Source organism: Diceros bicornis, chromosome 13, assembly GCF_020826845.1.
Source record: "Diceros bicornis minor isolate mBicDic1 chromosome 13, mDicBic1.mat.cur, whole genome shotgun sequence".
NCBI classification, from domain to species: domain Eukaryota; kingdom Metazoa; phylum Chordata; class Mammalia; order Perissodactyla; family Rhinocerotidae; genus Diceros; species Diceros bicornis.
The window spans coordinates 42,143,736-42,283,628 of record NC_080752.1 but is presented as its reverse complement, the minus strand read 5'-3'; the positions used below and the strand labels follow the sequence as shown (position 1 = coordinate 42,283,628).

Genomic DNA, 139,893 nt, shown 5'->3' with positions numbered 1-139,893 from the left:
TTGCTACAGATCGAGAATAGGACAAAGTGCTGAAGTATCCCTGACTGCCTTTTTTAGAGTAAGGAGGGAAATAGCACCTGTTAACTTTTGCTATGTGTCGGGCATAGGCCCCTCCAACCACCCTATGAGGGAGGTGTTATTCTCCCCATTTAACAGAAGAGAAAACTAAAGCTCAGACTATTTGAATAACTTCCTCAAATTCTCTCAGCAAGTAACAACAACAAAATAAGAGCTAACATGTGTGAGTGTATACCATGTGCCATGTGTCAAGACCCTGTGTTAGCTCGTGTAATCCCCCAACAACCTCAGGATGTGGGAGTTATTGTCTCCATTTTCAAGAGGAGGAGACAGGAAGTGTCTGATGCCATAGCCTGTGCTCCTAATTACCAGGCTGCACTGCATGACTTCTTTTTTTTTAATTAATTAATTAATTTTTCCCCCAAAGCCCCAGTAGATAGTTGTATGTCATAGTTGCACATCCTTCTAGTTGCTGTATCTGGGACACGGCCTCAGCATGGCCGGAGAAGTGATGCATCGGTGCACTCCCGGGATCTGAACCTGGGCCGCCAGTAGCGGAGCGTGCACACTTAACCACTAAGCCACGGGGCCGGCCCCACTGCATGACTTCTGAGGCAGCCCCAAACTCCATGTAAGCCACTCTGGAGTCAATGCCTCCAGATGACAGGGAACTGTTCCTTCCCTCTCCTCGCCATTGGCTCCGTTTGGTTTGGCTATGGTGGAGGAAGGACAACAGAAGGACAGATGTGTAGAATCTGTCCCTTCTCCCCTCCAGCCTCTTCTGAATGCAAGCAGCACTTGGAGGTTCTGGAAAGAGATGCCCCTACTGCTGTTGTGTTAAAGGGTTGGGTGTGGAGCAAAGAGAAGGGAGACCCAGGATCCTTGAGTCTAAGACTCTCAGAGCCAAAAGGGACCTTGCAGATCAGTTGATTCCCTCCCAGACCCCAAGCTTGATATCAACCATTTTCTAGACTCAGCTAGCAAACCTCCAGCAACAGGGAGCTTACTGCTTCTGGAAGCCTTGCCCATCCTCGGATATTTGGGATTTTTAGAAAGTTCTTTCTTCCATTGAATTGAAGCTGATCTCTATAGCCTTTACCCACTGAGGTCTTTAGAACAAGTCCTCTCTCTCTTCTGCAAAGACTCTAGGGCCAAGCTTTCTGTTCAAACTCCTGTCCCACTCTTCCCCAGTTGTGTAACTTTGGACAAATTTGTTAGAGGGTCAATGCCTCAATTTTGGTTAATTTCCCACTGTTCCTGTGGAAGTTAGTCAAAAGCCAGATTTACCCAGCTTGATCCTCAGTGATCCGCAGGCTCTTTCCATTGTCTGTGCATTACTTTGTACAATGCTTTTCCAACAACAAAGTGTTTTCCCATGCGCTATCTCACCAGACCCAGGAAAACTGCTGGAAAAGGAGGGAGGCAAGATGGGCATGTGCTTATCTCAGTTTTGCAGGTGAGGCAGGTCTCTGCCCCCCATACCACTTACCTCCAAACTTACACTCCTCACTCCTGTCTCAATTAGCATTCCAGGGCCTCCATATGCCCTGCTCTCTCTTTCTTCCTGGTATTTCCTCGTGCTTACCCCTCTGCCCAAGGCACCATTTCTCTTACTTCACTTTGCTGATCACTATTCATTCTTTAGGGTTCAACATAGGTGTCACTTCATCCAGGGATCTCTTTGCCTCCACCCCCTCACCTACCCCAAACCCCTGTTATGTGTTCTGCACTTCTACAACAGAGTATTTGTCCCACTTTATTATATCTGCCTATTTGTCTGTCTTTCCCACTGGCTACTAGAATGTAAACTCCACGAGGCCAGGAACTATGTCTGCCTTGCTCATTGTGTGCCCAGCACACAGTACAAAGCTTGGAACACAGTAATTGCTTATTAGATGTTTGTTGAATGAATAAATGCATGACTTACCCAGGATTCTATGATTAATAATAGCCAAAATTAGAATTCATGTTTTATTTCTGTTTTTTTTTTGTTTTTTGTGAGGAAGATCAGCCCTGAGCTAACATCCATGCCAATCCTCCTCTTTTTGCTGAGGAAGACCGGCCCTGAGCTAACATCTATTGCCAATCCTCCTCCTCTTTTTTCCCTTTTTCTCCCCAAAGCCCCAGTAGACAGTTGTATGTCATAGTTGCACATCCTTCTAGTTGCTGCATGCAGGACGCCACCTCAGCATGGCTGGACAAGCAGTGCGTCGGTGCGCGCCCGGGATCCGAACCCGGGCCGCCAGTAGCAGAGCACGCGCACTTAACCACTAAGCCACGGGGCTGGCCCCAGGTTTTATTTCTGAGTCCAAGAATTCTTTTTGCTGTCTCCTGAACCTAACCTGATTCCTACCCCTAACTCCTACTGTCAGCCCCTATCCCCACTTAACTCCTTAGAATCTTAGATTGTTTATCTGGAAGGGACATTAGAGCTCATCTGATTCAACCCTTTCATTTTCTTGATAAGAAAACTCAGATCCATAGAGGTTAAGTGGTTTGCCCAAGGCCATACGGCAAATTGTGGCCGTCTTTTCTGCCTACCAGACTGGTGCTTTCCCACTGAGTTCACCCATGAGTTCGTGGACTCCCAAGGCTTTGTCTTGGGGTGGGAGTAGTAGTAAATAAGTCCATCCAAGTCCCTGCTTTTGTGCTCTCTAGCTACTCAAAAGTCCAGACACTAAGAGTCTGTTCTGAGACATCTCACAGGCAGAAGTTTCAGGCAGGACAGGATGGAGTGGGGTATGTGTATTAGTGTGTGGGAGGGGAGGATCACAGGGAGCCAAGGATGCAGACATGAAAACCAGGCTGTGCAGCACAGCCCCACGGTTGTGGGGTCCCGTGGGGCTCCTGCTGTGGCAACACCACTCCCTTTGCCCCTGAAGCTGACCTTTGGGGCCAGAGATCCATAGCCTGGACTTTGGTGTCAGCCCCCTTTAGCCCTCCAGTGACCACAGGCTACTCAGAAGAGCTAGCAGGACGAAGGGTCATTAAGTAACTGTCACTCTCCCCCGCCCCACTTGGGGCACTGCTGGGGGAGGGGCCAGGGATGGGAACTGTTGTGGGGCGACACAGGTATAGCTATTCTCCCCCTCCCACCAGAGAGGAGCAACCTCTATCTCTCCTTGACCCCCACCCTCTTCTCCTTCTTACCCTGGCCCATGATTTCCTCCTGCCCTCTGTCCTCTCCCACATCCTTAGCACTGAGCCCCCACTCCCCTCACTGAACCCCCAACCTCCTCTCTGAGCCTCCATCTTGTCTGCTGAGCCCATTCCTCCATCACTGAACCTCTAGATTTCTCTTTGCCCAATCTCCTTCTGTGACCTCGCCCCCAACATTATGCTGTATAATCTGTAGATATTTTACTCTTTTCTCAGTCAATGCAATAGGTGGGAATTTCTCATTCACCATTTTGCAAATATCTCTTCCAAGATATCTTCTCATCTCACATCCACCCGAGAACAAATCCACTGTTCTGGTCATAATATTAGCAGGACTCAGTTTCAGAAACACTCTCATTCACCCACCCCCGTCCCCCCAACTTTCCATGTTCCCTGCCCACCGTTCCCTCCCCACATCCACCCCAATGCCCCAGCCAATCACTCAGATTGATTGATTAGGGAAGAGGAGGAAAGAAGATCGATGGAAGAATCTGGACCTATTCTTATTCAAAGCTAAAGGTCCAGGAGGGAGGGATATTAATTGTGGGGAGGATCAGGTGATGGTCACTATGGAGCTTTGGGGTGAGGTGGTCTGCAGTGTGGGAGAGGATGGGTGCAGGGGTCAGACTATGCTCAGAAGGATGGGAGAAGTATTGTGGTGGAGCTGATAGAAGTAAGAAGGCATAAATCGGTAGGAGCCTTGGCATGAGGTTGGGGTCCCCAAGACTATCCCACAGGTAAGAAATTTACCACTCCGTTATTCCTTCCAGCTCAGAGAGGAGTCCTGGGTCCGTGGTACTCCATATGTCCAGCAGCGGGCGCTCTGTCTCCACATTTTCCCTTTCCTCACCCACCAGGAGCAAGTTCCTTTGTTCATTCGTTGATTCGAAAATACTTTGAATTTCGAATACTTTGAAAGTGAATGAATACTTTTGAAGTATTCAAATGAATGTTTGAGTGCCACTGTATGCCAGGCACTATGCCCCAGACGCTATGCCCCAGACTGCAAAAATGTGGGCAGGAAGGAGACACAGACAGACAGACAGACAAACAAGGTCCCAGACTTAGCAGGGTAGGTTTACAGTGAAGAAATGATTATAGTGATTTAATTTAAGGGAAAGGGGGTCAGACAGAGCTTTCCTGAGAAACTGACTTTTAAACTGAGACTTAACAGATGCCTAAATCTTGACCAAGTGACAATGAGGAAAATAGGTGAAGATGGGGTCGTGTTTCAGGCAGAAGGAACAACATGTAAAGACCCTGGGGCAGGACAGATCTGGGCCCCTTCAAAGAGAAGGAAAGAAGGCTGTGTATGGCTGCACTCAGCTTTGGTCAGAGATTCCACTCTTTCTATTGTGGAACACACACAGCTGGAGCCCTCAACTTGCCAAGGCTCAATTTTCTTGATAATTGCATTTTTTTTTTGGAGAAGGGGAGGAGAGAGAGCCAGCAGGTCTTGGGGCCTTTCTAGAGTAACCAAGCCTGAGAAGGAGAATTCTGTTCCTCTCCTTCCCAAGCTGAAAACTTTTTGTCTAGAAGGAGTAGAACAGAAGTAGATTTAGTTGAAGCTTCAGGGCCCCTCCCAAGGCTGTGGGGGGAGGGGAGGGGGAGCCAAGTCATGTGCTCACATATTTTTGTAAAATTTGCACAAATGAGGTATTTGAATCACAGCTGGAAATTTGAAATATGAAATACCAGCAGCTAGTCTGTTAAAAAGCAGGATAGAGGTGTGCCAGGCAATTAATTAATACCAATATGTTTTATGATGTTTGTGGTATTTTTCAGCTTTCAAAATTTGTGATTTATCATAACTTCTTTTGTCATTCTAAATAAACATTCACCTAGGGAATACATTTTATTTTTATAATCTTGTATCCCTTTTCATAAGGCGGACTCCTAAATTGTAAAAGCTCCAGGCCCAATAAGACCTGGATCTGCCCAAGTGGGACTCCAGAGCCCCATCTCCTGGCTCCAGACCTTCACTGGCCCCTGGACCCTTCCTCTCCCTTTGATCAGTCTCTCCTACCCCTGTGGTCCACACCCCCCGGGGTGGATGGCTCATGGGTAATGGGAATGCCAAGGGGATAGAAAGGCCCTTTGGTTTCCATGGAGGAGCATGTTGAGGGCTATGGAGAGTTGGAGCTGCACCTCTCCAGCCCCTCCTGAGCTGGCCCCCAGAAGAGGAGCCACTCGAACTATCCCAGGTATTTAGGCTGAAATGAGAGCCTGTGTGAGTGCTGATGCCCATTCATTCATTAGTTCATTCCTTCATCATGCTGACCCATTCCACAGCTCTAAGGGGCCTTGGTGGCTTTGATGTCTGCTTCACAGGTGTGTGTTAGTCTTGAGTTGGAGGCATCTCCACAGACCCATTTCTAGGTAGTGCTGCAGACAAAGGAGCCTGGTCCACTTGAGTCACTTAGGTATTTTGAGACAGCAGGGAGGTGAGAATAGTTTGAGTGATATGATTTCTTAGGATAGACAGAACCTGAGAGAGGGGTTCTCTGTCAGGAGCCGGGTAATACTGATCCTTCAGATCCACATGGAGGAGCCTTGGATATGAAGCTCAGAGATCTGAGTTCAAATCCTGCTTCACCACTAATTTAACAGCCCAGTAAATACTCTCCATTCTCTAAACCCTTGTACCCATATTTGTAAAACAAGGATGTGATAAGGCCTTCTATTTCAACTTCTACATGAAGAGCCAATGAGATAATTGATGGTAAAATGTTTTCTTTTAACTTTTTTTTGAGATCATTTCAATTTTGTAGAAAAGTTGCAAGAAAATAAAAGAATTCCTGTATACTCTTCACCCAGATTCCCCAGATGTTAAAAATTTATCTCATTTGTTATTATTTTCTCTCCCTTCCCCCTCCCACTATATATACTCAACTATTTCAGAGTAAATTGTTGATATTATGCCCTTTATCCCTAAATATTTCAGATTGTGTTTCCTAAAAATAAAAGGACGTTTCTAAACATAATCATAGTACAATTATCAAAGTCAGGAAGATACAATACAGTCTACAGACCTTATTCGAGTTTTTTCAGTTGTCTCGCTAAGGTTCTCATAATGTCATTTCTTGCCCAGAATCAATCAGGATCCCTCATTCCATTAAATTCTCACATCTCTATCTCTTTAATCTGGAATAGTTCCTCGGTTTTTATCTTTCGTGACCTGACATTTTTAATAATACTAGGCCAGTTATTTTGTAGACTATCCTTCAATTTGTGTTTGTCTGATGTTTTCTCATGATCAGCTTCAAATTTTGCATTTTTGGCAGGAATACCACAGAAGTGATATAACTTTCTCAGTACATCATATTGGGAGGTAAGTGATATTAACTTGCCCCATTATATGTTGAACTTGAATCACTTAGTTGAGCTGTCAGGTTTCCCGACTGTACAGTTACTATTTTTTCCCTTTGAAATTAATGAGTATCTTGTAGGGACATACAAACCCTATAAATATCTGTTTCTCCCAAACTTTCACCCAGTAGTTCCCACCTTCATAGATTAATCCTTGCCTAAATCAATTATTTTTTTGATGATTACCAAATGGTGATTTTCTAATTACATTATCTCTCTACATTTATTAGAAGAGCTTTCCCGTCTCCATTTATTTATTCATTTGTTTATATCAGAATGGACTCATGCATTCCTCATTTTTGAATGGGCTATAATCCATTACTATCAGTTATTTTGATGCTTAAATTGTCCCCAGTGTGGCCAGTGGGAACTCCTTCAAACTGGTTCCTGGGTCCTCACCTTTCTTTGAGCACATCCTTGCTTTCCTGCATTTCAAGCTGTTCCAGGCTCACCCATACTTTCCCGGCCCAGCGCTGAGATCAGCCATCTCTTTAAGGAGCCAAGTGTTTTATAAATTGAAAGTGATATGCAGGAGCTGTGTTCCTATTAGTCTAGTGTTTAAGTTTGCAGAGTCCAAAATCTCATGTTTCTTGAAAAGCCTTTGGCCTTAGAAAAGAGCTGAGCTTAAGCACTGAGTCCGCTTACTGGCTTTGCGATCTTAGGTAATATAAAATGGGAGCGATAACAACCACCGTCCCCACCCCCCCGCCCCCCCACCCCCCGCCCCAGCTGTTGTGAGGACGTAAACTCCAGGAGGGCAAGGATCGTTGTCTACTTTTGACTGCAGTATCCCCAGCACCCAGCACGGCCCGGTGCACAGTAGGAGCGCCATAATAGTCTCAAAGGAGGAAATGACCTGAGATGACAGGTGTAAAGCATGAGCATTGTGCCTGGCACACAGCCAGTCTGTAGTCAGGGGTGGCCACTGTTACTGTTTACTGGGTGTGGTCTGTTTTGTGGACCATTTGTACATGCTGAGAGCTAGAGCTAATTGTCAGGAGTGCACTGGTGATGGGTTAGCTGCAGGCCTTTGCCCCTCTCAGCGGAAGGAAGGGTTCCGATAGAACAAACAGATAAAAAACCAACCTAAGTGTGCTGGGAAGGAGGCCAAAGGCAAGCAGTAAAGTCCAGAGGAAGCTGCAGCTAGAAATCAGCCAGCGGCTCTGGAAGGAGCATGGCAGGGCTAGACCTCGGGGTGGAGGACAGTGCGAGAGCGGACAAGAAGCAGTGGGCGCTGATGGAGGCAGACTTATGGGTGATGGAAGGAGGCTTTATGCTAGACTTGGGGAGACAAGTGGATGAGGCTGCGTTGAAACTCTTGATCTCATGCAAGACACAGAGCTCACCCTGCAGGGTCTCCTCATCTCGTGGGAGACCAGAAGACAACCAGCAAGGAACCCCTATTCAGATGGGGGCGACCAGATCCTGCTCTTGAGGATCTGATACCCTGACCTTCTCACCACTAACCTTGCACCCTCCTCCTCATTCTGCTCCTTGATGCCTCTCCAAAGCTGGTTGGACCTTCAGACCCTTGGCTTGTCCCCCATCTGTCCAGGAGGCCTTATGACCTTGTACCAGGCTACATTTCTTAACAGCCTCCTCCTTCACTCAGCCTCTGGGGGTTTTCCTGGAAACAGAGTGATGGTGAGTCTGCTTCAAAGTGGCCACCAGTCTCTCCTCAGGGGTTATTTTGGAAGGTGACACCTTCCTCCTGCCTACCACAGCCTCCTCCCAAAGCCTCCCCCCTCCCAGCACCCACAGCTGCTGTGACAGCTGACAGACAGAAACCACAGACCAGAAGTTGAGCCAGTCTGCTCAGGAGAAGCCAGGGGGGAGGGTGGTGGGGAACAAAGTCCCTGCTTGGCATGCCCGAGAGGGCACAAGGTAGGGGGTGCGGGACCAGCAGGCTTTGATGCCACAAAAGCAGCCACATTGCCATAGAATCTTCTGGCCAGGAGTCTGTCTGTAAGGGGCACTAAACGGCAGGTTCCCAGAGACAGGTAGGAGCCTCTCTTCCTTGCACCCATTTTAAGGTGTGGAAACTAAAGAAGTGACTTTAAGAAGCTCCCAGAGCAAGTTAGTGACAGAATCAGTCTAGAACCCAGATCTCCCAGCCCTGTCCTGTGATCTCTTTCCACAATCCCCTTTATCCCTTGGCCAGGAATCCGTGGAATCCAGAATTTTCCAAAATGTTTCCTGAGACTTCATGAAATATTCTGAAAATACAATCAAAGCTAGTGATTTTTTTTAATTCATTGGAAAAATATATGTATAATAAAAACTAAACACATTCTATGATTGGTCTTGCTGTGACATAATTATTGCCTTTAATAAATGGTGTGCCATACCCAAGTGTTGTGCATGCCCCAACTGTAGTGGCTGAAATCCATCACCACATTCTCCCTGAGGCCACACTTCCCATGAGTTGCTCCCAGGCAGTGACTGAGCAGGCAAGGACAGGAAGGTGGGGCCATTCTGGGAGACAAGGTAGTCTTCTGATGGGCAAATTTGGATCCAGGACTCCCCGTTGGCTCCGCTGAAACTTTCTTAGAATTGCACCACAGTCTAAGACTTTTCCTACTCGACCTTCCTTCCTTCATCTGTCCTCTATGGGGGTCTCACCCGCCCCGTGGTCTGCCAGCTCTCCCAGCTTTCTCTGGCTCCTGGCCCATTTTCCCTCATAGGTATTTTCCCCAAGAAATCTCTCCCACATCTAATCCCCTCTTGACATTTGCTTCTCAGAGGACCTAAACTAACACATCAAGAATTCCTACAAGGTTCATGAACTATTCTCCAATGCATAAATGCATTGCTTCATTTCAACAAATAGTTCTTCGCTTTCATATTAATTCATTGACCAACCACATATTGAGTTGCATTTAAGATATTTGATAATTCTACTATGTTTTGCAACTTGTCTTATAATTTCAGCATGTGACTGTGATACTCAATGGTTATTGTCTGTTCAAAACAAGAATCAATTTTTGATCATTTCCGGTAGTAGTTAATTTGTGACACCTGTATTGTTTTGTGAGCGGCTGGGCTGTCTCCTCTAATCTGGAGGTCATGACCTGGTAATGTTCTGCTAATATATTCTTACTTTGTAAGTGCTACATGGGAAACGAGTTTGGGAAGAGCTGGCCCAAACCCATCTTGAACGTACACACCTTCTCAGCTCCTGACGCTGCTCAGGGCAATGGGCTTTCGACAGCTCCTTCTGGCTGAGGGCAGAGCAGAGTCTGGTATTGCCGTGATCCACAGCGAAGAAGTCTTCCAGAATCTGTGGCTGCCCACCCTGTCCAGAGAGGAGGACTCTCAGTTTTGCAAGCACCTCATTTTGACCCCTCTGGTCTCCTTTGATGTGTTAAGAGTGATCAAATCTTGAGGTGATAATATTGTTGGGTGCCTTGATGGTTTTGATCAGGATGAAGAGAATATTTTCAAGTTAACTCAAAAGATTTTTAATATGAATGGTGTCTTAAATTTCTCTTGCATACTTTCCAAAGTGTTTTCACGAGTTGCTCATTTAGTTCTTAAAATGACTCTGTGATTCTTAGAACACATGCTCTGAAGTTAGGCTTGGGTTCAAATTCTAGCTTGTATGTGATCTTGGACAGGCAAATCATTTAAAATCTCTGAGCCTTATTTCCTGTTCTGTGAAGTAGAGAGGCTACCTCCTTTGGCAGGATGAAGTGAGGCCATGTAGATTTTAGAGATGGGCTGGGCAGGGGCTGCATCAGACAAGCCTCACAGGGTAAACTGGGGGTCTGGGAGGCGTTGTGACTTGTTAGTGACATGGTGAGACCGCCTTCCCTGACATGGGCCAGGCAGAAGAAAACCTCCCCGCTCCGTGCTCCCTCAACACTTTCTCTGTTTGTCTCTTAAAGCTCTTCATAATAATCCCTTATTGGGGTCTTATCTCCCCAGACTGGGAGATTTTGGGCAGCCAGAAGCAGTGTGGAGTCCACTGAGGGTCAGACATTATGGGCTGGCATGGATCCTAGAAGCCCGTGTGTGAGGACTGAGGAGCCCCCAGGAGTATGAAATGGCCATGAGGCTGAGTGAGAGCCATGCGTGTGGTCAGTCAGCAAGCCCACTTGTCAGAGTCGAAAGAGCTGCTATCATGAGGGATTCTGACATGTGGGAGAGAGAGCAAGAGGTACCATTTCAGCTCCCCCACCCTCTGCTGACAAAGTAGGACATTCTTCCCATCACTGAGAGCAGAAAGTGGCTTTGGTGTGGTAGGTGTGACTTGCTGCCTCAGTGCTTGAGGAGCCCCAGGAGGCACATCCTTGGCTTCCTATGGAGCCCACTGGTGGCATCCCTCAAGTGGCATGTTTGGGAAGCCACAGGGCCATCCCCAGAAGCTCCCAGAAATAATCCTCCTAACAGCTCCCATTCATCCGGCCTTTACTCCCGGTGAGGCGCTGGGTTAAGCATTTCCTATGCACAGCCTGCTGCAACCTTCATAACAACCCCAAGACCTGAATCTGCTACTATTCCCGTGTTGCAGATAAGGAAACTGAAACTAAGGCGTGTTACGGAACTTGCTCACAGTATAAGGCGGAGTGGCAGAGGTGGGATTTGATCTCAGTCTGGTTGACTTTGGGGCCTTGGGCGATTAACCAAAATACTCAACTGCCACAGGAGAAATAACTGAGGGAAGTTTCAAAGTTGAGTTGGAGAGAAATTTAAGTCATTTCACTAACATGCTCTCATTTATTCCCAGGCCTGGTGAAGCCTAGGTGTTTGGGTTACATTTGCATCCCAGCTGTGCTAGGCACCTACCTGACATCTGTAAATGTCTGTTGTGCGACAGAGCTATGGCAGCAAGAGAAGTTCTGAGTCAGAACCATGGGCCTTCCTGGTGCCTAAGACGCTTGACTCTAGTGCCAGGAGTAAGCTGTCTGGCCTTGGCAGTGCCTCCTGGCCAGGGCTCTGAGGTCCTTCTGGCCACAACATGAACACAACATCTTAGCATCACAGCATCACACCTGTGATCCTACATCTCTTGCTCTTTGTAGATGAGCAAAGATGGTAAAAACCTCAACAGACTTGGCTTATGATTCATATCTGCCACTTATTGGCTGTATGGCCTCAGACAAGTTAATTAGCCTTTCTGAGCTGTTTCTTATCTGTAAAATTGAAGGACAAATACCCATCTCATAGGGTTGTGGTGAGGAATACATGAGGGAATAGATGTCTAGCACTTAACTCACTAAAAGAAATCTCTCGTAACGATAGAAAAGTTCCAATTCTCCTCCTCCTCACTGTTATAATCACTACTATTTTGTATGCCTTCTCAGTCTCATGGCTGCTACAGCCTGCTGAGGAAGATTCTGAGTCTCCTCTCTGGGTTTGAAGATTGAGGACCTCTGCTCAGCTGGGCACTGCCTGTCCCCAGAGGGCGGAGCTGCCTTCTGGTCCTGCAGCAGGGATGCAGGTTAGAGCTGGGCCTCAGAGCTGGGAGACCTGAGTTCTCCTCCCAGCAAGGCCACCAATTTGCCATGGGACCAAGGGCAAATCACTCTCCCTCTCTATCTTTTGTGGGCTTTTTGGTTTTTGTTTTTTTTGTGTGGGAAGATCAGCCCTGAGATAACATCTGATGCCAATCCTCCTCTTTTGGCTGAGGAAGACTGGCCCTGGGCTAACATCCGTGCCCATCTCCCTCTGCTTTATATGGGACGCCGCCACAGCATGGCTCGGCAAGCAGTGCGTCGGTGAACACCCGGGATCCAAACTGACGAACCCCGGGCCGCCACAGCGGAGCATGCGCACTTAACTGCTACACCACCAAGCTGGCCTCTCTAAAGATCAGTTTCCCCATGGGCGAGCAGAGAGCTGTATCTGCCTTGCTCATCTCACTGGGTAGTTGTGAGATTCACCGGGTCAAGCCCTTTAAGGGGTTATTGTGTCCCTTGAAAGAAGAGCAAGGGATGCAGGAACTCAGAGGAGCCGCGCTGTCTCCTGCCGCCAAGCCTCTGACTACAGCTCTTCCTCTTCTTTGCCTGCTTCATTCATTCATTCAACATATATTGACTGAGCACTACTATGTACCAGGTGGTCTTTTACGTGCCGGGGTACAGCAGTGAACAAAACAAAAATCTCTGCCCACATGGGACTTCCATTCTAATGGAGGGAGAGACACAGACACGAAATGAAATACATGTCCGTGAGTCAGACCAGGCACCACCTCTCTCAGGAAACTTTCCTTGACACCTTTGCCCCCACCATCCCCAGGGTAGACACCACCTCCAGGCTTCCGTAGCCCAGTGATTACACTGGACTCTAATGCCCCCACTTGTCTGTTTCTTCATAGCCTCTGGGCCCCTTGGGGCAGGGATCTTATCTCCTTCTCCTTTATATCCTTGGCACCAAGCACAGGGCCTGGCACTCAAGACATGTTCGTTCAACAGATGAATGAATGAAATGAATGAAGTGAGTGATTTAGACCATGGGCTTCCAGTTGTTGACTTGTTCATTCAACAGGTTTTGTCAGTCAGCATCTATGTGTGTGAGACTGTGTGGGGGTGTGGATGTGGATAAAGAAATAACAAGGTTCTGTCTCTGCCCTGAAGGATGGTATAATTTGAAAGGAAATGGCAGGAGAGGGACCAAGAGGAGGGAATGACCATCCATTGAACAGAAGTCAGACCCTGAGTAAATCTGTTACATGGGTTACCCCCTCTACCTCTCCAGCGAAGTATTAGTAACTCTGTTTTACAGGTGAAGAAAGAGGTTCACAGAGGCTCAATAACATGCGAAAGTCACACAGGTAGGCTGTGGCTGATGTAGGTTTGAGGTCAGTCCAGGCCCCCTACTCTTCCCACTATAGTCAGAACACAAGGCAGGATATGCAGTGCACCTGAGGAGCTGTCCATCTGAACTGAGGGCTGCGGACTCGCAGAGGTGGGAGAGGTTCCTGAGCTGAAGTCTGGTCTTAGAGGTTTTTAGGAGGAGAAAATTGCCCACTGAACCTTAAAGGTGGAGTGGTTGGTGGGATGGGGACTGGGGGGCCTCTCTGAGGGTGTGAAAACCCTGGGGCCTTGGGGAGAGTGTCCTTGGAAAACTGTGAGGCTGGCTGATGGGCAGGAGAGGGTGGAGTAATGGTCCCTGCCTGGGCTCCCTGCTGGAGCCCAGGCTCCTTCAAGAAGGTTCTGGGCCCACCTCCCTGCTCTAACCCCTGTGGCACCAAGCACACAGCTTGTTCTTGGTCAATGTCAGCAGAATGAATCTGACTCCTTAGGTGAGCAATCAGGGTTGTCATCTCAGCCAGATCCAAGCAAAGGACCTGCTGCCTCCCAAATCCTCTTTGTGGTGCCCAAATTGCCCATTTTTTTGGGTGGTGTCCCTGCCCACTGAGCAATCCAGGAGGCTGCTTGTTGAGATACTGTCTCATTGAAATGAGGATGCCAACTCCTTTCCCCAAGCTGAATGGGGAATGGGTCATGTGCTAAAATGGATCATGTACAACAGGTCTGTGTTCAGCACTGGTGAAAGGGCTCACACTCTGAAGTCAGACCAAAGTGGCTTCCTTCAGATGCATTCTCTGCTTTCGTGGCTTGCTGATCTTCAGCAAATCCTTTATCTTCGCTAAGCCTCCTTCTTCTTATCTGTAAAAGAGGGCTACTGGTACCTAGATCGTCCAGGTCCCAATCTGGTGGTCTTTCCCCTGCTCCACTCTCTCAGAGCTGACACAATTAGACCTACGCTGCGTGGCTCTGAGTTTTAAGGATTTAGAGATAGGAAAGATCAAGGTAGACTTCTGGGATGAAGGAGGATGCAGACTGGGTCTGTCTGATGCCTCACAGGGGTACAAGCTGTGATGACTCCTGATAAAATGACCAAAAATGGCTCAGTTCATGAAACTATTGTCAAGTGTAGTAGTCCCCCTTTATACGTGTTCCAAGGGGATGTGTTCCAAGACCCCCAGTGAATGCCTGAAACCATGGATGGTACCAAACCCTATATACATTGTGTTTTTGCCTATACGTAGGTACCTATAATAAAGCTTGATTTATAAATTAGGCACAATAAGAGATTAACAACAATAACATAATAAAATAATCATAACAATATACTGTAATAAAAGTTACCATAGATCTTAGCAACCTCAGCATACGATTTTTTTTTCTTTCCTTATCGAGAACTTTCACCTTGTCACTTAAAGGAAGCACTGTATGACTTCTCTGTGGCACAGCCGAATCGCCAGCATCACGACTCTTGTGCTTTGGGGCCGTTATTAAGTGAAATAATGGTTAATTGAACACAAGCACTGCGATACTGCAACAGTGGATCTGATAACCAAGCTGGCTACTAAGCGACTAACGAGCGGGTAGCATACACAGCGTGGGTGTGCGGGACAAAGGAATGAGTCACGTCCTGCGCTGGATCGAACTGGACGGCACCAGATTTAGTCACACTACTCAGAATGCCGTGCAATTTAAAACTTATAAATTGTTTATTTCTGGAATTTTACGGTTTACCGTGGGTAACCGAAACTTCAGAAAGCAAAACTAGGGGCAACTACTGTAGTGCGCTAGGTACTTAAAATATTTCATATTTAATCTTCAGTGAAGTATTCTTACTTCTATTTTAAAGATGAGGAAATGGAGGCTCAGAGTGATTATATGTCTTCATGCAAGACCACTTGGGCAAAGTGGGCATATTCCTCAGGACTCGGCTGCAGATAACGTAAACTGCTATTGCCAAGTGCAAAAGGGCTGTAATACGGGGTACTAGTGTTTCCAAAATACCTGGAAGGGACAGGGAGCGGGTTCTGGACAAGGCCTCCAGGAATAACTCCAGAACAACTCCACAGCACTGACCAGCCAGGGGAGCTGCTTCCTTTGCTACACTCAGAAAGGTGGAGAATCTGTAACTGTTGGCCCCAGGCCTATGCTGGATCCACACCAGAAAAAAAAAAAAGATGCCCCAAACCTTGACTTTAGGCCCTCTGCTGAGCCCTGTTGCAAAAAATGGCTGACATAGAGCCTTTGATCTCTTTGCTTTCACCTTCCAAATCTCACCCAAATGTATCCAGATTATCAGAACCACATTCACATCCAGTGTCCTAGCTGCAAAGAAATCTGGGGAAGTAGTTTTTTCACTTTCCACTTGTGCAGTACAGGAAGGCATGCTAGAAGGGAGCAAGGGATGTTGAGTACCAAGCCACCATTTCCACCACCATTTCAGCTAATGCAGAGCCTGTGTATTGAATTACTCTGTTCAGGGCCTGCTTTTGCTCATACATCCTTAGGTTGATGGTGTGGGGACGCTGACATTTAGGTTTTAATGGAGACTTCACTTGAGCCCTCATTTCTTGCAGCTTCCAGTCCAGCAGGAGGCATTTATGGGAAACTCTAGGAAGGCATTCCAGTGTCAGGAAAGCAAGAATATCCTCATCTCTCTCCTTCTTTAACAACCTTAAGATATCCATTTGAAACGTACAATTCAGTGGTTTTTAGTACAGTCACGCACCACGTAACGATGTTTCATTCAAGGATGGACTGCATTTACGACAGTGGTCCCATAAGATCGGTACCATATAGCCTAGGTGTGTAGTAGGCCACGCCATCTGGGTTTGTGTACCTAAAACTCTGATGTTCTCATGACAACGAAATTGCCTAATGATGCATTTCTCAGAACGTATCCCCGTTGTTAAGTGATGCATGACTGTATATTCACAGAGTTGTGCAACCACTACGATGTATTTCAGAACATCTTCATCACACTAAAAACAGATACTCCCTATTTCCTCCCAGAACCCCCAGCCCTAGGCAGCCACTAATCTACTTTCTGTCTTCATAGATTTATCTATTCTGGGCATTTCATATAAATGGAGTCATACAATATGTCTCCTTTGTGACTAGCTTCTTTCATTTAATATAATGTTTGCAACGTTCACATCGTAGCATGTATCAGTACTTCATTCCTTTTTTTTTTTTTTTTGGTGAGGAAGATCAGCCCTGAGCTAACATCCGTGCTAATCCTTCTCTTTTTGCTGAGGAAGACTGGCTCTGAGCTAACATCTATTGCCAATCCTCCTCCTTTTTTTCCCCCAAAGCCCCAGTAGATAGCTGTATGTCATAGATGCACATCCTTCTAGTTGCTGTATGTGGGATGTGGCCTCAACATGGCCGGAGAAGCGGTGCGTCGGTGCGCGCCCGGGATCCAAACCCCGGGCCACCAGTAGCAGAGCGTGCACACTTAACCGCTAAGCCACGGGGCCGGCCCAGTACTTCATTCCTTTTAATGGATGAAGAATATTTCATTGTATGAATATAACACATTTTGTTCATCCATCATCAATTGATGAACATTTGAGTTGTTTCCACTTTTTAGCTGTTATAACTAATGCTGCTATGAACATTCGTGTACAGTTTTTGTATGAACATATGTTTTCCATTCTCTTGAGTACATATAAAAGTAAAATTGCTGGGTCATATAGTAACTCTCTGTTTAACTTTTTGAAGAACCACCGAACGGTTTTCCACAGCGGCTGCACCATTTTGCATTCCCACCAGCAATGTATAAAGGTTCCAATTTCTCCACATTGTCACCAATACTTGTCTTTTTATCATATTTAAAAAAAACATTATAACCATCCTAGTGGGTGTGAAGTGGTGATTCATTGTGGTTTGGTTTGCATTCCCCTAATGACTTATGACGCTGAGCACTTTTTTATGTGCTTATTGGCCACTTGTATATCTTCTTTGGAGAAATGCCCGTTCATATCCCTTGCCCGTTTTTTAATTGGGTTATTTGTCCTTTATTATTGAGTTGTAAGAGTTGTTTATATATTGTGGATACAACATCCTTGTAAGATATATAATTTGAAATATTTTCTCCCATTCTGTGGGTTGTCTTTTCACTTTCTTTTAAAAAAACATTTATTGAGGTGAAATTCACAGAACATAAAATTAACCATTTTAAAGTGAACAATTCACTGGAATTCAATACATTCATAATTTGTGCAACCACCACCTGTATTTAGTTCCAGAACATTTCCATAACTCCAAAGTAAAATCCTTTACCCATTAATCAGTTTGTCTCCATTCCCTCTTCCCTTCTGCTTCTGGCAATGACCAATCTGCCATCTCTATGGATTTATCTATTCTAGACGCTCATAAAAATGGAATCATATAATATGTGACGTTTTGTGTCTGACTTCTTTCACTTCACATAGTGTTTTGGAGGTTTGTCCACATTGTAGTATGTATCAGGACTTCACTCCTTTTTAATGCACAGGCAATATTCCATTGCATGTATATGTTACAATTTATTTATTCATTCATCTGTTGATGGACATTTGGACTATTTCTACCTTTTGCCCATCATGAATAGTGCTGCTATGTGTGTGCCTGTACTTGTTTGCATACCTTCATTCAATTCTTTTGGGTATATGCCTAGGAGTGGAATTTCTGGGTCATATGGCAATTCTGTTTGTTTGTTTGTTTTTTTGTGAAGATCAGCCCTGAGCTAACATCCATGCTAATCTTCCTCTTTTTTTTGCTGAGGAAGACCGGCTCTGAGCCAACATCCACCGCCAATCCTCCTCCCTTTTTTTTTTTCCCCAAAGCCCCAGTAGATAGTTGTATGTCATAGTTGCACATCCTTCTAGTTGCTGTATGTGGGACCCAGCCTCAGCATGGCCAGAGAAGCGGTGCGTCGGTGCGTGCCCGAGATCCGAACCGGGCCGCCAGTACCGGAGCACGCGCACTCAACCGCTAAGCCACGGGGCCAGCCCCAATATGACAATTCTTTGTTTAACTCTTTGACCAACAACCAAACTGTTTTCCACAGCAGCTGAGCCATTTTGCATCCCCACGAACAGTGTATGTGTCCCAGAGTTTCATGGTTTTAGCTCTTACACTTAGGTCTATGATCCATTTTGGTGCGAGAAATTTGTTTGCCTATGGATATCCAATTTTCTCAGTAACATTTGTTGACCTTGTATCCTGCAACCTTGCTGAACTCATTTATTAGTTCCACTAGGTTTTTGTGGATTCCTTAGGATTTTATACATATAAGATCATGTCATTTGTGTATAGAAACAGTTTTACTTCTCTTTTTTTTTTTTGCTGAGGAAGACACACCCTAAGCTAACATCCATTGCCAATCTTCCTCTGTTTGTTTTTTTTTTTTTTGCTTGGGGAAGATAAGCCCTGAGCTACATCTGTGCCAATCTTCCTCCATTTTGTATGTGGGTCACTGCCACAGCAGGACTTGAGGAGTGCTGTAGGTCTATGCCTGGGATCCGAACCTGCAAACCCAGGCCAGCGAAGCAGAGCACACGAAACTTTAACAACTCAGCCATAGGGCAGGCCCCTACTTCTTCATTTTTTGTGTGTGAGGAAGATTAGCCCTGAGCTAACATCCATTGCCAATCCTCCTCTTTTTGCTGAGGAAGATTTGCCCTGGGCTAGCATCTGTGCCCGTCTTCCTCTAACTTTTTATGGGATGCCACAACAGCATGGCTTGACAAGCGGTGTGTCGGTCCGTGCCTGGGATCCAAACCTGCAAACCCAGGGCCGCCAAAGTGTAGCACATGAACTTAATGGCTGCGCCACTAGGCTGGCCCCTCTTCTTTTTTATTTATTTGTTTTTTTTGCAGGGGAAGATTTGCCCTAAGCTAATATCTGTTGCCAATCTTCCTCCTTTTTTCTTCCTTCTCTAGTTGTGTATAGTTGTAAGTTCTTCTAGTTCTTCTATGTGAGCTGCCGCCATAGCATGGCTACTGACAGATGAGTAATGTGGTTCCGCACTTGGGAACTGAACCCAGGCCGCTGAAGCGGAGCGTACCCAACAGCCAAAGTGGAGCGCACCCAACTTTAACCGCTAGGCCATCAGGGCTAGCTCTACTTCTTCCTTTTGAATCTGGATGCCTTTTATTTCTTTTTATTGCCTAACTGCCCTGGCTAGAACCTCCGGGACAATGTTGAATAGAAGTGGTGAGAGTGGATAGCCTTGTCTTGCTCCTGATTCGAGAGGGAAAGAAAAAAGACTTTCACCATTAAGTACAATGTTGGCTGTGCGCTTTTTGTAGATGCCTTTTGTCAGGGTGAGGAAGTTCCCGCTTCCTTGTTGGGTGAGTGTTTTTATCATGAAAGGGTGTTGGATTTCGTCAAGTGCGTTTTCTGTATGAGATGATCGTGTGTTTTTTGTCCTTGATTCTATTGATATAGTGTAGTACGTTAATTGACGTTAATTGACTTTTGGATGTTAAACCATTTCTGGTATAAATCCCACGTGGTCGTGGTGTATAATCCTTCTTTTGTAGTGCTGGATTCTGTTTGCTCATATATATTTTTTTAAATTATTTTATTGAGGTCATATTTGTTTATAACATTGTGTAATTTCAGGTGTACATTATTATATATCAGTTTCTGTATAGACTGCATTGTGCTCACCACCAATAGTTTCGTTTTTAGCCATTTAAACTACCATCAATAGTTTAGTTTTTAACTACCATATATACGTGCCCCTTTACCCCTTTCACCGTATCCCCCCACACCCTTCCCCTCTGGTAACCACTAATCTTCTCTTTATCCATGTGTTTGTTTATCTTCCACATATAAGTGAAACAATACGGTGTTTGTCTTTCTCTATCTGGCTTGTTTGCTCACATTTTGTTGTGGATTTTTGCATCTATATTCATAAGAGATTTTAGTTTGATGTTTTCTTGTGATGTCTTTGGTTTTGGCATCAGGGTAATATTGGCCTCATAGAATGAATCGGAGAGTGTTCCCTCCTCTTCTTTTTTTGGAAGAGTTTGTAAAGAATTGGTACTAATTCTTTGAAGGTTTTGGTGGAAGCCATCTGGGTCATATCTTTTAGAAATAGCTAGAAACATGGAAAGGGCTGGGGCTCTGGGACCTTGGGCAGAGATAGCTGAATCTGGCACACAGATATGTCCTGATTGGCATGCACATTATTTTAAAACATTTGAACCAACTTAAAAAAAAAATCTAGAGACTTCACATAAAAATCCTGATTTTCAGATTCTCTAGAAAAGTTAGAACTTCTGGCAACACTGGCCCCTAATTGTGCTGAGTCATGGTGAATGGCCCATGCTTTCTGGTTTGCCTTAGTCCCTACCCTTCCCTGTTAATCCTGACACCAAGGCTGAGTGTCAGGTACCATTTATATCATTCTTATTCCTGGACCTCTTTATGTTAACTGCATGGCCACTGTAGGCATCTGAGTTGATGCTACCTGGTTTACCCTTGCTGAGTCTTTGTTTGCTCATCTATAAAATAGGGACATTAATAATTCTTGCCTTGGAAGATTTTGAGGAGGATTAAATAAAATGATTGTAAAGAGATTTGGCATATAAGAGGCACTCAATAAATTTACCCCTTGATTTTTCCTGGCTGCATAGTATTCTATTGCATGGATATCCATAATATGTAGCATTTCTCTAATGGTGGACACATAGGTGGACTTCAGTTCTTTTCCCCTGTTTCACGCAAGGCTGGAGAAGACATCCATGTACATGGTAGGTGGTGTTGCATGGTAACTACGAGTATATTAGCTTTATTGTATTTGAATCCCAGCTGTGTAACCTCTTTTTGTCTCCTATCCTCTTGGAATGGTTGAGATGAGGGAATAGCTGGGATGACCTCAGATGTCATTCGAAGACATATCTGCAATTTTGTCCACAGAAGGACTGGAAGGTCACAGGTGGGTGCAGGGGAAGATGCAAGAGTCTTGAGGCCCCTTGTGCAAACGTGAGAGCTGGCGCACCCTATCTCAGGATCTCCCCACCCTAGGGTGTGAAGCCAAAGACCAACTCATCGCATCTGACAGACTGACAGCCAAGCTATCTGAGGAGATAAGGTAAGTGGGTGTCAGGCAGAGGGAGGGAGGTGTCAACCACAGAGCGGGGTGAGGTGAGAGCACTGTGGACGGGGCTGAGCTCCCCACCCTTAACTCTGTGCTCGAAGTCGCATCCCACACATCTGCTTAACCCTCTGAACCAGTGATGATCCCAGACCCCCTCCTGACCTGGACTCCTTACCTGGTACCCTTCAAAAGTATCCATGCAATAGAGCTAACCCGTGCACTGAGCTTGCTGGGAGCTCAGCTGGCTGGCCTCGGGCTGGAGGTAGTAGTGGCTATGGATTGTAGAAGCTTTTGAGGGTTTCAAAGAGGAAGTAGCGTTTCTGCCTGTGGTTCCATTATTTCTCTTTCTTACTGCACCAGCCAGCCCGACACCCTTGGCTCTACTTTGCTTCCCAAACCGCTACCCTAATAATAATAAACCCTGATAGTTGCACACCACTTTCTATTTCAGCAACATCTAGCAAGACTTCTGATAACTGGACTGTAAACTCCAAGGTCTGGGTCATGTTCTTACGGGCTATATTCCCAGCAACTAGTCCAGTGCCTGATAAACAGTTGGCAATCAATAAATATGTGACTGAATGAGTGAGTGAAGGAATGAATGACAGGTTCTTGGGGTGCTTGTAATGTGCTAGATGCTAATTCCACAGCTCATTTTCCCATTCCTTAGCTTGGGCCTCTGTCCATCTTGATTTTTCTGGGGGTCCTTCAGCCCCTGAAGAGAATCCAGACTCTACCATTCCACCTCTGTGGCCCTTTTTACCTCTCCCCAGCTTTCCCTCCAGCAATTCTTCCCTAAGCTCTCCTTCCCCTCTGGGCTGTCGCAGCCCCAACCTGGGTCATGCGATCTTGAGCCAGTCATTTTTCTTCTCTAAGTCTCTTACCTGCAAAACAGTAATAATAGCATCCATCTTGCAGGGTCATTGTGCTGATGGAGTTAAACAAAGTATGTCGAAGTGCTTTGCAGGGTTCCTGGCATGCGGTGAGCGCTCAGGTGCAGAGGGCTATTATTACTGCAGTGTGTAGACCGGCATGGGAGCAAGACTGCATTGGATGAGCTGTGGTCTCCAACCAGGGGTTAATGAATAAAGCAATAAAACTGAATGCGGTTAATCTCTCCAAGTGTGCTGCCCAAATTCTTGTCTTCCAAAGTGAGCCAGGAACATCCATCACAATGTTGACACTTTTAGGAAGCTGACTTGCAGATGCTTGCCTAACCAGGCAAAGACTGATGTACAATAGTAACAGGAACTCACGTTTGTCAAGGCCTTGCTTTGAGCCAGGCACTGTTCTAAGAGATTTACATGAATGATCTTGAGGAATCTCCAAAAGAACCCTGTGAGGTGAGTATTATTATTATCCCCATTTGACATACATGGAAAGAGGCACAGAAAAGTTAAGTGACTTGCCATAAAGTCACAGAGCTGGGATTAAATCCAGCAGAGCTAATATTTTTAACCACCCTGCATATTACCTCTGTATGGAGGTCCTTTCCAGTTTTGTGCGGAATAGGGAAAAATTGGACTCCACCAATAGAGAAATGCTACATATTATGTCCAGCCCTCAAAGGAATACTAAATAGTTAGGACAAAGCAGGAGGCACATGTGTATGTCCTGGCATGAAATTATGGCCACAGTAGATTGTTGGCTAGAAAAAGCTGTAGAATGGTATGTATCGTATAATCCATTTTTGTATAAAAACAAAATTAAAAATTCATTTGCTTGTTTGTAGTTTCATAGACAAATGTCTTGAAGGATAAACATCAAACAATTCACAGGGACCACTGGGAAATTGTGAAGGAGGCGAGCTTCCATTTTTTATCTTTATATTCTCTGTTGTTTGAAATGTTTACCACTAGTACCTATTATTTTGCAATTAATGGAAAGAAGAAGAAAGAGAGTACGTGGTGAGCCGGGAGCCTGAGGACCCCTGTCCACTCCTCCAGCTCCTGTTTCCTGCCCCAGAGGCTGCTGCTTGTCAGAGGCCTCCTAGTGTCTCCCACTCACCCCTGAAGGCCCCTCAACCCTACTTCCCCTCCCGAGCACTTCCCAAGTCCCCTCTGGTCACCAAGGGCTTGCCTTGGCCTGGATCTCTCATCTGGGTCCAGGCATCTGCACAGGTTCCCAGGTTAGGAGGCCATAGTCCTACCCCTGTGCTACCCCCCAGGGGATGTGGGACATGATGACATCACAGTTAGGCCAGTGACATCTCAGTGGCCTTGGGGGCTGACAGAACAGAGGACCTGGCAGGGCCCGGGAGATGGGAGCAAGGAAGGGGTTGGCAGGTAGAGGCTGTTTTGGGTGGGACCTGGAGGGAGTATGTCCTCAGCCCGCCTCCCGGGACATTCCTAGCCAGGCCTTTCAGGGATTGGAGACCTGGAAATCTCCAAGGCCATTTCTCTTTTTGTGTAACCAAGAGATCATACAGACTTTTCTGAGTGTTGGGAGCAGAGTGTGACGCCAGGAGGGGGTGGAGTTGGCAGATGGAAGCCAAAGGTGTGTGTGAATCCTCAGAAGATGTGGGTGGGGTCTTCCATGGGTGCCCAGCGAGACCCTTGCTCCCCTGTGATTCCAGCAAGGCTGCAGGGGAGGCAGGCTTGTGGCCTGGGAGGCAGGGAGGGCTCTAGCTTTCGGGGAGTGGAGATTTGGTGGACCAAGGCGGTAAGGGGTGCTGTGGGAGGAGTTCCTCCACTAATCTGAAGGATCCTGAGAGAGCAGCTGGGAAAAGGGAGGAAGGCTGGGGAGGGCCTTCTGGGCACTGAGAACACACGTCGATAGAGAGCACAAAGGGCAGAAACGAAGTGGGGTCGGTGGGCTGACATTGCCAAGAAACAGTGGAATCTGACGATTGTCACTAGAGAGCTCTTGGCTACTTGCTGTGTGACTCTGGGTGAGTTGCTTACTCTCTCTGAGCTTCTGTTCCTTCATCATGCAAATATAAAATCAACCACACAGGCTTATTGTGAAGATTAAATGAGATAAAGCTTATGTAGCCCCTAGCACAGTGCCAGCACATAGTAAGCTGTTTGTAAAGGTAGCTATCTACTCTGATCCTTGGAATATTCCAGCCTGAGCCCTGTTGCTTCGTCTTCTATTCTGGGCATGTATCATGCAGGATTCTTGGTTGTAATCTATGGAAACCATTTCAGGAGGATTTAAGGAGAAAAGGAATTCATTTAAAAGATATTAAAGAAGCTCACAGAAGGTCTGGGAAGGCCACAGAGCCAGGCTTGGAGGATAGGCTGGATCAAGGGAGGCCTGGAGCCCCAGGACCAGCCTAGAGAGGACTCTGTGACCCCCTCTGAATCCCTTTCTTTCCTCTGCTGCCCTGGAAGCTGATGTGGCACCATTTGCAGAGTGGAGTCTCCACTGACCCCCACCTCAGAGCACTGGCTTCTGATCCACAGTCTGGATGGGGCATCCAATTGGCCTGGTCCCGTTCGTGCGCCCACATCATGTGATGGGGGAGGGGGGTCAGAATTAAGCATGTGGCCATTTTGTTTTTTATAGTAGGAGGTGCCTTCTGCCTCCCTCCAGACTCATGTCGGGGGAAAGTTCCAGATACTGGGCATCCAAAACCCTGACAAATGTCTACATGAGAAACAAAAATGAATAGACAGCTGTTCTTGTCCTTGAGACACTCACAGTTACATAGGGGTCACTTATGTGGGCAAATAATTATTAAAGGAAGAGATGGAGGCCATGGTGGAGGTGAGTACCAGCCAGGGGCTGAGCTGGCAGAGAAATACCAACAAATTGCCCCTGGCCCATGGTGGAGAGTCCGAGACGTCCCTGTGTGTCCCAGGCCACCTGAGTGGCATGGCTGGGGTGGAGTTAGATGACTGGTTGGGGCTGTGTCACATTGGGCCAGACACTGTGCAATGCGGACACATCAACTCGGCAGAACTTCTGTGAGGCCCCGGGGGTGCTGCATCTTCTCCTGCTCACAGGAATAATGAAATTGTTCACCCTAAAAAGCTGCTTCCTAACCTAAGAGACCGCCCTTTTGATATCTAGTCATGCCTTACAAGCATTTTGCTGTGTCACTGGATTATCTCTTGCCCTGTTGGGGCCTCAGCACTCTCTCTGGATTAGACAAAGGATCTCCCAGGATGGGGAGATCAGAGAGATGGGATAAGGAGGAGGAAGATGTGTTTGCTGCCTCCTGGGCCTCTGCTCTGTGAGATCAGATTCCTGCTCTCTTTGTCTCACCCTGTGTCCTTCTATGCTGCCTGCTCTTGTCTCTGCCTGTTCCTGTCCCTGCTGTCACCATCACTATCTTCCCTGGCATCATCACTGCCCATCGCTGTCTCAGCTGGGCCCCCATCCCCAGAAGGACCCCAGCTCCAGCTTTTGACCCCTATGTCCCTCTCCTGCTCAGCCACCGGTGGTTCTCCAAGAACCAGAGATAGCAACCCCAACTCCATCCCCACATACTGAAATTCCAGCAGCCCCCGTTCACGGCAGTCCAAAAATCACATTGTCCTGTAGAGTTGCCACAGGTAGGTAAAGGCTGGTGGGAGGCTCCCCCTTGTCAGGTCTCACAGGGCCCCCAGCCTGCCCCCCTCTTCCTATTTGTGGCAACTTCAATTGTAGCATCTTCCTGTCATCTCTCACACCCACTGGGGCCTCAGCCACAGGCAGCAGCTGCCCGCCTGCCCACCTCCTTCCTTCCCAGCCAGAGGGGACTTCTGCAGAGCCAGGTGAAAAGCCTCATGCAGGCAGCCTCTCTTTTTAGGGTACTTGTCTTGAGACCTGGGGCAGGATTAGGAGGAGTCGGGAAGGAGGGAAAAGAGACGAGGTTTTGGAGGGCTAAGACACCTGAGTGAGGGTGCTGAGTGAGGGTGGCTAGGGTCTGAGGGGCACCTGGAGTTAAAGAGAGAAGAGTGGCTACTGAGGGGAGGGGGAGGTCCCTGGGGCATTTGCCAGGCTGAGGTGATCCCTGTGCTGTGTGGCCTTCCATGAAAGATGGCAGAGAAGCAGGTGCTAACTGAGCAGACAGCTGAGCACTCAGAGCATCTTCCTGCTAGGCAAGTCAGGGGACTTCGGGGACTCTCGGCCCGCTCTCTCAGACTGTCCCTGGCGAGGGAGCTGAGCCTGGGTGGTCTGAGTGGCAGGACACTGGGGCTCCCTCAGCTGCCCAGAAATGCTGTGTGGATGAGCTGGGATGCAGGGGCACCCCTCGGTGTGGAGCCTGTGGTTGGGAGAGTCGTGGAGTCAAGAGCCCCGCCCAGCGTGGAAGGGAGTGGCTTCTCAATTCCCCGTGGCCCTGAGGAAGTCTGGAATGCTCCCCCAGATCTCTGAGCTCCCTTGGAAGTAACCTGCATAAGGACTTTCTCTCCTCTCTTCCCCAGGGATAGGGATCAGGCCAGCTCTGCTCCTCATCTCTGACTGGCTAGTCTCCATTCAATTCTCTTCCTGCACCTACCAGGAGAGATGGTTGGCTTCTAAATGTCAGCACTGAGAGAGTCCTTACACATCAGCCAGTCCAACCTTCCCATTTTGCAGATAGGGAAACTGAGGCCAGGAGGGGCGGTGACTGGCTCAAGATCACACGATGGTTTAGTGAAAGAGCCAGCTCTAGAAGCCAGGCTCCTATCTGGAGGACCTTCACTGCCCACCTGTGACTGACTTATCTGCCTAGCAGGTAATAGGGGCATAAAGGGGGAACCCACTCCAGAATTGGGTTGTTGCCACAAGACCAAGACCCTGGGGAGCACAGGGGGCTCCCTCTCCCCCAGCCTGGACTTCCAGCTCTGCCAAGGAAACCAGGTAAGGTGGGGTCCCAGCCCTGTCTTTGAGGCCAGCCTGCTTATGGAGGGAGGGGGTATTAGGAGGAAGCGGGCGAAATCTGAAGGGACCTAGATTCCCATCATCCCCTGGTCCTGAGCACTCCTACCCTGGCACATCATGGGGATGTCCTCTCAGGTGCCAGAGTCCCTCTCCCATGCCCCAGGGGCCAGATTCTCTTGTGGGGCATGAGAAGAGACAGGGCCATGCAGGAGCCTTGGCTGTATGACCATGCCCTGGGCCATAGCGGGAGGGAGGCTCAGGGCCATCCTGTGGGGTTTATAATCTTTGATGAAGATTTTCTCCAAGTTCCCCTTGGCTCCATTCAAAACACAGTAGATGGTTTGAGACATGGTGGGACCAGCGTGGTCAGGAGGGAGGGTGGGAGGGAGAACAGGGCTGGTGAAGGGTTCTAGGGGGCAGAGGGAGGGCAATCTTGGGGTGGGTGCCAAAGTCCCTGGGAAAAGAAATCTTTGGATAAGGGAAGGGGAAGCCATTTGAGTGACAGACATGGTGGGGAGTGGGTCTTAGCTTCTCCTCCCCCTTTGGAATCCAAACTAGGAATGGGACTATCCCAGGGACCCAGGAGTCCCAGCCCCCAGCCCCCAAGCCCCTTGCCCCCTGCCCTCCAGGTCTTCCCAGCCTGCAGGTCACCTCCAGACACAGTGGATGCCCATGGCCTGTCCTGTGCCAACTGGCTGTGCCCCTTGCCACTGGCACCAGCCAGGTCTGCCCTGCTGGCCTGCCCCCAGGGCCTGGACCTATACCTGTGCGCCCTGCAGCCAGCACCCCTGGGCACAGCCCCGCAGGGTCTCAGAGAGGACACCTTGAGCACGAGTAAGCCCAGGGCATGGGTCTGCACCTTGGTGGAGGCTAGAGGTGGGGGGCACTGTCAGGTTTGGGGATGGGAACAGGAGGGGACTCACTGTCACTGGTGAGGACAGAGCCTCCGGCACACATTACTTCCACATTTTGGCCTGGAGCTCTGGCCTGGTAGCTCTGGGCTTTCAAGGTGGTGACGAGAAGTTGGGCAGTCATGGGTATGGGATCTGGTGTAGGTGTAGCCAAAGTCCTGGGGATTCAGGATGGCTTAGAATAAGCTAGAGCGGTCTTTATCATAAGATAGGAGCACCAACTGGGAGTCAGGCAGTTGGGGGTGGAGTCCTGGTTCTGCCCTTTCTAGCTCTATGACATTGGGCACATCACTGAGGTCAGTTTCTTCCATAAAAGCAGGATCTCACTATACCTACATTCTAGGTTTGTTGCATCGTAATCCACCATTTCCTTATACAACTGTGACCTCCCAAAGGGCAGGGACTGTGCTGCTGTGTCCTTTATTTCCCCAGCACAGAGCACAGAGTGAAGCAGCTCAGGGGGCCGGCCTGGTGGCATAGTGGTTAAGTTTGCCTGCTCTGCTTCAGCCCAGGGTTCACGGGTTTGGATCCCGGGCATGGACCGATGCACTGCTTGTCAAGCCATGCTGTGGCGGCGCCCCCATATAAAGTAGAGGAAGATGGGCATGGATGTTAGCCCAGGGCCAATCTTCCTCAGCAAAAAGAGGAGGATTGGCAACAGATGTTAGCTCAGGGCTAATCTTCCTGACAAAAAAAAGAAAGAAAGAAACAGCTCAGTAAAGTGGGTTGAGTGAATAAATGAGGATCCAAGCAAACAATCTACTTTCTAATACTTTTTTCTTTTTAGTGTTTTACTTTCTATCACTCCTAGCTTAACTCCTACCTCACTTGCAGCGGCATCTCAGTCTCCCTTGCTAGCTCTTCTCTAGTACCTCCTAAATACTCCCATCCTCCGGAACTCAGTCCAGAGCCTTCTTCCCTTCCCTCCTCTCCCCCGTCCTTCCCCCTCCTCCCCTTTTTCTCCTCTCCCCTCCCTCTTCTTGCCGGTCTCCCTTCTCCTGTTCTCTTTATCTAGAGCAGCGTTGTTTGATGGAACTTGCTGCAGTAATGGAAATGTTCGGTACTTGGGCTATCTAATAACATACCTACTGAGCATTTTATTTTATTTTATCTTTTTGTGTGTGTGTGTGAGGAAGATCAGCCCTGAGCTAACATCCATGCTAATCCTCCTCTTTTTGCTGAGGAAGACCAGCTCTGATCTAACATCTATCGCCAATCCTCCTCCTTTTTTTTCCCCCAAACCCCCAGTAGATAGTTGTATGTCATAGTTGCACATCCTCCTAGTTGCTGTATGTGGGACGCAGCCTCAGCATGGCCGGAGAAGCGGTGAATCGGTACGTGTCCGGGATCCGAACCCGGGCCGCCAGTAGCGGAGCGCGCACACTTAACCGCTAAGCCACGGGGCGGCCCCTACTGAGCATTTTATTTTATTTATTTTATTTATTTATTTATTTATTTTTTTAATTTTTTGTTTATTGCAGTAACATTGGTTTATAACATTGTAAAAATTCCAGGTGTACATCATTATACTTCTATTTCTGCATAGATTACATCATGTTCATCTGAGCATTTTAAATGTGGCTAGCACAACTGAGGAACTGAACATTTTATTGTTCTTATCTTAATTAATTTAAATGTAGTCATATGCATCCAGTGGCTACCATTTTGGACACGGCACATCTAGCATCACCCTTACGTGATCTCATCTGGGCCCATGGCACCCAAATTTGTCTCCAGCTCAGACTTTTCCTTTAAACTCCAAACCACTTCATCCAACTGACCACTTGACTGCTCCACTTGGCTGATCTAATAGACTTCTTGAATCATTTTCTCTCCCTAAAATTGTTAAGCACTGCACAGATACTAACCATTTTTACTGGCAAGTGCAACTGCAGACCAGGAAAGCCCAGAGAGGGGAAACGCCTTGCCCGAGGCAACCAACAGGCTCGCAGGCCAAAGTTCTCTCCCAACCCCGAGCCGGGCAGGGTAGATGGGGAGCAGAACTTTACCCCAGGCTGTGGGGCCCTGACATTTTCCCTTTCCTGCTCAGAGCACCAGCCACCAGGGCTGCACGCCGGCTCCACAAATGACGAGAAACTCATAGCCAGGTACCCTCCGAGCAGAGACAAGATGGGAAGCCGGCCAGAGAGAGTTGGCAAGGGGACCTCCTGCCCATCCTTCTCTTGTCCCAACAGCTCTTCCGCAACCCCCTGGCAGAATAGAAGGAGCCGCAGCCCCTCGGCTTCCTGCTCCTGCCCCCTGCCTGCTCCCAGCTCCAAAGAACTCCCATTCCATCTCCACCCCTTCTATCCTGCATACCCATTTCTCCTGCCTCCACCTTACCTGTTCACCTATGGGGCCCTACCTTCTGTCCAATGTCCCCCCCTCTTCATGCTGCCCCAAGACACCTCCTACCCCGCCATGGCTGTGCCCAGCTTGCTGATGACTGTCAATGAGCCTGGGCACCACAGTGCCCCAGGGGAGACCCTGCATCCCTACCCAGGGGCCTCCCAAGCCCCTGGCCAAACTCGACCCTCCCAGGCCCGGAATCCAGGCCCTGGAGTTGCCAGGCCCTCCGCTCCAGGGCCGGAGCGTGCTGGCAGGGTAGCTCCAGCAAAGCGGGCCCCACCGGGTTCCCGGACAGGCACCGCAGCCCTGCCTTACCCGCTGAAGAAAGAGAATGGCAAAATCTTGTACGATTGCAACGTGTGTGGCAAGAGCTTCGGGCAGCTCTCCAACCTCAAGGTATCTGCCTCCTGGGCTCCGTTGCCCCCTCGGCACTCTTCAATGACCCCCTTCCCATCCTGCCTCTAGGATCAAGAACCTTAAAGCCAGAAGGAGCTCCTGGGCAGCCTCTAGGCTGTGACCCTGGATGGTTCATTTGGACCCTCAGTTTCATGACGGTAGAGAGGAAACAGAAGATAAAAAGACCACCAAAGTCCTCTCCACCCTAAAAGACTGTCTAGGAGATCATTTCATTTAAGTTAAAAATGGCGAAACTGAGGCTCCTAATGGGAAGGGCTTGCCCACGTTCACTTTGATTTAGTGGTGGAGTTAGGCCTTGATCTAGTCTTTCAACATCTAGTGCAAAGCCCTTTCCTGAACAACCATCCTTTCTGGATTCCCAGTTAAGCCTCCTCTTGTTTATTTTTTGGAAAGTCAGGTGGGGGAACAAACAGGTAAATTTTAGTGAGTCTAGACCACAGAGCTGACAACCAGCCTTTTTCAAGTGGGATCCCACAAATCTGCGGCAGTGCTGTTGGCGTCATCATCGGCATCGTCCAGCAGGGGGCGACCACGGGCACACATCTGTGTGTCAGCAAAGACGGGAAGCTATGCGCCAAGTCGGCACCACTGAAGTTGAGCAAAAGTTATGGTTATCAGGGAACGTCCCTTATGGATCCTCTAGGGCTTGAGCTCTTAGCTTCAAACTACCTGAAGAGCTAGTAAACATGCAGATTCCTAGGCCCCAGCCCAAGACATTCTGCATTTCTAACATGCTCCCAGGTGATGCTAATGTTTCTGGTCTGTGGACCACCCTTTGAGAAGCACTGCTCAGGATATATATACATGGGGTACTCCTTACCTGGCCATCTGACCACTGCCATCTCCCCTCCTGCAGGACAGCAGAAAGAGTGCGGGTATCCTGGGGAATGGTATAGAGGCCCTGAGGGGGTGATAGAGAGGCTAGGGGATTGACAGACCTTGATGCCCAAAAGGGGTCCTGTGGGGCTGTGGGTAGAGATTCGGAGAGGATCCCTGGCCCTGCTGTGGGGCTCTGGGCAGTTGGCAGCCTTTCTCCCACACCTGGCTCAGGTCCATCTGCGTGTGCACAGTGGGGAGCGCCCGTTCCAGTGTGCCCTGTGCCAGAAGAGCTTCACCCAGCTCGCGCACCTGCAGAAGCACCACCTGGTACATACCGGGGAGCGGCCCCACGAGTGCCTGGTGAGACCCTACTCCCCTCCCCTGTGCTTCTGCAGGCTGGTGAGGAGTTCCAGGCCCCTGCGCGGATGGCACCTGTAGCCTCCATTCCCCAATCTTCCTGAGCAAGTGGAGACAGGACAGGAAGTGAGGGTGGGGAGGGAAGTGGAGGGGGGTGAAAATGACCCCTGTCAGCCTGGAAGGGCCAGGATGTGATATTGGAGGTCACTCCCCGGGCCTGGAAGGGGGAACAGAGATGTATGTCTGTGGGGGGAGAATAATGAAGTTGGGGGGTCCTGGGGAGTGGATACCCATTACCTACTTCCCAGCGTTGCTGGGGGAGTTAATGCCATAGCATGTGCAAATTATACAAGCAGTATGTATAACATCAGCTCAATGTTATCTCCCTCCCTCTTTGAGTGGCACCACATCCCTTGGGAGGTCAGATGGGCAGGGCCTCTGGGTTTTACAGAGGCAGAAATGAAAGCAGCATAGTGGTTCTGAGCCTGGGCTACCTGGGTTCAAATCCTAGCTCTTCCTCCAAGTTGCTGTGTGACCTTTGGCTAGTAGCTTCACTCCTCTGAGCCTCTGCTTTCCACTGTAATGTAGGAGTTGTACTAGTACTTGGGAAATCTATGTGAGATCAATTCCTGGCATGTGGCAGCTCCCAGTAAATGTTAATTACGCCCACTGAAGCTGCAGCCCCACGCATAAGGGTTCTATTTGATTATCTCCTTCAGTCCAACATACCTATGAGGTTAGGTATTAATAGTCACATGTTATTAATAAGGAGAGCAAGGCTCAGAGAGGGGAAGTCATCTATTCAAGGCCATGCAGAAAGTAAAAGCACCAGGATACTAACCCAGGTCTGCCTGGCTCCAATTTGCCAGACACTGTGGGCCCCTGGGAGAAATCATCAGGAGAAAGCTTCCAGGCTTGCATTACAGGGAGGCAGTGGTGGGGTTTTTCCAAGATGGAGAGGGGGAGCAGAGATCTGAGCAGAGCTGACGCCAGTGCCCATTCCTATCAGATGTGCCACAAGCGGTTCAGCAGCTCCAGCAACCTCAAGACCCACCTGCGCCTGCACTCAGGGGCCCGGCCCTTCCAGTGCAGTGTCTGCCCAAGTCGCTTCACCCAGCACGTGCACCTGAAGGTGCACCATCGGCTGCATGCCCCACAGCCCTGTGGCCTAGCTCACACCCACCTGCCTCTGGCATCTCTTGCCTACCTTGCCCGATGGCACCAGGGGGCACTAGATCTTGTGGCGGCTCCATCAGAGAGGCAGATGGGCCGGGATGTGGACAAGGTCAAGGTGTCCTCAGCATCCCAGGAAAAGCAAGGACAACCAGCCTGAGTGATGGGGCCAGGACTGCCCTGGGGAGGGGGCAGGGGCAGAGCAATTAAAGGATTTTCTCTATGATGAGTTGAGGCCTCCTGAGCTTCAACAGAGGAGAGGAAGCCACTGTGTATCTGCCAGACCTCACGCCCCACCTGGGAGCAGGTCAGGGGACACAGCCGGGAAGAGCCTGTGCTGCCCGTGCATGGGTGGGTGCCTGCAGCCATCCACCTCCGGCTGGGTTTGGGTTCCACTCCCTGTCGGGGACCTATCTGGGACCAGGCCCTCCATCTCAGTTCACCGATGGACAGTCTAGCCCTCCAGGACTCTGCAAGGTGCAGACTGTGCTGCCAAGCCCAGGACACAATGCCCTCTTTTCTGAACAGATGTTTCAGCACCTGTCCAGATGTCCGACTGCTGCTTCCTACCACCTTCTTGTCTCACAGTTCCTAGGAGGCCACTGTGCACCCTCAGCTGGTACTCCCTGCCATTGTGGGGAGGGGTGTGCTCCTCCCTCTGTACCTGCCAGGATCTGAGCCCCCTGTGGGGGTGGAGGGGTAGGAATGCAGGATGTCAGTGTCCACTCATGACCCAGAAGCATGATATCCCGTGTGCCAGGACCAGTCACCACAAAGGGCAAAGGGCTAAGGGGGTGCCGAGCTCAGGGAACGGGTAGAGGCCCTACAAGGACTACAGGCTGGGAAGAACTGGCAGAGAGAGCCTGGGGAACTGGGACCCTCCTGATGGCCTTTCTCCCTGCAGTCCCAAAGGATCCCCTGAAGTGTGCAAGGTGCTCCCCACCCCCACCAGAGAGTTAGAGAGGCAGCATCAGGTGGGGGAGGGCTGTGCTTGGGAGGCAGGAGGCTAGGGTTAAAATCACAATAAACAGCTGTTGTTAAATAATAACAGCCGTCCAACTTGCAGCAGGGACGCTGTTCGCACCCCTGTGGGTTTCAGAGCGGCTTCCCCACCGGCTACTGGGCGATTCCCGCTGTGTCGTAGGCGCTCCAGGACCGAGCGAGAACTCTCATAGGGAGCCCACCACGGCGGGGCAATGGCAGGGTCGGCTTCGGCCCCCATTGGTAATCAAAGTCCGGGTTCCAAGCCACCCACCTCACCCCTTTGGCCCCACGCCAGATGCCAACGACTCGGGCTAGGCCCCGCCCAATTGAGGAGACCACGCCCGTTCCCGCGCCTGTGTTCGAGCCCCTCCTCCGGTGGGGAAGGCCCTTCGCTCAGCCCTGCCTCCCGGCCGCAGCTTGCCCCAGGCCTCTCTTTCCCCGCCCGCCTCGTCCAGGCCCAGCTTGGGGAGGGTACCTGCACCGGGTGGGCCCCTGGCGCCTCCAGGATGCCTAAAGACGTAGCGCGGACGCGGCCGAGAGCAGGGCCTCGGAGAGAGGGCTCAGGCGGAGCGGCCCGGGTGGGGGCGGCCCCTGCAGAGCTCGCGCGCTGCCCCGGGGCATAGACGCCTCTGGGTCCGTCCCCCGCCTGCACGGGCTCCGGGCGGGGCGGCTGTTTGCTCAGGGGGGGCGGGCCGGAGGAGGCGTTTCTCCGCAAATGAGCGGATCCGGGTGGCCCCCGCGGCCCGGAGCGGTCAGGTGCCCCGACGCCCCGAGCCCGAGGCCTTGCCCTCGCCATGGCAGAGCGGCGCGGGGGCCTGGGGGCTCGCCTGGCCCGCCGCCTGGCCGGGCTAGGGGTCCGCGGGGAGCGCAGGGAGAAGCGGACCCCGGAGGAGGCCAGAGCTCGGGATAGGTGAGGGGGATGGAGGACGGCTGCGTGGGGCACCCCTGGGTCCTATCGTGTGTGTGTGTGTTGGGGGGCGCCCCTGAGTCCTACGGTGTGTGTGTGTACCCCCAAGCTGGGTCTGCACGAGGTCGGCCTGAAAGAGGGGCCTGGGGCCAACGGAACCAGAGTGTAGTCAATGTTCATATAAGCGTACATGAGTGTCGCCGGGCATAAAAATATACCTGTCGATGTACCACGATATTGGATTCGTGACTGTGAAACGGTCTTGATAAAATCCCTCTGCTCTTTTTCAACTTGAAATCAACTTTTGCAATTTCCCAAGTCAGGCAGGTGGCCATCGGACAACGATTTCCTCTTCGGAGGAGACAGTTAATGCGCAAATGTAATAGCTCCTTCCGCCCCTGTGGACTTTGATTCTCACATCACAGACCAGTTTATCTCTGGTCTCCGTGTCCCTTGGTCCCGAGTATGACAGGTTCCTGAGCTGGCTTAGACTGCACTGCATTTGCCCTTACATGCCACCGAGAGGTTTTCCCCTGTCATCTCAGATTGTGAGAACAATAAACCTTTATTTGCGGCTTGCTTCGGGCTTTACCTGAGTAATCTCATTTAATCCTCACAGCAGCTCTATGAGGCAGATATTCCCAGTGATTCAGATGCGGAAATGGAGGTTCAGAGAGGTGACATCACCTGCCCAAAGTCACACAGCTGGGAAGTAGTGGAGCCAGGACACAAGATGAAGCAGTCTGACCCCAGAGCTCACCTCCTAAGCTCTGGGCTGCTCTGTTGCCTGGAGCGACTGCCAGCCAGGTGGCCAGAGCTCTGTCCTAACCCCAGGTGCCACTGGCCAAGAGACCTTGAACAAATTACTTCATCCCTCCGAGCCAATTCACTGGTAGCTGATGTCTGAGTGGAAGGGAAAAGGCTCTGCGGATGGTGGAGTAGAATGGCTGGGAGGGAACAGTGAAGAGGACCCCAGTAGCTCACGAGCTCTATCTCCGCAGAGCACGGGGTGTGCTGTCAGGGATGGGTGTTTGTGTGTCTGCAGTTACCCAGCAATTTGTTCTGATCTTATCGTGACACACCTGTCTTTAGCCTGCCCTGGGAGGGGTGGGGGCGTGGTGAGGGCAAAGTAAGGGGAGGGTTTTGTACTGCTCTCACCCCAGAGAGAGAGGGGAGGGGCCTATGCCTGGAAGCCTGGGTGCCCCTGGGTGCCCACATCCTGCCAGTGCCCTGCCTGCCCCCACCTGGAAGACATGCCCTCCTCCTTGACCCTGTCTGGCAGGAACCTGCCCTATGGGCCCAGCTGGCACTGCCCCTCCCTTTCTCCACTTGAGAGGAGGCGGGGTTGGGGTGCAGGTGAGTCAGGTGTGTGGAGGGCAGGGCAGGGACTGTGCAGGCTCCTGGCCAGCATGGTGACACATCCCCTGTGTGCACTTGGACTCGGTTCTCGCCAGCCATGGGAATGGGACTCCAGCACTGAGGCACAAGCCTCCAATCCCTGCTGATTGCCTGGGGTGGGGGACAGAGTGCTCGGAGGAGGCAGCCAAGGCACTTCTCCATCTTGCCCCCATTAGTGCAGTGATGTCCAGCCAGCCTTTGGATATCAGTGTCCCAATGTCTTAACTCCAAGGCTCACTAGCTGTGTGACTCCAGGCAAGTCACTTCACCTCTCTTAGCCTCAGTTTCCTCATCTGAAAAATGGGGGCACTAATAGCCACCTTTTAGGATTATTGTGTGGCTTAAAGGAGATCATGCAGGCACAATGCCTAGTGCGAAGCCTGGCCCAGGGAGGGCCTCAGCAAATGGCAAGCTTTTGAATGATCGGGGCACTGTCCTTTTTCTATATTCTGACCCTGATACAGGCGTAGTCCCCATTTTTGTCCCAAGCCCATCCCTGACTCTTTCTCTGTGCTGGGGTGGAGTGGACGCTGTGGGAGGGAGCCGAGAGGAGGCTGCAGCACAGACCTCCCCACCAGGTTTCAGGAGCTCATCCAGGCTGTGGGCCCTGAGAGAAGTGGGTCCAGTCTTGGGGATGGGAGAGGAGGAGGCTACTTCACTCTCTCCCCTGTGCTTCCTTCCCAGGCCCTGGGGTGGCCAGAGCTGCCCTGACCTGGCCCAGGGCCAGGGCAGCACCAGCAGTGTCAGCCTCAAGGTAGGAGAGAATCCAAAGGGGAGGAAGGGAGGGAGCAGAAGCTCTGGGAGGGGCTGGGCAGGCCCTGAGGACCCTGACCTACAAGTCAGGCAACTGGAGTTCTCTGGTCCTTCCTCTGCCGCTGATTCACTGTGTGCCCCTGGGCAGATCATTCCTCACCTCTGGACCTCAGGTTCCCCATCTGCAAAAGGGGCACGATAATGCCTCTCAGGGCTGTTGTGAGAAATAAGGTAATGGGTGTGGAACATCCAGCATGGGGCCTAGATGCTCAGGAAACATGAGCTTCCTAAAGCTGGGGCTCCCGGGGAGGCATGCGGGGGCAGTGCCTTCCCAGGGCCGCCTTTTCCACACTGCCTCCTTTCACTTGACCTCCTCCCATCTTTGGCCCTTTCCCCCACATCCTGGCGTGGCCTCCCATGGGTGACGCTGGGCCAGTGGCTTAACCTTCTGGCCATAGTTTACCCATCTGCTGTGGGGACCTGAGTCATGGATTGGACAGTGACAGGGTGCCCTTCCCTTGGAGGAGCAGAGGGCCTCCTCTGGAGGTGGCTCAAGCAGCCGTGTGTCTCTCTGTGGTCCTAAATGCCATTAATAATTACTAGCGTTTAATTGAGTACTCGTTGTGTGCCAAGTACTCTGCATGGATTATCTCATACAATCTTCACAGTCCTCCCAGGAAGTGGGTACTGTTATTATCACGCCCATTTTACACATGGGGAAACTGAGGTGCAAGAGGTGGTGCAGCTAGGTAGCAGCAGAGCTGGGATTCAAACCCGGGTTGGCTCGCTCCAGGCCCCCACGTTAATCACTCTGCCCTCCTGTGTCTTGAGGTGTTCAGCTCTGGGGAATGACAGGCTGCATCTATTTCATAGATGAGTAAATTGTGGCATTTGGAATCAAGGGCCCCTGCTAGGAGGAATTTTGACCCCAGACTTGGCTCCTCTGGTGCCAGGGATACAAGCCCCTCCCTGAAAACTGGTGGTTTGGGGGACAGTGTCCATATGGGTTTGGGATCCTGGGCCCTATCCCCTCCTCCACAACCAGGCTCGGCCCCAGAGAAAGACAGCAGACAGAGGTCAGGTTTGTCCCACTTTTAGGGGAACTCTCCTCCCTGGCTCCCTCATGTCCAGGTACATCTCTATGCCCAGGCACCTCCTCCCAGTTGTGCTTGGGAGTCTCGGGCTGGGAGGGTACTAGGGAGGTGGCTGGAGGCTCTCTGAAAGCCTGGAGCGGGCAGAGGCCACGGGCACTTGTGGAGGCATGCCCACACAGCGCCTAATCCCCAGGGCAGCTGGTGCCAAAAGGGCCGGAGGCCTGTGGACGCCTGGGCAAGCAGCAGCTGGCCTGAGAGCTGGGCCCTCACTGTGTGACTTGAGTCCTCAGTGTCCTTTCTGGGCCTCACTTTCCTCATCTGTAGAATGGGAGGGGGTGAGTTAAATGCTGAAGGGCCTTCCCAAAGCTCTGCCCCTTTGTCCAGCTCTCATGGCCCTGGCAGCCTCTCCTTAGGGCAGCTCTGCTCGACGTCAAAGCTCTGCTCAGCTTCTCCTGTGCAAAGGAGGGCAGGGGGACATGCTGTCACCAGGCCCCTGCCTCTGCTTTCCCTCAGGCCCAAGCCCAGAGCCGCTCAGACTGGGACCTTCGGGCAGGGAGCCGTGGTTCCTGGTTTTGGAAGCGACGACACAGCTCAGGGGGGCCCACTCAGCCCCTGGGGCGCCTACAGAGGCCAGCTGTGGGCAGCGCCTCCGATCTGGCCAAGTATGCCTCTGTGGGGCCAGAGAGCCTGGCACTGGCAGTGGCTTCAGCAGAGCCTGCTGGTGCCAGGTGTCCATCATGCCCGGTGCAAGCTCCTGGATGTTTGGAACAGGGACTCCCAGGCTGCACTTGCCCGCAACCCTTGTATATAGCCCCAGAGGTCCCTCTGAGGCCTGAGCCACCCGGCAACCTGGAAGACGTGCTGCCCCGCCCAGCATCCTTACCCATGGCAGAGGGGGCAAAGGGCGAGTCTGCCACTCCAGGGCCAGCCCTGCCAGAGCCAGCCCAGGCCCTACACAAGCGTCCCTCTGCCAGGAAGACCCGCTACCACATCACTGTCACCCTGCAGGGGTGTGGGCAGGCACCTGGGGAGGAGGGTGAGGAGCCCAAACCGGCCCAACCAGCTCCCCACCCCTGTGGCCCTGAGGAATCCAGGGGCTGGCAGGAGCCTCCCCAGGGGCCCCGCCCCATCACGGGGTGCCTGACCAACAGGCCCCAGGAGCTCCGGCTGAGAGCCCCACGGCATCAGGGGAGCACGGACCAGCGGCAGGAGCTCCAGGCTGGCCAGACGCCTGGGTCCCCACACAGACAGTGAGTAGAGGTCGGTCCCTGGGTGGGGCAACAGTGGGAGGGGAAACTGGCCTGGCTGCCTCCTCTTGGGTCTCTGCCTTGTCTCCGGGCTTCCCCAACTCAAGGCCCATTCATTCAGCAACATGAGCGTGAGTGGACTCTGCCGTCCCCTCCCCGTTCCTACTCTGCCCTCCTCTCCCTCTCCTCACCCACAGACTACCTCTTGGAACTCACTGCTGCTCTCTTCTCCTGCCCACCTGAGGAGGGGGAGATCATGTCATGGAGAGGATGGAGGAGGGGTCACCTTCTTAGCAACACCCACCACTCCCCAGTTCTGTTCAGGAGACCACAGACCCAGCCTGGGAATAGGTACCCAGCCAAAGTGCTGGCTTTCCTGGGGCAAGTTACTTAACCTCTCTGGGCCTTGAGTTGTCAAGGAGATTTGGCAGCTGGAGATGAGGAAAGAAGAGGTGGCTACAGGAACATGCTTTGAACTCCAGAGAGTTGGGCTGCCGAAATAGCAGGGATGCTTATTAATAATGCCTCAGTCACAGCAATAATTATCCCACCTGGCTCTGTGTTGGCAGCCACAGGAACAGGCGCTGAGATTCCCAAGCCTTGGTTTTCATTTGTGTCGAAATGACTCTCCCAAAGCTGCCTGGTGGGCTCAGAGGGGGAAGAATGGGTTCTCTAAAACTCACTGCAGAGGGGTGAACATGGGACTTCCCTAGGACCACTGGGAAGGGGCACTGGACCTCTGAGAAGTTCCTAATGATGATGGTGGTGGCTGTCACTCATGGTTATTTTCTAAGCATAATTCTATTTAATCCTCACAACAGCCCCATGAGGTAGGACTAATCCTGCTCCCACACCCCGATTACAACAGGGAGACGAAGGCTCGGAGAGGTTATGTCACTCACCCAAAGTCAATGAGAAAGTGAAGGGGCCAGAATTTGACCCTGGGTGCCTGTGCTGTAACCACTTCTCTATCCTGCCTTTCAAAGAGGCCTCATGGGCCCTGTGCAGACAGATAGTGGAGGGTTGAGTGTGGGCTCCAGGGCTTTCTGTGACCTTGTGGAGGTGGATTTGGCAGCACCGTGCTAGCAAAGGCAGCATCAGGGACGACCAGGCCTCTGGGCAGGAGTCAGGGTACCTGGTCCTGTGCTAAGGAAGAGAGAGATGTGAGACCCAGGCTGGCTCGGGGACCTGCTTGGGTGCCCCAGCTGGGGGAGATGGGCTGCAGAGAGAGGGAAGGTGGGCAGAGGAGGCAGGCCTTGGAGAGGAGGAAGGAAGGAGCTGGGGGGACTCGGACTCTGCCTGTCACTCCCTGGCTATTTTGGGCCCAGGCGGATAATGACAGACTTGGGCGGGAGGCTAGGGCTCACTTAGGGAGGAAGGAGTCCTCCAGGGACAGCATCCTTCTATGTCTTAATGGGGGAGGGTTCTCTGGGCCAGGATTGGCAACTAGGGGGGGTGGGGAGGCGGGGCACAGTTGGAGCTGCAAGTGGGAATGTGTAAGACAGGTATGCATCCAAGCGTGTGTGTGTGTTCAAGTGTAGGCACATTTCAGAAGGACGGGGGCTTGGGGCTGTGCACTGACTGTGTTTGTGTGTGGAGAATGTGTGCATGTGTGTGTCATTGTGTTGGTGTGTTTCTGTGAGTGTGTGACTTGTGTGTCTGCTGTGTCTCTGAGTGTCTGTAACTCTGTGAGTCTGTGTGTGTTTTTGTGCCTGACCGTGTACGTCTACGTAAGTGTCTGTGTGTATTTTTGTGCCTTTGTGGGTCTATGCTGGTGTCTATCTGTGTGTCAGTGTGTGCCTGTGTGATGCAGCATGTGTTTGTGGGCATGTGGGCCTGTGGACTGGTTTGGCCTAGTTTGGGGGTGACTCACGGGTAAGCAGGGAGAATCCAGGACTTGTTGGGTTAGACAAGGCTCTTTCCCACACTCCCCCCGCCCCCTCCTCAGCCTTTCCCTTCCCAGCCCCACACGCCTTGTTTGGAATCACAGGTCACCATCCCAACAAATCCGCTTCTGGTCTGGGGCCCTGCAGAAGAGAGGGCTCTGGGAATGGACACTTCTGCTGGCCTAGGAGAGGCATCCTGGGTCATTGGGGTCTGTGTTCAGAGCTATAGGCAGGCAGATTGCAGCATAGTTTGAAGAACATTCTGGCAGTCATGACTATCCAGGGATGGGACAGGTCAACTGTGAAATGGTGACCTCCCTGTCCCTAGAAGTATGCCGGCAGAAGTGAATGACCACATGCTTGTGGAATGAGTGACTCTCAGGGGTGTTGTCAGAGCTTGGGTTGGGTTGAGAAAGGCACTGAATTCTGATTGTCGGGAGGTCACTGACAATGTCTGATCTGATTACCAATGGCTTTCTTTGAAGCTGTTCTCCTGTTGCTTTGCCAAAGCCTACTGGGCCTTCCAAATGTGGTTCCTGTTTTTATGTCTAATTCTTTGACCCCTAGGATACCACCTTCATGGGAAAGTTGGCTTTGGATGAACCTAACCAGGGTCCAGCACATCACCTAACACAATTAGCATCGAAAGAATGAATGAATGAATCAATGAATGAATGAATGAATCAGTGACTTAGAACCCAGGCTCTGCCACCTACTATCACTGCCAGCAGGGACAGGGAATTTCAGTGAATGGTAGTTGTCATTATTGTTATTCAGAAATGGAAAGGACTCAGCGAGGGGGGTGAAGCTCCATGTGGGGAGTCCCAGCAAGGAGGACAGGGGTTCTGTTGGAAGAAAGGGGGCTCCTTAGGGAGGACGGGGGAGAGGGTGGGACCTCAGTGAAGGGCTACAATCCAGGGCCTCAGGTGTCTGTGTGTGTCCTGCTCTCAGGAATTCTGGCCTGGGGAAAGGACTGGGGATCCTTCTCAGCCCCCCACCTTCCCTAATCACAAGGCTTTTCCAGGGCCACTCAGACCCTGTCCTGGGCCAGGTCACATGCTGTCACAGCCACCAGTGGTCCTGGAGTCATCAGGCTTCCCTGGGCCTCAGCCCCTTTCATCTCTGCCCCTCATAAAACCTGAGTCACTGCTGGGGCCACAGGGCAGGGTCAAAGTTCAGGGTTCCACCAGCTTCTCTGGAGGGAGGAAGACAGAGATGGAGGAGGGGAGTTGGCAGCATGGGTTCATTTCTGGTCTTAACTTCCCTTATAATATAAGCTCTGGGGGCTGCCTCATGGAGAGGAGGAGCAGACCTGAAGACAGGCTGGCCCTGAGGCTGGGGATGAACAGCCTGACCTCTTGAGTCCTTGGGGTCTGAGAATAGGATTACCCTGGTCAGTGCAGCCTGGAAGTCAGAGTGGGAGCTGGGTGGCCCTTCCAGGACTACCATGGCCCCCTTTAAAAGTAAACTTCCAAACCACAGAGTCTGTTTACCAGATAAATCCGTTAGGGAGTTTGGTGTGGCGGTTAAGTAGGACTGGGGTTCAAGTCTTGCTTCTACTACTGTGTGACTTTGAGCAAGTTTTTTAAACTCTCTGAGCCTTTTTTTCCTCATCTGCAAAATGGAATTTTTGTTTATAATTTATTAATAATTTATTCCTTATGAGGTATCAAATGCATGGGATTCTTTTGAGAATTCAATAGGACAATGGCCATTAGCAAGGTGTTTGGCATAGAGGAAGCCCTCAACAGATGGCTGCTGTTGTTGTTGTTATTATTACCATTAAAACAGATTCACTGGAGAGTTGCTAGGGAGCTTAGAGGTCTTCTTAGGCAGCTGTGATTATTATCCCCCTGTTTAGTAAAGGAGGTAAAGGAGACCCAGAGAGATCAAGGGAGGGTCAGAAAAGAAGCAAGACCCAGGCCCCACCTCTCAGAATCTTGGCTGAGGGAGCAGGAGAGAAGATGCCTGAACATGGATTCAGATGTGAATTCAAACCCCAGCTTGGCAACTTAGCAGCTGCATCACCCTGGGCCAGGCACTCCTCTTCTCTGCCCTCAGTTTCTTCATCTGTACAATGGGGGAAATAATCACAGAGGAGAGAATTGAGGGAAAGTGCATTCAAGTCCAAAGTGCTGTGTCCTGAGGGGTTTCATTCGGCCCCACGGATGCACACAGGCATGCACTTATGCTCCAACAATTCTCACCACGTGCTCATGCCACTACACACATGTGCACACCTGCTAACATTTGGTCACAATTCTCCAAGGTAACAGTGGGAAATTTATGAGTCAGTGTTTTAGTTTATAAAGCAAGTTTTCATTCTTTCTCTCTTACTGGATCCTGACAATAACCTATGAAGCACATACTCTTATTATTCCAGTTTTGTGACTGGGGACCTTGAAGCTTTAGGGGGAGAACTGGCCTGCCCAAGGTCATCCAGCTGGTGAGTGACAGGGCAAGGGGGAACCCAGCTTTGCTTGGGGCCAAAAAAAGTCCGTCTTTCTTTCCTTTCCCTTATAATGATCAGGAACGGGTCAGAACGGTTGCTTAGTTTTCAGCTTCCCGGTTTTCTCGTTTTTGGGTCCTAGAGGACTAGACTTTGCTCCATGGGCAGAGTCACAGCCCCATCCACAGACCAGTGGTCAGACCCCCATGACCCACTGCTCTCCCTTCTCTCTCTTCCAGGCTCAGGCCTCAGCTTCACCCCGGAAAGGACCCTGGTATAGGGGATCACCTGAAAGTGGGGAGAGGGGTGGGAGAGCTGAGAGTATCACGCCCATTTTACAGATGAAGAAACAAAGGCCCAAAAGGTCAAATGACTTGCCTGAGGTTCCCCAGCCTGACTTTGGCAGGGGTAGTTATTCTGCATGGCAGAAAGCCACCCTCACCACCCCCTGACCTGTCTCTCTTCTTCCTGGCACCATCTGCAGGGAGCTGGATCACACTGAGCCAAGGACACCTCAGGACAGGTTGCCGGGGCCCAACATGGAGGAGGCAGGTGGGCCCCCAGCTCGGGCTGAGGCCCGAGTGTTGAGTGCCACGCTGACATGGCGGCAGCGGCCCCCTGCCCAGGAAGAGATCAGACACCGTTTTCACAAGGTGTCCCTGGTGTCAGGGGCCCAGATGGAAGCTCCCCGAGAGGAGATGTTCGAGTACAGCTACCGTCGAGAGGAAGTCAATGGCTTTGCTGCACGGGAAGAAGAGACTGTGAATTGCCAGGGCCCCCGGGATGGGGCTGGCTCCAAGAGCTTCCAGAGCCATGGGCCCATCTTTTCCAAGAAGTACACACCACCTCCCAAGGAGAAAAGGCCAGTAGGGAGGCTGAAGGAAGCTGTGGACCAGGTTGATGGCAGCTCCCAAGACCCCAGGACTGAGCCACCAAATCCGGGAGCTGTGGCCAGGACTGAGTATTTGGTGCCTCTGCCTGGGCCCCGTGAGCCGAGCCCCCACCCAGGTGTGAGTCACATCAGTGGGAGCCTCCGGAGCCTTGAGGAACGGCGGGTGACACGTACTGTGCGGACCACCATGGTGATGGGAGGGCATGTGGACCGACGGGCGAACAGCTCTGTGACCGTGGGGCCAACACTTCCAGGCGAGGCCCTGCCAAGGGGACGCAATGCTGCCCGCACGGTACGGGCAGTGGTGGTGAGGCCCCGGGCTGACGGCTCCCCCAGCCGCAGTCAGGCCCTGGAGCTGCTAAGTAGCCTCGTGCCTGCTGAGCGTAGCCCACCTACCGGCCAGCTTCCTAGGCCCATGGCTGCTGTGCCAAGGAGTCCAGGTCTGGGTGGGTCAGAGGGGGAAGCCCTGGGGCAGCTACCTGAGACAGGGACAGCAGTGCCAAAAGACGGATCTGCCCTGGCCCCTGCAGGCATCTCAGAGGGTGTTCACCTACCTCAGAACCAGGATGTCCCTGCAGCCCACCCAGACCAAGACCAGGTCAAAGCCCCAGACGCCAGGGCCCGTGAGTCCCCAAGGGTGCAGGGAGCCTCCAGCCGCACCCAGCTCCCTCTCCAGACCTCTCAGGGTCATGCACCAGTACCCTCCTCTCCCAGACTCCAGACCCAGGCCCCCTCCCTGGGCCCAGTTCACCCCCCAGAGCAGCCTGTGGTGCCCACTCACCCCGAGGCCCAGCTCACTCTCAAGCCCAGGGGACCCCAGGCCCTGCCCTCTGTAAAAATGGAAGGGCTCACAGATTCCCCTGCTGCCACCGTCCTGCCCATGGTGAGGAGCGAGGTTGTTACAGTCCCTGGACAACCTCTTGCTCCATCCTCTACAAGAAGGAAGGCTTTCCCCAGCCCAAGAGGTCTGTCTGCTCCACCGTCCCCAAGAAATAAGGTTGCTCAGGACTCTGAAAATGTCCCTATCTTCTCCCTTACCCAGAAAGAGGTAGTGCAGGGCCCTGGTATTCCTGCTGATCCATCCCCCACCCAGAAAGAGGTTGTGCAGAGTCCTAGTGCTCCTGCTGCTTCATCTCCCAAACCAACCAACGTTGTCCAGGGCCCAGAAGGCAGCCCTAGCACCCAAAAAGAGGTTGTCCAGGGTATCGAAGGCAGCCTTGCCCCTTCCCTCACCAAAGAAGAGGCTGTTCAAGGCCTAGATCCTCCTGCTATCACATCCCCACAAAAGGATAAGTTTGTCCAGGGCTCTGAAGAGAGCCCCGTATCATCTCCCACCCAAAAAGAGGCTGTCCAGGGTATTGAAGGCAACCTTGCCCCTTCCCTCACCAAGGAAGAGGCTGTTCAAGGCCTGGCTGCTCCTGCTGTCCCATCCCCCCCGAAGGATAAGCTTGTCCAGAGCTCTGAAGAGAGCCCCATATCATGTCCCACCCAAAAAGAGGTTGTCCAGGGCCCTGGTGCTTCTGCTGCCCCATTTTCCACCCAGAAAGTGGTTGTCCAGGGCCCTGCTGTTCTCCCTGCCTCCTCCTCAGTGGGCAAGGTGTGCCCCCACAGCCCAGGAGGCCCCCCTGTCCCAGTGCCGATGGGAGCAGAGGCCAGCCTGGAGTCCCAGCTTGTCCCTGAGTCCACCGAGGGTAAGGCCCTCCCAGAGCCATCGAGGGAGGAGGAAGAGGTGGCCCTGGCCACTGACCTAGAGATTTTCCTGGATACCCTGCGGAGCATGGAGCCCCCCGAGATCCTCCACACTCACCGGCTGCCACGAGCCCCTCGCTCCTCCTACCTGGCCATGTATGCCACACTGCCCCCCATCGAGGAGGACCATCCTGGGCCATGGGTGCTGGGATCTAGCCCCCAGGAGGGGCCCGCACTGGAAGAAGAGGAGGAGGAGGAGGAGGAAGAGGAGGAGGAGGAGGAGGAAGAGGAGGAACCAGAGAACCCCTACCTGAGCGATGATGAGAAGCTCCAGCGCATGCAGGAGAAAGCCAGGCCCGGCCCCTCCTGGGACTCCCGCCACGCCAGGACCCCCCAGGCCTCTTGCTCTCCTCTGGAGATGATGAAGAAGCATGTAGCAGGTGCCAAGGGCCCCCACCCAGAGCTGGGGCCAGAGTGGCAGGCAGGCGGCAGGCCCACTTCCCGTCTTGGAGGCAGCCTTCTCTTTGGTGGTCTGGTGCCTGCTACCAAGGAGGCCCCCACCTTGGAACCACTGGGCACAAAACTATCTGCTTTGCCATCCCATGGGGCACCGGGGCTCAGGAAGGTGCCAGGACAGCTGCCTCTGCTCTGCAGCGAAAGGCCGCCGCCAGAGAAGCCCACATTTGCCCGGCCACCGGAGGGGTGGGTGAGTGAGGACTTGGGTGGGCGAGGGAGGGTGCCTGGCCTCACCTGGGCTGGGGTTTGGATGGTGTGAGGACCATGATACTGGGAGGCAGAATAGCCAGAGGCCAGAGGCTTGCGTCTGAGGTCTAGTTTCGTTGTGACCACGTTTCTCTGGGCCCCAGTCTCCCTATCCAAACAGGTGGAGATTTGTACTGTCGATTCCAAAGGGCTTGGTGGCTCTGATAACTTGGCAGCTGGGGAAGGGGAGCAATAGGCACCCAGCTCCTGGGCCAGGGGGATGAGGCCCCTGGGGGTTGGGAACAAGTAAGTGTAGCATCCTCTGTGGGTCAGCTCTTTGGGGGTGGAGGCCAGTCGGGAGGATGTGGGATCCCTGGAATGGCAGGTTGTGGGAGGCAGTAAGAAGACACCCCCATAAGACTTCTTGTCACCGCCCTCCATTCCAGAGCCCAGCATTGAAGACCCAGGGCAAGCTGAACACCAGGCCTGGAAAGGTAGGGTGTGGGGCAAGTGGGTGGGGACAGTACGAGGCGGGGTCTAGGGACAGGGTCTGAGGACTCCTTCTGTGCCTTCTCCAGATGATCCTCTTCTCGGAGCCCAGCTGCCAAGGCAGCAGCAGGGAGGTTTGGGAAGACATTGCTGATGCTTCCAGCTGGGCCCCCGTGGCCTCCATAAGGGTGGTGCGAGGCTGGTGAGTGCAGAGTGCCGGGCGGGGGTCCTGTGTATGAACCTGGCGGATGCAAGTGCTGACCTGGAAGTGTCCAGGCTGACCTTGCAGAAACCCCCTCAGCTACCCAGAGATCCTGCCTGGTGGGTACATCCTCTCCCCACCCAGTGACCGCGGGTCTCTGTGCCCACAGCTGGGTGCTGTACGAAGAGCCGGAGTTCCAGGGCCGGAAGCTGGTCCTGCCAGAAGGAGATGTGGAACTAGGAACCCCGGGGTCAGCATGGAGTACCCAAGGCATCGGCTCCCTGAGGAGGGTTGTCCGGGTGAGCGGGCTGGGAGTGGGGGCCCAGATGTTGCCCTGTCTACCCTGGGCCCCAGGCCCTGAGGAGGGAGACAGCCTCTGGTGCCTAGAGTTGGAATCATACAGGGTAGGGGGCAGAAGGGGTTTATTATGGACTCACCCATAGATCCCCGACCTCGGTGCCAACTGAGGAAGAAAGGGGTTCTGGGGGTTGCTCAGCCTGGCTTGGGGAGGCAGGGGCCAGGCAGAGGCCAAGCCCCAGCTTGGGAAAGCAGCCTGGGGAAGTTTGAGCCAGCGCTGGAAAAGGATTGGGTTAGAGCAGCAGAAATGGGTAGGGGTAGACGTGGGTGCTCGCTCACCCCCAGGGTCCAGGCTCTCAGGCCCACAGTCAGACCCAAGGTGCCACAGATGTTCATTCCTTCATTGGCTCACAGATGCTCGTTAAGGTCAGCTGTGTGCCAGGCACCACGCCAGCCAATGGGCGGGTGGGGGAGACCTGCTCTCTGCCCTGCAGGACTCACGGTCAGGCTAGGGTATGAGGGCTAGGTTTGAAGCAGGAAAGCCATATAACCAGATTAGGGATTTATAAACATCCCTCCAGCTCCCAGGAGAAGAGACTAGATGGGGATCTCGGAGGCAGGAAGACCAGGAAAGGCAGTGATTTCCAGCTGAAAGGCACCTCTGAATTTTGAGGGAGGAGTATGTGGTTTGAAAAGGCATGATCAATATTATAGTTTCATATCTGTAAAGTGGGAAAAAACAACATTGTTTTCATAACACAAATTTACAAGCTACTGAAATTAAGCTTGACAGAACCATCTTGGCCACTACGGAGACCCAGAAGAGAAAGGAATAACTCTAAAAGCAGGGCCGATCAGATGTTTTGGTTTTAATAACTCCGAGTCCAGAGCTGTCACAATCCTCCTGGTAGGAGACGATGAGAGCTGACGAGTCTTAACTAGGGCAGTGGCCCAGCCATGCAAAGGAGGGACAAGAGTTTTCAAAGCCTCTCCAGAAACACACAAATGGTTGTGGACCATTTGTGAGCTTCCCACAATAAACTCGTCTTCGTGTGGGAGGTAACAAGCTACAAAAGAAAAACAAGGGCTTTGAAGTCAGGTGGACCCGGATTTACTTGATTCATTCGGCATGCACTGGGTGCCTAGTGTCTTCCAGGCACGTGGGAGGTGCTGGATTGCAACAGTGAACAAAACTACACTGCTCTGTTCTTGGCCTGCTAGTTACAGGCTGTGTGCCCTCAGGCAGGCCGCTTAAGGTCGCTGAGCCTCACTTTCCTGGTCTGTGAATGGAGTGATAACTCCGCTTGAGAAGACCAAATGGATGGGGAGGACGTGCCCTTAGCACGGTGCCCTGCACTCAGTAGATGCTTCATAAACATTTGATGAAGGAGTGAGTGAATGAAAATGGTCCTAGTGAGGAAGAAACGCCCAGAATGCAGAGAGGACCTGCTGCTTCCTGAGATGAGGGGCAGGTGGAAGCCAGTCTGAACAGGAGCAGGAACTATATACAAAGGCAGGGTCAAAGGTAGACCTCAGGGAGTGGCTGTCCATCCCACTGGTCCCTCCTCCAGGCTGGAAAGCAGGCTACCCAGAGGCAAGGTGAAGGGCATGGGATGTGCGGGCTCCTGACGGGAACTTTGGTCTCAGGTCCCAAAGACCCAGCATGGGACCAGCAAGGGCTTTGGTCTCCGGCTTGTCTGGCCAGGCATGCAGAAAACATGCCAGTTACCCTCCTGGCTTCTGGGGAGACAGCTACAAAGGTTTCCCAGAAGCCCCCTGGAGGCCTGGCTGGACAGGCTTGGGGACACAGATGCAGGCGGGGGTAGGCCCTGAGGGGTGCTGTTTTACACTGTATGTTTCCACCCCTCTCCTGCAGGACTACATCACCCCACAGATCTGCCTGTACTCCGAGGAGGGCCTCAAGGGAGAGGAAGTGAAGCTAACCGAGGCCTTGGAGGACCCCCAGGGCCTGAAGAAGCCCCTGCAGGTGGCATCTGCCACTGTCTCCGCAGGACTGTGAGTCTGGGCTGTTCTGGAATCCCTTCATTTAAGATTCACTCTGCTAGGTGCTGGGGACGCAGAGGTGACAGGACATAGAAGTGCTCGGTCTACTGGTGGGGACAAGCAAGTAAGCACATAGTGGCAATCCAGAGTTCTGGGATGGGGGAGCACAGGGCTGAGGGAGCACAGAAAAGCACCAAACCAGCCTGAGGTCAGAGAAGCCTTCCTGGAAGAGGAGACACTTCAGCTCTGGGAATGAGTTGGAACCAGAAAAATCTAAGCTCCATGAGGGCAGGGTTTTGTATGTTTCGTTCACTACTGTATCCCTGATGCCTGAAGCCAGGCCTAGCACAGAGTAGACGCCCCTAAATATTTGTTAATTGAATGAATGGGGAAAAGGGTATATCCAGCAGAGGGAACAGCACCTGCAAAGGCCCAGAGGCTGAGAGATCTAAGCTTTGAAAGTTCAGTCTGGCCAGTGTAAGCAGCAAGTGGGGAGATATGAGGCCCAGGAGGAAGGCAGGGGCCAGATTGCAGGGTCTCTTAGTGCAGCTGGGATTTATTGTGAGGAACTATGGGAGGTCTTTAAGCAGGTATATGTGCCAGAAAGAACTCTCCAGCTGCTGTGTGAAATGAGAGAGGGCCAGGCCAGAGGAAGGGAGATAGATGCAGTGGCTACTGCAAGAGGTTATGGGAGCCTGAAATGTCCTCCCGAGTCCCCTTGATGGGGGTCTCTCCCCCAAACCTCCTCTCCTCTAAACCTTCCCCCTCATCCACCAATCTGTATCCCTGTGTATCTGGGGTGCAATGGCCTCTGCCTTCCCCCAGGTGGCTGCTGTACCCCAAACCCTTCTTTGAAGACACTCCCTATATCCTGGAACCTGGACAGTACCCCACCTCAGAGGCCTGGGGTACATCAGACCCCAGCGTGGGCTCCCTGAAGCCCATAAGATTGGTAAGGAGCAGATGGTCCCACGTAGCGTAGCCTATATTCTGGGGGAAGAGGGCAAGGCCTGAGGGCTTCTACTGGGAATGGGATTGGAGGAGAGGGGGGATTAGCCAAGGGGTGGGGGAGAGGGAGGATATGGGGTCGGCCATTTATAGAGGTCTCAGATCAAGTAAATTCTAGGTCCCTAGCCCCTCACCTCTGGGCTGATGTCTCAACTCTGTCTCCTTGCAGGGCTGCCCAAGTGTAGAGAAGCCAGGGGAGCCCAAGGTAAGAGTCTGGGCTTCAGAGTCAAAGAGGGCCTTTGGGTGGGATGTGTGTGTTATGTGTGGCTATTGTGGCCTGGACTGGAAGAAGGGAGAGGAGGGTTCTGGGGGCCAGAAGTTGGGTCTAGGAGGGCGGAACCTGATGGGCTCACTGTGAATTGGCTTTTGATGTGTAAAGACCAGGTCAGAGGTCAGAATAGAGACAGGAGTTAGGTAAAAGCATGGGGCTCAGTGAAGGGATGGGGCCCAGTGAGGGAGTGGGAGGGCTTAGTTTTGGGCTGATGCTGGGCAGAGCCAACCTGAGCTGGCTGGGTGTGTTTGGCTCCAGATCACTCCCCACTAACCTGACACCCCCCTTTTCCCCAGGCTGTGGTGTATGAGGCCCCAGGGTTTCAGGGTCAGAGCTGGGAAGTGAGCCGAGACATCTACAACCTTCAGCAGCCAGAGGACAGCCAGAGTCCCCAGTTGCCCTCTGTGGGGTCCCTGCGAGTTCTTGGGGGCTGGTGAGGACTCGGGACCCTTCCTTCCACCTCATCTTCCCCACTGGCCTCTGCCCTAGGGAGTGGGGAGTGACCTGGGCTGCCTAGAGGTGGGGGCAGCTGCCTTACCCATCCATGGGCTTTCTGTGACTGAGTCTTGTCTGTCCTCCCGCTTCCCCCAGCTGGGTGGGCTACGAGAAGGAGGGCTTCAGGGGCCACCAGTATCTGCTGGAGGAGGGGGAATATGCTGATTGGTCACAATGGGGAGGCTATGACGAGGCGCTGACCTCCCTGCGGGTCATCCGGACGGTAAGTAAGGGCAATGGGGCCATCCCTCTGCCTCTGGCCACAGCCCGACTTCCCCCTGCTACAATCTGTTGAGGAAAGAATTTGTGCCCCTTCTCCCTGTTCTCCAGAGCACCTGGAAGTGTTCCCTGAGCTCTAGCCTCTCCTCCTCCTGCTGCTCTTCCCCAGGTCACACTGAGCGCCTTACCCCAAAGTCCCCCGGTGGGCTGCGTCCCTGGGGTCTGGGCACTCCCGGGGATTCCCGTCAGTGGGCGGGAGAGACCTGACTGTCCTTGGGGCCCAGGACTTCGGGGACCCGGCCGTGGTGCTGTTTGAGGCCATGGACTTCGAGGGGCACAGCGTGGAGGTGAGCGAGGCATTGCCGGACGTGGAGCGGGCGCAACACGGCCCCCACACGCAAGCTATCCACGTGCTCAGCGGCGTGTGAGTGAGCCGGGCTCCGGGAGCGGGGCGGTCCGGGGGCGGTTCCAGCCGAGGTGCCGGCTCCGCCCCGCTGACGCGCGCTCCGCCCTTCCTGCAGGTGGGTGGCCTATGAGGAGGTGGGCTTCTCCGGCGAGCAGTACGTGCTGGAGAAAGGCGTGTACCGCAACTGCGACGACTGGGGTGCGGGCAACAGCGCCCTCGCCTCGCTGCAGCCGGTGCTGCAGGTGCGTGCCGGCCTCAGGGGGCGGGGCCTTTAGGGGGCGGGGCTTGAGATCGGGGATGCTCCCACCGCGGGGGGCGGGACTGGAAGGACCAGGCTCCGAGCTCATGGGGGCACGGGGCCTCTTGGAGGGGCCAGGCTAATGAAGACTTGGGCTAGGGAAGAGCTGCCGTAGGGTGGGGAATATTGTAACCAGAGATGCTGAGTCTAGGGTCTGGTACTTTCCTTAAGTCTCGAAATTTTGGTCCCTCCCTTCAGGTCGGGGAACACAACCTGCACTTTGTCTCAAAGGTAAGGAGCTGGTGCGGGCCTGTGTCGCCTCTTCCCTCATTTCAAACCTCTCCCGCTCTTCCCCATTCTCTCCGTCTCACTTCGTCACCCTCCTTCATTCTCATCACTTCCCATCTCTGCCCCCAGATTCAGCTTTTCTCCGGACCCAATTTCCTGGGCGACCAAATCTCCTTTGAGGATGACCAGACGTCTCTGCCCACCTCCTTCCAGCCCCAGTCGTGCCGCGTCCACGGCAGCAGGTGAGAACGTGGGGGTGGGGTGGGCCGCGGAGGGGCGGGGCTCACCTGCCGTGAAGCGCATAACTCAGCTTGGAAATCAGGGCTGCTGGAAGGGGGTCTTTCTTTCAAGTGATTTCCTTCCTTCCGCTTCCTTGAGATTAACTATTTTGTCCGGAATCATTCGATCTTAAAACAAACAAAACAAAATAAAATGTTTTTTTTGTGAGGAAGATCAGCCCTGAGCCAGCATCGGATGCCAGTCCTCCTCTTTTTGCTGCCAGTCCTTGTCTTTTTGCCAAGGAAGATTGGCGCTGAGCTAACACCTGTGCCCATCTTCCTCCACTTCATATGGGACGCTGCCACAGCATGGCTTGACAAGCGGTGTAGGGGGTGCGCGCCCGGGGTCCAAACCTGTGAACCCCGGGCTGCTGAATTGGAGCGCCAGCACTTAACTGCTACGCTGCAGGGCCGGCCCCACAAAATAAAGTTTTAATGGAAAATGTAAAACTTGTAGACAGTATAGGATAAAGAACCCCAATCTTGTTTTATCTATCACTCTTCCTTTTTTTTTAGTGGGATATTTTAAATCCCCAACCCAACATAAAATTTCACAGGTAAATATTTCAATATTCAATATCTCTAATAAAAAAGGACTTCTCCCTCCCCACGTAGCCACAAGTTATTATCACATCTAATAAAATTAACAAGAATTTAGTAACATTATCTATTACCCAGTCCATATTCAAATTTCTCCCATTGCCTCAAAAAATGCCTTTGTGAATTTTTTTTATTATTTTTTTAAACTTTTTTTTTGTGAGGGAGATCAGCCCTGAGCTAACATCTGATGCTGATCCTCTGCTTTTTTTTTTTTGCTGTGGAAGATTGGCCTAACATCTGTGCCCATCTTCCTCTACTTTATATGGGACACCACCACAGCATGGCTTGATGAGCGGTGCACCCAGAATCTGAACCTGTGAACCCCGGGCGGCCAAAGTGGAGTGTGTGGCACTTAACTGCTTGTGGCACTTAACTGCCTGCGCCACAGGGCCGACCCTGCCTTTGTGAAATTCATTTGTTTTTTTCAGGATCCAAATGAGGTCCACACATTGTATTCGATTGATTCGGTCCCTAATCTATAACAGTCCTCCTCTCCTACTTTTTGTTTTATACCATTTGTTTGAAGAAACTCAATAATTTGCCCTGTAAGTTTCCCATCTCCTGTTTTTGGCCGATTGCTTCCTGGTGGTGTATTTTAACTTGTTCCTCTGTCCCCCATATTTCCTGTAAATTGGTAGTTCCATCTAGAGGCTTGAATGAAATTCAGGGTGTTTTGTTTTGTTGGCAAGAAGACCATATAGTTGGTACTGTGTACTTCCCACTGCGTCACATCAGGAGGCACATGTCTGGTTGGCCCACTTTTAATAATATTAAGATTCCTACATTATAAGATTCCCCATTTACCTTTCACCTAATGGTTTTAGCATCCATTGACGATAATTGCCTAGATCCACTCTTTCTTTAGAGGTTACAAAATGATGATTTTTCTAATTGTTGTTTTTCCTTCTGCATATATTAGCTAGAGTACTTCTATAAAGAACTTTCCCTTTTCAATTGTTTACCTTAAGTAGTTTATACAGAAAAGATAGTTTGATCCTTTCCCAAAGGATCAATATTTGCTTCTTTCTGTTTATCAATTTTCGGGATAATTTCTGAATTGGTGCTCTAGCAACCTCCAGAGCTGACCAATGAATTTTTTTCTAAAATTGTTATGAATACGTAGATTTTTATGTATCTGAAATGCTCCAATCCATCTGAGTCACTGTTCTTTTGTGTACTCAGATTCTTCCATCTTGGCAAATGGGAGCCCCTTCAAATTGCCTCCTGGGTCCTTTTGATGTGACCTTAATAGTTTTTTATAACTTCCTTGTTTTTCTAGTTCTGTAAGATGCTCCAGGATCATTTTGTACATTTTTTGCCCCAAACTGGGACTCAGTTATTTCCCAAGGAACTCTGGTTCCTTTTTGTGGGAAATGGTATTTAGAGACCAAAATCTATCTGTATACTGGGTGTTTCAAATTATAATACTGATATTAATACTAACAGTAAAAAACAGTGAATGCTGTTTGAGGTTTCTCTGTGGTTTTTTTTATCCTCAGGACATTCATCTACATCCCATTCAGTGTGTACAGTTCAAAATGTTGTGTTTTAAGACACTTGAAATAATACTTTTTTTCTGTGTGGTTATGCCACCAACCTGATATACAGTTAGGTTCCTTTATTTTATTTAATTTACTTTAATTTTTAGGAATACTTTTTATTTTTATTCTGTTTTTTTAAAAAAGTTATTTTATTGAGGTCATATTGGTTTATAACATGGTATAATTTCAGGTGTACATTATTGTATATCAGTTTCTGTATAGACTGCATCATGCTCACCACCAATAGTCTAGTTTTTATCCATCACCATACATATGCACCCCTTTACCCCTTTTGCCCACCCCCCAACCCCCTTCCCCTCTGGTAACCACTAATCTGTTCTCTTTATCCATGTGTTTGTTAATCTTCCACATATGAGTGAAATCATACGGTGTTTGTCTTTCTCTGTCTGGCTTAGTTCGCTTAACATAATACCCTCAAAGTCCATCCATGTTGTTGCAAATGGCACGATTTTGTCTATTTTTATGGCTGAGTAGTATTCCATTGTATATGTATACCACACCTTCTTTATCCATTCATCAGTTGATGGGCACTTCCCATCAATTGTGGGTGGCTTCCACGTCTTGACTATCATGAGTAATGCTGCAGTGAACATAGGAGTGCATAGATCTCTTTGTATTGTTGATTTCATGTTCTTTGGATAAATACCCAGTAGTGGGACAGCTGGATCGTATGGTATTTCTATTTTTAATTTTTTGAGAAATCTCCGTACTATTTTCCATAGTGGCTGCACCAGTTTGCATTCCCACCAGAAGTGTATGAGGATTCTCTTTTCTCCACGTCCTCTCTAACACTTATTTCTCATCTTGTTAATTATAGCCATTCTGATGGGTGTGAGGTGATATCTCATTGTAGTTTTGATTTGCATTTCCCTAAGAATTAGTGCTGTTGAACATCTTTTCATGTGCCTGTTGGCCATCTGTATATCTTCTTTGGAAAAATGTCAGTTTATATCCTCTGCCCATTTTTTGATCGGGTTGTTTGTTTTTTTTGTTGTTGAGTTATATGAGTTCTTTATATATTTTGACAATTAACCCCATGTCTGATATATGATTTGCAAATATTTTCTCCCAGTTAGTGGGTTGTCTTTTTGTTTTGTTTATGGTTTCCTTTGCCTTGCAGAAGCTTTTTAGTCTGATGTAGTCCCATTTGTTTATTTTTTCTTTTGTTTCCCTTGCCTGAGTAGACACGGTATTCCAAAAAATGCTGCTAAGACCGATGTCAAAGAGTGTACTGCCTATGTTTTCTTGAGGAGTTTGATGGTTTCAGGTCTTACACTCAAGTCTTTAATCTGTTTTTAGTTAATTTTTGTGTATGGGGTGAGATAATGGTCTACTTTCATTCTTTTGCATGTGGCTGTCCAGTTTTCCCAACACCATGCATTGAATCTATAGATTGCTTTAGGTAATAAGGACATTTTAACTATGTTTATTCTTCCGGTCTTTCCATTTCTTGGAATGGAGTGGAATGTCTTTCTATTTCTTTATGTCATCTTCAATTTCTTTCAGTAATGTCTTATAGTTTTCAGTGTATAGGTCTTTCACCTCCTTGGTTAAGTTTATTCCTAGATATTTTATTCTTTTTGTTGCGATTGTAAATGGGATTGTATTCTTGACTTTTCTTTCTGCTAGTTCATTATCAGTATATAGAAATGCATCTGATTTTTGTCAGTTGATTTTGTACCCTGCGACTTTGCTGTAGTTGTTGATTATTTCTAATAGTTTTCTGGTGGATTCTTTAGGGTTTTCTATATATATAATCATGTCTTCTGCAAACAACGAGAGTTTTACTTCTTCCTTTCCAATTTGGATACCTTTTATTTCTTTTTCTTGCCTAATTGCTCTGGCCAAATCCTCGAGTACTATGTTGAATATGAGTGGTGAGAGTAGGCATCCTTGTCTAGTTCCTGTTCTCAGAGTGATGGCTGTCAGTTTTTCACCGTTAAGTATGATGTTGGCTGTGGGTTTGTCATATAGGGCCTTTGTTATGTGGAGGTACTTTCCTTCTATACCCATTTTATTGAGAGTTTTTATCATGAATGGATGTTGGATCTTGTCAAATGCTTTCTCTGCATCTATTGAAATGATCGTGTGATTTTTATTCCTCATTTTGTTAATGGGGTGTATCACATTGATTGATTTGCGGGTGTTGAACCATCCCTGCATCCCTGGTATAAATCCCACTTGATCATGGTGTATGATCCTTTTAATGTATTGCTTTATTCGATTTACCAATATTTTGTTGAGGATTTTTGCATCTATGTTCATCAGCGATATTGACCTGTAATATTCCTTCTTTGTGTTGTCCTTGTCTTATTTTGGTATCAGGGTAATGTTGGCCTCACAGAATGAGTTAGGAAGCGTTCCGTCTTCTTCAATTTTTTGGAATAGTTTGAGAAGGGATGGGTATTAAATCTTTGAATGTTTGGTAGAATTCTCCAGAGAAGCCATCTGGTCCTGGACTTTTGCTTTTGGGGAGGTTTTTGATTACTGTTTCAATCTCTTTACTTGTGATTGGTCTATTCAGATTCTCTATTTCTTCTTGATTCAGTTTTGGGAGGTTGTATGAGTCTAAGAATTTATCCATTTCTTCTAGGTTATCCAATTTGTTGGCATATAGTTTTTCATAGTATTTTCTTATTATTATTACTATTACTATTATTATTATTATTTTGGTGAGGAAGATTCAACCAGAGCTAACATCTGTTGCCAATCTTCCTCTTTTCTTGCCTGAGGAAGATTAGCCCTGAGCTAACATCTGTGCCAATATTCCTCTATTTTCTATGTGGGTTGCCACCTCAGCATGGCTGATGGGTGGTGTAGGTCCACGCCTGGGATCCGAACCCGTGAACCTGGGCCACAGAAGTGGAGGGTGCAAACTTAACCACTATGCCACAGGACCAGCCCCCATAGTATTCTCTTATAATCTTTTGTATTTCTGTGGTATCTGTTGTAATTTCTCCTCTTTAATTTTTAATTTTATTTATTTGAGCCTTTTCTCTTTTTTTCTTAGTGAGTCTGGCTAAAGGTTTGTCAATTTTGTTTATCTTCTCAAAGAACCAGCTCTTAGTTTCGTTAATCCTTTCTTTTGTTTTTTTAGTCTCTATTTCATTTATTTCTGCTCTAGTTTTTATTATTTCCCTCCTCCTGCTGACTTTGGGCTTTGTTTGTTCTTCTTTTTCTAGTTCTGTTAGGTGTAGTTTAAGATTACTTATTGGAGATTTTTCTTCTTTGTTGAGGCAGGCCTGTTTTGCTATAAATTTCCCTCTTAGCACTGCTTTTGCTACATCCCATAAGAGTTGGTATGTTGTGTTTTCATTTTCATTTGTCTCCAGGTATTTTTTTGATTTCTCCATTGATCCAATGGTTGTTCAGTAGCATGTCTCCCCATATTTGTGACTTTCCCAGCCTTTTTCTTATAGTTGATTTCTAGTTTCATAGCATTGTGGTCAGAAAAGATGCTTGATATGATTTCAATCTTCTTAAATTTATTGAGGCTTGCCTTGTTTCCCAACATGTGTTCTGTCTTTGAGAATGTTCCATGTGCACTTGAGAAGAATATGTATTCTGCTGTTTTTGGATGAAATGTTCTATATATATCTATTAAGTCCATCTAGTCTGGTATTTCATTTCAGGCCACTGTTTCCTTGTTGACTTTCTGTCTGGATGATCTATCCATTGATGTAAGTGGGGTGTTGAGGTCCCCTACTATTATTGTGTTGCTTTCAATTTCTCCCTTTCAGTCTGTTAACAGTTGCTTTATGTACTTTGGTGCTCCTGTGTTAAGTGCATATATATTCATGAGTGTTATGTCTTCTTGGTGGAATGTCCCTTTTATTGTTATATACTGCCCCTCTGTGTCTCTCATTGTCTTTTTTATCTTGAAGTCTGCTTTGTCTGATACAAGTATGGCAATGCCTACTTTCTTTTGCTTGCCATTTGCTTGGAGTATCATCTTCCATCCCTTCACTCTGCACCTATGTTTGTCTTTAGAGCTGAGATGTGTTTCCTGGAGGCAGCATATTGTTGGGTCTTGTTTTTTAATCCATCCAGCCACTCTGTGTCTTTTGACTGGAGAATTCAATCCATTTACATTTAGAGTGATTATTGATATATGAGGGCTTAATACTGCCATTTTATCTCTTGTTTTCTGGTTGTTCTAAATTTCCACTGTTTCTTTTCCCTTGTATTTCTGACTGCCATTTCACTTTTGTGGTTTTCTGTAATGGTTTCTCTTTATTTAGGACTTGTGGCTCTGCTCTGATTTTTTTGTTTACTGATTACTGTGAGGTTTGTGTAAAAGATCTCATAGATGAGATAGTCCATTTTCTGATAGCCTCTTAACTCCATTAGCCTAAGCAGGTTTCCTCCCTTTCCTCTTCTCCTTCTCAGTTATTGTTGTCACAAATTGTTCTTTTCTGTGTTGTGAGTTTGTGACTAAATTGAAGTGTTTATGTTAATTTTGATGCTTTCCTTCCCTTTGTCTTTTATGTTGTAATTAAGTGTTTACTAACCTATTCTGATATAGAGCTGCAATTTTCTGATGCAATCTGTCCATTTATCTTCTTGCTCAAGGTTTTATAAACCTTTTTAGTTTCAGATGGAAACTGAACTTTCAATGTTTCTTGTAAGGCAGACCTAGTGGCAATGAACTCCCTCAGCTTTTGTTTATCTGGGAAAGCATTATTTCTCCATCATATCTGAAGGATAGTTTCACTGGATAGAGTATTCTTGGCTGAAAGTTTTTGTCTTTCAGTATTTTGAATATATCCTTTCATTCTCTCCTCGTCTATAATATTTCTGCTGAGAAATCCGCTGAAAGCCTGATAGGGGTTCCTTTGTAGGTTACTTTCTTCTGCCTTGCTGCCCTTAATATTTTTCTTTGTCATTGACTTTTGCCAGTTTTAATATTATTTGCTTTGGAGAAGGTCATTTTGCATTGATGTAATTAAGAGTTCTATTGGCTTCATGTACTTGTAAGTCCAGTTCCTTCCCCAGGTTTGGGAAGTTCTCAGCTATTATTTCTTTGAACAAGCTCTCTGCTCCTTTCTCCCTCTGGAATACCTATAATCCTTATGTTGCTTTTCCTAATTGAGTCAGATAGTTCTTGAAGAATTTCTTCATTTTTTAAAAATCTTAGTTCTCTCTCCTCCTCCACCTGAAGCATTTCTGTATTTCTATCCTCTAAATCACTATTCTGTGATTAATTCTGTCCTCTATAATGTCAGCTCTATTTATTATGGATTCTAGATTATTTTTTATCTCATTAATTGTCTCCTTCATATCCAGAATTTCTGTTTTGTTTTTTTTCTTAGAGTTTCAATCTGTTTGGTGAAGTATTCCTTCTGCTCATTAATTTTATTCCTGATCTCATTGAACTGTCTGTCTGAGTTTTCTTGTAACTTCTTGAGTTTCTTTATGACAACTATTTTGAATTCTCTGTCATTTAGATTGTAAATTTCAGTGACTTCAGGATTGGTTTCTGGAGACTTGTCATTTTCCTTCTGCTCTGAAGTGTCAATGTAGTTCTTCATGGTGTTTGATGAAGCGATCCTTTGCCAGTGCATTTCTAGTAGTATTAGGTCACAGATCCCACCCACCACTGCTAGCATTGGGGGGCAGCAGCTGTATTTTCTGATCCCACCCCACCTGCTGGAAGTTGTGCTGGTAGGGCTGCTCTACATTTGCTTGTTGGCTGCAGCTGCTTGGCAGGTCACGTGCACATGCAGGTGGGGCCTCTGTGCTCTGCCCACCAGACTGCTGTGCTCGGCATGGGACTGGCTGAGCTGCTGCGCTAGGCAGGAGGGGAGGGGCACTTTCTTTTGTGCACCAGCTGGCTCTGCACTCACAGGCAATTTGGCTGACCTGCTGTTCTTGGTGGGGGCTTCTTCGTGGGGGATGAGCCGTGCCACTCAATGGGGAGCATTCCCATGGGTGGGGCCACCACGGCACGGTGGGCGCTCCCGAGGCCTGGGCTACCACTCCAAAAGCATTAGCACACAGGCTGGGCTGCCCTTGCCTCCTCTCACAGTCGTGCCAGCCGCTGTGTGAGGACCCACTACCTAGATCACTGCCGCCAGGGAGGGGGAGGGGCCCACTCACCTACTTCCACTGCTTCCCGGGGATCCAGTCCTCCCACCTTCAGATGTATGGCTGCGTGGATTTCTCAGACATCCTATTGTGCTGTGTAGGGAATCCTCTGTTGGTTAATGAATGTCTGTTTAGTTGTAATTTAGAGGGGAGAGACAAAGGGAACAACTCACTCCACCAGGATACCGACCTCACTCCCCTAATTATGCTTTGTAGTTAGTTAAATATTTACAATGTTCCTGTCTTAGTCAGATTGGGCTGCTATAACAAAATACTGTACACTGTCTGGCTTAAACAACAGGAATTTATTTTCTTGAAGTTCTGGAGGCTGGCAAGTCCAAAATCAAGGTGCTGGTCAATGGAGCACCCTGGTGAATGCTCTCTTCCTTGTTGGCAGACGGCTGCCTTCTTGCTGTGTCCTCACATGATGGAGAGAGAGCTCCCATCTCTTTTTCCTATAAGGACACTAATCCCAACATGGGGGCTCCACCTTCATGACCTCATTTAAATCTAATTACCTCCCAAAGGCCGTCATATTTGAAGTTAGGGGTTCAACATATGAATTTTGGGGAGACACAAACATTCAGTCCATAGCAGTTCCCAAGTCAAGACTTAAAAACAATAGCTTCCAGGGGTCGGCCCGGTGGTGCACCAGTTAAGTGCACGCGCTCTGCTATGGTGGCCCTGGGTTCACAGGTTCGGATCCTGGGCACACACCAACGCACCGCTTGTTAAGCTGTGCTGTGGCAGTGTTCCATATAAAGTAGAGGAAGATGGGCACAGATGTTAGCCCAGGGCTAATCTTCCTCAAGAAAAAAGGGGGAGGATTGGCATCAGATGTTAGCTCAGGGCTAGTGCTTCTCACAAAAAAAGAACAAAAAAACAAAACAAACAACCAATAGCTTCCATCTCTATCTCTGCTACCTTTTTCCCTCCCTCCCCTGATAGGTAATCTTTTTTTTTTTTTTTTTTTTTTTTTGGTGTTTGCTTTATTTTCCCGTTATTTCTCACATGTAAATTTACATATAACTATAGAAGCCAAATATATTTTGTTTCTCTCCTCCCCCATTTTCTTACACAAAGAGCATACTACAACCTGGTGAATATACTAAACCACTGAATTATACACTTTAAAAGAGTGAATTTTATGGTATGTGAATTATATCTAAATTTTAAAAAAAGGAAGCATACTATAAACACTGTTATGCACCTTGTTTTTTTACTTAACAGGTTGGATATCACTTTATATCCCCTTAAGATCTCCTTTTTACTGCCATATTATATTCTAGATTCTTAGTTTACTCAACCAGCCCCCTGTTGATGGACTTTTGGGCTGCTTCCACTCTTTACCGTTGCAGACAGTGCTGTAATGAGGAGGCTTGTGCATGTGTTGTTTCATGTTTTTGAAGGGTGTCCTTGGGATGGATTCCAAGAAATGGATTGCTGAGTAATTGCACATAGAGTTTTGCTTGATATTGCCAAATTTCCCTCCATAGAGGCAGTAGGATTTCATTCAGTCATTACTTAAGTCTGACCTCAGTCCCTACTGCTGTAGTGCCTATTCATCCTTGACCTCCCCTGGATTAGGGGGGGTCACAATCAAGTCTACATCCACTCTGCTGTATCTCAGGGGGACTCAGGGGGCAGGCTGAGGACAGGGCAGGCTCAAATACCCACTCACATCCCCGCCACTCTTCCTCTTCCCCAGCTGGATCCTGTTTGATGAGAAGAACTTTGACGGTGACCAGCACATTCTCTCCGAGGGCGAGTTCCCCACTCTCACGGCCATGGGCTGCCAAGCCTCCGCAGTCCTGGGCTCTCTCCAAAAGGTACCCCTGGTGAGTCCCCCTGTCCAGTTCCAGGCAACCCCTGAGGAAGGGGGTGCTGCTGGGGGGAGTCATGGGCACAGCCTCTTCTCGCTGCTGAGTGGGCTGCTGGGGCTTGAGTCAAGTCTTCTTCAGAACCACCCCGGGTCCCCTTGACCCCAGGGCTTCAAAGCCAGTTCAACTTATTAGAGATTTATTGAGCACCTGCTGAGACAGGTCCTGGGGACGCTGAAATAAATCAGACACAGCCCTGCCTTCAGGGAACCCATGGTCACGTTGACATAACGACTACAATGCAGGGTGCTGTGTCCAGACACAGAAGTGGCACAGGAACAGGAGGGACTAGTGTTCAGGGATGGACTGGGGGCAGAGTGGAGGCCAGGCAGTGGAGTTGCTGCTTCAGGAAGCCAGAATGAATGATAATGTCTTGGACCGGGGAAGAGATGGAGAGAAGTGACACGGGCCATATTAAGGAGCTAGAGTCTGTAGGACTGGTGACTGGGTGGGTGGGCCAGCAGCGGCGGGGCAAGCAGAACAGCAGTTGTATACTGAGCACATACCATGCTCCAGGCCATGTTTGAGAGGCTCCCCATGTACTAAGGCGTTTAATCCTCACCATCACCCTCTGAGGTTTGTTGCTATCATCATCTCCCTCTTCCAGATGTGAAAACTGAGGCACAGAGAGGTCATGCAACTTGCTCCAGGTCATGCAGCTGGTAACAGGCAGAACCAGGTTCTCCCTAAGGCAGCCCAGCTCCTGAGTCCAAGCTCTTTACGACTACACATGGGGCTCTGAAGGCAGATAGACCTGGTTCTGAAGCTCCACTTTAGGGCCTCGAGCAAGTGGTTTAATCTTCTCCAGCCTCAGTTTCCCTTCTGTTAAGTGGGGATAATAATAGCACCTACCTTATAGTGTTGTTGGGAAGTTATGAGATTGGTAAAACACCCAGCACAGAATCTGGCATGTAGTAAGCCCTGAATGTATGAGAACTGCTATAATGACCCGTGTTATTATTATTACTATTCTTAGAAGTGGCATTTCCCGGGAGAAGGTTGGAGGAGACAATGGGGGGCCCAGTCTGGCACATGCTGCATGTGAGAATCTGGGGGACACCCAGCTGGCAGTGTCCAGAAGTCAGGGGCCCTGTGGGGTGGAGCTCAGGAGGGCAGAGGGCCTGAAATGCCAATCTTGGAGTTGGGGTGTCTGGAATTGGGGGGCTGAGTCTGGGGCTCTCATGGCCTCACCCCCTGTTTATGCCCCCGGGCCCCCAGCACTTTTCGGAGCCCTCCATCTTCCTGTATGGACTGGAGTGCTTTGAGGGGAAGGAGATGGAACTCAGCCGGGAGGTGCGGAGCCTGCAGGCCGAGGGCTTCAACAACCACGTGCTGTCCGTGCGGATCAAGGGGGGCGTGTGAGTGTGCTGTGGGGAGTACAGGGGCTGGGGGCTGCTGGTGAGTGAGGGCTGGGTCTCTGGCCTCTCCCCCTCCCCGCTTCTACCCTGCTCCCCTCCCAGCCGGGAGGGAGGAGAAGTGCAGACTGAGGAGGCTCGCTGGTTCTCAGGGCTTGGACCCCAGCCCTGGGGGCCTCTCCAGGACCCTCCTCTGCCCTGCACACCCAAAACCTACTTCCCAGCCTCCCTCTCCCCCCGGGGACCCTAATCCCAGACAGAGAAGTCCCAGCATGAGTGAAAAGGAGGTGGAGAACGTTCTGCCGTCCGTGCCTCCTCCTTCACCTGTCGGCCTGTCTGTCTTCCTCTCTGTCTCTGGCGCTTGCTGGGTACAGCTGGGTGCTTTGTGAGCACAGCGACTTCCGGGGCCGCCAGTGGCTGGTGAGCAGCTGCGAGATCACCAACTGGCTGACCTACAGTGGGACCCAGAGGGTGGGTTCCCTCTACCCCATCAAGCAGGTGGGTAGCGTGTCAGGTTGAGCGTGTCTATGCCGGCCTGTCTGGTTGTGTGTCTGTGTGTTTCCCAAACTCAGCATTTGTGTACTTTTGTCACAGTTTTTGCCACATCTCATTCCTCTTGAACCATTAATACTTAATGGTTAATAATTAACTACTTAAGATTTTTCTTTAAATCAACTCACCTTTTTGGCTTTATCCTTATCCTAAGGAATAACCCTAAATCATGAGTTTGATGTGTATATATGATTTTTCTTTAATAGACATTATAATAAATATATTACCATTAAATTTTTAACAATAAGTTTATCCACATAGGACTGAAATTTATCTCACGTACCACCCACCAGTAGTAAGCACGCCTCACTTTGGGGAACACTGTGTCCATACGTGTGATTCTGTATGTCTGTGAGTGCATGTCTGGATATGTGTCCCATTTATGTACATGTGCATAGGTGGAGGCATGGCCATGGGGTCTGTGTGTGTGTGCGGACGCGCTTGTGCCCATGACATCATCTGTATCCAAGCGTCTGTGTACTCTGGAGGTGATCTGTGGTTGTGTGTGTGGACACATCTGTGAGAGTGTGTTTGTGACTACACGTGCCTGCATTTGTGACACTGTTGAGAGTATGTGTGTCTTTGTATGAGGATATTTGTATGGTCCCTATATTCACAGACTTTTCTAACATCATTGCTAGAAGAAATCTTGGAGATTCTCTCCCACCCTAACATTTTACAGATGGGGAAATAAAGGCCTAGAGAAGTGGACAAGGATTTGTTCTGCAATCTTGGGCAAGTACTGTACCTCCATGGACCTCAGTTTCCTCATCTTTAAAATGGGGATAATATAGATGATGGAGTTGTTTTGAGGACTGAAGATAAATAATGTGTGTAAAGCTGTTAGAATAGTGCTTGACTGGGTAAGCACTGAACAAACATTAGCTGGGTGATTCTTATTACTATTATTACCATCAGCGTTATCCAAGACCTCCTCTGATTTGTGGCAGAGCCTGGTCTGATGTCTGACAGTTCAGTGTCGCCCTGCCGTGGCCCCTCTTCAGCATGAGTGTGTGTGTGCATGTCTGTATTCCTACATGCATCCATCCTCTTAGCAAACATAGGTCCCTGGCACAGAGATGGCTGGGGGGACCTGTGCATCGGTTAGGATGTGTGTGTTTGCATGGCTGCGTGTATCCATGTGTTTGTCTGCTGCGAACTTCTGTGCAACCATGTGGACCTTGGATGTATCTGCCGGTGTGTCCCTCTGCACGTGTCTGTGGGTATCTCTATGGACCTGAAACGGTGTGGGTGTGGGTGTGTGCTATGTATGTGCCTTTGGTATACGTGAGTGAAAGAAGGGTGACTTAGAGCAGGGCTGAGGAAGGTTTACGGGCAGGAAGGAGGGCCAGGCAGGAGCATTGCTGCCCAGGGACCCCTGACTCTCAGCTCCCCCCACTCACCAGCGCCGGGCATATTTCCGCCTCTGGAATGCGGCCCTGGGGGGATTCCTGGCAGTGCCAGACCACGTGGAGGACATGAAGGCGGGCCGCGTGGTGGTCTCCAAGCCCCAGGCCGGAGGCAGCTGCATCTGGTACTACGAGGATGGGCTGCTGAAGAACCAGGTACCAGTTTGGGAGCTGGGACAGGGACACCAGGGCCTCAGGCACTCGCAGGCCTAGTCAGGAATGGGACCCATCCTTGGGCCAGAGAAACAGAGAGATATACATAGACGCCAGGACCCTGGGGAGGTGGAGAATGCACCCTGGGCAATTCAGGCTCTCCTCTGGGCCTCAGTCCCCCATCTGTAAAATGAGAACGTTGAACCAGATGCTCGTAAGGGACCTCCCAGCTCTGAGACTGTGACTGAGCTTGGATCCTATTAATGATAGATTCACTCCACAAACATTTCCTCAGCACCTGCTATGTGCCAGGCCCTGTCCTAGGTGCTGGGAATACAGCAGTGAAAAGACAGAAACGCCCCCTGCCCTCCTGAAGCTTACGTTCTAGTGGGGAGAGACAGAAACAACTTCAATGAGTAAAATGGCACCTGCAATGAGGAAAAGTGCAAGAGAGGAAAAATAAATGAAGAAAGGAGAATAGGGGGTGTCAGCAGCTCTGACAAGGGGGCTCTTCCTGTGAGGGTGACATTTGAGGCAGGCAACCATGCAGATGTCTGAGGGAAGAGTGTTCCAGGCAGAGGGAACAGCAAGTGCAAAGGCCCTGAGGTGGGAACAAGCCTGGAATTTTCTAGGACTAGCAAGGCCGCATGAGTGGCTGGAGTGAAGTGATTGAGGGAAGAAGTGGCAAGAGATGAGGTCAGAAAGGCTAAGGGGGTGTAGGTCTTTGTAGGCCATTGAAGGGGTTTTGTCTTTTACTTGCAATGAGAGGGAACATTGGCTCTCTGCCAGGCGCTGTGTTAAGCCCTTCATGTGAATGCCGTGTGTAATCCTCAGAGGGCACTATGGGGCAGGTCCTATTATACTCCCCAGTTTATAGGTAAGGAAACCAGAGCACAGAGAAGTTAAGTAACTGGCTAAAAGTCACACAGTAAGTAAGTGTGTGGAGGCTTCTCTGATGCTAAAGCCTGTGCTTTGGGAGACAGTCATGAAAGTCTTCCTGGAGGAGCTAATATTTTTCCAGCCCATTTATGGTTTCTCCCACTGAACCCTCACAACAACCAGCACTCAGAGATTCCCACCCCCAAGGAAACCAAAGCTCAGAAGGATTAAGAGATTTGCCCAGGGTCACAATCCCTAAGAGCCAAGATTCCAAGCTGGGTGGGTAGAGGGTGTCTTGGGTTTGGGGGAGTCCCGCAGAAACAGTGCCTAATGACCTCCTGGGACTTCAGGTGGCCCCCACCATGAGCCTGCAGGTGATTGGGCCCCCCAGCCCAGGTTCCAAGGTGGTGCTGTGGGCTGAGAGCCGCCTGCCCCGCCAGACATGGAGCATCAGTGAATCGGGCCACATCTGCAGCCAGATGTTCGACGGCCAGATCCTAGATGTGAAGGGTAAGGTGGGGGTGTGTGTGGGAGAAGGCACCTGAGGGGGCTGAGGGCAGTGGAGTCCCCAGCTCTCTCTAACCATCTCCCCATCTCTTACCCCCTCCCCCAGGTGGCTGGGGCTACGACAGGGACCACGTGGTGCTGTGGGAGCTGGCCAATGACAGGGAGTCCCAGATCTGGACGGTCCATGTGCTTTGAAGCCCCACCCTTCCCCCCAGCCCTGGAGCCGTTCTCTGGGATGACATTTTTATAGGTTTTTTTGTTGTAACATAAGCTGTTTTCTAATATGCTCCCAGGTATCCTCGTCTCTGTGCACCTGGATATTTGGAGGTGGGGGTGAGGATTTATTCACTTGCCTTCTTCCCCTGACACTCAGACTGGCTTCTTCCCTCCCAGCTCCAGTTCTGGGGCTCAGATGTAAGGCCTGCCTCTGCCACCAGAGGGAGCCCTGGGGCCAGACTAGCTGGTGACGGGGGTCTCTTATGCTGTCGCCTCAAATGATGTGTTCTAAGAGCCTGCTCCAAGCCAGGTCTGGCACTGGGCTGTGGGGGCACAAACACGAACCAAGCCCCTTGGTACCCGGCCTCAGGGAACTCACAGTCCAGTGGAGGATTCCCACATATGCGTAGGGTGATGCACATGGTGACAGGGTAAGAATGGAAGTGGAGGCACGCACAGAGAAGGAAGCTAAACCATTTAGGCGCACAGGGAGGGCTGCTTGGAGGAGGGGACCCTCGGCTGAGATGTGGAGAATGGGAAGTAGTCAGCCAGGCTAGCAGGTGGCAGAGGAAAAGTGTTCTGGGGATGCAGATAAGTCCAGGGGTGAAAACTTGGAAGTTCGGTGTGATGGGGGCACAGTGGGCCAGGCGGGAGAGGTGAGTGGGAGCCACGTCCCAAAGCCCCTTGCCCACCAGGGCTCCTCGCAATTTCTCCCGGCTCTGGTCTCAAGGCCTAAAGATTTGGCCTCAGTCAAAGAAGCCAGGACAGAGGGTCTGGGTTCCTAACCCAACTCAGAGCAGGACATAGAGAGAGCAGCTCCCTCTGTTCCCCAACCTAGCAGGCACTTCTCAGCCCCTTGGCCAAGGTCCTCCAGAAGAGGCAGAGATGTTCCAGGCCCTTGGGGGCTTCTCTGGGGCTCCCTTCCCTCTCTGCAGCTCCCAATGCCACCACGCCAAACCCAGGAGGGGTAGGAGTGGTGAGAGCAGCTGTTTGTCCTTCCTGCCTTCCAAGCCCATAGGCAGGCAGGGAGGAAGTGGACAGCTGCCTCTCCAGCCTTCTCAGCCCCCAGTGGTTGGATGCACGAGGACAGGAGGAAGCCTGTGAGGCTGGGAATCCCTAGAGGCTGGGAGCAGGTGTTCTCTCTGAATCTGTCATTCTGAAGACACCCAGGTACTAGGGTGGGGGGTTCTCTGAGCCTCTGCAACTAGGGATGTTCAGGGTCCAGCTGGGGGAGGGGGGAGAGTCCTCTGGGACCATCATTCCCAAACACCCAGGAACAGGTGAAGCAAATGCAAATAAAGGGGATGGTGAGGATGGCGGGTTCTGGGCCTTGTCCCTGTGAAGTGATCCTAAGGGGAGGAGCCTCAGCATTTGGACTTCCGGCAGGCAAGCTGGGGTAGGAGCTCCCTGGTGCCACCTCTCCTGCTGATGAGAGCCTGGGAGACTCCTTGGTGCTGCTGCAAACCTGGGTCTTGGGGCCCAGTGATGTCTGGTGACCACACATAGGACCCCACTCCAAGTATAAGACAACTTTATTGACCCCTGGCTGGGTGGTGCTTGCCCCTCCACATCAGTACCTCCCTGTGTTGACCATTGCCCCCAAGTCACTGCATGTCAATTCCCACAGCCTGGTCATCTCTGGCATCAACCCTTCCCAAGGATTGGGGGGGGGTAGGTAGGGTTCTCTTGCTATTGATGGTGGCAGCTATCTCAGGGGGCACAGGGCTAGGGCTGAGGCATGTCACCTCAGCTGAGGTAGAAGAGCTGGATGAGGGTGTTGGTCACAAAGAGAAGGGCACTGCCACCACCCAGGCTGCTGAGTGCAGGGGCTGCAGCCGTGGAGGATTTCTTCATCGTGGTGGTGGTCTGGTTTCCCAAGACTCCAGTTTGTATCTGCAAGAGGAAAAGTTGGGTAAGCTGAGGGGACTTTTGAATCTCGTGTTTATTGTTTAGAGACGCAGTTCCCCTACCGGCCATACAACAGTCCTCAGTTCTCTGTCCCCCATGACCACAATTTCTGCTACAAGGTCCTGTGCAAACGGTTGGCTGCTTCCTGCTTTGAGACAGGCAGAGTTAGAGGCAGCCCCTGGTCTACCTCCCACGGAACCTTCCTTTCACCTCCGCTAGGCCACCAGCCTCTCCAGCACGCAGGAGACAGGGGAGCCTGTGGCCCCAGCCCTTGACTTTACCAGCCAGGCCAGGGGCTTACCCTCTCTGAGCCTCAGTTTCCTCATCTTCAGAACAGGGAGAAGAGCCCATCACAGTCGTGGGGGGTCGCATAAGATAGGGCAGGTGAGAAGGCAAATTGTTGGGGGGGTGGATGGGTAGGTGGGGAGGATGCAACTTTCCCTGAGGAAATGGCCACATGGTGATCAGACTGTGCTCAATGCTTGATCAAGCTGCAACTAAAGCTGCTCTTGATGGAGATCAAGCTGTTTTTGGTGGTGGTCAAGCTGTTCTTGATAAGAACTTGATGGCTCCCAGCTGCCATACTGCCTAGCGCCCTCCAGACATGTGGGATGCTGCCAAAGCTGCCTCCTGGAATAGCAGTTGATTTGAGACTCCAGCTGTTTCTGCAGTGGGAGATTTCTATCTTCTTTGCGTTACTGAACAGGCAGGCTTCTCTCCCCAGGGAGTTCCCTGCCACCTCCAGAACCAGATCAGGCTCCACTGGAACATTTCCTGGCCTCCCCTCAACAGGAGAATGTCCCCAGGTTCCCTGAGGGTTGATGCCATCCTCACTCAGGGCTGTCTTCCCAAGCCTCCTAATTCCTATGCTTCCACAGCACCCCTTGGGTGCCTCAGTGTGCCTGGCACCCTGTAAGCGCTCCCCAGCCTTGGGTGCAGGCTTCTGCTCCGGGGCAGCCCTCAAGCAGCCTGACCCCAGCGAGAAGGGCTGGAAGGCTGGGAGCCAGGCCCCCTGAGCCCTTGGTTCCCCTGCTGGAGCCTCTGCTCTCATGGGAGAAGGCTGGGTGCCCAGGAGCCTGTATTCCCTTCCTTTCCTGCCAGGCAGGTCTGGGGAGACCTGGGCAGTGGTGCCAGGGGCTCTGAGGGGCTGCTCTTACCTGAATCATAACCAGGAGGCTGATGGTGAATAGGAGGAAGAGGAAGCCCTTCATCTTGGGAGGATCTTGGTGGCTCTCTTGTCAGCAGCTTTCGGAGATGAGCGCAGGGCTGTCTGCAGGCTCCTTTTGGCTTGATCGCTTTTGAACTAGGAGGCAGGAGAGGCGGAGGCAGGGTGGAAGGGGGAGGAAGGAGGGCCTATGGGGTAGGACGAGGAACTGCTTTCTTTCTACAGACCTCGGGGTTGAGGATACCAGGCCCTCAGTTCTAAGGCCCTGACAGACCATGGCTTCTGGATAGGGACAGAGACAAATCCCGGGGGATGGGAGGTGGGCAAACCAAGGGGGCAGCTGTGGGGCAGTAAATGACTCCAAGCCCTGGGCTTGGAGTCATGCATACTGGGGATTGAATCTTGGTTTAATCACCTATCCACTCTGAGACCCTGGGCCAGAAACTGTACCTCTGTGAACTTCTAACAAAAGAGCTGCTGAAGGATTAAATGCAATATAATTAAAAGAAGATTGTGGTGGGGGATAGGAGCTGAAGGAGAAAAGGCTGGGATAGGGCCGGCCCCGTGGCTTAGCGGTTAGGTGCGCGCGCTCCGCTGCTAGCGGCCTGGGTTCGGATCCCGGGCGCGCACCGACACACCGCTTCTCCGGCCACGCTGAGGCCGCGTCTCGCATACAGCAACTAGAAGGATGTGCAGCTATGACATACAACTATCTACTGGGGCTTTGGGGGGGAAAAATAAATAAATAAAATCTTTAAAAAAAAAAAAAAGGCTGGGATAGATTTAGGTTTCAAGATAAGGTTGTAGATGGCTCCACAGGTTCAGAATGAAGGCTGGGGGAACATTAAAATTTAGGAGGGGATTGGTGGTAGCTTTCTGTGAAAATGGAGGAACACTGTTAGAAATCCAGAAACCTAGCTTCTAGATAGGCCCATTCCCTCTCGGCCTCAGGTTCCTCATTTCAAGTGAGGAAACTAAAGTGGATTATTTCTGAAGTTTATTAAGACCTAGCATTTTGTGATTTGGATAAAGAAAGTAGCAGATAGATGGGAGGAGAGCTAGTGGAGGGACAAACAGGTGACTAAAGGGCAGTGGAAGGGATTTGGGGTGGGGGTGGCTGTGAAGTCCCAGCGAGGGGTTGGGGATGAGAGGAATCACAAAGCTGCTTGGATGGCGCTCCATTCTTTATACATTCTCTCACTTTATTCTCTCAGTGGCACTCTGCAGTAGGTTTTATAATTATCCCCATTTTCCTGATGAAGAAACTGAGGCTTAGATATTGAGTGACTTGTCCAAGGTAGTACATGGTGGAGATGTTCTCATTTGACTTGAATCCAGGTCTGTCTGAAGCCACAGCCGTGTATGTAACCTCGGGCTGCCCTGGAAGTGGGTTAAGTCTTGATTCCCTGTCCCACCCCCTCCTGCCTCACCCACTCTTCCTTTCTTAGTCTATTTTATGCCTCATTTGCATGCCAGATAGTGAAAGAAAACCCTCTCTCGTTTCCCTGATACCGTTATGGGCTAGGTTTCCTGTTGCAACCTTCGGAAAAAGCTGAGTGGGCTGTTAGGAACGTCCGGCCCTGGTTAAAAAGAAAGAAAGAAAGAAAAAAGAACTGAGAGTCAAGACTGGTGAGAGAAAGCCAGGACGTGGAGAGGGAGGAGGCAGGAGTTTTGAGGCCCCTGGGAAGGAGGGAGTGGGAAGTGGGAGGAGCCCTCAACTACCCATCACTGCCCACCCCATCAACTCCTTTACCAGAGCTCTCTCCTGACCCTTGACTCAAGTCCCAGCTGCCTTTGATGCACCTGTGGGGCGTGTGATTCTGGGGGTTCATGGGAGTCAGGAAGCAGCAGGTGCTGGAAGGGTACTGGCCCAGGAAACAGGAGGCCCATGTTGACGTCCAAGATTGCTCTGCTGAAAATTGGCTCTGTCACACTGGGTAATCTTCTCCCCTCTTACGAAGAGGCAGCTGGATGGACTAAGCCCTAGGTCCAGCCGGGTTGTACTTTCTCCCTGCTGGGGGTGCCTGTGAGGGTGCTTAAATGCCAGGCTCATATCTGTAAAAATTTTCTTACAAACCCCAGAAATTTCATTTCAACATCCTGAGCCTCTGCTGTGGTGTGAGCCTGAGCTGCTAGTGGTGGTGGGGTCTTGAGGGTGCTGGAAGGGTTTTTAAGGGTCATCAGGACTTGGGGCATGGAGGGGCATCTGGAGTCTGTTGGTACTTGAGAGAAGAAGTGGGGCTTCACATCTTTTCCTCTCCTGCCCTCTCAGCAGTCATTCTATCTTGACAATGAAATTTCATTCTGGATAGACAGAACACTGGTCACAAAGCTTAAAGAGCCCAGAGAAACTCCCATGTCACAGATAGGAAAACTGAGGGCCCAAGAAAGGCAGGTTAATGGCAGAGCTGGAGATAGTACCTAGTCTATCTCTTGACTTCAATGTCCCACTGTACACCTTCTTCAAATGTGACTTCTGAACCTTAACTAGCAAGATGGGAAATCTCAGTCCACACCTCCTGCAACTCTCTCCAGGGATCAAGATAAAACTCTTGGTGTGAAATTCAAGGCCCTTGCCTTCCTCCCATCTTGTTTTGGGTTCCATAACATCCTTCCCCCACCCCGCTACACACCATACCCTAGCCCTCACCCAATTTGCATCTCCCCAGCTGCCCCAGGCTCTTTTATACCTCAAATGTTTTCTCTTCAAGGAAAGCCCTCCTCCAATTATTTTATCTGGCCACCTCTTATTTGTTCTTCAAGACTTAGCTCAGAAGCCCCTTCCCCTGGGAAACTTTCCACTTCTCCCAGGAAACTCCTTCAAAGAGAGGAAGTTCCTCGGTGTTCCAAGAGCCCCTTCTGTTGGCCTCTGCTCTTTAGATCTTTAGATTGTGTCTGCTAAGAATATAATCTAAGGGTAGGTCTTGTCACCTCTCTGACCCAGCACAGCACAGAACATGGAGAAGAGTAGGTGTCAGGTACAGCTGAATGAATGAGTGAATAGAAGGTGACTTCCTTATATTCACTCCCACCTCCAAGCCTTGCATGCCTGTATTCATTCAGTCAGTAAATACTTATTATGGGGCAACAGCAGACTAAGCATTGGAGAGTTACCAATGCAGAAAATAATTAAAGGGAAGGGAGAGGTGAGCCCTTCATTTGGGGCTGCTTTTCCCCTAAAAGTATTTGCCACTTCCAGAAGAGACAGCTGAGAAACTGAGTAGAGCTTTCTACAAATTTATGGGGCTTGGGAGAGAAAAACTGTAGTTGAAGACCAGCTAAGAAAGGGGGGCCCTGGTAAACTCTCCCACCCCCCACTAGGCTTTGGGTTGGGACCATGAAAGATTACACCTGAGGAGTAACAGTGAACAGGAAACAACAGCCCAGCCCTAACTGAAATTGAAGACAACATGATGAAAAAACCAAGAGAAGCAACAGATAATAGAAACAGTTACACAGAAGATCGAGGTAATGGAATTATCAACCAAATTTTCAAATTACAATGCTTAGTATATTTAAAGACATATAAGACAAGATCGAGAACTGGAAATTATAGAAAAGAACTAAATGGAAATTCTAGAACTAAAAATACAATAATAGAAATTAAGAACTCAGGGAATAGGTTTAACACCAGATTAGACACAAACAAAGAGAGAATTAGTGAAGTGGAAGATCATAAAACATTATTATAGCATAATATAGTAAGTGCCTACTGTGTGGTCTACACACTAGGGATACAGAAGTGAACAAAATGGAGTAGTCCCTGCACTTATATAGCTGACATTTGAATGGGGGAAAACAAAAAATAATGGTAATTTAAGATTTCAATAAATGCTATGAGGAAGTCAAGAGGGTGATGTGAGAGAAGATAAATGGGAGGAGGACATATTCTAGGTAAGTGGGGAAGACCACTCAGAGGAAATGATTGTGTGGGACCTAGGCATGCAAAACATCTTAGACCACTCCCTTTCCCAGTTTCACAGTGTTCTTTGATGACTGACCCCAGGGCCTAGCACAGTCCCACATAGGGAAAGTGTTCAATATGTACCTAAGCTCAATGATGGAATGGAATACAGCAGGGATGGAGGGAGGGGAAGGGCATTGCTGCACATATTGTGGTATGATCTGCCCTGCATCTTTCATCCCCATGAAAGAGGGCTGTTATCCAATAGCACCATAGAGTACTCGAAGGTAAATTTTCATCCATCCGTCCATCCATCTGTTCATCTATTTCATTTCAGGCAATTTATTGACACCTACTGTGTGTCAGGCAAGATGAATGAGTGAGGGTCCCTTCCCCTGAGAAGTTCATAGTCCAAGAGGGAGATGCATACTGAAATAATCACAAAACTGAATAAGAAATACTATAATGGGAGCAGGGCTATTTGAATGTAGAGTGTAATTCTGCTTGGGGAGGATGTTCCCACTGGAAGGAGAGGCCTGAACATAGGAGAGAGCATGATAGTTTCTGGAACATTGAGAAGGGTGGAGGGCAGGATTCATAATACAAAGGCCCTAAATGTCATGCTAAACTAGAGGTGGTGAGGGCTTGATCCAAGGCAGCTGTGATGTGGATGGAGAAGAGGGGGAAGGTGGGAGAGAGAGGCAGGTTTTTATTCTGAAGGAATGCCTGGATTTAGAGGACCTCTCTCTGTTACTGAGCAAGGGCTCCATCTGCTCACCACAAGACAAAAGCCAATCTGTCCAGAGGCAAAGGGGTGGAGAGAGAGAAAACTATTTAAGCGATGAGGTAGTAAGTCAGAAGATGGCAGACTATCATCCAGAAGAAATCATCTTAAAGGGGAACTGATTTGGAAGTGACTTATATAAGGCAAATGGGGCTGAGGAGGGGGCTCGGGAGTGTCAGGTGACAGATGACCACATACCCTTGGGGGCCTCTCCCTAGCAGATCTGCTGAGTGCAATATTCCTGAGGAATCTAAGAAAACCCGTTACTTCCTTATCTGGGACAGCAGGAACCGTTTGGGCAGAGGACATAAATTTTCTGCTAACAAGTGATTTTTTCCTACTGGTTACAGATTAGCTTTCCTATGTGCAGTTGTAAGGGTTTTTTCCAAAGCACATTGTGAGAACAAGGTGGGAAAGGGGAACACGTGGCCTTGGGGGCTGAAGTTTTAAGAGTCCTCTGCTCAGGCTCAAGTGTCTTTCATATTTCTTTATAGGTCGCATGTGCAAATGCGGCGGGGGGGAGGGGGTTCTATGTGTTGCATGTGGCGGATATTTAGTCTGTGCTGTCTAAAGTTTATAATATGTCATTTTAACTTAATGCTCCTGCGAGATGCTTACTCAGGCTGAGGGCTGTCAGCAAGCTACTCTCTTATCAGCAGTCCTCCTGCTGTTCTGCAGGGCAAGCTCAGAAACTTTGTTTACTTTGTTTCTCACGTTAACCTTGTGGGTAGAGGTTCGGTTTCATTCTAATCCAGGGAAATTTTAACGCCTTCATCCTCAGTTTCATCTCTCCTTTATTATTTACCTTTCCCTCCTGAGCTCCTAGGACCCAATAAACTCTTGAACCCCAAACAGGTCATAACTGACAAGGGTCTTTCAGCAAATGATCTTTTTAAAAGCAAAGTGGACTCTGTCCATTGTCAGGAATAGAGACTTCCAGAGCCATCTAACTCCAGACCTGGGGTCTACTTTCTCATCCTACAGGTGGGAAAACAGGCCCAGAAAGAGCCTTGTTCAGGACCTTCCTCCTCCCACTCCAGGGCCTGTCCAATAATTGTCAGGCAGTAAATTTCCACCCCAGGATGGAATCAAGAAGAGGCCAAGAGGCCCCCCACTCTAGAAGTAATTTCCCCCAAAATCAATTTAGCAAAACAGTGGCATCGTCGGGATTACATATTCAGGTCCAGAGGCTTCTAGCAGCTTCACGAAACTAATCCCAGGTTCGCTTTCTATGCCTGGGGGTGGTATGAATGAACTCTCCATCTCCAGACCCTGAGTCGGCTCAGAGCGGTGGATTCTGGGATTTGCAGTCTCCCGCGAAGAGTTTAGACTCTGTGGGCCAATAGAATTCGAGCACGGACGGCTGTACCCGCCTCCGCGGCCTGCTGGTTGCTCAGGGACCCCTCCGAATTAGCCAATGAGGAGCGCACAGGTCCTGGTCGCCTGGGAAACCGCGTGACAACAAGATGGCGGCGCCGAGGGACGGGTGGGTGGCCTTGCGTGGTGAGTCCTGGCCAAGGCTTTTCTGCCTGAGGAGTCCCCCACGCAGGCTGCGACCCTCGCCCCGAGAGCCCCGAGCACTCGCGAGCCCCGCGGCCCAGCTCCTCCAGCAGGCCCCCCGCGTCCTGGCAGCGGATTCGGGCCCCCTCCTACCATGGCTTTGCGTGGAGGCTGGAGGAGGCGACGCGGCTCCCAGGGCGGGGTTAGGTGGTGACAGAAGCCGTGCCATGAGCATTCCAGCTGGGGATTTAGGGAGTGAAGGCGTGCAGCCGGCCGGGCCCTGTCGGTGCTGGAGAGCACTGGGGCCTGGAGGGGACAATAGGTCGAGTAGTCAGTCAAGCACAGTCCTGACTTGGGTCCCACAGATGTAGAGGCATCCAGCTTTCTCCTCAAAGCTCGAGTCTAACCTTTAGGCACCTCTGGCCTGAGGGAGAAGACACAGGCCTCCCCTGGAAGCCCCCAAATTGTAGGGAGTAGACATGGCTGTGTCCTCAGGATCCCCCAGGTCTGAGGGAGGAGGAGACAGCCTTGTGCTCAGAAGTCCCCAGACTGATGGGAAGATACACCAGGGGTCTCGGGGTCGCCTATAATCCGTGGGAAAATTGATCTGGAGACTGGCCAGTGTGTTGGATTGGCCTGAACTGAGACTGGAAACAGGGAAGTCAGTTGGGGACCAAAGAAGGGCAGTTAGAGCCCCCCTAGCATGGCCAACAGTGGGTATGGAATGGAGGGGCTGTGTGTGAGAGACACTGCAGAATTTAACCTGCAGGGTTTGGTAAGTGATGGGATTAAGAGAAAAGGAAGGAGAGAAAAAAATTGTGTTCAGGTGATGGGGTCCCATTAAGAAGAGGGATGTGGGGAGACCTTATTTTGAGGGAAGATTTTGGGTTTGGTTTGAGGACCAGGTCCTTCTTTTTTCTTCTTTTTTTTTTTTTTATAATTTTATTTATTTATTTTTTCCCCCCAAAGCCCCAGTACATAGTTGTATGTCATAGCTGCACATCCTTCTAGTTGCTGTATGTGGGACGCGGCCTCAGCATGGCCAGAGAAGCGGTGCGTCGGTGCATGCCCGGGATCTGAACCCAGGCCGCCAGCAGCGGAGCGCGCGCACTTAACCGCTAAGCCACGGGGCCGGCCCTCTTTTTTCTATAATAGCTTTATTGAGATACATATACTTCACCCCTTTAAAATGTAAATTTCAGTCGTTTTTAGTGTATTCATAGAATTGTACTACCATCACCACAATCAATTGTAGAACATTTTCATCAGCCTCAAAAGAAACCCTGTACCCTTTAGCAATTACCCCCATCTACCCACCAGCTGCCCCCAGCCCTAGGCAACCACTGATCTACTTTGTCTGTATAGATTTGCCCATTCTGGACACTTTATATAAATGAAATCATAACAATGGTCTTTTGTGACTGACTTTTTTCCCTTAGCATAATGTTTTCAAGGTCCATTCACATTGTAGCATGTATTTCATTTCTTTTTTATTGCTAAATAATATTCCATTGTAATGATATATACTACATTTGTTTGTCCATTCATTGGTTGATGGACATTTGGGTTGTTTCTACTTTTTGGCTAATATGAATAATGCTGCTATGAACTGTATACAAGTTTTTGTGTAGACATAAGTTTTCATTTCTCTTGGGTATATACCTAGGAGTGGAATTGCTGGGCCATAATGTAACTCTGTTTAATCTTTTGATACTGCTAGACTCTTTTCCGTAGCAGCTGCACCATTTTGCATTCCAACAAATGTTCCAATTTCCCCACATCCTCGCCAACACTTGTTAATTTCTGTGTTTATGACCAGTTTCTTTTGAGAGGTCGTGAGAATGGTGATGAGATGGTGATGAGAATCCTCTGGAGAAGGAAAGGATAATTAGGTCCGGTGGGAGTTCATCCAAGACAGTTCTAGCCACTAAAAGCACACTCCCTAGGGTTTTTTTAGTGTGATGAAAACATTCTAAGATTGATTGTGGTGATGGTTTCACAACTGTGTGAATATACTAAAAACCATTGAATAGTACATTTAAAAGCTTTAAGTATGTGAACTATATCTCAATAAAACTTGTTTTAAAAAGGAAGTTCACATACTGTATGATTCCATTTATATAACATTCTTGAAGTAAGAAAAATATAAGAGATGGAAAACAGAGTAGTGGTTGCCAGGGGTTAGGGATGCTGGAGGAGGAGGATGGGTGTGACTACAAAGGAGTAACATGAGGGGGATCTTTGTGGTGATGGAATAGTTTTGTATCTTTTTTTTTTTTTTTTTGGTGAGGAAGATCGGCCCTGAGCTAACATCCGTGCCCATCTTCCTCTACTTTATATGGGATGCCACCACAGCATGGCCTGACAAGTGGTGCGACGGTGCACGCCTGGGATCTGGGCCTTCAAACCCCGGGCCGCCGCAGAGGAGCGCATGCACTTAACCACTTGTGCCACTGGGCCGGCGCCTAGTTTTGTATCTTGACTGCAGTGGTGGTTACGTGGAATCCATACAGGGGATGAAATGGCATAGAAGGACACTCATATAAAAACATAACTATTGGGGGAAACTGGGTGAAGGATATACAGGACCTCTCTGGACTATTTTCCTAATTTCTTGTGAATCTATAATAATTTTGTAGTAAAAAGTTAAAATATAACTAAAGAACAAATAAAGAAGGAACAAAAAAAAAAAGGAGTTAACCTAGCCAAGGGAAGGGTGCGGTTAGGAGTGGGGAGACGGTTCCAGGAGGGGGTTCCAGGCCGGGAGCCACTTGCGCAAAGGCCTGGTGCATTTGAGGCCAAGCTGGCAGTTCAGAGTGGCTCATGTGGAGGAGGAGGGGCGCTGGAGGGTGAGGTCAGGAGACACAGGCAGGGACCAGATGATCCGTGTTAAGGAATTTTGAATTCTTTTTCCTGTGGGTGAGAAGGAGCAATTGGGAGCTTTTAGCAGGGAAATGACATGTCAGCTTTGTGTTTAAGAAGGTTCCTCTGGCAGCATGTAGACACTGGGAACCACGAGGGGCTGTCACACTTGGCCACACAAACTGTGAGGATGCCTAGACCAGACGGCAGGGGCAAGGGCAGGCTGGGGGCAGATGTGGGAGGCTGGATGGTGGGCGGCGAGGAAACTCTGGGCCTGGTCCTTGGAGGGCTCCTCATGAGGAAGGGGCCAGGCATGAGTCCCAACCTCCACAATGAAGACAGGAGGCTGCCTCCAGGCGGCACTGGTCCCCTTGCTGGGCAGCTCCAGCCAGGGTGGAGGCCAGTGCCACACATTTCCAAGGTGAACAAAAGACTTGACTCAGGCCCTGATGGAGGTCCTTTGGTTCTAGGATTTCTAGATATTAGCCACATAAGATACTTAATTCACTGAATAGAGTATGGCCTTTAATTAAATCCCTGCTGTGCATTCATCTTTCCAGAAGGAAGAGGGAAGGGAGGGAGACCAACATTGATGAGTGCCCTCCATGTGCCAATAACAACAAAAGCCACAAGTCACATTTTTAAGTGCTTCCTCTGAAGGTGGCACTGGGCTAGGTGCTTCATGAGTGTTCTCTCCGAGTCCCCTGGGTAACCCTGCCTGGCTGGTATCTTACCATCCTCATTTTACACCAAAGGAAACTGAGGCACGGGTTATACTGGTGGATGGCAGAACCTGTCCAGAGCCTGGCTCTTGACCTCCCTACCATGCGGACCAAGTCTTGGTCGAGTCCTGCCTCTGGGTTGCCCCTCTCTGGCTCTGAGATGTTGGGGGTGGCACCTGGGTTCTGGTAGGAGAGGAGGGGACCCCTGGGCTTTGTGTTGACCAGCTCCTTGATATATGAACAAAAGCCCCAGGCCACCTGGGTAGTCTTGTACCTGGGCTCTAAGTTTGGGGGAAGTTTCAGGCTCTGGCCCATTTCTGCACCCCTCCTTCCCCCCACTCCACCCCTGCATCACCCTTTCCCAAGCACTACCAGGCCAGAGGCCTCCAGGATTGGAGCAGAAAGCTGGAAATCCAGAGGAGCAGGCAGACAGCAAGCACAGGGATCCTGAGGCCAAGCTGCCTCCAGAAACTTCTGCAGGGGCAGTGGGAAGAAGTGAGGGCTGCTGCTCCCTGGACAGTGCTCCCTCCTGGCAAAAGTAGCCAGGGAAGAAGAAGTTTCAGGCCACTTCTTGGTCATGAGGGAGTGTTCTCGAGGGCTGACTTCTTTCTTCTCAGGGAGTTCCTGACAGCTAGAATCTAGAAGTAGAACTATGAGCTCCCCTTTGGCCTCCCTTGGCAAGACCCGGAGAGTGCCTCTGCAGTCGGAGCCTGTGAATCCAGGGTAAGGAGCCAGCCTCATGAGGTCTTTGTATCCGGGCCCTGCCTCCTCCGGGCCCCTCCCATGGACTAGAAGAATGACTCCTAGTGGCTTGGAGAAAACACTAAGGAGTTACGGAGCTTTCCCTGACCACCGTAGCTTTCTCTTTATATCTTCTCCTGGGGGGCTCGTCGTTGTGTGTAAGCGTGCACTGGGTTGTGCCTCTAGTAAGGAATGGGCCCTGTAGGAGTGGCTCAGCATCCGTCTTTCTACTACGGTTCATGTGTCAATTCTGCAGACACTGACGGTGCACCTGTTCCGGGCCAGGCCACATGCTGTGTTCTCAGTAAAGGGAATCCTTTACATCTGTCTAGCACTTTCATCTTTTCAAAAGCATTTTTTACCTCTCTCCTTGCTCTTCTGAACAGCACTTTGAGTCATCTGAAGGCCAAGGGGATCCAGAAAGGTTAAGCGACAGGCCTGGGGTCCCACGACCATTTCAAAACAGAGCTGGGGCTGGCCTCTTGGGCGTGGGGACTTTTGTCCCCCCAAGACTCTGCCCTTCAGCTCTTCCCCACCTTTCACCATTGGGAGGAGTCAGACACCCCAAAGCTTGTCCCTTGGCTCGCCCAGTGCCGGGATGGGATTCCAGGTAGACGTCCTCAGAAGGCAGAGGCCCAGCTTCCATCTCCTTTAGGCTCTGCTGGGGGCTTGGTGCCCAGAGCCTCTCCTCCAGTGACATTCCAGGGAGTCCTAACTTGTCTATCTTCCTTCTCCTTCCTGCCCGGGTTCCCAGGAGGCGAGGGATAAAAATCTACGGAGGTGGTAAGTGTGGGCTCTGCCCTCGTGTCCTCCTCACCTCCCATCTGCAGGGTCTCCTTGCGGTTGGGTGGGCAGATGGAGAGAAAGAGCATGATGAACACCCCTGCCAGCCAGAGCAGCTGCCCGACTACAATGTTATCTACAGCTCCCCACCCCTCCCTGAGGACAAGGCTTCCTCCTGGCAGTTCTCCGATTTGGAGGCCCCATGCCCTTAGCAGAGATGTCATCACTAACATTTGAATCCCTCCACCCGCTGTGGGGTTGGCCAGTGGGTGCTGAGAACCCATGAGGGGCCAGACCCACTCTCCTTCCCCTGACAGCCTCCTCAGCCCATTTCAGCCTTTTCTCCCTGTCCTCACATCGCTGCCCTGACTCCTGCCGGCTCCACTCTTTGCATCCCAGCCCCACTCTTGCCCCCATCGTGGTGCTGCCATTGGCCACTCAGGGCCCTCCGGAGCCAGGCTGGGAGAACTCCAAGAAGAGACCTGTTCTGGTTGGATCCTTGCTCCCCAACATCCCAAGTTTTCTATCCTCATATGCTTGGGGGGACAGAGTACATATGCCAAAATTCCTTGAGGCCCGGGACCCCAGTTTCCTCTGGGCCTTAGCCCCAGAGCGGTGACTTGGGCATCCCTGTCTGCAGAAGATGAGGTGGACATGGTGAATGACGGACATGGCTCGGAAGAAAGGATCTCTGTTCCTTCCTGCTATGGCAACGTAGGTGCCCCTGTGAGTAGGCAAGGTGAGAGCAGGGCCCGAGGAAGTCTGAGTCCCCAGCTGAAGGAGAGGGCCCCAGAGAAGGGGTGAGGTCCAGAGAGGCATGGCGCCTGCTCTCGCCTGCTGTGGCTGAGGCAGCTGCTCCCACTGCTGGCTGACTGCGGCCGTGTGCCTGCACCCCCAGACCTGTCTGGGGCTTGGTTTGGCATAAAGCCACGTGGGCCCCACCCTTAGCTCAGGAAATCTGGTCAAGACCCGGGCCAGTTTGTGGCTGGAGCCTCTGGAGTGGACCCAGCTGGAGTCACTATCCAGTGTGATGTCAGTGGGTCTGGGATTCAGGGCCTGAGAGTGGATCTCAGCCTCCAGAAATCTGCTTCTGCAGGGCTCTGGGCAAGGCCCGAAGTCCCCTGGATAACCCTCTTGCCTGGCCCACACCAACCCCAAAGGGCTGTGGTGACACTGCAGTCATCGATGTGCCTGAAGTAGGATGGGGCTCATTGGGGCGGCTTCCCAGAGGAGGTGGGATTGAGCAGCCCTGGGCAAAGGGGAGGCCTGGATGGGCAGGACGAGCTGTGTGGAGTGCTGGGCAGGGTCAGAGTCTGAGCTGGGAGTCCGGAGGAGCTGGGGATGAGGTGAGAATTTTCCACTAGCTGTGATATCTTGGGTAAGCGACTTCCTGCCTCTGCCTCCATTTCCTGCTCTGTGAAGTGGGAATGGGAACACCTAGGCCAGATGTTGAGGTAAGGATTCCATGAGGCGATCCTCTACCAGACACCTCGCCACTTTACAGGTAGGGGAATTGAGGTGGAAAAGGAGGCAGAAAGAGCCTGGCCTCTCAGTCATTCAGTCAGAAAGCCAGGATCTCCTTCACCCCAGCTGGGGACACTTTCAGTAGTCACCACAACAACCAGCTCCTCTCCTTAAAGAGCTGTCCACATGCTCTCTCTACCTCTCCCCTGCCATTCGCTCCTCACCCACTCTCAGCGTGTCTGTTCCCACCATGGTCACAAAGGACATGTGTGTCCTATCTGTCTTCGCGCAGCAGCATTCCACATGGTTCACTGTTCCCCTCTTCTCAGATCACCCCAGCCTCTTGGTCACCATGACACTGCTCTCCCAGATGTCTTCCTCCTCTCAGGTTCTTTCCCCTTGGTGCTCAGTGTTAGTTCCTCCTCTTCCTCTCAGCTTTTCAGTGAGTTGTTCCTCCTGTGTGGCTTTTCCTCTCTCCCTTCACTCTCCCTCAGTGAGCTCATCCACACTCTATGTGCTGACAGTCCCCAAATGTCTCTATATCCGTTAAGCTTTAGACTACCAGTCAAAGAAAACCCTTCCTCGCCTAGCACGAGCATTTAGGAGGACTTACTGCCCACATACCAAGAAGTCCTGAGGAGGCAGCTTCAGGGTTGTTAATACAGTGGCTCAAAGACATCATCAAAAGTTCAGGGTTCTCCATCTTTCCACTGAGCCACCTTGGCATGGCAGCCCCACGTGGTTGCACAATGGCAGCTGCAGTTCCAGCGTTGCACATAGAAGGGGCAACACCAGGGGAAGAAGAGAGCCTGTTGCTTCCTGTGTCTCTCTCATGTTTCCTTTTCTCAAACTTTTTATTTTGAAAAATTTCCAGCATACAGAAAAGTTGAAATAATAGTACAGTGAACACCGTAAGTCCTCCATCTACATTCAGCAAATAGTGACATTTTGCCACAATTGCTTTCTCTCTGTCCCTAGACACGTATGGATGAATGTCAATGGGTTTTTTGGATGAACGTGTAGAAGTCAATTGCAGATATCGTGACATTTTACCTCTAAATACTTCTATGTGCACCTTCTGAGAATAAGGAAATACATGGCCACAATACAGTTACCACACCCTAGCACATGAATGGTTCAGTAATACTCTCTAGTAGCTCTTCTGCATTCACATTTCTCCAGTCTGCCAAAATATCTCTTAGAGCTCTTTTTTTTCCCTGATCCAGGTTCTAATCGAGGGTTGTGCACTGCCTTTGATTGTTATGTAGGACAGTGTCCCTACCTTTTTAAAACATGACACTGACTTTTTGAAGAGTCCAGGCCACCGTCCCGCAGAACGTCCCACATTGTCGATTTGTCTGCTTGTTTGCCCTGGGTGTTGCTTAACTTGTTCCTCCATCCGCTGTATTTCCTATAAACGAGGGGTGAGATTTAGAGGCTTGATTCAACTGAGGGTGAACTTTTGGACAGTGCTTCGAGGTTATGTGACCCCTATCTCATACCCCTTACTCGTACACCTTGGACAAATGACTGAATCTCTCTGTGCCTCAGCTTCCTAAAGCAGTTCGTTTCCTCAGAGGCACAGTGTAAGGACTGCATAAGTTGAGATAGCAAAAGTATTTAGGACAGTCCCTATTATCTAAGTGGCAGTTGTTGTTATTACTCTTATTTCCGCTCTTGGGGATCCCTTTCCCCTTCCCCTGGACCCCTACACCTCAGCCTCAGCTCTAGGCCAGAGCTCTAGAACTTTGTCTGGTTGGCAGTCCCTGTATTCCACGACTCGGAACTGATGGCCACCATGACGAAGAGGTTGCGGGATCTGGAGCAGCAGGTGAAGGCCCAGACTGATGAGATACTGTCCAAGGTGGGACCCTGGGGGGAAGGGCCAGGGTCCAGTCTGAGGGGTGGAGGGGCCCGGGCTGGGGAGGCCAGTGAGGCTACTACTGCAGTAGGCCAGGGTGGATGGGTTCTAGAACCATCTCCCCCACTGAACCACCCAGTTTGAGGGCCAGGTGTGGTCCTGGACTGATCTGGGTCCTTGGGGCCTGAGTAGACAGACTAGGAGTCTTCTCCACAGCTGAGCAAGGCCGGGTTGCAGCAGTGGCTGCTGAGTATTGGGGCACTCAAGTGTGCTCCACATCTTCCCTCCACCTCAGTGGAACCACAAGGGTCATTTGAGGTGCGGGAGCCATGGCTTTACCAAATGGTGGCAGGGGCAGGGGCTTTAAGCTCCCCAGTGACCCACAGAGGCAAAAATTCTGGATCTTCCCATCTGGAAGGGGCTCCCTGGGGCTCTGGGAACCACCAGGCCTGCCTCCCCTACATGTCTTGTTGCCACAGGATCGGAAGATACGGGCCCTGGAGGAATTGATGCAGACCTTCCAGGAGCACCAAGGTAAGAGGCTCTCTCGGCGGGCTGATTGGCCCTCCTGTTGCACCTCCCCTGGGCTGATGATCCCTGGGGCATCAGGGCTCCAAGAGCATCAAGCTGAGTCCTGTGGTAGCTGAGCCCAGAGAAGGGCAGTGACATACCCAGACGGTCCCTCCTATGTGGGACTGAGTCCCCTGAGTGCAGACATAGCCCAGCCCTGAGCACAGGGTGCACCTTTGAAAGTGTGGAGGAGACACCGCCCCCTCGGGAGCCTCGCTCTGGGAGTGTGGTGGCCTCCTGAGAGTCAGTCAGGACATCCCTTCTCAAGGTCAGGGGATGAGGCCCAGAGGCAGTTTTCAGGGGATCCCTCGAGTTCTCAAGGGGCAGCTTCTCCAGATGATCCTCAGAGCAGAGCGCTGGTCAAGGCCAGAGGGAGCCTGGCAGCCTCCTTCTGGGGCAGCGGAACCCCTCCCAGTCTCTCCCTGAAGGTGAGGCGACCCTGCAGCGGCAGGAGGAGCTGGAGACGATGTGCACGCAGCTGCAGCGGCAGGTCGGGGAGATGGAGGTGAGAGAGGCAGCGGCCAAGGGCTCCCTGCCCCTCAGGAACTTGGTCAGAGCCTACTTCTCTGGGCCCCCTCGCCACACATCCCACACAAGGGCCCTGCCCTGTGTTCCCTACTCAGGACTAACCCAGAGTTGAAAGAGCCAGGGAGGTGTCCCGTGCCGGAGCACACTCCTCCTTTCTGGCCTGGGCTAGCCCCTGCCTACCTCTTCAGTCTCACCTTGAACTACTCTCCCCTCCAGCCACCGGGACCTGCCTCTGGTTCTTTGACTACATCGACCTCTTTCCCACCTCAGGACCTTGGCCCATGCTGTTCCCTCTGCCTGAAATATTTTTTTCCACCTTACCCTGCCGGGTTGTCACTCATCCTCAGTCTCAAATTGAGGTGGGGCCCCTTCCCCGGGGGGCCTCCCTTACCTCTGACAGGGCAGGGTTTCGTCCTGTGTTTTCTTAGTGCCTCATCTCTCTTCCCCTGGGGGACTGTGAACGCCACGGGGGGGGGAGGGCGGTTACCTTCTCCTGCTCATGGCTGCGTGCCCAGGACCTAGCCCGGCGCCTGGCCGTACGTGTTTACTGAGTTGGCCCTGGCCATCCCTTGCCTCTGAAAGTGGCATCTCACTCACCCAGTGTCATCTTTGTTACCCCCACTCACTCACCCATCCATGCAGCAAGGCTTGAACTAGAGGGACCCTACACCCAAAGCGGGGTCCTGGGCAAGCATGCTTCCTCAGTGCCCCCACTCCCTCACGGGCCCCGCCAGAGGCTCTTCCTGGGCTCTAACCTCTCCCTCTCCGTTCAGAGCTGAGGCAGAGCCCCAACCTAATTGAAGACCAGAGAAGCAAACCCCACAAGCCGCAGCTAGAGCTGAGGGCCCTTCCCACCTGGGCCTGCTCATACCTGGGGCTGAGGGTAAACACAGCTGCCCCCTGAGCTGCCTGTGGGGAATGCTGGCAGCCCGTGGGGCTTTTCTGAGCAGCTGCCACAGGAGGTGAGAGCAGCGTCCCAGAGCCTCAGGGCAGAGGGCCTCACGGCTGCCACGTTCACACATTTATTGCTTCATTAAAACTCGTACAAAGTATCTCCTGTGTGCCAGGCACACTGCCAGGCATTGGGATGTGGACGTGGTCCCTGTCCTCGTGGGGCTGACAGTCTGGAGGGGACAGAGACATAAGTACACAGGAAGATACACAAGAACAGAGAGTACATGAACTATTTAAATGGGTGACACAATAAAAACTAATTGGGAATTGGGCCATTCTGCAGGGCAACATTGGGCAAGAAAGCTAGAGGATGAGGAGAGGACCAGGGAAAGGATCCAGGCTGAAGAGATGAAAGGCTTCACTTTCCCATGTAAACTTGGCTTGTGGCGGGTGGCTGTGGGAGCAAGGGGGAGAGCGAGAAGAGGCTGAAGAAGCCGCAGGGACCGCGTGGTGGGGGCTCGCCCATCACCCCTCGTGTGGCGTTGGATTCTGTTCCTGGAGAATGGGAGACCGCAGGAAGGTTTCAGTTAGAGGGGTTGACGGGGGGGAAGGCACGTAGAAGCGCAGTTTGAGTTGTCCAAGAGGGAGTGACCGTGGCTTGAAGGAGGGTGGCGGCAGAGGAGATGGAGCAGAGTGGATGGATTGGAGCCTGCTTTGGAGGCAGCGCCTGCAGGCCTTGTGAATCCTGGCCTGGCAGAGAGGGGAATGGGCCGTGGCTGAGGCCCGGGTGGAGGGGGTGCTGTTGACTGAGACTGGAAGACCTGGAGGGGAAAAGGTTTGGAGGTGGGGGCAGGGAGTCATGGCTGTTTATTTTGAGATGCCCGTTAGACGGTTGGCAATTTGAAACTGAAAAGGACAAAATGTTTTGTAAGAGATGAAGACAGAAGTGTCCCCACTGGGTTTGGCGCTGGGCAGGCTGTTGGTGGCTGCACATGGGCAGTTTCAGTGAGTTGTGGATGGAGGCCTGGTTGAAGTGGGTTGAGGAGAGAGAACTGAGGAAGCAGCAACAGGAAGTGTAGACTACTCAGAAGTTTTCCTGTGGCCAAGGGGATGTGAGGCCCAGCTCTAGGGAGGCTGTGTGTGGGTGGCCACGTCCTCTCCGTCCTGCAGAGCTGGGTGTTCCTGCCCCTCATACTCAGGCCAGACCCACATGGGTCCCTACCGCCATAATGGCTGCCTTACTTGTGCCAGGCACTATGCTAAGTACTTGATGTGCAGTACCTTACTGAGTCCTCCTCACAAGCTTATGGGGCAGGCGCTGTCATCTCCATTTTACCAGGAGGCACCTGAGGCTCTAGGAGGTGAAGTGGCTTTCCAAGGTCACAGACAGGAAGTGGCCGAGATCCCCGGGCCCATCCTCTCTGCCCAGTCGGCTCTGGGTGCTGAGGCCTGAGGCTGGGGACTGGGCTGATGTCACCTTTTCCCTGGGAGGGGGCTGAGCTCATGGTCCCCTGGCATCTCCCCCTTCTCTCCCCGCAGCGGTTCCTCGGTGACTACGGCCTGCAGTGGGTGGGTGAACACGTGGACCAGGAGGACTCGGAGGACAAGATAGACTCAGAGGATGGCAAGCAGGACTGGATGACAGCCAAGAAGTTCTGGAAGCCAGGTAGAGTTGGGGGTCTGTCCCTGGCCCTTCCTACAAAGGGAATTCTCCCACAGCTTCCTGTCGGCCAGCAGCCGTCCAGAGGCCATCTCATTCCTGCCCTTCCCTCTAAGCACAAGGTGCCTTGAGACGACCCACACCTTGCCCCTGACATAGCGGCAGGAAGGAAAGACCTTGGCCTCCATCACTGACCATCTAACCTGCCACCACTTTCTTCTTCTGGTCTCACCTCAGACTCTCTGCTTGCTCCAGAGACCCAGAGATACAAGAGGTAACAAGACCTCATTTGCCTCAGGCACCATAGTTTACAAAATTACAAAACGTCATCCATCCAAAAGCCGTTGCCTTTAAAAGCTGTCCCTCTGCTTTGGAAGCTGCCCCTCAGTTCCAGGGCTCAGCTGCCTCTTTAGACTCTCTCTCCAGGTCCGTTTATGAGCCAGACCACTGAAGTCTGCCTGCTTCTGTGGGACTCCCCCACTTTGTGCTTTTAACTCGACTGCTCATATGTAGGGATGTGCCCCATAGATTCGGGGCCATAGAACTGGCCATGTCTGAAAGCCAGGTCTATTCTCTTCAAAGAATGGAAGTTGTCACCCAGAAGGTACTTCTCCAGGCTCTGGAGCGGGGCCAGCCTGGGTCCTCATCCCCACTCCACCGCCTGTTCCAGGTGTGACTTGGCATGTGACTTCGTTCTCAGAGCTTCCACTTCCTCATCAATAGATGGGGGCATACTCCTCCTCGCAGAGTTACGAGGAGTGAGGGGGTTAGACATAGAGCACCTAGCAGTGACCCTGCATGTCAGCGAGTCAACAAGTTCGAACTCTTATTGTTTTCCGTAGTCAGAAGGCAGTGGCGGTCTCATGGGAACATGAGCACGGCTCCCAAGGGAACTATTTGGAAGATGACCACACTCTCTTGATTTCATAGGTTTCCTATTGAGTAAAAAGCCAGACTCAAAACTTGCAAGTTCTACTTCCTATTCAAGCCTGAGCTTTGGCCAGATCCTCCTCCACCTCAGGGCACAGCTTCTTCACCGCTTGTTCTAAAAACATCACTTTGCATTTGTGCAACGTTTGCAGTTTTCAAAGTATTTTCGTAAATAGCCTTGACGTAGGCCAGGGGTTATTCCACTTTACAGATGGGTAAACTGAGGCACTTAAGAAGTCTGAAGACTGTTGAGTGAGGGGGGCAAGACTTAAGGCCCCTTTTGGGAGGTGGTTACAGTCATCCAGGCAGATGAGATGACATCCAGCACGAGGGTGGTACAGGGGGGGATGGTGAAAAGGGGCAGAGTAGAGAGATTTGGGAGGTGGAATCTGTGGCCTTGGGGACTGATAGTACAGAAGGGAGCAGACGGGAGGAGTGTTAGGGATGACCCTAGGGAGCACGGCTGTGGGGGAAGATGCTGAGTCCATTTGGGACACGGCAAAGCTGGGAAGCTGTGTGGCACCGGGCCATGCCGGGGAGGCAGTGGGGACATGGCCCTGCTGCCCAGAACGATGCAGGCCTGGGCATGCCAACAGCTTAATTGCACTAAGTGAGCCGTGGGTGGAGTGCTGTAGGAAGAGTTCTCTAGGGACCCCCGCCTGCTTGAGAGGCGAGGCTCTGGCAGGCGACTGCCAGAGCTGTAAGAATGGCTGTTTCTGGGGTCCAGGGCCAGAGGCCTGCCAGCACTGTACCCGCAGCCCCTGCCATGGTGAGCTGGGCTCAGGCCTCACATGGCCCTGCCAACTTGTTGGAGGGCAGCCTTCCTCCTCGCCGGGGCGGGGCTTTCCTGCTCCTTTGTGGAGGGTGTCAGACCAGATAGCTGGTTTCCAGACCTGGCTCTGTGGATTCCTACCCGCTTCCCCTGAAAAAGAGAGCAGACCCATTCTGCTCCGTGCTGTTTATGCTCCAAGTAGGCCAGCTCTGAAGCTAAAGGCCCTCATGAGAGGCCCTGGCCGCGCACTCTCTGTGCAACCCTTTTGCTTTTTGATTCTTCAACCTGAGGGGGCCTCAATTTAGCTCTTCTGCCAGATAAACAACATGTTTTTCATTTCTAGCAGCTTTTCCTCCTGGGACTCCCCTCTGTCCTGGCTCCTCCCCACCCCCTCCCCACTGCCTTGTCACAGGTGCCAGCCTGCTCCTCCCCAAGGGCCCTTGGGTCCACAAAGCCGGCCTCTTGCTGGCCGTGATGCTCTGGCTCTTTCTCTGGCTTTCCCTCTGTTGGATACCACTCCCTGCAGGCCAGTGGATGGGTGAGCCAGGGCATCTGTATTGGGCCAAACTGGGGCTGATCCAAATGTTCTAGAGCCTGGGACTCTTGCCTTAGGGAAGAGGTCAGTGGCGCCCATGAAGGGGGCTCGTGGAGGGGAGGCCTTGCAAGGGCTTGGCCTCAGGCTGGATCATCGGCCCCTCCCCACCAGTATATTGAGCATCAAACAGGATGGGTGCCAGGTGCTTCAGGGTATGCGGAGACATGAAAGGGACAGTCCTGCTCTGGTCACACCACCAAGGGGCCAGGTGTAGAGCCTCAGGGCTGAGAGCTCTGGTCAACTCCTCACTCCCCATTGTTTGTCCCCCTCTGAGCTCCTCACTCCCCTCATGCCTCATCGAGTTCCTGCCCTCCAACTACATCTCCTCCTCCCCCTGCCAGCACCCCCCCTCCCACCACCCTACTTCCCAAGCCCCAGGCTCCGGCATCCGGGTGGGAGGCTCTTCCCCCACCCCACTCAGGAAGCCATGCTGACACCGTGGGCTGTAGCCGGCTTCCTTTCTCCCTGGGCCACCCTTGAGCCCCTGGAGCTGGCCTGGCCTAGACCCCAGGTGGGCTGGGCTCCTCACTCCCCTACCCCTCCCTCAGGCCTGTGCTGTGGCCCCTGAAGTGCTTTGCCCCCTTTCCGCCCCTCCTTTGAAGCTCAGCTCAAACCGACCTGCTTCAGCCAATGGGTGTGAAGTGCCTGCTGCGTGCCAGGTGCTGGGCTGCCATGCAGCTGTCCCCGCCCCCCCCCCCCCCCCCCCCCGTGTGTGTGAGACACCCCCCCCCCCCCCCCGGTGTGTGGGAAGAGGCTCTGTGTTAGAGTGAGAGCATCAAAGGCTCTGGCTGAGGAGCGGGGGCCTGGGTCAGATCAGACCCTTCATGGGCAAACCGCTTCACCTCTCTGAGTCCAAGTCCTCGTCTGTGAAATGAGGAGATGGTGTGATTGAGCCCTGGGCCGCTGAGAGCACCGAATGCCATAGTGCCCGTGGAGTGTTCTTGTGGGCTGACGGTGGTAGAGGGTCAGTGACCATGAGCCATTGTTGCTTAGCCCCTGTTATGCCCCAGAGTGCCCAGCACAGTGCTTGGCCCATAGGCCAGGGCATGTGCACATGCACATGATTGGCGGGTGGTGCCCAGGCCTGGACAGTCAGAGCATGTTGGGTCAATCCTCTGCACAGCATGAGGTGGGGACCGGCGGCATGATGCTGAACAGCAGGGGCCAGAGAGTTGGTTGTGGCCCTGGCAGTGACCAGACTCAGGGCCTGTTTTCTCCTCGTGCCTCCTCTGAGGAGCAGAGTGAATATAGGTCAAGTCCCCAGAGCAGGGTCTGGTTTGCAGGTGTGTGGAAATAGTGGGTCTATTTCCTGTTCAACGGCCTTTGCCTGAAGTGGTGGGGACGGGCGTGCTGGGACACCTCAGGCACTACCTTGGTGTTTTGCAGCCACAGGTGGTCCTCCCGGCCCGGGGCAGGCCCACCACTCATCTGCTGATAGTGGCAGGGTCTGGCCCTCTTCTGGGCTCCGCAGCCCCTACAGTGGCACTTACCACATACCATTGTCACTGTTTGTCACCCTGTCTCCTTTGCTCAGGTATGAGCCTGAGGAGGGCAGGACCCCTGGCATGGGCACAGCCGTGGTTCTCAGGGCCTCACGGAGCATGGGTGCTCCAGACATATTTGGTGGATTGCGGGATGGAGGGATGGGTCCAGTACATGCTGGATGCTCTAGCCTGCATTCAAGGAGTAGCCAGTGTGGTTGGAAAGACAAGCAAACAGAAAATGACAACAGCCTGTGACAAGGGCCAAGGGAATGGGCCCAAAGGCTCCAGGAGCCCAAGAGGAACAGGGGCCCAACCTCAGGGAGGGGGGCTCCTGGCAAGGCCTCTCAGAGGAGGTGAGAGCCCAGTGATGAGCAAGAACGTGAGGTGTTCGTGACAACAACAGCCACTATCTGCCAGGCACTTACTCTGAGCCTCACAGCAACCCTGTGAAGTGGAGACTGTTATTGTCCTCATTTTATAGAAGAGGAAGCCGAGGCCCAGAGAGGTCGGCCTACTTCCCCAGAGTCACACAGCTTGAAAGCAGTAGCCCTGGCAGTGTGGCTGCAGAGCATGAAGGGCGGAGCATATTGAGGGGAGGCTGGGGAGCCCAGGTTCTGAGGGTCTCAGGAGTTGGGCCAAGTAGCTTAGACCTGATCTCCATGCCTCCCTACTCCCCCTTTTTTTGTGTGTGAGGAAGATCAACCCTGAGCTAACATCCATGCTAATCCTCCTCTTTTTGCTGAGGAAGACCGGCTCTGAGCTAACATCTATTGCCAATCCTCCTCCCTTTTTTTTCTTTCCCCCAAAGCCCCAGTAGATAGTTATATGTCATAGTTGCACATCCTTCTAGTTGCTGTATGTGGGACGCGGCCTCAGCATGGCCGGAGAAGCGGTGTGTCGGTGTGCGCCCGGGATCCGAACTCGGGCCGCCAGAAGCGGAGCGCACGCACTTAACTGCTAAACCACGGGGCCGGCCCTACTACTCCCCTTTTTAATAAAATCACAGGCTCTCAAAGTTCGATGAGGCCTCAGAGATGATCTCCCTGCACAGCACCCCTCCTTGGAAAGGGATGCCAGTGAGCAGTGTCCGAAGAACCAACGCTGAGAGGCAGCCTGCATGGTCACTGAGAACTGAGGCCTAGAGTCGCCTGGGCTCTGCAAGCTGCGTGACCTGGGGCATGTCACTTTACAAGGCCCAATTTCCTCTTCTGTAAAATGGGAGTGGTAGTCTACGTGTGTCATTACAGTCAGTTCACTGCTGGACCCTGCGGGTGGGATGAAGTTTCCTGTTATCTGCCCACTCCATCGAAAGGAAAGCTGCCACTCAGAGAGCAATGCGTTGCTTGACCTCTGACCTGCCTCACCCCGTGGGACCTGGCTGCACTGGGCCAGGCTTCTGTTGAGCACTCCTTGCTGTGTGGTGGCGATACCAGGCTCTTCCTGCCTTGTTCTCTCAGCTCTCGTTTGCCCAGAGCTGCGGTTTCTTCTCCTGGGCCCCTTGTCTCACCTCCACTCCGCTGCATCCTGTACCTGCCCGGCCTACCCTGCATTCACTTCTCCATGCCCTAGCCCCACTGGCTGAGAGCCTTCTGGGCTGATTTTCTCTGCAAACTTCTCTTTTCCCTCTCTTTGTTTTTTGGCATCCTCCCCTGGGCTTCCGCCTGCCCCTTCTCCTGTGGACCACCCCATGCCCGTCAGCTCCCTGAACAAGCCCTGGCCCCAGGAGGCAGCTGGATTAGCAGTCAGCGTATCTGAGTGGTCCTCCTGGTTCTGCGTGGTGCAGCTGACTGGGGCCAAGTCATCCGACCTTTCTAGGCCTCACTTTCCCCACCTGTGGCAACGTAGGGAGGGGGCGGGTGATGAAGGAGATGAGAGCTTTTCTCTTGTTATTTTTAGGTTTACCAATGTTTTCTGAAAGTAGTTAGAGAAAAACAGTGTCTTGTCATACCAGGGATGCCCAGGATGTTCTGTGAGTTTTTCTTGGGAATCTCGGGGACTCCAAGGGACCCCAGGAGGAGGTGGGGGCAGGTGCAGCCCCTACAACAGTAGGACATGTAGGGGCGAGGGGAAAGCCAGCTGGTGCCTACTGTTTCAGCAGCTGCAAAGACAACAGGAAACAGGGCCACCCACATCTGTACTTAGTGCAGCCTCTGCACCAGTGTCGGGGAAACAATTGGGTCCTCAGAGTCCTGACTCACATCCTGCAGCAGCCTGGCTGTCCTGGTGAAAAACAGCTTCTAAGAAGGCCAAGAAAGTCACTGGTGTTTTGTGGGGTTACACCCTAGCAGATGACTTACTTGGGGGCCAGGTCCCTTCAAGAACTGAGAACAGACGCCTGCCCTATCCCCCACCAGCATCCCACCTGCCCTCTACCCTTTCTGTTCTGGCATCTGTCATGGCTGCCTCCCACCCCCTCTGCACCCCCTGAAGCTCATGCACAGTTACATGTGCAACACATTTTACAGAAGAGGAAGCCAGAGCTTCTGTCAGCTTCTCAAAGGGGTCTGTGACCCAGAAATAGTTGCACAACCCAAGATCTGCTCCATATCTGTTCTATCCAGCAGCTGTCCCGACATCCTCCCTAATAGCCATCTGTCCCTACCCCAGCCTCCCTCTCCTGAGGGTGCAGTTGGATGGAAAACAGACTCTAGTCAGCCCCTCCTCTAACTTGCCGAGTGGCCTGGGGCAAGTCATTTGTCATCTCTGTGGGCCTGTTTCCTCGTGTGTAAAATGAAGATAAATAACCCCCACCTCACAGCCTCTGGGTTGGCCTGAGGTCTATTTGTGCAAGGTAGAGTTGGTAACAATAACTAACATGGACAGAGTGCTTGTTCCCAGCTGGCCCTTACATGGTCATCTTCTTGGACCCTTACAGCCATCCTGGGAGGCAGACACTATTATCCTCTGGAAGAGAATGCTGTGAGGCAGAGCATTAAATGACTTGACGAAGGTCACACAGGTAGAGGTGGAGGAGCTGGGATTAGAACCAGACAGGCTTGATCTAGAGCTGGGAGCTCTGCACTGTGCTTTTCAGCTGCTAAGCCAGTGCCTGACACAGACAGACCTGGGATTAGATCCTGCTCCTGCCATTGACTGCATCCCTAGACAAGCCATTAACCTTCTCTAAGCCTCAGCTTCCTCATCTGAAACATGGGGCTGATTGTAGCCCCTGCAGCATAGGGCTGGTATGAAGAGAGAATGGGATAGTGGATATTAAACCCCTAGCACAAAGTGAGTGCTCCATAAAAGATCGCTGTTGTTATTACCTAGTATTAGTTGTCCTTCCTCTCCAGGTGGTCACTTAAGGAGATGCTAAGGCCACTGCCCAGCATGAGAGGGGCCGTGGAAGCCAGGGCTGCTAGGGCATGAAGAGAGGCTTATGGGTGTCTATCCTCTTTGCCAGGGGATTCATTGGTGCCCCCCGAGGTGGACTTTGACAGGCTTCTGGCCAGCCTGAAGGATCTCAGTGAGCTGGTAGATGGTGACACCCAGGTAACTCCACTGCCCAGCGGAGTACAGCTCCGTGACCTTGAGCCCATCCCACTGAAGCTCTACCGGAATGGCATCATGATGTTCGATGGGCCCTTCCGGCCCTTCTATGATCCCTCCACACAGGTAGGAGTGGGGGACAGGGGAGACAGGCCAGTACACACTCAGGCCACTCTGGGGCCCCACCCCTGTTCACCATTAGTTGGAGATAGTGGGTCCCAGCTCACCCCTGGCCCAGCCTGCCCTCCACGGGCACCCAGGCTCATGTGCAACTTGCAGAAGTACCCCTACCCAAGTCCTGGGGCTTTCAATATTTCCAGACTGTGCCAGGGCCCAGGGCCTGCCATGCAGACAGGAAACAGGGTGGGGAGCACTGCACAGGTCCAGCCGGGCCTCACCCTTCCTCTCCCCCTGCAGCGCTGCCTCCGAGATATATTGGATGGCTTCTTCCCCTCAGAGCTCCAGCGGCTGTACCCTGATGGGGTCCCCTTCAAGGTGACGGGCTGCTCCTCAAACCACCTACTCCGTATGTGGGATTTTGGAGGGGGTGGGGATAAACAGCTTCCCCAGGCTTCATTCAGTCTGAGGCGGGAAGCCACTGCCCCACCTCTGGGGACCCCTGTCTGATGACCTCGGGAGGAGGGTGAACCTGAAGCCAGGCTGGCAAGGGAGTGGGGAGACTGCTGTGGCCACAGTTGCCACATCAGCAGTGGTGATGGCCTGTGGCTGAGCAGCAGGCAGCGCCACCTGCTGGTAATCTGAAGGCACAGCCTTCAGCCATGTGGGACCACTGCCCCTCCTCCCCAGCATTCAGGACACCTTGACAGCCTGGGGTCCCCGAGGAGTCTATGCAAAAGTGGCCCGGCTTCCCCCAGAGGCTCCTGAAGCCATCTGGTTGAAGTGGAAGGCAGTGCCATGGGGGCAAATGTTAGGACTAAAGGACATGAGATGGAGCCAGTCCCCTGCTGGGGGGTGGGAGGGGAGATGAGCATACTGTGATGGGAGTACATGAGGCAGCGTTCCAGAGTAGGGTGCGTCAGTTCCCCACTGAGGGCACGTGAGGGAGTGTGTGCCACGGCAGCTTGGAAAATAGCATGAGTCATGACTGGAGGTGTTTGAGGCAGTCCATGCCAAGATGGGCTTTGCTTCTCCTAACACCCTCATCCCTCCCCTCCCTGTCGGCTCCTGAGAGGGGCTCCCTGAGGAGGATGTTAGTACAGTGGCTCCAGCTGGCATGATGAGGGGTGCCTGCGGCAAGAGCAGGGCCCAAGTGGGCAATAGCAGCATGAACTGTAGTTGTTCTGCTCTCTCCCAGAGCCTCAGTTTCCTCATCTGTAAAATTGGGATTGCATGAGACCATCCCTTGGGCCTATTCCTGGAGCCTCTGTTTGGGCAAGCAGGGGTGGGGGTGGAGCCCAGGGCTGAAGAGCTGGGCCCGCTGCTGTCGCCCTTCCTTCTTGCCAGGTGAGTGACCTGCGCAATCAGATCTACCCAGAGAATGGGCTGGACCCATTCCCAGGTGAGGGCCGTGTGGTGAGCTGGCAGAGGATTCGCAAGCCCTCGGACAGGATGGAGCACCCAGGTGAGCTTAGCCCTGAGGCTGAGCTAGGTGGTGGGGGTGCTATGCAGGACAAGCTCCAGGTGGCCTCCTCCACCATCACTCACAGTCCCTCCCCAGGCCAAGGCTTCCACTGCCCTCCCTGCAGGCTCCAGGATGACCGTCGAGAAGTTTCTGAACAGGCTCCCCAAGTTTGTGATCCGGCAAGGCGAGGTGATTGATATCCGGGGCCCCATCCGGGACACCCTGCAGGTAAGGATAGCCCTAGCTCCCCCAGCCTTCTTGGGGGGCTTTACCATCTACCCTGGCCCAGCCTACCAGCGCAGTGGCATATCTGGAGGCTCAGGCTTGAGGGCCCCTGAGGAGGGCCTGGATGGAGAGATGAGTCCCTCAGAGCTGTTCCACTGCCTCCTGGAAACAGTCGAGCTGATGAGGGCTCTGGACTGGGACCCAGAGAGTAGCCGGGTTGGCAGGGGTGTGGCTGTAAGAGGGGGTAAGTCAGAGTCTAGGCCAGAGGCGAGCCCAAGTCCCAGGCCAACCCCTGGAGATCCAGACCAAAATATCCAGTTCAGTCCTGGATACCCCTTCCTGGCCCTCCCAGAACTCATCATTCTCACTCCCCATCTTGCTGCTTCTCCCTGTGAAAGGTACCAAACCTCAGTTTCCCAGGACTCTGCACGTTTCACCCTACATTGCCAAGTCCTATCTGATCTGTTGATCCCCAGAACTTCTCCTGACTCTATCCCTTCTCTGCCCACCACCCTAGCCTAGGCTCCAGAGCATCTCTCCCAGACAGCTGCAGGGGCCCCTCACTGGCCTCCCGCCTCCACTCCTGCCCCGCCAGCCATCCTCCGCCAGCAGCCTCTGTGCTCTTTTGAAAATGTAAATTGGATCTTGGCTCTTCCCTGTTGAAACCCTCCAGTGGTTCTTGGGTGAGGCCAAGCTCTTATCTCGGCACCCAAGGCTGTCATCTGTTGCTGGTCCTCTTCCCACCTCTAACCTTTTCTTTCTTCCAGTCCAACCTGATTTCCAGCTTCAGCCACATGAACTGCAGACACTTTCTCAAATGTATCACCTTTTCTTGGAAGCCTTCCGTGACCTGGGGATCTTTGCCCATGCTGTCTGGACTATCCCCCCAATTCCATTTCTAAGGACTCCTTCTCATCTCTTAGTCACAGCTCAGGTGTCATTTCCCCAGAGAAGCCTTCCCTGACTCATGCTGTTAGGCATCCGGCTTGGTCATGTCTGTATGGGGTTCTGTCTCCCCCACTAGACTGAGGGACCTCAAGGCTTCTTGGGGGGAATAATGCGGCCACCTCCCAAAGCTTCCCTTCATTTTCTCTCCTTGGGCCCCAGTTTACACAGAACACACCCTCCTCCTTTGGCTCACTGGTCTCATCCATTCCTGGTCAGGGATAAGTCCCCTCTAAGGGCTGGGGGGAAGGGTGTGACTCTGGCAGGGCCCAGGGCTCTGTCCACTCTCCATCGATGCCTTCCAGAACTGCTGCCCATTGCCTGCCCGGATCCAGGAAATCGTGGTGGAGACACCTGCCTTGGCTGCTGAGCATCAGAGGTGAGGGCAGAATGGAGAGGTGAGGACTCAGGGGGTTGGGCCATGGGGGTGGGGGTGAGCACTGATGGCCTCTGGACCCGCAGGAGCCAAGAGTCACCCGACTCACCAGCGCCCCCGCTCTCCATGCTGCGCATCAAGTCTGAGAATGGCGAACAGGCCTTCCTGCTGATGATGCGGCCCGAGGACACTGTTGGCGACGTGCGTGCCCTGCTCGCACAGGCCAGGTGGGCATGGGGCAGGCTGGCGGCCACATGGGGGGCTCTGGCCCCACGAACCGGCCTGATCCATTCTGCCTGGTCCCCCAGGGCCGTGGACGCCACCACTTTCGAGATCTTCAGTGCGTTCCCACCCACCGTCTACCACGACGACACACTCACACTGCAGTCTGCAGGCCTGGTACCCAACGCAGCGCTGCTGCTGCGGGCGCCCCGGGCCCCACCGCCCGCCCCTGGCCCAGGCCCAGACCCTGGCCCCTGCTCCAAATAAAGCGCCCGCCCCAACACGGACACTGGCTGCTCCGTGACTCTGTCTTGGCGGAGCAGCCCAGCTAGGCGCCAGGGAAGGCTGGGGCCCAGTTGGGCTAGGGGAGGGGGCGGTGCCGACCCGCCCCTCCGTAACTCGATCCCCAGCTGGCGGGCCTGACGCTGGGTCTTTGTCCTCTAGGTTCCTCCTCCTCCCCAGAAGGGCTAAGCAGATCCAATGGAGGGAAGGCAGTCTAGTGGAGGGAAGGTGGGCCCCAGCTCAGCCTCAGCTGGGGTAGCAGAGCCTCATGAGTGCAAGTGTGCAGCTAGCAGATCCCTGTGTGCAGATACACAGAACCACAAGCACGTGGGGACACTTCCTCAACACTATGCACAAAGCCACTGTCCCCAAACTGGCAGGACTGCAGCTGTGTACCCACTCCCATGACACACCCACACTTAGCCAATCTGCTAGAACACAGGCAGGCAGCCACATGGCACAGCCACATTACGGACAAGCATGCAAATGTGCAGTCCACACCAAGGCATGGGCGTGGCATGGACACCATCACATGCATGTGAACTGGAGGGTGACCCACCCACACTGTTGCCAGAAACCACTGGTCTACACAGATACGTGTGTACCAGACATATAATCACACACATGCACTATCACACACACAGATGCCACACAGGGGACAGGTCAACTGACCTGCCCACAGGAGCACAGCCTCAGCACAGTCACATCTACCAGCCTTGCTCAAAGCAGGGACACAGGATGCCCAGGCCACACCAAACAGACACAGTGCTAATGGAATGGGACATTTAATTGTCTCTAGGGTGGTCCCAGGTTGGGGATTGCGGGGCTTTTGGCAGAGCCCTGACTAATGGAACCAACAAAGGTGCCCATCAGCCAGTGTCAGGCAGGGTGGCAGCCCCAGGGCCTGGCTGAGGATAGCCAGCACTTGGGCTGTTGCTTAAGACAATTTCTGAGACTAGTGGGTAAGGAAATGTGGCCTCTGAATGGGGAGAGGGGGCGACAGGGGAGAAGGGGCTTGGGTTGGGGGAGGGGCTCCAGGTCAGAAGGTTAGGAATAACAGGGATTTAGTTGGTCACGAGGTCTTTCACGGCCGGGTGGGCGATGCCTGGGGGGAATGTGTTGATGGAGTCCAGTGGGCCAGCTTGACTTAGGCCAGTTTCAGAAACTCCTGCAGCGTGTTTTGTTCCACAGCCTCCACGAAGAGCTCATAGTCCTGGGGGAGGGGAGGCGAGGGGTGGTCACCTGAATGCTGGTGCTTTGTCTCAGGTCTGACTCTGGCTAGGGTCCTCCTCCAACACTCCCCCCACCCCCAACCCCCAGGCCCATACCCCACAGTACTGGTCCCCGTTGACAATCTGGGGTGGGGTGGCCTTAGGGTTGCCCGCCAAGGCTCGCATCTCATCCCGCAGGGCGTTGTCCTGGGAGATGTCCACTAGCTGGTACTGGATGCGCTTCCCATCCAGGATGCGTGTCACCTCACTCTGCTGGGACTTGATCTGGGGGCAGAGGGTAGGCAGGGGTTAGCGAGCATACTGGAGGACTTATGGGGGGAACCCTGGGCAGAGAGAAAGGAACTGTGGCCAGGAGCTTTTGTCCCCTTGTCCCCCTCCACACCCTGGGGGAGGTTCTGGCCACTAGGAGTTGGGAGGATGAGTCAGGCTTTCAGTGGTGCAGGATGACAGAGGGACCACCAACCATGGGCGAGGGGGGTCAGAATGAAGGGAAGTGGGATAAAGTTCTGGATGGGGAGAGTCAGGAGCTCAGCGAGGGGAAGGCAGGGCAGGCCTGGGTGGAGGCTGGTAAGCGGTCATCCCCGCCCCAGGTACAGGTACACACATGGAGGAGGAGAGGAAGGGCAACATCAGGCTGTGGTCAGGGTCAGCTGGTAGTGGGGGTGCACAGGATGGGTGTCCAAGTGACGGAGGATGGGCGTGGGCATCGCGTGGGTATCCCGTGGGCGCGCTGATGCTGCTAAGGACCCAGGATGCCCGATGAAGGGGTTCAGGATGGGGCGCGGAGCCCGCCCCCGGACCCGACCCGGGAGGCCGTGCCCTGCACCTCGTCGCCCCCCGCCCTCGCCCTGGGGGCGGGTCCGGAGCACCGGGACACGGCTGCCCACGCTCTCCCCCAGCGCGGGCCCGGGGCGCGCACTCACTTCGCGGGAGCCGGTGACCGATGTGCTGTAGACGCGCAGGCCGCTCATGCTGCGGGTGGACCGACGGGCCGACAGGCGGACGGGAGGTGGTGGCTGCAGCTCTACGGCCTGGAGACGACGCCGCCGCCGCGCTCGGGAGCGGTTTCCTTCCTGCTCAGCCCGCGAGTCACTGCTCTCGGGACCAATGGGCGGCACGGGCAGGCGCGCGGCCGGGGCGGGGCTTGCGCGACCCCGCCCCGAGCGCCGCCATCCCCCCCCCCACACACCCTTTCCCTCTCAGGGGCCAGCGGGCCCGGGACCCCAGTCCCTCGCAGGTCCTCCTCCTTCAGCCCTCCCCTGATCCTGGGCTCACAGTGTGAGGCTGCGGCGGGACCCGGTGGCGGGAAAGGCCGGGAGGACAGGGGCGAGGGTTTGGCAAAAGCCTGCTCCTCAGCCGCGCCCGAGTTTGCTGCACCCAACTACCCACCCTCGCTGCCACGATAGCACAGAGCGCAACTCGGCTTTGGTTTGGGCTGTTTCCAAACCTAAAGTTCCCAAGCTAGGGAAGCTCACTTCAAGGGACCCCTCCCCACATTCCCTCGGGGGACACCCACACATGGCTAACCCCGCGGGATAGGAGGCACACCTACGCAGGGCCAGCCTCCGCTTAGAGATTTTCCCCAAAGTTCCTCTCCACTCGAATAGGCAGGTTTAGACAAGGAAGGGTGGTGGCAAAAGACAGCGCCGCACCCACAAAGAGCCAGATGGAGGCAAGGTTAAGAGGCTACTAGCTCTGGAAAGGGTGGATGCAGAGGTTGGTGTCAGGACTCGGAGAGCCTGGGCCCTTGTTAAAGATCCACAGCTTGTCTTGGGGTGGCCTCAGCTCAATTCCAACCCCGTGATGCAAATGCGAACTCCACTTCAAAACTGCTCCTACTCCCAGCAAAAACTCAGGGGGTTCGGAGGGAGCAGACTCCAGCAACCAGCTCAACTCTGGAGACTCAGCTATCTGTCTCGGGTTGGACATACTGCCCCTCAGAGGCGCCCCCAGGTCCTGGGCTGTGAGAGTAGCCCAGGAAGACAGCCCTAGCTCCCTGAGGCAAACAGTGCCCTGCAGTGCTCTGGGGAAGCTACTTCCTCACAGCAACCGAGAGGCAGCCGACTTCCTCTCTCAGAGGATTACTGAAACTCCAATGACAAACTTGCTCTATGACTCAGGGCAGCTTTGCCCAATAGAAAGTGGTGTGGGAAGAGATCCTATTTGTCCTCATAGAATGACAGGGGAGCCGAAGTGGCAGAGATACGACGTGAGGCTGGACCCGCCAAAGGTTCCTCCTTGCTGCTGTCTGGGGAACTTCGTTAAACACCCAGGCTTTGGCTCCAACAAGCCAAAATGAGGGGTGGAGTAGGGGATGGTGGTGATGGAAAACAATGGAAAACTGAGCAGTCTGTTAAATGTTTTATTTTGTAATCAAAATACGCAATACAAACCAGTTGACATAACAAGGATTCATATAAATAACTGCTTATAAACTTTATGAGGAAAAATACCCGTGAGCATGATGGCTGGGCTCCCAACACAGGGTGGAGACCAACTAGGCGGTTCTGCTTTTAGGAGGCAGGAGCCCAGAGGCTGAGAGGATGGCTGGGTGGGGCTGTTCTGAATGGAAGGACTAAGTCACTCCATAAATAAAACACAAACTTGTAAAAACACTTAAGAAGAGTCTCATTCAGGCCCAGGAGTGAGGTCCAGGATGCTGCCCTGACAGCCCAAAGCTCAGCAAGCACTAAGTAGTGGCTGACTCTGGGTTTCCCCATACCCACTCAGCCCGGCTTGGCCTGGTTCCAGATCTAGAGGAGGCCTGGGATCAGCCCAACAACCAGATACAAACAATTGTGAGATACTCTCTAAATGAGGAGGCAAGAGAAACCAGAAAGCAGAGGGTCCAAAGGCCCCAAAGAAACAAACAAAAAAACCCCAGAAAACACTAAAAGCTGTACCTTAAAGCCAACCTGTGCTGGGTACTGGGAAATCTCAAAGAGCCCAGAGCAGGAAAGGGAAAGGACCCTCGCCCCCAAACACAAGAAAGGCACAAATGAGAGGGCTGGACACCAGCCCCAGCCCCAGGGGGAAGGGGTGAGCAGCTTGACAGATGCCCTGTGGTATTCTGGGGGAAAATCCTGCCCAAACCCAGAACCATAGAGAAGAGTTTGTACTCAAAGCCCAAGAAAGGGGCTACCTGGACGGCCTGAGAACAAAGGAGAAGGGGGCTGTGCTAACTACATGGCCAGGGCCCTAAGGGGACAGGGCAGCTGGAGAGTGGGGTCTCCTATAAAATGGCATAGTAGCACAGATGAAGGAGCCCTGGCTATAATCCCCTGGCCTCCAATTTTAGTGAGTGCTTTGCTAATGAATAGATCACCCTGAGGCATCTGTGAGAACAAGAGCCCTGAGGAAGCAGCAGTGAAACTGGGTCTAAGAAAACCCAGAAAGCCAGCTCAGCTCCCAGGAAGGCTGGCACATGGGGCCTGAGAATTCTCAAATGGCCACTGTTACTGGTACTCAGTCTTTCCAGGCCCCTCTAATGAATTCTGGGCATCAGCAAGATGAAAGTATGGAGTGGGAATGAATGTGGATCCATCCCAGAGGATGGAGAAGGGATGTGAGCAGCCTGTTTGCCTTTGACGTCTGCCTGGAGCTGGGAACAGTCTATGAGAACTTATCAGTTGGCCTGCAAAAGTTAATTAGTAACTCACCCTCAAAGGGTAAATCTAGATGACAGGACAAATGCAACCCAACAAGGGAAAGCCAATGTAGAACAGGGCAGGCACAGTTCCCTAATCAGCCCTTGGCCCCAGATGCAGGCTCTTACCTCTCCTTCACCTTCTCTCTGGGAATAGCAGCAGACAGAAGGCAGGAGACTGTCAGGGCAGGACCTGCTGGACTGGGCTCTCAGCAAACCAGATCCTCCCTGAGGGAATACGACCTATCTCACCCCCAGCATTCCTCACTGTGTGACACAGTTTTCTCCCATGTCCTGTGCATATCTGTCTGACATGGTGGTCCTTAAGTCCTCGATGTCACGGCGCAGCTGTTGAACCTCTTCTAGTTTCCTCCTGATCACATCTGGCTTCTGGAAATCTAGCTGAGTCCCTGGGTGCTGTGCAGCTGGGGAGGAGAGCATTGAGAGAATGTTAGTAAGTCAGTTAGAAGACGCATTCACGTGGAGGGGGCAGTATGGATAGGCTGTACCTTGAGGCCTGTGGTCTTGGGATAAGACACTTTTAAAAAAAGCAGCTGGGGGGAGAGTGGGCTGAAAACTTACTGCCTAAAGGCCACTTTTTGTTTGTTCTGCACCCAGGTACCCCATACGGATGCCTGTTTCCAAAACAGATTTACTGAACATCTACTTGGCAAAACACATCAACTCCCAAGAGGGCAGTGACCAGGCCTAAGCAGCCCTGTTTACACGTTACCCTAAGGATGGGAGAGTTGGATGGGGGCAAGAGGAGAATGAAAACCACTCTCTCCTGGGTCCCGCACTGGCCTGAGGACTCACAGTGAATGCCCAGTAGTAGGGAGAGATTGGGGTCATGGCCTTGGGCCCTCTGGGTCACAATGCTGCAGACAGCCTGCAGATCTTGAAGGCAACTGGACAACTCCTGCTGCAGCTCAAATGCCAGCTGGGCAGTGTCTGATGAAGATGGGGACCCTGGTTGGGCCTGGCGCAGGTATTCCTGGAGCGTCAGATTCTTCTCAATCAGGTCCTGGTTCTGCACTGAAAGCTGAGCAGACAAACAAGCACATTAACCCAGGCCCAGGGCAGGACAGAATATCTGTGCATGAGTGTGTATATACGTATATATGTATGTCGAGGGGAGGCTATGAGTCACAGGCAATGCTCCCCGCCCACCCCCAACAATATTAGGCTTAGTTTCTCCTGCAGGTAGGTTGGGCCCTCAGGAGAGGAAACCGTTCCCCAGCAGACTCTGAGTCATCAGCCTCCAGGTTTCTGTTCAGGAACCAGAGAAGATGCTCCCGCCCCTCGGAACTCTATCTGAAGCCAGTCCCGCAGCCAACTCTGTTAGCCAGGCTATTAGAGAAGGCTTAACGTGAACCATGAAATCTGAGGAGACACTGGTTTCAATCTCTCCCTGCCACCCTGACAAAAGTGGCCCCCAGCCAGCCAGCCTCATCAGAGTGCATCAGAGGAATAAACGGGGCAAGAAAGACATGACAGCTAGTGGCCACTGAGTGGGGGGCTGGAGAAGCTGGGGACCTGGAAAACACAGTGCCAGAATATGTCCTGCCTTTTCAAACCTTTCCCTCAGTGGAGTCACTATACAGACCAGCTATTCATGTATATCTGTGTCTCTTTCCTTCCCGCCTCTCCCTAAACAGCTTAACTTACTCTCCTTCCCTCCCTTCCTCTATTCTGTTTTAAAGACACTGAATAGAGTTCCTCCTCCAGTCCCAGCCCTTCACCCACAGCGGGCCATGTGACAGTCTGAGCTCTGGGAGACTCCTTCCCAGGCACCTGGCTAGTGAACTTGGTCGCCCCCTGCTGACAGCTCTGTTTACTCCATGAGGACAATCAAACCCTTAGTCTTCTTGAACCCTTCCTCCCCAACCCTACAAACCTGCGGCTGCAGGAAGACAAGGGGAGAGAGAATGACTTTCCACATCCAAAAAGCATTCCTGGGTACTTATGGCCACTCTAAGACAGGCTTAGGACGTTTAATACAGAGGATGATGCAATGTCTCTTCTTATGTGGGGGCTCTCATGGGAGTAGGGATGTGGAGGGTACACAGAGAAATCAGGTTTGTGGAAGCAGTACCAAGGGGCCTAGCTCATGCTACTCACCTCTTTCACAGCTGTGCGCAGCTGCTGCAGGGCTGTCTCCCTCCGCTGGGCCTCCTCTTTCAGGGCCTGACTTGTTTCTTCTTCTTGAGCCACTTCCTGCTCTAGGCTCTGAATCCCACGGCAAGGAATGGTGGGAGAACACACCAGGAGTAACAAGTCTGGTTCAGACCATATTACCTTTGGCCTGAACTAGACAATAAAGCCCCAGCCTACGCAAACACTGCTACTACGAGATTATTGTAGAACAGCCCCGATCTGTGACTTTCTACTGCAACCCTCCTATAGCCCCTGACCGTGTTCCAAATAGAGGCCAGCTCCTCAGTAGGGCATTCCAGGCCAGTCTGGCCCCTACCTACTTTTCTAGCCATATCTCCTTCCACCCTCCACACAGCCTCCACTCCAGCCACACAGAATGACTAACTGGCCATTACCCCTGAAGGCTCCAGGTCCAATGCTGTTGCTCACTCCTCTTCCCCTTTGCTCAGATTGCTCTTCTGTGCTGCCTGTCACCCAGGGAAACCTCCAAGGCCCACCTGAGCCTTCCTTAATCTGCAAATCAGATCCAATTAATCTTAATCTTGCCCTGCTACTCCTACCCCCATCATGGCTCATGAGTACATTTGTTGGCTGGCACATGATTCCTCCCTCCACCAGACCATAAATTTCTTGAGGGCAGGGAATGTGCCATTCAGCTGAGTTCAATATTTATTGAGCACTTAACTGTGAAAGGCACTGAGAATACTGAAAAGAATACCCGGGGCCGGCCCCATGGCTTAGCGGTTAAGTGCGCGTGCTCCACTGATGGCAGCCTGGGTTAAGATCCCGGGTGCACACCGATGCACCACTTGTCAAACCATGCTGTGGCGGCATCCCATATAAAGTGGAGGGAGGTGGGCACAGATGTTAGCCCAGGGCCAGTCTTCCTCAGCAAAAACAGGAGGATTGGCATGGACATTAGCTCAGGGCTGATCTTCCTCACAAAAAAAAAAACCAAAAAAACAAATAGTACCTGTCTTTGAGGAGCTCACAGCCAAATGCCCTTGATAATACTGTGTAGAGTGTGTCTGTGTGTGTGTGTAGGGGTAGTCAGCGTCAGGGAAAGGGAGGTATTTATGTTTATGATCTCCTGCCTCTCATTCTTTTTTTTTTTTTTTTCGTGAGGAAGATCAGCCCTGAGCTAACATCCATGCTAATCCTCCTCATTTTTGCTGAGGAAGACCGGCTCTGAGCTAACATCTATTGCCAATCCTCCTCCTTTTTTTCCCCCGAAGCCCCAGTAGGTAGTTGTATGTCATAGTGGCACATCCACAGTTGCTGTATGTGGGACGTGGCCTCAGCATGGCCGGAGAAGCGGTGTGTCGGTGCGCGCCCAGGATCTAAACCCGGGCTGCCAGTAGCGGAGCGAGTGCACTTAACCGCTAAGCCATGGGGCCGGACCTCCTGCATCTCATTCTATTCACTCCAATTTCCCCCCAATTCTGAAACTGACTTGAACAAATAAAAGTGTAAAAAGAGTCTGAATTTTCCCATTTTGCATTAATAAAAAATGTAACTGCCAAGCAGAATGTCTCGTTACCATGAAATACCCAAGGCAACCACGCTGAATCCGCCTAATTCCAGCAAATTCACCTGACATTCTAATTTGCCTGAGAAGCCTATCATGGGTAAATGTACTATTTAAAATGTCGTGCTGGGCTGGCCCCATGACTTAGCGGTTAAGCGCGCACGCTCCGCTACTGGCAGCCCGGGTTCAGATCCCGGGTGTGCACCGATGCACCGCCTCTCCGGCCATGCTGAGGCCGCGTCCCACATACAGCAACTAGAAGGATGTGCAACTAGACATACAACCATCTACTGGGGCTTTGGGGAAAAAAAAGAAAAAGGAGGAGGATTGGCAATAGATGTTAGCTCAGAGCCGGTCTTCCTCAGAAAAAAATAAAAATAAAATGTTATGCTTTTTCAACTTTTGTGGAACCTCAGGGTTCCAGGAAACCTACCTTGAGCTCCACTAAAAAGTCTACTAAAGAGAGAGAAGTCAAGATGGCGGCGTAAGCAGACTCTGAACTCACCTTCTCCGGCGGACCAATTTACAACTACTCGTGGAAAAAGTCTACTAAAAACCTGGGATTTCAAATGGGTACATAAAACACTCACTAGGCTTGACTATCTCCTTATAGGACTTGGAACAGGTGAACTAAATAGCCATAGCCAGACCCAAATAATGGCAAAGGCAGGACTGCAGCTTTTAGTTGCTCCTCAGAGTGAGGGCATTTCACCTATTTTGGTGTGAAAATCTCTTTCAGAATCCAAACAGAACCTGAGTGAACCTACTTTACCTAGAATTTCTTGGAGAACTCAATTAGGGACACTCCCATCCTGGCCCAAAATAGAAAGCAGGAGTCATTGTTGATTTTTCCTTATTCTTCAACTCCCTACATTTTGTTAGTCACTGATTCCTCTCAATTTTACCTCCTAAAATTCACTTCAATATGTCCCCTCACATCTCCTCCTTGCTATGCTGCCTTATGCCAGGTTCCTTCATCATCTCACTAGGATTTCTGCAATAGTCCACTAGCCTCCAGCCTTGCCTTGCTCCAAGTGAAAATCTTCTTCCACACTCAAGCCTGAGTTGCAAACCTGACCACATCACACTCCAATTAAATGCTATAGTAGATTCTCATCACCTCCCTAAAGAATAAAAGCTAACTTAGTTTAAGAAACAAAGCCCTGGGGCCGGCCCCATGGCGTAGCGGTTAAGCGCGCGTGCTCCGCTGCTGGCGGCCCGGGTTCAGATCCCAGGCCTGCACCGACGCACCGCTTGTCAGGCCATGCTGTGGTGGCGTGGTGGCGTCCCATGTAACAGTGGAGGAAGGTGAGCATGGATGTTAGCCCAGGGCCAGTCTTCCTCGGTGAAAAAAACAGAGGAGGATTGGCATGGATGTTAGCTCAGGGCTGATCTTCCTCACAAGATTAAAAAAAAGAAAAAAAAAAAAAGAAACAAAGCCCTCCCATAGCCTAGCTCTCCATTTACCACCTGACTCCAACAATATCAAACTGCTTGCGGCTTCACGTTCAAACCATGCTGTTTCATGCCTCCATGTTCCCACTCGTGCTGTTCCTTCTATCTGGAATTCCAACACCATCCTATCCAGCTCCTCTTCTTTGCCTGGCTAACTCCTCCTCCTCCTTCAAGGCTCATGATCTCCAGAAACCATTCCTTGACCCTGACTCCCACTGACTCTTCTATGTTCTCCCAGGGTAACATGGACATTGCTCTCACAGTACTGTGCTGAAAGCCCTTCCCAACGAGACTGTAGGGTAAAAGCACTGATTGGGTCTCATTCTTGCTGCACTCCTAACACTGAGCAAATTGCATGGCAGAGAATAAAGTGTTGGCTGAATTCTAGAGATTCCATCATTAGGTTCTGCCCACCGTGTCCCAAGGACTCCAAATCACCTGTACTTGTGAACGCAATTGATCCATCTTCTGCTGTTGCTTCTCCACAATCTGAAAGGCAAAGTTACCAAGGAAGGCTGTAAGCACAGGCCGACAGTGAAGTCATAGGGCAAGAGGCTGCACTAGGACTGGTGGTCCGGCTATTAGCCCCACTGGCTACGGCCTGTCAATAGAGACCAGGGTGAAGACAAGTTAGCTCTACCTACAGAACTATAACTCAAATTCCCTACCCTGGTTAACTAGCTTCACACTCCTGTGCTCCAGTCACAGAGAATTAAACAGAAATGTAGTGTGGACCCACTGACCACTATTGGTGTGGGATGGGGGTAAGGGGCAGAGACCCTCACCCCGATGACTGTAGGCCAGTGGAATCAACTTTATATACAGCCACTGCACATTCTGATTCTTTGGTAAAGAACATGACTAAAAATTCAGTTTAATGAAGCCTGCTCTATACAGGGCTGTGGTAGTTGTTGTTACTTATAGCTATGGTCACACCGACTCTCCAAGAAGAGAACTTGAACCAGCCCCAGCCTAGTTTCCTATCCTTTGAGACCTCAGGTATTCTCTGAACCATTTCTGGGTCTTCTTTTTTGCTGACATGTGATCAGTCTCACTGGCAGGTCCTGGCTCCTTTTCCTCTGCTGAATTAGGGCCACCTCACCTGCCCAATGCAAGAGGTTCTTATATGGGGTCTGAGACATAAATGAAGTATACCAAGCTTCAGTACACCATTTTGAAGCATCTAGTCTGGATGCTCCTAACTTTGCTTGCCTGTTGTAAGGATGAATATCTAAAATGCAAACTTATTATGCAGCGGTGACTTCTCAGAAAAGAGAGGAAAGCTCTGGGTAGCAGACCCTCGGTGGCCCAGGGCCAGAAATTCATGGTTGCTTCCCAATACACAATCTTCTCTTTTCTCTCAGCCTACCCCATTACAGCCTGGACACCTTCAGTCACCTTTCGGAGAGCATCACATTCCTTCTGCCAGGACTCCATTTCCACTTTTGGACCTTCTCCCTGTTGGGCTGGACCGTCTCCACTGGCCTCCTCCACACACTGCATATCTTGCAGGCTGAAAGACAGTGGTCTCTTCAAGAACTCTGAAGTCAGAGAGATGTGGCTTTGACTCCTGATTCTGTTATTTACTGTATGTTTTGGGGCAAGACACTCAGGCCCTTCCATGACATGGCTGGGGATAACGTCTTAGCTCTTGCCACAAAGAAGCTGCTCAGTGTATGTGAGTTCCCTTCCCTAGAGGCCAGTGTCTATATGATGTGCCACCAAGTCTCTACCTGCCCAAGGCTCTTTTATTCTTTGTTTTGATATTTAAAAATAAATATTAATTGCATGTATTCAGATTATAAAAGTCATACATGTATACTGTAAAAATTTTGGAAAATAGAAAAAAATCTCTTTTTTTCTTGGCACAGATAGTCTGGGGCAAAGGCAACTCTGTCCTCTAACCTCACTTCTGACTCCAACCAACGGTCTCCTCCAACGGATCTCCACAATTACTTTCATCATGGCCCATCTGCTCAGATAAACAGGGTCACTGTGGTTGAATATGGGATGAGAAATCCAATCCACCCCATTAGAAACTGGATTTGGTCCAAGAGGCTGTTGAAACAGCCATTATATTTCCAGAAACTGCTATTAATATAGAGGAGGCTCCCAAGACACGCTGAGAGTACATTATGGCATCTTGCTTTGTTCTCAGAACCTGTCATGGCAATGGAGAGGAATCCCTAGGGCTGAAGAGAAACAGATGCTCCTGGTAGCCTTTGGCTTACAAGGTTTAAAATGTGGATAACCTCCAGACCACAGCACCAGAATCTACTTTTGCAAATATACAGATAACTCATTTCCCAGTTTATAAAGTGCTTCTGTTCATTCGACACACACATACTCACAGATTATTCTCCAGTAATATTATGCCAGGCACTGGGTTGGATCCTTCCAAAGGATACAGTGACAAGCCCCTAGTGCACACTATACACCCCCACACTCCATCTCAAAGACATATTCCTTGCTCATAAGCAGCTTTTCTATTACTCACAATCCAAAGAAAACAAAGCTCAGAGAAGTAAAGTGATTTGCCCAAGGTCACACAGGTAATAAGTGGGGTAGCCAGGACCAGACCCTACCTCTCCACTCTTTTCCTCAATCCCACAGGGGTATTTACCTAAGTCTAGTGGAGGAGAATTCTGCTTCTCTCTGTCTCAGGCTTTCCAGTTGAACCTCCTTCTCTCTGCAGGCTGCCTGCGTCTCCTCCAGCAAACTCTCCAGCTCAGTCACTCTCTCCTGTAGCTCTGTGCTCTTCAACTCAGAATCCTTAAGCTGAGAGACAGGATCCCATGTTTAGGTCAACAAGCCAAGGAAGACTTTGTCTGGCTATCTCAAAACATTTGCAGTCCAGTTGCAAATTTGACAGATGTGAGTCTGTACATGACTCCTTTGGGATTTTCCTTTCAGAAAGCCCCAGGGTAACTGCATACAGCATAGGCTGAGAAAGTCCCCCTGCTTGGTCACTCCCTGCTTACCCCGGGTATGCCCAGACATTGCTGCTACCTGCTGGCTCTGCTTCTGATGGTCTTCCAGAGTGGGCAGGTCAGCCAGGTAACGCTCCAAGGTCTCAATACGCTGCTGCTTCTCCCGGTTCTGCTCTGATTCCTTTTGACATTTCTTTTTCAAATTATTGATATGTTTATCACGACCCTTGACCTAGGTAAAGAAATGTCAAGAATCTGTCTCCACTGACTCCTCTAGAACCGTAAACATCAACTTTTTTCAAAGTGACCACTATCTTTGCCTTTAGGGCTGTAAATGTTGTTCTACTGCAATGAAGGTAGGAAGCTGATCAAATTTTGCCATTTGAGATTAGGGCATAAACTGCAGAGTTAACACATTTGAACATTCCAATCAACGGCAAGGAAAAAGGGCAGTTTTTAAAAATTGGTAGCAGTCCTGTATAATGGTGGGCCAGAGCCCACCATGAATGCATTTATGTTAGTGAGATGACTCAGAATGGGAGCTGGTCACTAGAAAGACCAATGGAGTTGAGCCCAACTTTCTGTGAGGAGGGGAGGAGGGCAGGAGATTGAGTTCAATCATGCCTATATAACACAACCCCAAAAAAAACTCTGGACACTGAAGCTCAGTGGAGCTTCCTGGTTGGTGAACACATGGATGTGCTAGTAGGGTGACATGCCCAGATTCCACAGGAAGAAGGCACAGAAACCCTGCTTTTAGGAGCTTCTCAGACCTCACCCCATGTGTCTCTTCATTTGGCTTGTCCTGATTTGTATCCTTTATAATAAAACTGAAATCCTAAGTATAGCACTTCCCTGAGTTCTAAGTTGTTCTGGCAAATTACTGAACTTCATGGGGTCATGGGAACCCCTGGATTTGCAGCCAGTTGGTCAGAAGTATTGGTGGCCTGGGGAACCTAGAACTTGCAGCTGGAATCTGAAGTAAGTGCGGTCTTCTTGGGCACTGTGCCCTTAAACCGGTGGAGTCTGACACTAACTCTGGGCGGTCTCCATCAAAACAGAATTGAAAAAGTATATTCAACTTCCCTGCAAACATACACCCAGTCTGGTCCATTCTGGTTAAATACGTAATGCATTCTCCCCTGAACACTACACATGATATAAAGCTAAGTAAACATCTGGAAGGGCTACTGAGACTGTAAACTCCTTGAGAGGAGAGGCTGTGTCCATTTTGCTCATTATCATATTCCCAACACACAGCACAATGCTTGTCACACAGCAGGCACTCAATCAAAATTTGTTGAATGGAGACTTTTTCTTCACTATTATGGCTTTTTCTTTGGCTTATGAAAAAGGAAGCTGGAGGAAGCAAGAGAAAGCAGAGAAAAAGTAAGGCAGATCTACGGATGCCAAAGAGGAGGCACAGGCCTAATTTAATCCAAAGACAAGACAGTACTAAGAGAGATCCCTGAAAATCAGCCAAAAGCTTTACCCCAGGTACAATCTGTCCCCTTCAAGCTCCAAACCAGTGACTCTCACATTTTAATATGCATCAGAATCACCTGGGAAGCTTATTGAAAATGCTGATAACCAACTTTCAATTAAAAAAATTGTGGAGGGGCCGGCCCAGTAGCATAGCAGTTAAGTTCGTGTGTTCCGCTTTGGCGACTTGGGGTTCACCGATTCGGATCCTGGGCATGGACCTACTCACCGCTTATCAAGCCATGCTGAGGCGGCATCCCACACAGAAGAACTAGAAGGACCTACAACTAGGATATACAACTATGCACTGGGGCTTTGGGGAGAAGAAAGAAAAAAGAGGAAGATTGGCAACAGATGTTAGCTCAGGGCCAAACTTCCTCAAAAAAAAAGGTGGACTGACCATAGAAGTTTATGTTCTCTTCCTTCCAAAATATTTCTAAAATGAAAGGAAGGAAATAAAGTATTAACCTAAAAAAGTCAAAAGAGAGGAGACAAAAAGTATACAAAAGATTTCAAAGCATTTTTAGAAGATAAAAGTGGACAGGGGATAAAAGACTTGGAGCAGAGGAATTATAATCCACAGTGGAAGCTACAGACAATTTGGAAAATAACGTGCCCTTCACAATCTCCAAGAATCTCTGTACTCGAAGCACCAGGTACCTCTGAGGCAGCTATCAGCCACAGACCTGAAAAATAGTAGGACTTACTAGAAGTCTATATACAAGTTAGTTGGATACTATCCTCACCCTAGGTTTCCCCAAGAGGATACTGGAGATTTATTCTCTGGAGAAATCAAATGAGAGAGATTCCAGACTCAGGGATATCAGCCACAGCAAAGAGAGAGAGTGAAGCACTAGGCTGAAAATAAATATAAGCAAAAATCTATGTATAGAACCGTGGGACTCGAAGCTTAATCTCCTCCGTGTCGAGAACCTAAAGGCCAAAAGCATTCCTTCCCCCAGCCTCCCCACTAGGCAGCAGGCTGAAGATTCTTTTCTAGAGAGAGTGAGATAAGACTTTCAGATATTGAGATTTGAGGGTTCCCAAGTGAAAAGACAGTCTAAGTCTGATCATCTTTCAGTGAAGTCTACCAGGCAACTACCACGAACCCAGAGCTTCCACCCAGCTTTTAAATACTTCATTCTTAAATATGAGTGCCCACTCATTCAAGGATCACCAAGCCTCTAACATGAAAGACAGCAAAATAAAATAAAAAGGACCTGAAGGAAACAAGAAACCACACTGTAAGTAGATGAAGACATCCCAAAAGGTAAAATCAATATCATCAGTGAGATAAGATATTGCAACCATGAAACAAAAACAGCAACAAAACGCAAGAAAAGAATACTATTCAGAAACATAGAGGTATATATATCAGAAGAAACAGAAGAGTTGAGGATGGATACCTTTGTGGAGTGCGGCTGGGCATAGAACTACTAATTTTTATTATAAACATACTGGTATTTGATTATTTAACTTAGATACATGTATTATTTTGATTAAAAGTTTTGGGGCCAACCCGGTAGTGTAGTGGTTAAGTTCGTGCACTCTGCTTCGTGGGTTCAGATCCTGGCTGTGGACCTACACACGGCTCATCAAGCCATGCTGTCGTGGCGTCCCACATACAAAATAGAGGAAGATTGGCACAGATGTTCCTCACCAAAAAAAAAAAAGCGGGGCTGGCCCGGTGGCACAGTGGTTAAGCTCTGGTATGCTCCCCTTTGGTGGCCTGAGGTTTGCAGGTTTGGGTCCCAGGCATGGACCTACACCACTCATCAGGCCATGTTGTGGCGGCATCCCACATACAAAAATAGAGGAAGATGGCAACAGATCTTAGCTCAGGGCCAATCTTCCTCACCAAAAAAAAAAAAAAAAAAGTTTCTTTTTTAACAAGCCTCTTTTTTAACAAGCCTCTATCTAAATCCTTGTGTCAACGACATCAAGGAGCTTGTTAGAAATGTAGGCCCTCAGGTCTCGCTCCCCCTCTAGAACTGCTGAATTTGGATCTCCAAGTGTTTCTTAAGGACATTAAAGTTTAAGAAGCACTGCTCTAGTTGATTTTGATGCAAGTGGTCCAGAACTAAACATTACTAAATCGGCCCCTCAAGAACATCTGCATTAGAGGAAGCTATGAAGAGAACCAAAAGATTTTAAATCAGCTCCTTCTATGATGACTAGCCTCACCCTAAGGCAATTCTAAGAGTAATGGCAAAAATGTAAAAACTTCCAAACTGGCTGCACACATGGAATTCTTCTCTACTTATTTAGGTAGAGTGAGAAGAAACCAGGCTGAATGATATAAATCTATCACAGGTGTTTAAACATCTTGCAACAGTACCATCTGGTTTGACTGTTCGGGCTGGTTTTCCATCCAGGCCAGCTGGCAGCCCAACACAACCTGGGGCAGTGAGGGATTATACAACTTTCCCTGTCTGGGGTAGTTTTGTGGAGATGAAGCAGAAAGGAGAGGTTCTATTTCTAGCAGATCAGTCCTGCAGGAGAAGTTAATATAGGGTCTCACCAATTGGCTCCTTCTGGTTCCAAGAATGGGGGCCAGAAACAGCTTAGGGTTTGGCAGCAGAGGGCTGACTGCCAACTCCTTTGTGAATTAGACAGCTATCAGCTCCTTAGCTCACCCTTTCTTCCTGTTTCTTCCCTTCCTCTGAATGCTTTTGCAATGCCACTTTGAGTGACTCTCTGATGAGCTGGACTTCAACTTCTGAAGCAGAGAGTTTCCTTTCAAGCTCGATCTTTTCTTTGCTCAAGGCTTCTGTCTTCTGTGCAAATTGTGCACGTAAGAAAGTGTTCTCTCGCTGCAATTCCTGCAGAAAGATTCTCGATATATAACTGTTCCTTACCCTTACAGTCCCATGTACTTTACTTATCCCCAGCATACTTTGTGGTCAAATATCACCTTTCTCAAAGAATTCCTTCAAGCAATGCTTCTCAAAGTGTGGTCCTAGGATGCTTCAGCATCACCTGGGAATTTGTTAGGAATGCAAATTCTTGAGCCCAACTCCCAGGCCCACTGAATCAGAAACTCTGGGGATGGGTCTCAATAATCTGTGTTTTAACAAGCCCTCTAGGTGATTCTGATGCACACCCACATTTCAAAACCAGTGCGTTAAAGCAATACCTAAGGAGTTGTAGTATAATGGAAGGAACACAAGATATCAGAAGACCTGGGCTCAAGGCCCGGTTCTCCTCCACTCATTCTCTATATGATCATCGATAAGTTCTTCCTCTTTCTTGGGCCTCAATTTTTTCATCAGTAAGTTAGAGGACTGAATTAGATTTTATCTAAGGGCCCTTCTCACTCTAACATTCTGATTCTACAAGACAGAACACTGGTTTAACAGGCCCACTACCTAGTGGGCCAGTGCCAAGGCCAGTACCATAACCTGTCTAATACCTATCACTGAAAAGTCCAAATTGCAGAAGTGTGGTCAACAAAGCAGCCTTCTTTTAGAGCCACTGACCTCAGTGAGGATGGCTTCCTTCAGTTGCTCCTAGACATGGAAGAAGAAAAATGAAAACGGCTCTAAAAAATCCCCCATTACCTCTGCCTCTCCCTCCATTTGGCCAGGGCTGCTAGTAGATTAAGACTTCTCAGAACATCACCCAACTCTAGGACTTTATTATGTACCTCGCTCTGCCTTCCTTTTCTCTCAAGTAGGTCCCAACACCAAGGCACTGGTCCAGTCCAAGGTATCTGGACTTCCACCTGATTCTACCTTCAAGCCTTTTCTGCCCCTACAAGGGCAGAACAAGGAATGCTTTACAATTAGAATGTTTACTCTTTGAGGGCAAGGACACTTTACATCAATTGGTCCCTTTCCTATCTCCTGGATACCTAAAATTGCCAAGCACAGGGAAGACACTGATTTATGACAAGCAGAATGCCATCCTGGCTGCCAATGCTTACCTGCAGCCTCAGCAAGCAGACATCCCCAAAGGGGGCAGGGCGGCCCAAAAGGGCATTGTGGACTTGTAGTTCACTCTCTCGCACTTTCTGCTCCAGCTGAGAGATGTGTTTTCTCTGCCTGCAAAAGCCAGTAGAATGAGGGTCCTGACACTAACTCACCTGCAATATGAGCCCCCACTTTCCTTAGATGGGTACAATCCATACCGTGTAAGCAAAGACCTTAGATTCTCGGCAATACTGTTTTGCTGAAGGAGGAGGAAGGGGAAATGCTGAACGGAAATGAAAGATCAGCTGCAAAGAACTGGCTGTCCCTCCCAGGCACTCCCCAGAGCTCCTGCAGATAAACACAACTGGTCTATCATATTAGTCAGTTACATGACTAGGCTGCTTACAAACCTAGCTTTACCATGACGCAAGGTGTGGGCCTAAACAAAGGCAGATGTGCTGCCCTGGGGAGACCTCATTAGGTGCCCTCAGTGGGGGCTGGGAGAGCAGAGGCTGGCCGTATGGCACCCTGGCCCTCTTACTTGTCAATGAGGAGCTCCTTTTCCTTCAAAAGGTGTTCATTACTGTTCAGGATGCTGATCCACTGTGCTGGTTCTAATGTGGGCAGTGAAGGAGCAAAAGCAGCGGGATGATGGCAGATGGCTCCGTTCTGAAGCTGAAAGACAGGCGGGCCCAGAGGGGCTTGATCTTGACTCATAGGCACCTGAAAACACCTGAGCAATACCTAGTTGTGTCTGCAGTCAAGGCTCACTTTGGCTCAGCATGAGAAGGCCTAGTGTTTATGAAATAATTTTAGCTCTGATGCATGACTGGAAAGAACCTGCCAGGGAGACTTGTGCCAACTGGACACTCCCTGCACAGAAAGGCTCCAGTTTCTAAGAAAAGGTCAGTTATCTTTCATTATCTGGCAACAGAGGTAAACCAGGAGCTAAGATGTCCTCACCAACGAAGAAAGGAGAATATGTCCTGCTTCGTTCCTTCCCACTCTTAAGCAGCACAAGGACTTTTTTTTTTAAACACAAAAGTGGTATAGAGGAAAGAACATAGGAGTTCAAAGATGGTTTTTCAAACCCTAAGCTCTGGCACTTACCAGCTTTGTGACCCTGAACAGATTACTTATTTGAAGAACCTGGTAAATTTCTACATTTAACTCATCAGAACGCTATAAGGATGAAATAAGACTTTGTAAATGAAAGTACCTAGCCTAGTGACTGGTACATAAGTACACAATCAGTGTTAGTGTCCTAGCTCTTTGGGTTTTCCCTTTACTTCGGAGAACCTACCTGCTGTTTTATTAGACCACCAACAGATTCAATGGCATTTTCACAAGGCTTCATTTCCAACCCACAAACATATTCCCTCTTTCTTATAAATGTTTTCTTTAGAGTTAAAACTTATAGGACAGTTCTAAGATCTGCAAAGAACTGACAAAATCCAAGAAAGAAGGGCCTCTACCTGCATTTGCTCCATCTGTAAACGGATCAACTCCAGCTGCTGCCGACAAGTGCTGAGCTCACAAGATCGCTCACGGGGATGCCAAGGGTCAGGATTTGGCTGCCACACCTGAGAGGGTAGAGGGTTGGAGAGCCCAGGAGCAGGCTGGAGTCCCAAAGGGAGCACCCCACTGCTGCTAGGGTGTGGTCCATTCTGCTCACATACCACCCCACCGCCTGGTGCCTTCTTGGTCTCAGGCAACACTTTGTATAACTCCTTGTTTGTGTCGGTTCTTGGGTTGTGGAAGTGGACTCGGTAGTGGGGATCTGTATAAAGTGTCTCCATCATTGCCGACTGATTGAGGGTAGACTCCATAGCGGGAATATCAAATTTCCTCATCCCTTCTTCTCTTTCATGGCCCACTGCTGGATACCAGGACTGCTCAATTCCGTTTTCTCCGGCAGCACCACAAAGATACATGAAATCTCTAGATAAGCCAGCAGAACGTTTCATTGCACCGAGGTCTCCATTTCTTGTCATCCCCACACTTTCAGCCAACCCTGACAAAGGGAGTTTGGAGGAAGAGGGTCCAGCAGGTGTAGAATTTGGCTTGGCAGGAGAGGTCCCCAAAGTAGAAGGCATCACATGGGCTGTTGGAATGGTTATGTGGCTTTTGATGGGCTGGAAAGAAGGGCTGCTACTTGAGCTGCAAAAATCTGCGGAAAGAACAGTCTTCCATAAGTCAAAACTGAAGCAGCAAGCTTTCTTGAGTTTGGCTGCTATGCCAGACGTTCTCTGCCTGTCCTGAGACCAGGCAGAGAGGGCACTATCATCACAAGTATCAGGCAGAAAGACACGGCAGCCTAACTGGATCTCAAATGCCATTCTCAAGGCAAACCAACAAAAGGCAACACTGGCTTCACTTGTAACTTACACCCTGCCCTTTGTATTTGAATAAAAAATCTTGCCAGTCAACAAACAAAGCTAAAAACTAAACTTTAAAAAAACAATCACTTACTTAGGGAAATGGATTAGGTCCTACTCTTCTGGCAGCTGGGCAACTCTAAACTACAATCCAATCTAATAAAAATATCCTTTGCAAGGGCTGCCAGAATCCTCTGTGACCTCCAAAAGCTGCCCAGTGAAGGTGAGCAATGAATCTAAACTATCCGAAGAATAAGACGAACTGGATAGTGCTGCTCTGTATCCAGGGCAGAGAATACAGCATCTGAATCAGGATTCTGTTCTCTCTCCCACACACCAGACCTGACTGCCTGGATACGTGAAGTTATTCTTAGTAACTCTCAGGTTTCACTCTAGCACAGCGAGCACTCTCAAGTGGGTACACGCTGAAATCCTCTATTTTGTATTTTGCCTTTCACTTACCCCCTTATTTGTATCCAACTGTGATTTTTCACTTTTCCTTCAGGCTGGATTTACGTTTCCTTTAGCTCCTGCCTAGTCTTGGGAGACAACTCTCCGATTAGCCCTGCCACAGAAGGTTCACATTTTTACATATTTCCAACTTTCAAGTTGGAAGAGGACTACTCTGAAGAGGACAACAAGGTCACAGAACCAACGTGCCAGGGCAGTGGGCTGCAAACAAACAAGATAGGGAAATGTAAGGAAACATACCTATTACTTTCAGCAGGCAGAAAACTGAGTAAGGGGACAAGGAATATAAACGTCTTTTCTTTTCAACTACGTCTAGTACTCTTTTCCAAACCTAGCACATCTACCATGAAGAAGAGTAGACTACCAATTTAATTAGTTCCTCTTTTTTTCTTTCCATCAACCAACACAGAACACACTCAGCTAATGAAGACAGATACTATAACCTTTCCCAGAACTATATGGGTATAGATCAGCTACCATCTTCTCATATGGGTTTGTAAGCAGCTCTTTAAAAACACAGACAAGCCAAATTATCTCTTATAATGTATGCAGAGTATCTAATTTCCTATACTTAGATGATTTGGGGGATATATAAAAGGCCATACAAAAAACAAAACAAAAACCAAAAAAACCCAGTAATTTCTGATAACGTGCATCACCCTCTCAGGACCAAGAGAAAAGAACATTTCAGAGTCAAAGGACACAGTTTTTGAAATCGCAGAACTTAAATATAGGACTAGTCAACAGGGTTAAGGTAGACTGGTGGTGATGAAGACTTCCAAGACTAGTAAGCTCTCTACTTGAAATTTTCCATAACGGCACCATAATATCCGCTCTCACCAAGGGTCCCTGCTCTCAAAGTATAATTATGGGACAGAAGACAGTGAGATGGTGACATATGAGGGAGCTACTATGCTGAACTTATAACATAACACCTCCCTTCCATTCTCCATCCACAGCACCATTCTCTCTCAAGACTCACCAAATTCAGTTTTGAGCCCATAACCCCCAAAGTAGTAATGCCAAAATCAAAGCCAAGAAAAAAGGTATCAACTGACCCAGGAGAATACGGTTTTTCTAATTTTCTAGTGGGTGTGGTCCATCTATGGATGACAGAATAAAGTGAGGTCTTTGTCAGCATTTGTAACTTGTCTATTGGGTTTGTTTCTAGCAAACTGCTACAAAACGTCAAGTTTAAACACTTTTAAGTCTGGTTTGTGTCTTAGAACACCATAAAACAGTTTTTTTCAAAAGGGCCACTATATTCTGTAATTTTCAAAGGCTTTCAAAATTTAGCGTATGAGATACATGATTTTTTAGATAAGTCTACAATTCCCAAAATCATTGGGTTTCTGACACTTTAAGGATCTATTTCTAAATCTTTCCTCTCCTCAACCACATCACCTGCTCCTTAACCCTGCCAAAAAAACAACTCATTCTTTCTAGCAACCCTGCTTTCTTGGTAAGCAGTAGATTTAGCTATCGCTAAATCTTGATCATTTCTGTCTACATTTCTTACTGGTTTATGAAGTTTGGTAGTGTGAACTAAGTCAGTGACTATTTCAGTCTTTAGCAAAGAGCCGAAAGCCCTCTGAGCTCTCTGGTAACCACCTCTACCCTGCCCCTAAGAATCAAGGTACAGCAACTTAGTGAAGGGTGGAATCAAAAGCAAGCCTGTTCAATTAAAGATGCAACAATGAACTACATTTTACACCAGTCATAAGGGTTCTTGTCAACTGGGCTCCAAATAAACCACGCTAGATTCATGAACAAAATGAGCAAGAATCAATATTAAGATAAAGACCATGGTATATAACAAACATGGCAGAAAAGACACCTTGGATCCTTTAAAAAGAAACTTCTAGACAAATGGCTTTGGCCACTATGTCAAGGCTACTATAATTTAAAAAGAATGCATTACCAAGGAAATACATATATTTCCCCAAAGGAATAAAAAGTGCACACACAGTCACACACACAATCTGTGTAACAATTTGACAGAATTAAACACAGCCAGTCAACTCAATAGGGGGAAAAATCTAGACCATTATTTCATTTTAAAAAGACCTATTATTTAGTCAAAATGAAAAAGACCCCATGACTGCACATGTAGAGAAAACCTTAACAAGTCATAACTAAATTAATAGTAACACTTTGATTATACAAGTGATGGAAAGAATACTACAGTCAGAAGACCCAAATCTGATAACTAACTGTGTGACATTAGGCGAGGTACTTAACCCCTCAGGGAATTTTTGTTACTCACTAGCAAAAAGGAACTGGATTAAGTGATTTTTGTTTGTTCGTTTTTTGAGGAAGATTGCCCCTACGCTACCATCTGTTGCCTATCTTCCTCTTTTTTCTTTTTTCTCTCCAAAGCCCCAGTACATCGTTGTATATCATAGCTGTAGAGTTGTAGCTCTTCTATGTGGGACACCACCTCAGCATGGCTTGATGAGCGGTGAGTAGGTGTGTGCCCAGGATCCGAACCGGCCAACCCTGGGCCACCGAAGCGGAACGCGTGAACTTAACTGCTACGCCACCAGGCCAGCCCCTGGATTAAGTGATTTTTCAAGTCCTGTCTACCTCAAAATCTATGATTCAATTCTACTTCATATATGCTGAGCAGCGTGTCCATATACACACAGCTATCAAACTATTAAAATTAAATGCCAGGTACCTAGGAGTTAGTACTAGCAGATGTGTTTGTTTTTTTTTTCCTTTTCATTCTTCTTTTATTTTTTCTAAGCTTTTCTATCCTTTTTTTTTAAACAGCTTTACTGAGATATAATTCACATACCATACAATTCACTCACTTGAAGTGTACAATTCAATGGTTTTTAGTATATTCACAGAGTTGTGTAACGATCACTACGACCAATTTTAGAACATTCTCATCACCCTAAAAAGAAACCTCTTACCCTTTAGTAGTCATGCTCTACTTCCCCTAACTTCCCTAGCCTTAGACAACCACTAATCTACTTTCTGTCTCTATACAGACTGGCCTCTTCTGGACATTTCATATAAGTGGAATCATACCATATGTGGTCTTCTGTGTCTGGCTTTTTTTTACTTAGCATAAATGTTTTTAAAGTTCATCCATTTTGTAGCATGTATCAGTACTTCATTTCTTTTTATCGCCAAATAATATTCTATTGTATATATATACTACATTTTACTCATCCATTCATCAGTTGATAGCCATTTGGGTTGTTTCCATTTTTTGGCTACTATGAATAATGCTGCTATAAGTTTTTGTGTGGACATATATTTTCATTTTTCTTGGGTATGTATTTAGAAGTAGAATTGTTGAGTCATAAGGTAACTCCATGTTTAATCTTTGGAGGAACTGCCAAACTGCCTTCCAAAGCACCTGCAACATTTTATATTCCCATCAGCAATGTATAAAGGTTCCAATTTCTCTACATTCTCGCCAACACTTGTCATATTATCTTTTTGATTATAGCCATCCTAGCGGGTGTCACATCTGATAAAGTTCCAAAGTAACTAGTTTTGTGACTTTAATCAACTCATTTAATCACTTTGAAATTCAGCTTTTTCATCTGTAAAATGGAAATAATAAAATATTTCATAGAGTTCTTAAAGGCATTAATGAAAAAATGTAGAAAAAATTTAGCACAGAATCCATCACAAAGTATTTAATAAATAGTAATTAATTATTATCATTAGGTCCTCTGCCCTCTAGAAACTCACCATCTAAAGGAAAAACAAAACACTCTTGTAATGTACTGCCTAGCAGTTATCACTTAATTTAAGTGCAAAAACAAGTAGCAGAAATAATAAAGATACAAGATTGCAAAAAGGAAAATCAGTAAGGGGTGGGAGGGATGATAAAAGTCTTGTCAGACACTTCACTAGATCTTGAAAAATAAGATCAGCATAGCTAGGAGGGGCAAGAGGAGGTGGGAATAGCACAAATTGCCCCAGATTAAAGGAAGAAAGAGCTCAGGTATAGAAAAAAATCTGTACTTTCAGAGCACAGTAAGACAACAGACTGGTGACAGTAGGAAATACATTTGAATGGGTGGGATAGGGCCAGATCACAGAAGAACAGAGGCCTCTGAACTTTATCCTTCAAGTAATGGAAACAATTGAGGATTTGCAGGAAAGCAAAACCATGAAATCAGGCTTTGAGAAAGATTAATCCAGCAGTAGAGGGTAAGACTTGAGGCCAAGAAATCTATTAGAAAGTTGTTTTAGATATGACAAACAGAAATTGAGAGGAAGAGAGCAGCAGTGAGAAGCATGGGGTACGAAGAATCCAGCAGACTCCCTGACTGAATGGATTGATCTACGAATATTCTGGAAATGACAATACATCTGGAACACAATCTGAAAATGACACCACATATTGGTAATAAAATCATTAACCCAAACTTACCCTCTGCAATGTCTGAGCATGATGTGCCAATGGCTGTGTCCCCACTGTCAGCTACACTTGAACAACGGCTGAAGCGGCTCCGAAAGGCCTCGGAGATAACTGGGGTCTGCCATTCAGTCCCCAGGGAACTGCCCTTCTGAATCACACTGGAACCTGGAACAAATGGCGTTTCCCACCTTTAGTGTGAACCAGCTGATGTAACCCCACAAAACTGTTTACAAAAAAATCACTTAAATCTATGAGAGAATAGCAGCACCCCACCCCTTTCTCTCTCCTGTGCCTATTTCAGCTACTCTGAGTTAGTTAATTTTACATGGAAACAGCATGAGAGGTGAGAATGTTCAAAGACAGAAAAAAGACCTACTTGGGGACCAGCCAGTGGCGCAAGCGGTTAAGTGCGCGTGCGGCAGCCCGGGGTTCGCCGGTTCGGATCCCAGGCGCGCACCGACGGACTGCCTGGCAAGCCATGCTGTGGCAGTGTCCCATATAAAGTGGAGGAAGATGGGCATGGGTGTTAGCCCAGGGCCAGTCTTCCTCAGCAAAAAGAGGAGGATTGGCAGATGTTAGCACAGGGCTGATCTCCTCACAAAAAAAAAAAAAAAAAAAAGAAAGAAAAGAAAAGAAAAAAGACCTACCAAGAATCCAGGAGTACTGAGACAGAACACAGTAATATTTATTAGCAGCTACATTTTTTGAAACCTAGAAGCCATAGCACTTTACAAACATGATCTCATCTACCTACTTAATACGGAAAAGTATTATCACCCCTATTTTACAGAGAGTAGAGCTGAGATCTGAACCCAGGTTATTCTGATTCCAACGCCCACATTCTTTCCTCTTACAGGGTTTCTCAACAAGTGCTTTTGGCATACTGGGCATGACAATTCTTCAACGTGTAGTCTATACACTGCAGGATGGTTTAGCATCCCTGGTCCCCACCCACTAAATGGCAGTAGCAGCCCTCACCCCATCCCACCATCCCTGTGAAACCTGAAAATGCCCCCTAGGATAAGAGGCAGTTCAGTGCCCTGTTGAAAACCACTGCTTGACTGCACCAGGGTCATGGGCAGGGTGAATTCAGATCAAGGTAAGTCTTGAAAGTCAATCTGAAGAGTTTAAGACTTTATTTTGAGGGCAATGCAAAGAAACCACTAAAATTACTGAGCAGGTAAGACAAATAAGACTGATGAGATTTATTTGACTTTATTAGCTTGTGGTTCAAGGGCTCGTAGGCAGGAAGTGTTCAATAAATACCTGATTTACTAACATACTAGCAAAGACTTAAATTCAAATTATTTTTAAAAAACCACTATAATTTTTCTAAATTGTAACTGATGATCCATGTACACAAACAAAAAGGTAATGGCAGCTAGTTATTCATTTAAAGTGTCAAAGTTTGAGTTTAAATTAGAAAAGATGGTTCTACAGACTCTCTGATCTAGTGGGAAGCAAGTGATATTTGAACATAAAGCACCTTATTCCCTTCTTCCGAATTTAGTGCTTCTCCCATCTTTTTTTTTTTTTTTTTAATTATTTATTTATTTTTTTCCCCCAAAGCCCCAGTAGATAGTTGTATGTCATAGCCGCACATCCTTCTAGTTGCTGTATGTGGGACGCGGCCTCAGCATGGCTGGAGAAGCGGTGCGTCGGTGCGTGCCCGGGATCCGAACCCGGGCCGCCAGCAGCAGAGCACATGCACTTAACCGCTAAGCCACGGGGCCGGCCCCTCTCCCATCTTTTTAACCTAGTTTCTTCTACTTTTGTTCCTTTTTTTGCTACCCTTACTTCTGCTTTCTATTGAAGGCAACCTAACTTTCTCCAAGGACTTGTTTTATTCTTTGGGTCACAGTGGACTGCCTGGTTTGAAAGAATCTATATACACATAGTAATCTGTAATCTTTAATAGAAGACATAGCCAACAATCAGAGCCTCTGATCAGCGTAAGATTAGCCAGTGTTACTATACTAAGTTAGTGTAATTCTAGCCAGAAACAAAGAAATTTGACCTCCTGGTGAGTCTATACGGCGTTATCTCTCTAGTCAGTGTACAATTTGCCAGGTCTTTTGAAATAGTGAAAATTGACCAAGGGCCTCTATTACCATGTTCCTGGCCTCCTACTGGAAACTACTCCGTTACTACTACTAATCTTCCATTTTTCACCACTATCTCTTTCCTATCCACCCACTGCATACAACAATTCTAAAGAGATATTCGCTAAAATGAAGTATGTTTTGGTATACAGAGGCTTATGCTTATTTCAAAATTCAAGTTTGCAAGTGAAATTTTTTGTGTTAAATCACATGTCCTATCAATAGCATCCTTATCAAATATTAAGACCATTAGTTATCAAATGATAGACTACTAAAGACAAAGCCATCGGAAAATCAGTGAGCTTTGTTTAGGCATTGCTACATTCCAAAAACTTGCATTATACACATAATTGTCCTAAGAAATTGTACAATCCAGCCTTAAGACAATGCATGGCACATAGCAGAGGTTCAATAAATTATCTGCTGAATGAATCTTGAAATGATTCAACAAACACTTATCAAAGTGCCTACTATATGCAAGGCAGCGTGCCTAGGAGAATATAACAAATATCTACCAAATGTCTGCAGTAAAGCACTGTGGGCTTTTAAAGTTAAATAAAGCATACCCTTGGTGGAATAAAATGTACCCTTTTCTTCATAAATACCCCAGAATTCAAAGTTATTTTTCTAAAATGCTACTTCCTTTTTGAATATACCATATCTACTTAATATGTCTATTGAGTGTGTATATACTTATATATGTTTACTATATATAATTAATATATCTACTTAGTATATATACTGAGCTTTAAAATCTTGTCAATCCATTCTAGAGATAAATTCCGGAGTCTCTAGTGACAACACAACTGAGACTGTTGGCATCCAAGAAGAATTCCAATCTTTGTGGGCTAACAGATGATTGACCCGCCCACAGGACTACAAAGACAACACAGAACACAGTAATTTATGCTGTGTTTTTCTGATTTCAAATGGAACTATGTTCCCAAGTCATTCTGTTCCAATCTTTTATGTGTCCTCCCCTCCCAATCAATCATGTGGTCTTGTTGGAATCCATGTAGGACTAGAGAGTTGTTCTCTCGAGAGACTTGTTTTTCTATTCAATGTAGCCCCATGTTATTTTTGTTCCTTTAGTACCAGCATTTCAGTGAATGCTTGTTTGCTCAATATTTCCTTTAAAGGAAATTTCTGTTATGAAATAACAGAACAAAGGTCAGAATTTAACCCAGAAAACTTTCACTACTTACCTGGTGAAGTGGCATGAGAGATTCTCTCACTTTGGTATTTCTCCTGCATGGCCATCAACACAGTTATTTGAACCAACTGTAGAAGGAAGGAATAACTAGTTAGATCTCTCCACTATCTTTTAATTCCCTGTAACTCATGCCTATTCAACTGAAACTGTCAAAACCAGAGTATTCAAGTATTCTTTCACATGTGTTATTCCTAAGGATATTTTTTAAGGCAAAGCACCTCCCAATACCCTACTTCTCTTCCTAAAGCAAGGAGAGAAAACCTAGAACCCAATAGAAATTCCCAATACTGATCCTATACGGTCCTAGAACCCCTCCAATTGTTGCAAAAATTAAAAATAATATTACTTTTAATTAACAAATTTTGCTATGGATCTTCTTAGCCATGGGAACAGGATGGGAAGGTAGGGTGGAGAAAGAACCAAATAACCAAACCAACAGTTAAGTATTACAGCTTCAATTATGATTAACATAAAACAAACTCTCCAATTCTTCCAGTAATGAAAGTTAGTCATATGATGCACAAAGATGGACAGAATTCTTGATCATAAGTGGAACCCCAATCCCCAGCTGGGAACATGAGGTTTTCTTCTCATTTCCCCACTCCTTAAAACATTTATATTTACTCTAATGGTAGGTGCTGAGAATTTGGCAGAAGTCTGATTACTATCTGTGTAAGCAAAAGCTTTAATTAACTGTAACTATCAGCAAATAATAATATCTTATATTTGCATAGTACTTGAGAGGCAGTACAGGGAAGTGGTTCAGAGTATGGATTCTTTTTTTTTTTTTTTTTTGATATATCTCTTTTTTTTTTTTGTGGGGAGATCAGCCCTGTGCTAACATCCGTGCCCATCTTCCTCCACTTTACATGGGATGCCGCCACAGCATGGCTTGCCAAGCAGTGCGTTGGTGTGCGCCCGGGATCCGAACCGGTGAACCCCGGGCTGCCGCAGCAGAGCGCATGCACTTAACCACTTGCGCCACCGGGTCGGCCCCCAGAGTATGGATTCTTGATCAGACAGCTTGGGTTTGAAGGCTGACTTAGCAATTTATTAGCTGTGCAACCTTGGGCAAATTTCTTAATATGTATCTCTGTGCCTCAGTTCCTTCATATAAAAATGACGATAAATACAGAACGTAATTCATGCTAATTCATTTAAAATTAACTTACAACAGTGTCTGACATACATTAAGTACTCAATGTTATTATTACTTGGCAGCCTATGTCAATAAAAAGTGGCACAGTATGGTCCCTGGAAGATAAAGTATGCATCTAGAAACTTTGAATCTGTAAGAGCCCCAAAAGCATTTGAGACAAACTCTGTCGATAGAACACAATTCTCAAAGGTGAAATTCAACTTTGGAGGGGGAAAAAGGGCTATATGGTACTATTCCTATAATGTACTTTACTGACCTCTATAGTTTTCTCTTAGTAACAACCACCCAAACTTTCACTAAATCACTGCGTCTACAGTGGAAACGGTACTGAAATTCTAGGTCTTCACATACTTTATTCAGTAATAAAAGCTTCAATTTATGGCTAGTATCATTTAGTGTATTAATGATGACACAGAAGGATTAGATTATCTACCTACTAGTGATATCAAAATCCTTTTCTTTACCCATTTCTTAAAAGTGTAACAAAATGGTAGCCCCATTGGATTCTGAGACCTTTCCAAATTCAAATGAGTTGAAAATAGGATGACAAAAGAACTCTCAGTTAAGTATAGAATTACCTTATGACTCAGCAGTTCCACTCCTAGGTATATAGTCAAGAGAAATAAAAGCATATGTCCACACAAAATCTTGTACATGTATGTTGCATAGCAGCATTATTCATAATAGCCAAACAGTAGAAAGAACTCAAATGTCCATCAACTGATGAACAGATAAATTAAATGTCGTATATCCATACAATGGAATATTATTTGGCAATAAAAAGGAATGAAGTACTGATATATACTACAACATGGATGAACATTTAAAACATTATGCTAAGTGAAAGAAGACAAACACAAAAGGCCACACATAATTCCATTTCTATGAAATGTCCAGAATTGGCAGATCCATAGAGACAATAGATTAGCAGTTGTGAGGGACCAAGAGGAGGCTGGTGGGGGAATGGACAGTGACTGCTAATAGATATGGGTTTTCTTTGCAGGGTGATCAAAATGTTCTGAGAATAGATAGCGGCGATGGCCACACAACCTTGTCAATGTACTAAAACCACTGAATTGTACACACATAAAACTGATTTTTATAGCATGTGAATTACATCTCAATTTAAGAAAAAGAACTCCCATAGGAGTAAAACAGTACGGAATAAATAATTCTTGGGGCTGGCCCCGTGGCTTAGCGGTTAATGCATGCGCTCCGCTGCTGGCGGCCCGGGGTTCACATCCCAGGCGCGCACTGACGCACCACTTCTCCGGCCATGCTGAGGCCGCGTCCCACATACAGCAACTAGAAGGATGTGCAGCTATGACATACAACTATCTACTGGGGCTTTGGAGGAAAATAAATAAATAAAATTAAAAAAATATATATTAAAAATAAATAAATGATTCTTGACTTTTTCCTACTAAGTTCAGAAGTAGACGAGCTACTAGTGGAAATTTTTAGGACCATTTGAAAGAGACAGAGATTTCTTGAAATAAAAGTGATGGGACTGGCCCGGTGGCATAGTAAAATTTGTGCACTCCATTTTGGTGGCCTGGGGTTCCTGGGTTCGGATCCTGGGCATGGACCTATACACCGCTCATCAAGACACACTGTGGTGGCGTCCCATATACAAAATAGAGGAAGACTGCACCGATGTTAGCTCAGGGCCAAACTTCCTCACCAAAAAAAAAAAAAAAAAGTGAGAGAAATGAATTACAAGAAACAACATAACAACCAATTATACAGCCAAGAAAGGTAGGAGTGAATGGAGACAGACAGAAAAAAAGCACCCAACATTGATAGTGTCTATTTTCAAAGCCCTTTAAACAACAGAAATATTCATTCATTCAATAAATTTAACATGTATTCAGTACTTACTACCCATGAAGCATTGTGCTAAACACTCTATAGGTATCATGTCATGTTTAATGCTCACATCAAACCTGTGAGGCAGTTACTATTACTATCCTCATTTTATGGATGAGAAAATAAAGGTTTAGAGAGGTGCAAGTCATACAGGTAGGAAGAGGCTTCAAAGCCAGGACTGTGCTCTAATGCTATAGGAGTCCAGTCAGTATTCTTTCTGTTTGTGACAAGGAAATAAAGGACATTACTAAGGTACCCCAAGTTGGGAGTTTCTGCCTCAGACACAGCCAGAGCTGCAACTCCAAAACAGTCAGGAGCAGGGACAGCTCATACAATTTCTTTTGCCCTTGGTCACTACCCAGGCTCTATTTCCCAAATTGCTACCCAAGGACTAAATTTTGGTTATAAGTATTACTCTCCTTGAAGAATCATAATCTTAGTGTGGAACGTCACACTTGGCAGCTGTTGAGAGAATCACATCAAGACAGGAGAAGATTTGAAGGAATACACAGCTGACAAAGACACATTAAGAATCTCACACCATCACACTATTTTCATGGCCTTGAGCATTCATTAAACCAGACCTAAAGAACGAGAAGCCAAATCGTTGCCAAAAAGTTGCCTTTACAAAGAACAAGTCCTGAGACACACACCACCACCAGACCGTTATAAGGCAGACAAGCCTAAGGGCAAGTAATGAGGCGTGGTGACCTTAATCATCCTTGCACCACCGCTCATCCCGACCTAGCACAGTATTCATCAACCAAAATTTACTGAGTGCCTACTATTTGCCTGGCTCTGTGCCACGTGGTGGAACTATATTGGTGTAAAACACACGCAGGGCTCGGATCCTCCCGGGTTACTGTGATGAAGCGCTGAATCCGCTCTACTGGACAAATACGCTTCAACACAGTAAACTTTCGGTTCATCCAAAGCCCCAGCTCCTCCTCGTCTGGAGCAGGGTTCCTCAATCTCAGCACTCCTGACACTTTCGGGCGGATAAGTCTTTGTGGTGGGGGCCATCCTGCACACTGTAGGGTGTTTAGCAGCATCCCTGACTTCTACCTACTAGAGGCCAGGAGCAATCCCCGAGGTGCGATCACTCAAAGCATCTCCGGACATAGTCAAACATCCCGCGGGGAGCAAAACCGCCCCGGCTCAGAAACGCAAGCCCAGGGCCTCCACAGGCGCTCCCGGTCCCCCACCCTTCCTTCTCCACTCCTCCTTCAAATCCCAGCTCAAACCGCCTCCTCAGGGAGGCTCCCTGCGCTCTCAGACTACACGGCGCCCTCTCTTCTGTGCTTTGTACTTCTCCACCCCACACTACTGAGAGCAACCGAGGAGCCACCCGCTCGACGTCTACTCTTCTCCCGGGACGGTGCGCTCCACGGGCGCAAGGACCGTGCTTCCCGCCGTCCCCCTGGCGACGGGCACAGGGCCTGCCATCTACAGAGGTACAGCAACTGCTGCGGAGCGAGTGGCGGAGGGGAAAGCAAGGCAAAGGGCGGGAGGCGACTGAGACACGAGCGGCCGTGGGGGGGCCATTATTTTAGGAAGCACAGACCGTGAGAGACGGAGGGGGCACGGCCTCGTCGCTCTGCGCATGCGCTTCGCTCTCCCGCCGCCCCCCGACCGAGATAGGTCGCGAGCGCCTGAGGCGCCTCCGGGGCTCCCCTAGGGGAGGCAGGGCCTATCAGTCTGACGGGGGCCCCCGAGGGGAGGAGGACTTACGTGGGCCTGAAAGCGGGCGCTGAAATCACTCACTCAGGGACACAGACTGCGGCTACCACGTCAGCCGCGGGCGACGATTTCGCCCTCAGCTCGCCTAACGGCCGTTACACGCCCTCCAGGCCGCGCGCCTCGGAGCGCGCGCCTCTCCGGCCCCGCCCCTTTCTGCCCGCCTGCGACCAATCAGGAGTCGGGCCGCACCGGTGCCCCGCCCCTGCACGCTGCCTTCGGCGCCGAGAGCGGGCGCGTCTCTCTGCGCATGACCTCGCCGCCTCTTGTAGTCTTCTCCTCTGCCCCTGACCCGGTCTCGCCTATGGGCGGAGCCATGCTCTCCCAGGCTTGGAGCGGCTTGCTGGGCCTGTGCAGATGGAGAAGCTGGTGAGTAGGGCGAATCACTCGGGAATCACACCCAACCTGCCCCACCCTTCTCCCATTCCCCACCACTTATCAGTTCTCCCACTCGAAGGCGTGGGTCAGGTTGTGACCAGGGGTTAGGGTGTGGCCTGGGTCACTGCCTTGTCAGAGTTAAGGCTCAGTCTGTGGCTGGGGTCAGGGGTCAGGCTGGGTTAGAGCCAGTGGTCAGGCTGTGACCAGGACTCAGGTTGAAGAGTACGGATCAGTCTTGCCTCCCCACCGAAACTCGGTCCCCAGAAAAAGGAACTAAGTTTATTTGCATTAATATATACTTAAGAATCAGACTGGGAAATTGTTTAAAAGGAGGAACAAAGCCATCAACCAAAGGAAATTAAATTCCAGGTATTTGGAAACCTGACTTGGGAGGGAAAGGCATTAAAAAAGTGTGTGATTTCTTAACTTTGAAGAACCAGATATAAAGAGAGTTAATTACTGGATCAAATTCACTCTAGAGGAAGGACTCTGGGGACGTGCTCCAAAGTTCTATCCCCAGCCATCTCATAACTTTTTAAGGTAAGAATATAGAAGGCATAAAATAGCAGATTTAATGGATGATGAATCTGAGTATGATATGATGGATGAAGTTAGGGGGTATTGTCTGAAATTAGGACCAGAAGACTTTGTTAAAATACAAGTGGTAAGGCTAGGTGTCTAAATGAATAAATTTGTGGGCTGGGGGTCAGGAAGTAGACTGGTGGGTCGTGGAAACATCCACTTGATTGCTTCTATTTCTTTTGTGAGAAGCATCTGTGAGGAGGGAGGGAACAGGCACACACGAGACTGAGAAGAATGGGGAGGATTTGAAGAGCTGATAACAGAATGAAAGAGAAATGTGACTGGAAACAGTGAAAGTGCTGAGATTTAAATTTACAAATGGCAAACAGTACATTTGTACAGTTTTCTCCAATGGATATCTATATTTTAAAAGTAACTCCATTTCATACTTGCAATTTTCAAATCTGAATGACTCTTCATTTATATTTTAACAAAGACTTTTGGCACTAATCTCAGAGAATGTTCACGATTTTTAGATATGAGATATTCTTAAATCTTCAGTTACTTTATTATTTTAAAAAGACTTGCTTCGTATTTTAATAGAATATATCAGTGGAACTATCATCTGACATGACTGAAAAAGGACTAGAGTTGGCCAGATATGTCCCACCCCAATTTAACCAAAGAAAATGAGAAACTACCTGTATGTTAGTTATAATCATATAATTAGAGTTACTGCTTTCACATGCATTAAGTGTTGTCTGGTGGTTTATTTTATAAGCATCTATTGTTACACAACACAGAGGTTTCTTTAACGTGGTCAACTAAGTATAAAGTTCAATAGCTTCCTTATTTACTTAATTTTTGTTTCATTCTGTTTTCTCTCTGAGATATTTAAGCATAGTATGGTCAATAATATTTTGCCCTTATCCTTCAGGATATATTTTAAATAAGGGCAAGAGTTAATGCCTTCAATAGTTAAATCAGGACTATTTAAACAGTCTATTCCAGACCTATAAAGTCAATATGAATTCCCAGTGAAATGCAATTAATTGTATGCTGATTTTATAAATGTGTGACTTTGATGTACATAAAAAAATAATATGGATTGATCATTTGACTTAATTTTTTTCAGGAGCTGTTAAACTATTAAGTGACAAGAAAAGTTTTTGCAAATGAAACATTAAGACTGTTAAATTTAACTTTTGTTGCTTGTACCAACATATTTTCCCAAGAAATTGATTTCTAAAATGATCATTAATATCAATAAAAAGTAGTATTTCAAAAATGAAACAACAGGGGCCTGCCCCGGGGCGCATTCGGTTAAGTGCGTGCTCCGCTGCAGCGGCCCGTGGTTCGCCGGTTCGGATCCCGGGCGCGCACCCAGGCACTGCTTGGCAGGCCATGCTGTGGCGGCGTCCCATATAAAGTGGAGGAAGATGGGCATGGATATTAGCCCAGGGCCAGTCTTCCTCAGCAAAAAGAGGAGGATTGGCAGATGTTAGCTCAGGGCCGATCTTCCTCACAAAAAAAGAAAAAAGAAAGAAACAACAAAGAGGCACAGGGCCTTCTTGCGATTTTGTCAAAGTGCCACGTCTGCCAATTTATAAAGCCTGTCCTGCTTCCTGGTCCATACCACCTACTTCCTGCACTCAGTTGTCCTCTCTGTATGGTCAAAGACTGTGTCTGTGTACTGTTGAATCCCCAGGATTCAACACAGGAACTGGTACATAGTAGATCCCAACCCATTTTTGAATGAATAAACGATAGTAGCACAAACACTGCTGCCTGCATCCACCCTCTACCAGGAAGGAGGAGTTAATAAGGTTAGAAATAATTAATGGTCAGGATAATGTTATATGGATACATTCAATCCTAATTCTGAAATTGAATAGTTCTTGCCCATTCTGCAGAACAAAGGAGTCTTAGGACCAGCTGGCCAAGGCCAAGGAACTTTCCCTGAAATAAGTCACAGAGTCCCCATGTTGAAGCAGAGATCATCTGGTCAAACTCCTTCATTTTATTTATGGGGGAACTGAAACGCATAGAGAATAAAGTGACTTCTCACGCATTCACTCACACACATACCCCATTCCTCAAAGTGCTGAAGCTTTGTAGTCAGATTACACAGAAAAGGAGTCAGACAAAGTAGGAGAATTCCCTGCAATTTATTGGCCATACCCTCTGCCCTGCCCCCAACCATACTGAGCGGCCCAATCCCTTGGAAGAGCTCCGGAGAAGGGAAGAGAAGGTGGGATGAGGAAGCATAGCTCGAAGCTCAGTGGCCACAGTCCTTACCAGACAGTAGTTGGGTCATATATGGGTTCCATCTTCACCTTCAGCATCTCTGGTCCCTAACAAGAGAGCAGACTACTTGCCTCTCTCTAACTCTTCCTCCACCCCACTTTTCCCTCAAGCAACTAAACTAGAGGCCAAGCGCTAGAGTTGGGGGAGGTGTCGGGGTCGGATTTTATCCCAGCATCCAGCTTATCACCATCAGAAGAAAGATGGGAATCTAGGCTCCTGCAGGAAAGAAAGAAATGATTATAAAACAGCATTAGGAGGCTTTGAGAGCCTGGGAAACTTTTTAGGCTTAGAGGTTCCACTTTGGGCGATTATTACTAAATAATTCATGCATTCTTTCAACAAAGCTATCCTGGGACTGACTGTGCCAGTCCCTCTGTTAGATTAGGGGTGAGGTACATGGAGATACAGAAATGAAATGCACTCTCTAGTTCCATGTGGACCCCACTCTGTCCCCCTCACTTGCTGTTACCTGCCTGGCCCTGTATCTTGATATTTTAATCCCTACTTTAAATCATTTCTGGATAGTCTCAGGTTCTGATGAGGTATAAAACTCTATAACTACCAACAACCCCACAATGACAACTCTGCCATGTACTGCTGAGGAAGCTGAGACTGACAGCGTAACTGACTTCTCCCAAGTCATAAAGTTGAGCAGAGACAGGATCTAAGACCGGCACCTGCCAGAACCCAGTGTGCATGCCCAGACCCTGGTGCAACCACCAGAACTTCATCACAGCAATCCTGTGTACCAACCTGCTGAACTCCTGCTGCTGGAGGCATTGGACTCTGAAACCACATAGAAAGAAAGATTGAGCTTGAGGAGCCATCCTGACAGGACAAGGCCAGTACACTCCCATCATTTCAAAAGTGGGCAAAGGGGCTGACCACTTGTTGAAGCTGGGACTCAGAAGGGTGTGATGGGGCCAGCCCCGTGGCATAGCGGTTAGGTGTGCGCACTCCGCTGCTGGCGGCCTGGGTTCGGATCCCCGGGGCGCACCGACGCACTGCTTGTCAGGCTATGCTGTGGTGGCGTCCCACATAAAGTGGAGGAAGATGGGCACGGATGTTAGCTCAGGGCCAGTCTTCCTCAGCAAAAAAAGAGGAGGATTGGCAATGGATGTTAGCTCAGGGCTGATCTCCCTCAAAAAAAAAAAAAAGGGTGTGATGACGAAGCTTCTGTCTCTATTAAGAATGGACTTACTAAGGAGATAGGCTTTCCCATGAGGGTTGGAGTTTTGGAGGACTGTCATGGAAGAAAGGGGGGAGAGACTGTTCCAGACCAGCAAGGAGGATTTACAAAAGCAGGCTGTCACAAGGGACAAACAGACTGGGAGAAGAGTGAGCTCGTGTGGCAGGAAAGGTGAGAAAGGGAGGAGAGAAGCAGAGACAACTCAGACTAGAAGTTTAATGAGTGAGAAAAGGACGCGGGGCGGAGAGGGGCGGGGGGGGGGGGAGGGGCAGGGACACATCTCCAGATCAGAGGAGGGGCCGCGGAGGATATGGGCTTGGGGAGGAGACTTGGATTTAGGAAGGAGTGTGAGGGCATGAAGGGAGGACAGAGCTCAGTGAAGGGTGGGGGTCTCCGAGCAGGTCAGTGGGAGGCTCCAGAAGAGGAGTCAGGGAGGCCCTCAAATGATCCAGTTACCGCTTATGCGGATGGGCCCGAACACCATTCAGCCGGCTCCGCTGTCCAGGCTTTCCCGCGCTCGGATCTCCCAGGCTCGATTCCTCCCAGGCAGACTCTTCTGACTACAGGTCTGTGCACACGAGCATAAGAGTACGAGGCCCGCCCCGCCCTGGGTGGGCGTATGCGGGAGACCCCAGATAGACACAGTGACTTCCCCAAGATCCCGCCCTTTTAGTCAATCCCCAGCTCCCTCGCCCCCAACAAGCCCCGCCCTTGGCCACGCCCCCGACAGGATAGGCCAATCCCCCGTGCCGCCGTCCTCCAGGCCCCGCCTTAGTCCCGCCCCCAGGATGACTGCATCGGTAGGGGTCCGGCTCCCCAGCGCGCCTTCCCGGAGCTGCCAGGCAGGCAGAGGCTGCGGCGGCGGCCAGGAGCTCCCAGGGCTTCCTGCTCACCGGTTGGCACGGGCGTCCCGCCCACTTGTCGCACAGAGTGACTCGGCCGTGCAGGTAGAGCGTATCGCTGGTCAAGAAGCGGAACAGG

The 139,893-nt window shown here is 49.9% G+C and overlaps 5 protein-coding genes and 1 long non-coding RNA gene across 16 annotated transcripts; 3 read left to right on the top strand and 3 right to left on the bottom strand.

Annotated features, from left to right (window-relative positions):
• The first annotated feature begins 25,095 nt into the window (after positions 1-25,095).
• ZNF683 (zinc finger protein 683) lies at positions 25,096-33,441 on the top strand. Its single transcript, XM_058551941.1, is given in 8 exon segments — positions 25,096-25,304; positions 25,990-26,096; positions 27,041-27,165; positions 27,816-28,020; positions 30,148-30,842; positions 31,914-32,042; positions 33,049-33,343; positions 33,346-33,441. Coding segments are annotated over 8 exon segments (1,842 nt in total). The 3' UTR covers positions 33,423-33,441.
• Positions 33,442-36,399: 2,958 nt separating this feature from the next.
• Positions 36,400-68,679, top strand: CRYBG2 (crystallin beta-gamma domain containing 2). 2 transcript variants are annotated; one of them, XM_058553308.1, is made up of 21 exons: positions 36,415-37,255; positions 38,862-39,598; positions 44,415-47,217; positions 47,660-47,707; positions 47,792-47,904; positions 48,074-48,203; positions 50,078-50,217; positions 51,031-51,157; positions 51,383-51,418; positions 51,781-51,917; positions 52,076-52,202; positions 52,483-52,622; positions 52,720-52,846; positions 53,101-53,133; positions 53,260-53,372; positions 63,366-63,495; positions 64,756-64,895; positions 65,267-65,390; positions 66,851-67,009; positions 68,236-68,395; positions 68,499-68,679. In XM_058553308.1, exons 1-21 carry the CDS (start codon positions 36,866-36,868, stop codon positions 68,585-68,587), a joined length of 6,003 nt encoding a protein of 2,000 aa, XP_058409291.1. In that variant the 5' UTR covers positions 36,415-36,865; the 3' UTR covers positions 68,588-68,679. The 2 variants fall into 2 exon arrangements, with proteins under 2 accessions (XP_058409292.1, XP_058409291.1); XM_058553309.1 differs by lacking the exons at positions 52,720-52,846; positions 53,101-53,133; positions 53,260-53,372; ... (4 more) ...; positions 68,236-68,395; positions 68,499-68,679 and having other exon boundaries at positions 36,400-37,255; positions 52,368-52,605.
• An 8,251-nt stretch (positions 68,680-76,930) lies between these two features.
• On the top strand, positions 76,931-100,860 carry UBXN11 (UBX domain protein 11). 7 transcript variants are annotated; one of them, XM_058553312.1, is made up of 14 exons: positions 78,790-82,176; positions 82,949-82,977; positions 83,618-83,716; positions 86,205-86,305; positions 86,782-86,836; positions 87,301-87,377; positions 89,834-89,960; positions 97,139-97,350; positions 97,642-97,719; positions 98,689-98,806; positions 98,931-99,034; positions 100,282-100,355; positions 100,439-100,579; positions 100,661-100,860. In XM_058553312.1, the coding sequence occupies exons 1-14, from the start codon at positions 82,106-82,108 to the stop codon at positions 100,839-100,841; spliced, it is 1,467 nt and encodes a 488-aa protein (XP_058409295.1). In that variant the 5' UTR covers positions 78,790-82,105; the 3' UTR covers positions 100,842-100,860. The 7 variants fall into 7 exon arrangements, with proteins under 7 accessions (XP_058409294.1, XP_058409293.1, XP_058409296.1 ...); XM_058553311.1 differs by having other exon boundaries at positions 76,931-82,176; positions 86,205-86,272; positions 100,439-100,860; XM_058553310.1 differs by having other exon boundaries at positions 76,932-82,176; positions 100,439-100,860.
• A 765-nt stretch (positions 100,861-101,625) lies between these two features.
• On the bottom strand, positions 101,626-103,166 carry SH3BGRL3 (SH3 domain binding glutamate rich protein like 3). Its single transcript, XM_058553318.1, has 3 exons — positions 103,012-103,166; positions 102,185-102,352; positions 101,626-102,069 (listed from the first exon to the last, which is right to left on the bottom strand). The coding sequence occupies exons 1-3, from the start codon at positions 103,057-103,059 to the stop codon at positions 102,004-102,006; spliced, it is 282 nt and encodes a 93-aa protein (XP_058409301.1). The 5' UTR covers positions 103,060-103,166; the 3' UTR covers positions 101,626-102,003.
• A 1,270-nt stretch (positions 103,167-104,436) lies between these two features.
• CEP85 (centrosomal protein 85) lies at positions 104,437-134,612 on the bottom strand. 4 transcript variants are annotated; one of them, XM_058553304.1, is made up of 15 exons: positions 134,511-134,612; positions 129,744-129,819; positions 126,449-126,601; positions 120,673-121,367; positions 119,739-119,872; positions 119,212-119,329; positions 118,766-118,795; positions 117,923-118,108; positions 113,884-114,036; positions 113,498-113,652; positions 112,273-112,387; positions 111,313-111,363; positions 107,856-107,963; positions 106,551-106,776; positions 104,437-106,159 (listed from the first exon to the last, which is right to left on the bottom strand). In XM_058553304.1, exons 2-15 carry the CDS (start codon positions 129,796-129,798, stop codon positions 105,999-106,001), a joined length of 2,340 nt encoding a protein of 779 aa, XP_058409287.1. In that variant the 5' UTR covers positions 129,799-129,819; positions 134,511-134,612; the 3' UTR covers positions 104,437-105,998. The 4 variants fall into 4 exon arrangements, with proteins under 4 accessions (XP_058409287.1, XP_058409289.1, XP_058409288.1 ...); XM_058553306.1 differs by lacking the exon at positions 113,884-114,036; XM_058553305.1 differs by lacking the exon at positions 118,766-118,795.
• A 3,147-nt stretch (positions 134,613-137,759) lies between these two features.
• Positions 137,760-139,536, bottom strand: LOC131412990 (uncharacterized). Its single transcript, XR_009221884.1, has 3 exons — positions 139,369-139,536; positions 138,477-138,509; positions 137,760-137,939 (listed from the first exon to the last, which is right to left on the bottom strand). It is a non-coding gene; the product is annotated as an uncharacterized LOC131412990 (long non-coding RNA).
• Positions 139,537-139,893: the final 357 nt, after the last annotated feature.

Coding starts and splice junctions, on each gene's coding strand:
- SH3BGRL3 (XM_058553318.1), bottom strand. CDS start 103,059: ATGAGCGGCCTGCGCGTCTACAGCACATCGGTCACCGGCTCCCGCGAA. Junction 102,353..103,011: donor CGGTCACCGGCTCCCGCGAA/GTGAGTGCGCGC, acceptor CTCTGCCCCCAG/ATCAAGTCCCAGCAGAGTGA. Junction 102,070..102,184: donor ACGGGGACCAGTACTGTGGG/GTATGGGCCTGG, acceptor CCCCTCCCCCAG/GACTATGAGCTCTTCGTGGA.
- CEP85 (XM_058553304.1), bottom strand. CDS start 129,798: ATGGCCATGCAGGAGAAATACCAAAGTGAGAGAATCTCTCATGCCACT. Junction 106,777..107,855: donor TGCGCACAGCTGTGAAAGAG/GTGAGTAGCATG, acceptor TTGTCTGCTCAG/CTTTCAGTGCAGAACCAGGA. Junction 106,160..106,550: donor CCTACTACTGGGCATTCACT/GTGAGTCCTCAG, acceptor TCTCCTCCCCAG/CTGCACAGCACCCAGGGACT.
- UBXN11 (XM_058553310.1), top strand. CDS start 82,106: ATGAGCTCCCCTTTGGCCTCCCTTGGCAAGACCCGGAGAGTGCCTCTG. Junction 82,978..83,617: donor GATAAAAATCTACGGAGGTG/GTAAGTGTGGGC, acceptor CCCTGTCTGCAG/AAGATGAGGTGGACATGGTG. Junction 86,306..86,781: donor CTGATGAGATACTGTCCAAG/GTGGGACCCTGG, acceptor TTGTTGCCACAG/GATCGGAAGATACGGGCCCT.
- CRYBG2 (XM_058553308.1), top strand. CDS start 36,866: ATGCCTAGTGCGAAGCCTGGCCCAGGGAGGGCCTCAGCAAATGGCAAG. Junction 37,256..38,861: donor CCAGCAGTGTCAGCCTCAAG/GTAGGAGAGAAT, acceptor GCTTTCCCTCAG/GCCCAAGCCCAGAGCCGCTC. Junction 52,623..52,719: donor ATCCACGTGCTCAGCGGCGT/GTGAGTGAGCCG, acceptor CCCTTCCTGCAG/GTGGGTGGCCTATGAGGAGG.